We start from the raw sequence: 144,179 nt of genomic DNA on the forward strand, positions 1-144,179 counted from the left end.
CTCCCCCCAAAAAACATTGGAAAGGCCCCAGGGAACTCCCCCTCAACCCCCTCTAGCTGGGAAGAGCCCCTGGGCCCCCCAGCCCGATCCCTGGCATTGCGAAACAGGCACCCAGGCATCCTAGCGTTGCCAGCCTTGGACTATGGCAGTGCCACCTGGGCTCCCTGTTATAACTTGTGATAACGTTCCCAATGCAGGATACAGAAAACCATGCCAGTCTGTTACTACCCTCAACAAGATGAGAAAATAACACCAATTTCTAGCTGCGTCACGCAGTACTTTTCCACAATGCTACATTTTAGGTGTATCTGCTGCTGAAGCATGAAATCATTCTAAGGTGTGGCAATTCAATGGAACAGAACATCAGTCGCTGGCAAAGGCTCAAAAGTGCTGTTGGCAACTGTAGAATGAAACCCAACCTCCTCACAGCTAATCGTGGAAATCTGTCCAGTTATTGCAGTTCTGAACAGAAGAACATAAGAACATAAGAACTAGGAGCAGGAGTAGGCCATCTGGCCCCTCGAGCCTGCTCCGCCATTCAATGAGATCGTGGCTGATCTTTTGTGGACTCAGCTCCACTTTCCGGCCCGAACACCATAACCCTTAATCCCTTTATTCTTCAAAAAATTATCTATCTTTACCTTAAAAACATGTAATGAAGGAGCCTCAACTGCTTCACTGGGCAAGGAATTCCATAGATTCACAACCCTTTGGGTGAAGAAGTTCCTCCTAAACTCAGTCTTAAATCTACTTCCCCTTATTTTGAGGCTATTTCCCCTAGTTCTGCTGTCACCCGCCAGTGGAAACAACCTGCCCGCATCTATCCTATCTATTCCCTTCATAATTTTAATGTTTCTATAAGATCCCCCCTCATCCTTCTAAATTCCAACGAGTACAGTCCCAGTCTACTCAACCTCTCCTCATAATCCAACCCTTTCAGCTCTGGGATTAACCTAGTGAATCTCCTCTGCACACCCTCCAGCGCCAGTATGTCCTTTCTCAAGTAAGGAGACCAAAACTGAACACAATACTCCAGGTGTAGCCTCACTAACACCTTATACAATTGCAACATAACCTCCCTAGTCTTAAACTCCATCCCTCTAGCAATGAAGGACAAAATTCCATTTGCCTTCTTAATCACCTGTTGCACCTGTAAACCAACTTTCTGTGACTCATGCACTGGCACACCCAGGTCTCTCTGCACAGTGGCATGCTTTAATATTTTATCGTTTAAATAATAATCCCGTTTGCTGTTATTCCTACCAAAATGGATAACCTCACATTTGTCAACATTGTATTCCATCTGCCAGACCCTAGCCCATTCACTTAACCTATCCAAATCCCTCTGCAGACTTCCAGTATCCTCTGCACTTTTCGCTTTACCACTCATCTTAGTGTCATCTGCAAACTTGGATACATTGCCCTTGGCCCCTAACTCCAAATCATCTATGTAAATTGTGAACAATTGTGGGCCCAACACGGATCCCTGAGGGACACCACTAGCTACTGATTGCCAACCAGAGAAACAGCCATTAATCCCCACTCTTTGCTTTCTATTAATTAACAAATCCTCTATCCATGTTACTACTTTACCCTTAATGCCATGCATCTTTATCTTTTGCAGCAACCTTTTGTGTGGCACCTTGTCAAAGGCTTTCTGGAAATCCAGATATACCACATCCATTGGCTCCCCGTTATCTACTGCACTGGTAATGTCCTCAGAAAATTCCACTAAATTAGTTAAGCACGACCTGCCCTTTATGAACCCATGCTGCGTCTGCCCAATGGGATAATTTCTATCCAGATGCCTCGCTATTTCTTCCTTGATGATAGATTCCAGCATCTTCCCTATTACCGAAGTTAAGCTCACTGGCCTATAATTTCCTGCTCTCTGCCTACCTCCTTTTTTAAACAGTGGTGTCACGTTTGCTAATTTCCAATCCACCGGGAGCACCCCAGAGTCTAATGAATTTTGGTAAATCATCATTAGTGCATCTGCAATTTCCCGAGCCATCTCTTTTAGCCCTCTGGGAGGAGACTCCATCAGGGCATGGAGTCTTGTCTACCTTTAGCCCCATTAGCTTGCCCATCACTACCTCCTTAGTGATAACAATCCTCTCAAGGTCCTCATCTGTCATAGCCTAATTTCTATCAGTCGCTGGCATGTTATTTGTGTCTTCCACTGTGAAGACCGACCCAAAAAACCTGTTCAGTTCCTCAGCTATTTCCTCATCTCCCACTATTAAAACTCCCTTCTCATCCTCTAAAGGACCAATATTTACCTTAGCTGCTCTTTTTTCTTGTATTTGTAAAAACTTTTACTGTCTGTTTTTATATTCTGAGCAAGTTTACTCTCCTAATCTGAAGAAGAACTTTATCTATTATCTGCAAGGCGGTGCTTCAACTGGATAAATTAGTTATCAATTAATAAAACTGCTAAATGTATAAAACAAATCGCTGTTTGTTATTTCCGCCACAATGTGTGACTATGACACGACTGCTGAAGGTTGAAATGAACTCCATCCATACAGATCGAAACCACATAGCCCTTATTTATTCAATACTAATGTCACACAAATGGATTTCTGGATATGCCATAGCAGCCGATTGTAAACAAGTCGGCTTACCAGATGTCATTCCATTCTAGAGGCAGTGATATAAATTGTTTCTGTGCTGTATTGTTCTTTGTTCTTTCAGGTTTTGGCCAAGGTTGGTATCATTCGGTACAGGCTTGGAGGGCTGAAGGGCCTGTTCCTGTGCTGTATTGTTCTTTGTTTGTTGTTCTGTGATATAGAATAAGATTATCACTTAGAAAGCCAGGAGTGTGTTGTGGTGAATGTGATTCACACGGGATTATAATCTGTATATACATGTGTCTGTATTGTAAGTGCAGTTGCACTACCTGTCCTCCAGGAGGAGTAGCTCTGGGAATGCTCGAGTTGTATGGGGCTTCTCCCTTGGCTCTGCCCAGGACTCCTCCCCCGGAAGCTGCTGAATAAAGATCAGTGCCACATGGTCAGCCGGCCAGTTCACCAAAAGTTCAATGGCTAATAGGCTGGCTCTGTTGTGAGTATATTAAAACCGCTATTCTAATCCTACAAGCACGTGTCCGTAGAATTGTTGGTTCCAACAATTTAATATACTCAGGAAACAGTCGAAGAAATCATGGAAGCAGCCCTCAAGCCCGGACGCCTAGAACTCGACCCAGAGGATGCAGAGGCTAAGGAAATTTTTTCCCACTGGCTGAGATGTTTTAAAGCCTACCTGACAGAAGCCAGCACCGCCGCAACAATGGAGGAACAAAAACTCAGCCTACTGCACGCGAGGGTAAGCCACAGAATCTCCACACAGCTAAATCCGACCGGTTCTTACACCGCAGCGCTGGCAATATTGGACAAAATGTACGTTAGGCCCATTAACGAGGTTTATGCACGCCACGTGTTTACGACCCGCCGTCAGCGGCCTACAGAAACGCTTGCTGAGTTTGTAAGGGAACTGAACAATCTTTCCAATGACTGTAATTATCAAGCCGTTACCGTGGCCGAACATAGGGAGCTTGCTGTGCGGGACGTTTTCGTGGCGAGCCTTAGGTCTAACTATGTGCGCCAAAGACTGCTAGAAAAGGGGGCCCTGGACTTAGACACTACTGTGGAGGCTGCTACCACTATGGAAGTTTCCTTCCGCAGCCTCACCTTGTTTCCCGCGGACCCCGCGACCTCATCGTGGACCCCCGACCAACAGTCCCCCCCAAGCCTGTGCCACACGGCCCCCCAGCTACCGCGCTGCCAAAGCCAGTTACTCTGCTGCTCCAGCCAGTTACTCTGCTGCCCCAGCCAGTTACTCTGCTGCCCCAGCCAGCTACTCTGCTGCCCCAGCCAGTTACTCTGCTGCTCCAGCCAGTTACTCTGCTGCCCCAGCCAGTTACTCTGCTGCCCCAGCCAGTTACTCTGCTGCCCCAGCCAGTTACTCTGCTGCCCCAGCCAGTTACTCTGCTGCCCCAGCCAGTTACTCTGCTGCCAAAGCCAGTTACTCTGCTGCTCCAGCCAGTTACTCTGCTGCCCCAGCCAGTTACTCTGCTGCCCCAGCCAGTTACTCTGCTGCCACAGCCAGTTACTCTGCTGCTCCAGCCAGTTACTCTGCTACCAAAGCCAGTTACTCGGCTGCTCCAGCCAGTTACTCTACTGCCCCAGCCAGTTACTCTGCTGCTCCAGCCAGTTACTCTGCTGCCCCAGCCAGTTACTCTGCTGCCCCAGCCAGTTACTCTGCTGCCCCAGCCAGTTACTCAGCTGCCCCAGCCAGTTACCCGGCTGCTCCAGCCAGTTACTCTGCTGCCCCAGCCAGTTACTCTGCTGCCAAAGCCAGTTACTCTGCTGCCCCAGCCAGTTACTCTGCTGCCCCAGCCAGTTACTCTGCTGCCCCAGCCAGTTACTCTGCTGCCCCAGCCAGTTACTCTGCTGCCCCAGCCAGTTACTCTGCTGCCCCAGCCAGTTACTCTGCTGCCAAAGCCAGTTACTCTGCTGCCCCAGCCAGTTACTCTGCTGCCCCAGCCAGTTACTCTGCTGCCCCAGCCAGTTACTCTGCTGCTCCAGCCAGTTACTCTGCTGCCCCAGCCAGTTACTCTGCTGCCCCAGCCAGTTACTCTGCTGCCCCAGCCAGTTACTCTGCTGCTCCAGCCAGTTACTCTGCTGCCCCAGCCAGTTACTCTGCTGCCCCAGCCAGCTACTCTGCTGCCCCAGCCAGTTACTCTGCTGCCCCAGGCAGTTACTCTGCTGCCCCAGCCAGTTACTCTGCTGCCCCAGCCAGTTACTCTGCTGCCCCAGCCAGCTACTCTGCTGCCCCAGCCAGCTACTCGGCTGCTCCAGCCAGTTACTCTGCTGCCCCAGCCAGTTACTCTGCTGCCCCAGCCAGCTACTCGGCTGCTCCAGCCAGTTACTCTGCTGCCCCAGCCAGCTACTCGGCTGCCCCAGCCAGTTACACTGCTGCCCCAGCCAGCTACTCGGCTGCCCCAGCCAGTTACTCTGCTGCCCCAGCCAGCTACTCGGCTGCTTCAGCCTGCCATTTCTGTGGCCAAAGCCAGCACCCGCGGCAGCACTGCCCGGCCCGTAACGCGACCTGCAGCAGCTGCGGGCGAAAAGGACACTATGCCAGAGTGTGTCTGGCGAAGAAAGCCCCAGCCTCTAACCCTCCCACGACTCGTTCCCTGAATTCAAGGCCTGCAGGCCCCGAAATGCTGCAGCATGTATGCCGACTCCGCCCCCACCCGACATGTGCGACTCATGGGGGCGGCCATCTTGGCAATCCTCCTCCATGCGGCCGGCCATGTGCGACTCATGGGGGCAGCCATCTTGGCAATCCTCCTCCATGCGGCCGGCCATGTGCGACTCATGGGGGCGGCCATCTTGGCAATCCTCCTCCATGCGGCCGGCCATGTGCGGCTCATGGGGGCGGCCATCTTGGCAATCCTCCTCCATGCGGCCGGCCATGTGCGACTCATGGGGGCGGGCATGTTTGACCAGGGGGAGTCCCTGGGGAGTTACTTTGTTTTCAGAATGGGAAGATGATGTCATTGCTGGGCGGAGTTAAGGGCTTTGATCCCGTGGCCAGGTTCTGCCGCCGCCGTCAAAAGTGGTGCGAGCCACTCCGGCATCAACGGACCGCAAGTGTCAGGTATTCACCCCTTCCTAGGGGGCTAGTATGGCGCCGAAGTGGTGTCCGCTGCTCCGCCGCTCGAATGCTGGTGTGCACGGCTGGCACGGACCCGCAAATGCGCACCATGGCCAGCACGAGTCCACGCATGCGTGTGGATTCCCATCTCCGCGCCGGCCCCTGGGCAATATGGCGGAGCCCTACAGGGGCCCAGCGAGGAGTAACATAGCCCCCCCCCCCATGGAATTAGCCAGGCCACCGTGGAGGCCTCCCCCCCTCAGAATCGGATCCCCTGCCCCCCACCAGTACGGCCCCCACAGCCAGAACTCTGAGGTCCCGCCGGGTGGGACCATACGTAACCCATGTCGGCGCGACTCGCCCGAACTCGGTGGGCTCTCGGCCCGTCAAGGCGTGGAGAGTCACCGGGGGCGGGGGCGCTTTCAATGACCCCCGACCAGTACGACAGCAACCGGCGAATTGGCAGCGGAGAATCAGCAGCTTGGCGTCAGTCCGGCATGGCGCGATTCTCGTGCTCCCCCAGCGATTTCTCGACCCATCGCGGGAGCGGAGAATCCGGGCTAAGGTCTTCAGACATTTTGAGGAAGCTTTTGAGTTGAGTTCTGATATGGCTACCCTTTGGACCACAAGGTCTTTTGCTCTCATAGTGCGATAGTTAAAGATAGATGAATAGTATTTAAAGCAGTGCAGACTTCCCTAAGGACAAGGGGGAAGCTGAAACAAACCAGTTGAAACAGCTTTTTGAAGATATCCAGCCGGAATCTGCAGGGGTTCTGACAGCAGCCAAATCTGTTCTGGAAAGCAGGTATTCCTGTGTGCCACTGGGATGTGGGATGGATTGAGAGCTGTATGTTATTTTTCTTTCTTGTTGTTGAATTGGGAATAGAGATAGTAATTCAGTGTATTGTATTCACTGTACTGAGTAGTATTGTTTCAGGGTAATTGTAAGCTTTTCTTGGGTGTGATGTTAAATATTGTGTTAGTAATAAAGTTATAGAGCGGCCGCAAAACAAATCCGAGTCCCGCTGGCGCCGTCCACGTGTGGTCTTACCCCGGCGGGACCTCGCCGTGTATCCCTTCGGGGACGGCCTGGTGAGGGGGGGGGATCCGATCCCTGGGGGGGGGGAGGGGCCTCCGCTGTGACCTGCCCCGCGATCGGGCTGAGGGCCTCTTTTGCCACCGCACAAGCGCGCAACGTCGCTGGTCGCAGCGCGCATGCGCAGACCCGCGGCGCCCATTTGAGGCCGGTATCGGCAGCTGGAGCGGCGTGGGTCGTTCCAGTGCGTGCTGGCCTCCTGTGGGGCTGGGAGAAGCTGCTCCTGAGGGCCTGTTGATGCCGTCATCAAACGCAACGGTGTTTACGACGGCGTCAACACTTAGCTTCAGGATCAGAGAATCCCACCGCATATTCCTTGGTGCATTCACCCCTGGAACGAATCATTCCTTCCTCACAATCTTACTAAATAAATTAAAATATTGGATCTCGGTCCAGTATCCTCATCATTATTGGCGTCTGGTCTGGAATCCTAATCTACTCAATAATATCTCATTAACTAGCACATGCTAAAGCTCCTTTACAGAGAGTATGGCAACGTCCTCTCACTGGAAACATGCAGGAAACCAGACTGGGGAAATCCAGGTTACCGACTCCTGTTTGTGAAGCCAGGTCGCACAGAGATTAATTCCAGTATGCCTGTTCCACTGTTGAGTTTAACAGAGTACAGATTGCGATCAAACCCGTTTGGTATGGGTCATTCTAAACCTTGCATTTAATTAGTAAACCCTCAGGAAATGAGCTCTCTACTGAGCACTTACTTTGATCTCTCTTTCTTCCTCTCTGGGTGCTGTACATCTCCAATCCTGACCCAGATAAATCAAACTGAGCCCAATTAACATAATTCCCCCATCACATCTCATGCTAACTTATCTTAATCCCTTATCATATTGACAAATGAAACAAATTCTGCCTGTAAATGACATTCCTGTTCCATCAATCTCTGCACTTTAGTTGATTTTCTCTCTTTGGTGTGGTAGCAAATTAATATATTGTCCAAATATAGCAATGTGAATTGTCTTTTAAATGCTCTGCTCCCTGATTCTGTTGGCTATTTCATAACAATTTCTTAGTCAGGAGGGATATGTTTCATTAATGACCCTCGCTAGGACATTCCGTATTTGCTTTCCGTTATCGCCCAGATATTTTCTTTCACGTTTAGGCAGTTTGCGCCTCCTTTAACTTTCTCCAACACTCAGGAATTTCTCACTTTAACAGTGTGATAATGCTGTACTGAGGTCAAGGTTTAAAGCTCAGTTTATGTTTGCATATGGTAATTGTTCAAGTCATTGTGGTGGATAACATTGAATGCATAAAATAAAAGGCTTGAGACAATTCACACCTCTTTAACCTGTGATTATCCCTCTCCCTGGTTCTGTAATGATTTGATTACCTGCAAATGCTCGCATTACAAGCATTGTCCAGCATCTCTGACTTTGTCTATATAAATGTTTTTGGAACATACCTCGCCATTTCCCCAAGGAAGGAGCAGTGCTCTGAAAGCTTGTGTTTGAAACAAACCTGTTGGACTTTAACCTAGTGCTGTAAGACTTCTTACTGTGCTCACCCCAGTCCAACGCCGGCATCTCCACATCAAAATAGAAGGAACATTTTCCAAGGGCAGAATTTTCCCATATTATTGCAGGGGCTGACTGAAACCAAGCTCTCCTGTCCTGCATTGGGGGTGCCCCCCACCCCCCCCCAGCATCCCCCCTCTCGCCCCCCCCACCACTACTCAGCATTGGTGGCTCGTTCCCCCCCACCCAACAAACACAACGAGAATCCTACCCCCTAACCCCAATGGGGCTCCCCAGAGGGTCATCCCTGGCATTGTCCCCTCCCGCACAGGTTGGCACTGCCAACCTGACAGTGCAAACCTGGGCCAGGGGCAATGCCAGGAGCAGTGCCAGGCCACTGCCTGTGCATGTCCCTCTCCCCAAAGAACAAAGAACACAGAACAAAGCAAAGTACAGCACAGGAACAGGCCCTCCAAGACTGCGCCGACCATGCTGCCCATCTAAACTAAAATCTTGCACATTTCTGGGGTCCATATCCCTCTATTCCCATCCTATTCATGTATTTATCAAGATGCCCCTTAAATGTCACTATTGTCCCTGCTTCCACCACCTCCTCCGGCAGCGAGTTCCAGGCACCCACTACCCTCTGTGTAAAAAACTTGCCTCGTACATCTCCTCTAAACCTTGCCCCTCGCACCTTAAACCTACGCCCCCTAGTAATTGACCCCCCTACCCTGGGAAAAGCCTCTGACTATCCACTCTGTCTATGCCCCTCATAATTTTGATGTGTAGATGCCGGCGTTGGACTGGGGTGAGCACAGTAAGAAGTCTTACACCATCAGGTTAAAGCCCAACATGTTTGTTTCAAACACTAGCTTTCGGAGCACTGCTCCTTCCTCAGGTGAATGAAGAGGTATGTTCCAGAAACATATAAATAGACAAATTCAAAGATGCCAGACAATGCTTAGAATGCGAGCATTTGCAGGTAATCAAGTCTTTACAGATCCAGAGAGAGGGGTAACCCCAGGTTAACGGGCATTGCGCGATAATCGCCAGGCAGGAATGTTCCCTTCCAGTCAGGGAACACTTCAGCAGCCAAGGGCATTCAGCCTCTGATCTCCGGGTAAGCATTCTCCAAGGCGGCCTTCAGGACGCGTGACAACGCAGAATTGCCGAGCAGCACGGTAGCATTGTGGATAGCACAATGGCTTCACAGCTCCAGCGTCCCAGGTTCGATTCCGGCTTGGGTCACTGTCTGTGCGGAGTCTGCACATCCTCCCCGTGTGTGCGTGGGTTTCCTCCGGGTGCTCCGGTTTCCTCCCACAGTCCAAAGATGTGCAGGTTAGGTGGATTGGCCAAAATTGTCCAAAATTGCCCTTAGTGTTGGGTGGGATTACTGGGTTATTGGGATAGGGGGAGGTGTTGACCTTGGGTAGGGTGCTCTTTCCAAGAGCCGGTGCAGACTCGATGGGCCAAATGGCCTCCTTCTGCACTGTAAATTCTATGAAACCTATAGCCAAGTTCCGCACACATGAGTACGGCCTCAACCGGGACCTGGGATTCATGTCGCATTCCATTCATCCCCCACCATCTGGACTGGGCTTGCAAAATCCTGCCAACTGTCCTGGCTTGAGACAATTCACACCTCTTTAACCTGGGTTACCCCTATCTCTGGATTTGTAAAGACTTGATTACCTGCAAATGCTCGCATTCTAAGCATTGTCTGGCATCTTTGACTTTGTCTACATATATGTTTCTGGAACATACCTCTTCATTCACCTGAGGAAGGAGCAGTGCTCCGAAAGCTAGTGTTTGAAACAAACCTGTTGGACTTTAACCTGGTGTTGTAAGACTTCTTACTGTCCTCATAATTTTGTAGACCTCTATCAAGTCGCCCCTCAACCTCCGTCGTTCCAGTGAGAACAAACCGAGTTTATTCAACCATTCCTCATAGCTAATGCCCTCCATACCAGGCAACATCCTGGTAAATCTCTTCTGCACCCTCTCTAAAGCCTCCACATCCTTCTGATGGTGTGGCGACCAGAATTGAACACTCTACTCCAAGTGTGGCCTAACTAAGGTTCGATACAGCTGCAACATGCCCCGGCCAATGAAGGCAAGCATGCTGTATGCCTTCTTGACTACCTTCTCCACCTGTGTTGCCCCTTTCAGTTATCTGTGGACCTGTACACCTAGATCTCTATGACTATCAATACTCTTGAGGGTTCTACCATTCACTGCATATTCCCTACCTGCATTAGACCTTCCAAAATTACCTCACATTTGTCCGGATTAAACTCCATCTGCCATCTTTCTGCCCAAGTCTCCAAACGATCTAAATCCTGCTGTATCCTCTGACAGTCCTCATCGCTATCCGCAATTCCACCAACCCTTGGGTCGTCTGCAAACTTACTAATCAGACCAGTTACATTTTCCTCCAAATCATTTATATATACTACAAACAGCAAAGGTCCCAGCACTGATCCCTGCGGAACACCACTAGTCACAGCCCTCCAATCAGAAAAGCACCCTTCCATTGCTACTCTCTACCTCTATGACCTAGCCAGTTCTGTATCCACCTTGCCAGCTCACCCCTGATCCTGTGTGACTTCACCTTTTGTACCAGTCTACCATGAGGGACCTTGTTAAAGGCCTTACTGAAGTCCATATAGACAACATCCACTGCCCTACCTGAATCAATCATCTTTGTGATCGCTTCAAAAAACTCTATCAAATTAGTGAGACACGACCTCCCCTTCACAAAACCATGCTGCCTCTCGCTAATACGTCCATTTGCTTCCAAATGGGAGTTGATCCTGTCTCGAAGAATTATCTCCAGTAATTTCCCTACAAATGACGACTATATTGGTGCCCCTGGAGGAAGCCGTGTGACTGAATCACATGTAAATATTCGGTGAAGAGGGGAATTACGCTGTGCAGGGCTCGGCAAGCACATTGAAATGTATTTGCATCAGATTCCCACCATTTCTGGGTGTGAATCACATTCGTCACTGGCACGGGGCGTGGAAAATCAGAAAAGGCAATCTCACAGGATTTCATGCCCACACGTCTTCTCGCTGTGTTTACATAAATATTTTGTGAAGCTAATCATTGCACATTGCTTTCAGGAGAGTCTATGTACATTCCGATTATTTCAATGGTTGGGAGTGAACATTGTTTAAGAATTAAAGGAAAACATTTTGATCGAGGTCCTTGGGTTTCATTTGTACTGAGAGAGGAACATTCCTAACCCTGGATTTGACAGCAAAAGAGGGATTTCCGCATCACCATCAAATGAAATGAAAATAGTTTATTGTCACGAGCAGGCTGCAATGAAATTACTATGAAAAGCCCCTAGTCGCCACATTCCGACGCCTGTTCAGGGAGGCTGGTACGGGAATTGAACGGTGCTGCTGGCCTGCCTTGGTCTGCTTTAAAAGCTAGCGATTTAGCCCAGTGTGCTAAACCAGGACAACACACAGGTATAACAGCGATCGGTACAGCACACAGGTACAACCTCCATCGGTACAGCTCACAGGTACAACCTCCATCGGTACAGCACACAGGTACATCCTCCATCGGTACAGCACACAGGTACATCCTCCATCGCTACAGCTCACAGGTACAACCTCCATCGCTACAGCACACAGGTACAACCTCCATCGGTACAGCTCACAGGTACAACCTCCATCGGTACAGCACACAGGTACAACCTCCATCGGTACAGCACACAGGTACAACCTCCATCGGTACAGCTCACAGGTACAACCTCCATCGGTACAGCACACAGGTACAACCTCCATCGGTACAGCACACAGCCATAACCTCCATCGCTACAGTTCACAGGTACAACCTCCATCGCTACAGCACAAAGGTACAACCTCCATCGCTACAGTTCACAGCCATAACCTCCATCGCTACAGCACACAGGTACAACCTCCATCGCTACAGCTCACAGGTACAACCTCCATCGGTACAGAACACAGGTATAACAGCGATCGGTACAGTTCACAGGTACAACCTCCATCGGTACAGCTCACAGCCATAACCTCCATCGCTGCAGCTCACAGCCATAACCTCCATCAGTACAGCACACAGGTACAACCTCCATCGCTACAGCTCACAGCCATAACCTCCATCGGTACAGCGCACAGGTACAACCTCCATCGGTACAGCTCACAGGTACAACCTCCATCGGTACAGCTCACAGGTATAACCTCCATCGGTACAGCTCACAGCCATAACCTCCATCGGTACAGCTCACAGGTACAACCTCCATCGGTACAGTTCACAGGTATAACCTCCATCGGTACAGCGCACAGGTACAACCTCCATCGGTACAGTTCACAGGTACAACCTCCATCGGTACAGCTCACAGGTATAACCTCCATCGGTACAGTTCACAGGTACAACCTCCATCGGTACAGTTCACAGGTACAACCTCCATCGGTACAGTTCACAGGTACAACCTCCATCGGTACAGTTCACAGGTACAACCTCCATCGGTACAGTTCACAGGTACAACCTCCATCGGTACAGTTCACAGGTACAACCTCCATCGGTACAGCTCACAGGTACAACCTCCATCGGTACAGCTCACAGGTATAACCTCCATCGCTACAGCGCACAGGTATAACCTCCATCGCTGCAGCCCACAGGTATAACCTCCATCGCTACAGCGCACAGGTATAACCTCCATCGGTACAGCACACAGGTACAACCTCCATCGGTATAGCTCACAGGTATAACCTCCATCAGTACAGCTCACAGGTACAACCTCCATCGGTACAGCACACAGGTATAACCTCCATCGGTATAGCTCACAGGTATAACCTCCATCAGTACAGCTCACAGGTACAACCTCCATCGGTACAGCTCACCAGTCACAGGAAATCTATGTTGTCCTTAGAGAACTGATAAGTGATTCACCAGAATGATACTGCAGCTTAAACAGATTAGGAGGATGGGTTGTTTGACATGTCTGCTTTTCAGTTTTGGTCATGTAGAAGTAATAATTGTGCTGTTTAAAATGGCAATGAAATTCATTAGATAGCTCCACATCTTGGGGGAATCCAGATCAATATGGCATACATATTTATATAGACAAACATACCAATTAAGAGGAGAAATGGGCCAATTTGACCTCTCAAGCTGGTTCTACCATTTAATAAGACCATGGCTGGTCTGTAACACACAATAGCCGGGGTTTTCTGTCTGTTTGACCTGGCGGATCTTATAGTCCTGCTGATGGCGCACCAGCAGCGTGGAAGCCCTGTTGACAATGGCGGGAATGGAAGATCACGCTGCCAGCCACCGGCAAGCCTCCCTCCGCTGCTGCAGAACACACCATGGGGGACAAATCCCGCCAAATATGTTTGTTACTTACTCGGCTGAAGTGTGAAATTTTTATTCCTGATTAGTCAAGAGAAAGGGGCTGGTTTAGCACAGGGCTAAATCGCTGGCTTTTAAAGCAGACCAGGGCAGGCCAGCAGCGCGGGTTCAATTCCCGTACCAGCCTCCCCGAACAGGCGCAGGAATGTGGCGACTAGGGGCTTTTCACAGTAACTTCATTTGAAACCTACTTGTGACAATAAGCAATTTTCATTTCATTTAATTTCAGAAAGGACAATGAATTCTGCCTGTCACTTCTCTGCACAACACGGCAGGAAATTGATGCATTCAGCTGCAGGTATCAACACATTAAACACAACGAGACTGGCCAGGCCACCAAATATTAAAGGTTCCAACTGTCACCAGCTTTCCTTTTTTAAAATATAAATTTAGAATGCCCAATTCTTCTTTTTTTTCAATTAAGGGGCAATTTAGCGTGGCCAATCCAGCACATCTTTTTGGTTTGTGGGAGTGAGACCCACGCAGACAATGGGAGAATGTGCAAACTCCACACGGACCCGGGTCCTCGGCGCCGCGAGGTAGCAGTGCTAACCACTGCGCTAACATGCTGCCCCATCACCAGCTTTCCATCCTGCATTTATTTAAGAGAACAACCATTGATGGCTCTGGGTTACTGGAAGCTAAAACCTGGCATTCATGTTTGACTCATAATGAACTTGTTTCTCTTTCTGTGCTCCTCTGTTTTCAGCTTGTGGGAATGTTTCGATTGCTAACAGAACAAAACGTGTGATGAGAGAGCCGCCACGTTTACTGTCAAAATTGTTGTGATTTTACAATAATATAGAGGAATCAATCACCCAGAAGGGATTGTGTAAACACATTGCGGAATCACGTATCTAAGCTAGGGATTCAAGAACACAAACGTGGAAAGAAAGCTTGAAGGCATCACCCAAAAGGGCTATGTGTTCTGCTCACAGGTCAAAGTGAAACTGAGGTTAGACCTCATAACACACTTGTAACATAAAATAAAGTAACAGATTGTATTCTCGTAATGGCATGCTGCAATCCCACAAACGTGGATTATAACATCCCCCTTTCTTTTTAAAGATATTATCCCTCCTTCCAAAGCAGTGTAGCCACTTATTTGTACTATTTAGTCACTATTGCATACGTATATGACTAATGAATCTCTGAGTCTCTGAAGTGTAGGACAATCTGCTGGTAACTTGTCTGGAGGCAATTTGAATTTCTCACAGAGATCTGTGGGGTTATCATTCTTGAATCCTGTTTCTGGTTGCATTTGGCATCTTGTCCTCGATGCATTCGGACTATGTGGGAGTGAGGATGTGGAAAGGACCTGATTTGTCCCCCCCCCCCTCCAAAGTCTGGATTTCACTCACTGCCATTGGGTTTTACATAGAATCCCTACAGAATCCCTACAGTGCAGAAGGAGGCCATTCAGCCCATCGAGTGTGCGCTAACCCTCCTAAAGATCACTCCACCTAGGTCCACTCCACTGCCCAATCCCCCTAACCCCACCTAACCGGCACATCTTTGGATTGTGGGAGGAAACTGGAGCACCCGGAGGAAATCCTCGCAGACACGGGGAGAGTGTGCAGACTCCGCACAGACAGTGACCCGAGGCCGGAATTGAACCTGGGACGCTCTGAGGCAGCAGTGCTAATCACCATGCCACCCAGACATTGTACCCAGACAGGACCACTAGAGAAAACGATCGAAGCACGTCAGCCAGCTACTGCAGAATGAACAGATGGGTTCATGTTTTTAGGTGTCACGCTATCATTAAAAATGTTCAGTATTGACATCTTCAACCTTCCTGAAGTATACACACCGCAGCAATGTGGACAAACATTCGCACCCAGCATGGTCACATATACAGCAGTGAAATAAATGACTATTAGTCTGTTACCCGTGGTGTTGAATGTGGGATCAATGTCAGTCAGTGTACTGAGTGGAACTCTCCTGCATGTTCAATTAAGAAATGTGGCTCTAAGGGCAGCACGGTGGGGCAGTGGGTTAGCCCTGCAGCCTCACGGCGCCGAGGTCACAGGTTCGATCCTGGCTCTGAGTCACTATCTGTGTGGGGGTTGCACATTCTCCCCGTGTTTGCGTGGGTTTTGCCCCCACAACCCCACAACAAGATGTACAGGCTAGGTGGATTGGCCATGCTAAATTGCCCCTTAATTGGAAAAAATGAATTGGGTACTCTAAATTTAAAAAATAAGAAATGTGGCTCTATTATTAATTGCAGGATCCCATGGACAAATAAGGAGACGAGAAACCAATTAAAACTGATGGAGATGGCCCACGAGGGCCACAATAACTAACAAAGAAAAGGTGAATATAATGAAATAAAAACTGTTACTAGTGGGATGTCTGTGTGGGAATTTCTGGCCGTTCCCGCCGGGATTTTCAGTTTTGCAGCATCAGTGAATTGTGAGAGGTGAGGACTGGAGATGATGAAAAAACTAAGAGAGATATTAGAGAACAAGTGGATGTCAAAGAGGTTCAGAGCAATATTGCAATAAATAAAAGGCAAAGTTTAGGAATTCATTGATTAAATAAGAGATAATAAAGCTGGAGGGACTGATGGGATCTTTGTAAGGTTCCTGAGCAAGATAAGGAAGGAAATGGGCCATTGGTTTTTGAAATGGTCGATCAGTGTCGGTGTGTGCTGGAGGGGTGGAGTGTGGACAGTGTCCTATCCAATATTAGCAAGAGAGACAAAGTTAATCTCGGTTATTAAAGGTCATGGGAGGAAATGTTTATGAGACTTTAATGGAAGATAAAAGGTGCATGTCTGGATAAAGAGATAATGGTGAGGATTAGCCAGCACAGATATCAAACAGCATAATCATGTTTGAAAAATCTCCTAGAACTCTTTGAGGACATAAAATGGAGATGGGAGAATGTGATGGATGCATCAAACATCGACTAAAGGAAAGTCTTTGAAGAGGTATTGGGCGGGATGCTCTGCCCCCCCCCCCCCCCCCCCCCCCCGGCGTGTCGGAGAATCCCCAGGGGGTGGCGTGAATCCCGCCCCTCTGCTCCAATGCCAGTTGCCGTATTCTCCGGCGCCAGTTTTCAGGCGGGGGCGGGGTTGACGCCACGTCGGTCGGGAGCTGTTGGCAGCAGCTCCCCCCCGCCCCCCCTCCCGGCAATTCTCCGAGCCCCGAAGGGCCGAGCGGCTGACCGTTTCTGGCCAGTCCCGCCAGCGTGGATTGGACATGGTCCCACACGGCGGGAGCTGGCTGGTAGGCTGGCTGGTGCGGTACTCGGGGGAGCTCGGGGGGATCCGACTCCAGGGGGGCCCTCCACATTGGCCTGGCCCGCGATCGGGGCCCACCGATCTGTGAGCGGGCCTGTGCCGTGGGGGCACTCCTTCTTTCCGCAGCAACCCATGTAGGGCTCCGCCATGGCCGGCGCGGAGAAGACACCCCCCTGCACTTGCACCAGATTACGCCAGCCGGTCTGCGCATGCGTTGAACCACGCCGGCAGTTCTGCTCATGCATTAACTCAGGCAATCCCTTCAGCGCCGGCTGGCACGCTGCCAACCCCTCTGGCACAGGCCTAGCCGCTGGAAGTGAGGAGAATTCCCAATTTCCGGTCGGCCTGACGCCGGAGTGGTTCGTGCCGTTTTCTCGTCGGCGTCGGGCCAATGTGCCGATTCGGGAGAATCCCGCCTATTGTGGGGGAGATTATTACAGTAGATTAAAGGGCATGGAATTAGATGGTGGGGAGGTGGGGGGGGGGGGGGGGGGGGGAGTAACAATTCAATGGGGGAGGTGGTTTTAGGAGCTTATTTCTCAGCGTGGCTGAATGTGGACAGTGGTCACAGAATTGCACAATTGTTACAATGCAAGGAGGCCATTCACTCCATCGTGTCTGCACCAGCCCTCCAAATGAGCATCATGACTTAGTGCCAGTCCCCTGCCTTTTCCCCGTACAGGTATGGTGGCTCACTGGTTAGCACAGTTACTTCACAGCTCCAGGGTCCAGGTTCAATTCCCCGCTGGGTCACTGTCTGTGCGGAGTCTGCACGTTGTCCCTGTATCTACGTGGGTTTCCTCCTGGTGCTCCGGTTTCCTCCCACAGTCCAAAGATGTGCAGGTTAGGTAGATTGGCCATGATAAATTGCCCTTAGGTTAGGTGGGGTTACTGAGTTACGGGGATAGGGTGAAGATGTGGGCTTATTTGGGGTGTTCTTTCCAAGGGCCGGTGCAGACTTGATGAGCCGAATGGTCTCCTTCTGCACTGTAAATTCTATGATTCCAATCCTGCACATTGTTTCTATTCAAATAATTGTCTAACACCCTCTTGAATGACCCTGCAAAGTCCTCCTTCTAAAATCTGGGAGCCAAAATTGGGTGAGCTGTCTCACGGACGAGCCAACCAAGACCCTGACATTGTTATATTCAGAGAATCATACCTTACAGATAACATCCCAGAGACCAATATTGCCAGAGGTGGCAGCACAGTGGTACACAGTCGGGAGGAAGTTGTCCTGGGAGTCCTCAACATCGACTTAGGACCCCATGAAGACCCAGGTCAAACTTCAGGCCAATCAAGGGCAAGGAAACCGCCTACTGATTACCACATACCGTCCGCCATCAGCTGATGAATCAGTAACCCTCCATGTTGAACACCACTTGGAGGAAACAGTGAGGGTGGGAAGGGCACAGAGTGTACTCTGGGTAGGGGATGTCAATGTCCATCACCAAGAGAGGTTCGGTAGCACCCGTGCTGAATGAGCTGGCTGAGTTATAAATGACATAGTCCCACCTTCACAATGAGGATACCCTCCATTGTGTGTGTGGTGTAACCATGGACTTTGAACAGATCTAGCAACTCAGGACTGGAATCCATGAGGCGCTGTGGGCTATCAGCAGCAACAGAATTCTACTCAACCACAATCTGTAACCTCATGTCCCGGTATATCCCCCACTCCCCCATCACCACCCAGCCAGGGGATCAACCCTGGTTTAATGAAGAGTGGAGGAGGGCATGCCAGGAGTAGCACTTTCCTAATGTGCCTACAGCATGTGGACTGCAGCTATTCCAGAAAGCAGCTGGCCATCACCTTCTCAAGGGCAATTAGGGATGGGTAACAAATGCTGACCTAGCCAGCAAAGCCCATGTCCACAATGCCACTGAAAGCGAAAAAACTTAGACTAAAGAAAGCAACAGGCGTGTGTAAAAATGCGGAGCTTGTAAAACATCAGCGAGAGCACATGTGTGGCAGGACAGACTAGGAGATACATTATGCTGAGAGATATTCCAGACCAAAGAGCAGAACGATTGTGGACAAAGGGCAGGTTGCTATACTGTGGAGGAGATCATGCACAGGGAAAGATTGATCGTTCAGTGTATGGAACACAACCTTCCAACTGCAAATAGCTGAATCATTTTGCATACAGGTGTTTGGCTGGAAAGAAGCAAAACAAGTCGATACAGATATCAGCAGCAGAGTGCGATGAAAAACTATATACGATGCAATAGGTTGGCTGCCTCAGGTCTATCGGTGATAAACAGTTTGTGGCTGTTACAATGATGACTGCAGAAGGAGAGTATCAAGTGAACAAGAAGTGTTAGGGTCGACACTGGTGCACCCTGCAACTTTCACAGGCCTGTGCAAAGTGGCTCGACATGGGGATCCAAACATGAAGTCCTCAAAGTCAGATTGAATCTTTCTAATGGCACGATGCCGAGAGAACAAATTGATCTGACAGCCCAATCCAATGGCGAGAAGGAAGGTCTGGACTGGAAAATCCTCGATGGCAACAGTGACTCATCTCCACTGAAGTAAATCTGAAGCTGGGACCGGTAACCCTGAATTTGGTGACACGGATTTACAAAACCATGGACTGAAGAACAGATACTAGAGGAGTGCAAAGATGTGTTTACAGGGTTGGGATGTCTGCCAGGAGAAAATCATCTCGAAGTAGCTGAGAATGTGAGACCAATTCGGCAGCTGCTGAGAGGATTCCCAGCTGCCCTCAGGTCAAACTGAAGAATCAAGACAGGAGAGCTGGGAAAAAGGGGAGTAATCAAGAAGATGATAACTCCTATGGACTGGATGAGCAGCACCGGAGCAGTGAAACACGTTGAAAGCTGAGAGTATGATTCGACCCAAAGGATCTAAGTAAAGTGCTGAAGAGATCTCACTAACCCATGCCAACCATCTAAGGAATGTTCCTGCAACTTGCCAAGATACCCGCTACCCTAGACATGAATGATTCCGAGCAAGCTGCTCTTTCAACAGCAAAAAAAAGCTACATTTGGAATACTGCGTGCAGTTCTGGTCGCCACATTATCAGAAGGACGTGGATGCTTTGGAGAGGGTGCAGAGGAGGTTCACCAGGATGTTGCCTGGTATGGAGGGTGCTAGCTATGAAGAAAGGTTGAGTAGATTAGGATTGTTTTCATTGGAAAGACGGAGGTTGAGGGGGGACCTGATTGAGGTCTACAAAATTATGAGAGGTATGGCCAGGGTGGATAACAACAAGCTTTTCCCAAGAGTGGGGGTGTCAGTTACAAGGGGTCACGATTTCAAGGTGAGAGGGGGAAAGTTTAAGGGAGATGTGCGTGGAAAGTTTTTTACGCAGAGGGTGGTGGGTGCCTGGAATGCTTTACCAGCGGAGGTGGTAGAGGTGGGCACAATAGCATCATTTAAGAGGCATCTAGACAGATATATGAACGGGCGGGGAACAGAGGGAAGTAGACCTTGGAAAATAGGCGACAGGTTTAGATAAAGGATCTGGATCGGCGCAGGCTGGGAGGGCCGAAGGTCCTGTTCCTGTGCTGTAATTTTCTTTGTTCTTTGTTCTCTTTGAAGCCAGAAGCAGCAATAGATGTAAAAAAAATCAAGGTGAAATAGCAGAAAGCCAAACCATCATCTGAGTTGATAGTTGGAAAGTCAGTCAGGGTACAAAACTTCAAAACTCTCAACAGGACTCAGCCCACATGGAAGCTTGGGACATTCGCAGAGTAATTGTCACCTTGATTGTACGGAGTGGAAGTGAATGAGCAAATATGCCGGCACAACTAGACATATACTAACAGCAGGCGAAGCTGTTTCTTTACTACAGGCCGGTCAGGAAGGTGGGATCTCACCAGTCACACTGATCACTGATGGAACCATCAATTCACCAGACACTTATTTTCCGATATGAATCTAGGCTTTAATCGACTTACTACAGAGCCAGCCTGTTACCCGTTGATGAACTCTCTGTGAACTGCAGGCTGATTCTGGACAAGGGTGTTTATACAGCAGTACTAGGGGGAGGAGTCATGGGCAGAGCCAAAGGTGGAGCCCTGTACAAGCTCCTGAGCATTCCCAGAGCTACTCCCCCTAGTGGTCGGATAATGCTACTGCGCTTACAAAGACATAGTGTGAATGATCATATTACATTCACCACAATCACCAAATGACCATCAGTCCCAGAGATTCAGTTGTCTCCAGCAATGGAAACAGACCAACAACAGTTACCACGGCAATAAGTGCAATGGAAATGACACTCTCTGGACAAGGAACATGACCCAGACAAACAGCCAATGACAACGTACACAGCTACCGCCTGTGTGAATCAAAGACATGTAGACAAGGCAAGCACAAAGACTGACTGGTAGATCAAACTGTTGTTAATGGATGAGAATAGTGGTGCACGGTGAGTAACTTGGGTAATTTGCAGTTACACATGGCCCTGTATGCAAATGCACCTTCTGTTCAACAGGAAAAGGGGGATGTTTGAATCTTTTGTTCATTATGAAAAGGCATGTTTGGGTTTTGAAATGCAACAGTATTTTATGTCCCCTCTGGCTTGGTGTTGGCATGTGACCTCTGCCATGAGGTTGGCTCTTTGGAGGCTGCCAGTTTAAATCAGTTCATTAAAGATATACGATAAGAAAACACCACTATCTTGATGGGACCATCAATTCTACGGACACGTGCTTGTAGGATTAGAATAGCGGTTTTAATATACTGACAACAGAGCCAGCCTGTTCGCCGTTGAACTTTTGATGAACTGGCCGGCTGGCTCTGTGGCACAGATCTTTATACAGCAGCTCCAGGGGGAGGAGTTCTGGGCGGAGCCAAGGGGGAGCCCAGTACAAACTCTCGAGTACTCCCAGAGCTACTCCCCCTGGTGCTCAGGTAATGCAACTGCACTTACAATATTGGTACGTATATACAATGAACAGAGTGACATTGGTAACTTATAATACCGTGTGAATCTCATTCACCACAAATCTTTACCTCTCCCTCTCTCTCACCCCGAAGTCTCACTGTTTTAGCCTCTCTCTCTCTTTCTCCCCCAAAGTCTCGCTGCTTTAACCTCTCTCTCTCTCTCTCCCGAAGTCTCATTGTTTTGGTGCAAAAAGTCTCTTTCCGCGTTGTAACTGCAAAATTGAAAAATGTTGCGGTAAATAAATACAAAAAACCCAGTGACCTCTGCAGCTCCTACTGATATATTTATAGAGTTGGAATGCTTTAGGCAGACAATGATATTTAATACATTCTAATTGTAGCCTTAGTAGGGACATCAACAGAAACTCTGCTTTCAAAATTAAAAGCTGTTCAAATTCAGAAATTTGAAAATGGAAGAATTTAAATGTTATATTTTGCAACCCAAAATATTTGAGGAGATAGTTGATCGAGGGTTTTGGCATAGTTTCATCCTTTGATATGTTGATAGTGAGACAGCAGGAATTCAACACCACGTCTTTGTAAATGGCCAAACCCAAGTGAAGCATCGGCATGAGCACATGACGGGTGTAAAGGCAAACGCTCCATCTGATGCCAGAGCCACTTGAGCATTCTGGACTGCAAAGTTCCAGAGACTGGTCATGTGCTGTAACTTGACGAGCAGAGGTTAGTAATGCACTTACACACAGTTTGGAGTTTCAGTAAGTGACGGAATAGCTTTCTGTAAAAGTTTCCTATCCTTTTCGAGAGGTGAAATGGAAAATGACTAACTATGGCTAACTATCATTAACAGCATGCACATCATGTTTAATAGTGAACTTACAGAATCAGTAGAAAACATTAATAACAGCCTCTTGTATTAATAACAGGTTAGTTTGCCCCTCCTGACATGAACAACACACTGGTTTGGTTGATGATGATGAAATATTATAAATTTGTCTTCCGTAATCTCTGCTATAGTTCCAGGTTTAAATTATATCCTAAGAAAGAAGCCCATTGTCCAGTTTAGGGTGTTGTAAAATACTGCCAAGGAATCTAGCGGCTAGGAACAAAGTTTTAATCATTTTCATCTGTTCCTACCCTCGAAACCCAGTGTGAATTTGTTCACAACTGTAGTACCCCTAAGATACTGCTGAAGAATCCCCAGGGGGTGATACAAACGCTGCCATGGTTACGGCAGCCACAAGCCCCAACAGGAACAGATATACATTTTTTTTAAAATTCAGTTACAGGATGTGGAAGTCGCAGGTTAAGCCAGGATTTATTGCCCATCCCTAGTTGCCCTTCAGAAGTTCGCCAACTTAGAACTGCAGACCTCTTTAACTCAGGACACAAAAGCAAAAGAAGTAGGAGCAGAAGGAGGTCATCTGGCCCCTCAAACGTGCTCTGTCATGACTGATCTCTCCCCATACCTTCTGTTACCTTCTGAGTCTATTTCCTTCTTCAATACATTCAGCTACTTGTCCTCCACAGCTTTCTGTGGTGGAGAATTCCACAGGTTCACCACTCTCGGAGTGAAGACGCTTCTCCTTATTTCAGTCCTAAATGACGTACCCCATATCCTGAGACTGTGACTCCTTGTTCCAGACCCCCCCCCCCCCTCCAGCCTGAGGGAACAATATCCCTGAACACAGATTGTCCAGCTCTGTCAGAGGTTTATATGTTCCAATCAGCTCCTCTCTCATTCTTCTGACCTCCAGTAAATACAGACCTCGTTGGCCCAATCTCTCTTCATGAGACATGCAGGTGGACTTACCTCAGGACATAAGACATAGGAGGAGTAGACCATTCGGCCCATCGAGCTTGCTCCACCATTCTATGATCATGGTTAACCTTGAGCTTCATTTTTCCGCTCATTTCTCATCTCCATTAATTTTCTGAGCGGTATGGTGGTGCAGTGGTTAGCACTGCTGTCTCACGGCATCGAAGATCTGTGTTCGATCCCCGCTCCTGGTCACTGTCTGTGTGGAGTTTACATGGGTTTCGCCCCCACAACCCAAAGATGTGCAGGGTAAGTGGATTGGCCATGCTAAATTGCCCCTTAATAGGAAAAAAATTATTGGATAATTTATATTTTTTAAAATTACATTTAATTCTCTGAGAGACCAAAATCTGTCGATCCCGACCTTAAGACCGCGATTGAATGGCCACGTGGCAACCTGAAAGGTAGCTCGCCATGGTGCAACATGGCCGATAGGAGCCAGGAGACCCCCCTACTCCCAGGATATACCCGGCTCGCAACATCTCGTGAGGTCTAACGGCAGATGTAAATTGCGATGTAAATCCCACCCGTTATGGGCGGGATCACCTTTTGACAAATCAGCATACGAGAGCGAGACAGTTAGCCTCACTGTAATGTGCAGATTCCTGAGGCAGCCAAGGGATTTATCCCCTTGACCTCGGAGACCTCGGACTAGCACCATTTAGTGCTGGTCTCTACAACTGGGACCAGACGGAACAGCTTCATGGGAGTCTCTCAGGGGATCGAAGGCCTCAAGGTGCTTTGGGCAGGATGGTACCCTGGCACTGCTGATGTCACCAAGGCACCCTGGCAATGCCACCTGGGTGCCAGTCTCACCCTGCCAAGGTGTCCCATTGGCACTGCCAGCTGGCAGGCGAGCAGCCAGGATACCAGGTTGGCACTGTCCACACGCGGCTAAACTCGTTCAGGCACTTTGTTCCCATTTAGTTAAATCGCAACGTAAATATATTCTACAATTGAGCATCCACAACACTCTGGGATGGAGAATTCTTAAGAAAGTCAATCAGCAGAAGTCGCTCATTTCACACAGACCAATAGCTAGTTGGCAGAGCAAGAGCAGGCTGTGTGGTGGGTAGGGCTGGTAGGTGCAAGGCAGGGTGGAGGGCAGAACACTGGATGACAGGCACTGCACAGGAGAAACTAGAAGCTGTGAGTTTCCTCCGGATGCTCCGGTTTCCTCCCTCAGTCCAAAGACGTGCGGGTTAGGTGGATTGGCCATGCTAAATTGCCCGTAGTGTCAAAAAAGGTCAGATGGTGTTACTGGGTTATGGGGATAGGGTGGAGTTGTCGACCTAGGTAAGGTGCTCTTTCAGAGGGTCGGAGCAGACATGATGGGCCGAATGGATCCTCCTGCACTGTAGTGATTCTATTCTATTCTAAACTATCATGTTGCAAAAGGTCACCAAGAACTTGACCTCTACCTAAATGGCATCAAACATCACCCTACACCTCCCTATCATGGTGACGTTTTGGACCTCACACTGACGTTCAACCACACCGCCAGACAGTCTCAGCTAAACTGAAGATTCGCAGCAAGCCCATCAGCAGTCGAGCAGGAATCTCTTGGGGAGCCAACACTAGAACCTCTGCTCCCCGCCACCCAGTAGCTGGATTCTGCGCTTCTGCAAACTGCAAACTGGTAATGGCCAGCTGAATGAGATCATGAGGACCATCTCAGGAATAATCCAGTCAACAAACACAAATTGGCTTCCTGCGTTTGTAACATTGCATCAACACAAATTCATCACGTAGCGAGCACAGCAGGCTTGCTGGCAAAGGTGGCAAATTCATCACGTAGCGATGGCAAAGGTGGCAAATTCATCACGTAGCGAGCACAGCAGGCTTGCTGGCAAAGGTGGCAAATTCATCACGTAGCGAGCACAGCAGGCTTGCTGGCAAAGGTGTACAAAAATCCAGATCTGCCTCTGGTAGAAGACATCACCCACCCACCCAACCACCCACACACCCACCCACCCACCCACCCACCCACCCACCCACACATCCACCCACCCACTCACCCATCCATTCACCCACACCCCACCCACCCATCCATCCACCCACCCACCCAACCACCCACACATCCACCCACCAGCTTACCCACACACCCACCCACACACCCACCCACCCATCCATCCACCCACTCACCCATCCACCCACCCACACACCCACCCACCCATCCATCCAACCCATCCACCCACCCACACACCCACCCACCCACACCCCACCCACCCATCCATCCAACCCATCCACCCACCCACACACCCACCCACCAAATGGCTCATCTCAAGGCATCCAATCTGGTCACCCAGCCCAAGCTAGACAGTTCTACTGCGGACTTGTGGAAGGGCCTGTGACACCACAGCAATAGCACAGCCCAGAAGGAGCACTCGGTTATGTCCGCACGTTGGAAATCCAGTCTTTAACCTCCCACGTGGCGAATGGGTCAAACTGAACAGGTTTTGCGGAGGAGTCGGACCCTGCCACAACAAGCGCTTCCGTTGAGGACACCGTGAGTCACCCCTGTGCAACTGTGGCGAAGTGCAAACCATGGAGCCGATAATTGACCAGTGCCCGACCTTTGCTTCAGTGGCCACCGCACTGCCCGAGAGCAGGCTGGTGAGGAGACTGCCAACCCACTGAATAATCTCAAATTTGTCACCTACCTGTTCATCAGTGCATTCGACAGTAGAAGTAGTAGGTAACCTGTGTCCGGACTGGTCGAACAGCTCATTATCCAATTAAATGCCAAGGATGGGATTTACATTTCTTTTCAAATAAAAGAAAGATTTCTCTAGTTTAAACTTGTTGCTGAGTGACACAAGTCGTAGAGTGATGGAGGCAGCACTCAGCATTGTGCCAAACCTGCTCCTCTTTTGTGATGTGGATTAATTAAAGTTGTACATGTTTTATTCGCATCTGTTAAAGAAATTGACTTGACCTTCTCCAAGGCTATGAATAACTGTTCCTCACCATAGAGCAAACAAAAATATCCTTGACCACAAACTGCACCATGTCACCTTGAATCAGAAGGGTAGTCCGACAGTCAAATCAGCAACTCTCCTCCAATTGCCAAAATAATGTCCTTCGTATATACAGTTGTCCTCCTCACTCTGTCACTATGCTGGTGTCCTGCTACCAAATCCTTCATGACTGGTGTAAGAATAGCCAAACTCCGTTTGGGGTTCCTGCTCCCATCCCAGTCAAACTACAGTAATGTGTACATATTCAGAGGAAGAAAATTAATAATATTGTGCCATAAGGCCACATGAATGAAAATCAGCACTCTCACCTTGCCCTGATGGCTTTCAACATTCTTCAAAAGGTTTGGGAGGAGGTGACAATGGCCCATGGTGCCTGCCTGAATTATTCACCTTTACAGGGAGCTTAGGCACTGAGATTCTGAGGCCTCTGGGTGTACCCTGCCCATTGGCAACACTGGCACAGATCACTTTCAGCTCCATAGCCTTTCATTGTAGCAAGGTGAATGTCACATCGACAACTTCTGTAAAGATTGCTTGTTAAACGCTTTTCAAGTTGTCAGAACCAATCGATGAAGGCCAGCTGCCAAGCTCTTCTGAAATACTCTAATGGGTTTCGAGCGTGCACAAACGGAGTGACAAGGTGCAAATGGAATTTGTACTCAGAAAGAATATTTATTAACTTCCTGGTACTTCCTGACAGAACGGTCTAAGTTTACCATTGACAAGGGAAACAAATCTTGGTGCACATGGGTGATGGGACACATATCTGGATCATTCAGCCAATGGGCTTCCCCAGGGATCTGTTCTAGCATGCGCAGGGGAGGGGGTCACTTCTGCCTCCGCCATCGTGAATGCTATGGCCAACACGAAATGAAAAGACAGCCCCCATGGCACAGGCCCGCCGGCCGATCAGTGGACCCTGATTGCGGGCCAGGCCACCGTGGGGGCTACCCCCGGGGTCAGATCACCCCACGCCCCCTCCCAGGACCCCGGAGCCCGTTCGCGCAGCCTGGTCCCGCCGGTAAGGTAGGTGGTTTGACTCCCGCCGGTGGGATCGGCATGACAACAGCGGGACTTCGGCCCATCGCGGGCCGGAGAATCACCGGGGGGGGGGGGGGGGGGGGGGGGGGGCGGCCGACAGGCGCGGCGCGTTCCAGCCCCCGCTGAATCTCTGGTGCCTTAGACTTCGGGAGACGGCGGGGGCGGGATTCACGCCAGCCCCCGGGATTCTCCGACCCGGCGGGATATGTGGTATGTGAACATGTATCTGGTATGTGGACAGGTATATAGAACATGGACACGGTGCTTGTGCCCTTTGTTTGGGGTGAGCTCTGCTGTGGGGCTGAGTTTCTGATGAGTGAACTGAGGAGTGGCAGCACCTGGTGGGTCACTGATTGAGTTTGGCCACACCCATCCCGGTGATGGGTCAGCTGGGGTCGGAGGGTGTCCAGAGGGGCGGCCTGGGTGGGCTCTCAAATGACCAGAGGCTCTGTGAACATTTACAGGACACAGTGAGCAGTCAGCAGAGTGAGCAGCCAGGGGTCTGTAACTTGTACCAAAGGCTGCATTTCAAACACAGACTGCAGCAATGAGGGTCTGAGCCAGGACACGCCGATCCTGAGGGGGTCACCCCAAATCCACGGAGATGGCAGCAAGTCGCTCCCCACTGCTCCCCCTGGCACTGACAGCCACTCCCCAGCAAATGTACAATATTTAACATTTTTCAAACTTTCCTTACCTTCTCTCTCCCCCTCAACAGCCGCGCGCCAAGTCTCCATTTATAAATACCTGAGGGAGCGAAGCATCGCGGAGGCCCTGAGTATACTGTGTCAAATACGCTAATCACTTTTAAATGGGTGACTTTGAATGGATGGCCGATTCTCTACCCGATCGCGGCTCACGTTTGCTGCATTATGAGGTGCAGAAGTTACCCTATCTTCAAAAAGATAAAACAATTTACAATATTGATCTTATACTCCAACATTCAGGGTTAATAGAACATAGAACACTACAGCGCAGTACGGGCCCTTCGGCCCTCGATGTTGCGCCGACCTGTGAAACCATCTGAAGCCTATCTGACCATATGACGTACAAGTGAATTAACAGGCAAACTGTGCTGAACGCACCACACAGCACAAGAAATGGCAGATGTAATGCTCATGTGTGCGGGGAGGGGGGTGGGGGGGTGACATTGCCCATGGCAGGGGCGGGGGGGGGGGGGATGTGGGGGCCCCTCAGATTCACTTAGAGATTGGAGGACATTTCAAAATGGCGGCCCGATCTCTGAGGAGCCGGTCCGACTCCCCACTGAGGAAAAGATTCGAAGTATGGGCTTGACCGGGGCGAAACACCCCAAGGCCCCAAAGATGACCAATGTGTGAGTAAAACCGGTGTGGGTCTCAGTCACAAAGCTGGGGGAAACAGCCAGCCAAACACTCCCAAAATCACACTTCACAACTTTTCTGTTAAATCACATTCTATGTCACTTGGAAACGCAGATCAACTTTAAAAACACCAGGAAGTCAACAGGGTTAAGGAAAAGTTCATTATTCACATTGCACCAACCTCAATCTGACTTTAAATGGAGCCAAGAAAAAGCAAAAGTCATCAACTAAAAATGGGACCTGGAATTCAGCAAAATTCAGTTGAAGAAATTCAATTCATCTCAATGTGGATACAGAGAACTACAACATGAGATTAGGGCACAGAAACAGCCCAACCATTCCACGCTGGTAGTTATACTGCATTGCAGCCTCCACCTACCTTTTCTCACCTAAATCTTGCATCGTAACCTTCTGTTCCCTTCTCCCTCATCTGTTTCTATAGTTTCCCCTTAAAGTTATCTCTAATATATGCTTCACCAACTCCTTGTGACAATGGCTTTCACATTCTCATCACTCTCTGGGAAAAGAAGGTTCTCCTGAATTCCCAGTTGGATTTTTGGTGACTGTCCCATATTCATGGCCTCCAGTTGTCCCCATGTGCACAAGAGGAGACTTTCACTCTTAGGTCAGGAATGCAGAATCCGGAGAATTCCCAGTTCCATGAACCCAACTCCTGAAAAATTGCCCTGGAGGATGAGATTTTCATTCTGGGAGGCAGTTGGTTGGGGAATCAGGCAGACAGCCCTGGACACCGATTGCAGGCAGCGCGATGGGTGCTGGTTGCCACGAGCTAGGCAAAAAGGTTGACTTCAATGATCCTACCTACACTGTATTAATTTAGTGCCAACTCATGCCACCTAATGGCCCCCACTCAACACCCTTTTCCCTTATACCCTTTGTGCTCACTATGGACAGTCCTCGGGATCCATGTAGAAATGAAATAAAGTTCTCTTTTTAAATTTAAAGTACCCTGTTCTTTCTTTTCAACTAAGGGGCAATTTAATGTGGCCAATCCACCTAGTCTGCACATCTTTGGGAATGGGAGTTAGGGCCATGCAGACATGGGGAGAATGTGCAAATTCCACATGGACAATGACCCAGGGGGGGACTGAACCCGGCTCCTGTGCGCCATGTGGCAGCAGTGCTGATCACTGTGCCACTGTGCCATCCTGAAATAAAGTAAAGTTCTAAGTGTCTATTGATGCATTCACTTTTTTTTAAGTAATTGGTAAAAATTCATCCACTATATTTGAATTTCTTCAACTACTTCATCCCTAATAACAACAGGAACTTGTATTCACAGCCCCACATTAAAGATTTTAGTACTTGGAGCTGTGACTCAAATTATGAACTGACAGGCAAACTTCAGGCTTATGTCAACAAACAGTGAAATAGCAAGTATGATTTATTTTTAATTGCAGACTGCTTTTTTAATTTAAAGGCCAGGAGATGTCAATTTATTTTTGGCAGATTGACAGTTACAATGAGTTTTGATAATTCCCTTGACTATTCCAATGAGCTTTGACAATTCCAGTGAGTTTATCCACTTTTTGTGCACATTCATGTCTAATTTTAACAATCAAAAAGGGCACCTTACCTTCTTCCAATATGTCCCTGGACCTATACAAAAGGGTATCCTATCTTTCCAAAGAACTCTGCTAACTTTAAACTTTCTTCCAATAGGAGAAGTGCACAAGTCGTGTTCCCCACAAGCTAATATCAGATCTGATTGAAGGCAGTTTCACTTTAACATGTGCAGCTGCCTCCATCAACCACAAACGTGCAATGTACAGTGGGTTCAGGGACCTCTGGATAGGGCCTCTGGTGCCACTTTCATGTAATTCACTCTGTGTGAGAACTATGAGAAACCTTCATCGCTTACTGACTATAAAGGAAGCCCGGTTTGGGGAACGTGGCAAACCTCATTTCTGTACAGCTGGAAGTGTCAATGTTCTCATGTTTCAGCCGGAAGGGTTTTAACTGATGCTGATGCGCCAATATAGGCATTACATTTATTTTTGTGATGATCTTCAAGCTATTGTTGCAAAGTTCTCGATGTAACAGCGAAACGGATTGCAAACTTCATTCGCTTTAATTTCTGTTTCAATAAAACTTTTAACAGTACTCGCTAACCCTCGTCATGGAGGGATGGGTTCTAATTGGCCTTTGGGCTATTGAATATTTTAATAAACAACTGTTTCAGCTCCAGCCTAAGGTGCAAGTTAATTGAAATGTCTCTTATTCACAGCTTATCCTCACTGAGTCAACATGAAAGGAACCAAAGAAATGGACCAAAACACCTCAAATAATTAATCCTTTCTTAAAACATTGGGCTATTGTATAACAGATAATTGCTGTAAGTTTCTGTGAAAGTGTGAATGACACTAAATAAAATCCTAATCAGGCCAATATCAAATGCCTGCTCAGGTTTATGCTAATGAACTTCAGCCTCCAAGATGGTTGATCAACAAAGTAAATATTTGTCAGGATTATCAATGTAGCCATTAAAAAGAGGACACTCAGTTCTAGAAACTACAGTTGACAATGTCAGGGGTTACATGTTCACCTGACATTCTTCTCTCTGCTATTTTGGTGCAGATGTTTTCCAGTTCCTAGGGCTGGTGCAGGATGGGCTGAATGGCCTCCTTCTGCACTGTACATTCTATGATTCTATGATTCATAATAAACAGGTTAGTACCTGTGTTCAAGTAGCAGGACAGAGGAATGTTGCATAAATGTGTTCAGAACTTATTTGCCAGAATTGCTGGCAGTAATTTGTATGTTTCTATGTCCCCGGGAATCAAGCATTGTAACAGGACCAGTTATACTGGCACACGAGGGCACAGATGTTCAGGACAGGACATTTCCAAAGAACCCCGATCTATGTCTGGCACTCAGCACTTAGTAAGGTTAGAGGCTTCTTTGTAAAAATGCACTGGCAAACTGAGGTTACCTCAGGGCAATTTAAGCAACTTTGCAAAATGCATCTCGGTAATTGTCACAGAATCTCATATTCTCAAACAAGAGCATTAAGAGAAGCACTGGAGAAGAAATTGCCTTTTTCGAATTGAGTCCGCTCCTTTCAAACATCTATCTCATTCTGCATTGAGGGAATGTATACCCTCCCAAAGCATTGGCCTTTATAAATCTCTGTAAAACTTTGTAAATGTCTCAGCAAACTGGAGCATTTAACAAATCCAGGAGCATTTCGACAATAAGGATTCCGGCGTCAGACTCCTATTATTGACTACAGCTCCGCCTTCAACACCATAATCCCAGCCAAGCTCATATCAAAGCTCCAAAACCTAGGACTTGGCTCCTCCCTCTGTAATTGGATCCTCGACTTTCTGACCCACAGACCACAATCAGTAAGGATAAACAACAACACCTCCTCCACAATAGTCCTCAATACCGGGGGCACGCAAGGCTGCGTACTTAGCCCCCTACTCTACTCCCTGTACACACACGACTGTGTGGCTAAATTTGGTTCCAACTCCATCTACATGTTTGCTGATGACACGACCGTAGTGGGTCAGATCTCGAACAACAATGAGTCAGAGTACAGGAGAGAGATAGAGAACTAGTGGAGAAAAGCGGGCAGCATAATCACAGACCCCTCCCACCCGGCTTACTCACTCGTCCAACTTCTTCCATCGGGCAGGAGATACAGAAGTCTGAGAACACGCACGAACAGACTCAAAAACAGCTTCTTCCCGCTGTTGCCAGGCTCCTGAATGACCCTCTTATGGACTGACCTGACCTCTTTGCACACCTTCGCCACTGAGTAGTACTACACTCTGTATGCTTATCCGTTTTCTGTGTTTATGTATTTACATTCCGTATTTATCGTATGTCCTATGTTTTGTTTATGTACAGAACGATCTGTCAGGACTGTACACAGACCAATACTTTTCACTGTACCTCGGTACGCGTGACACTAAAACAAATCCAAATCCAAAGGCCAGTCCTTGTCAGCAGAGATAGTCATGAAAGAATCTTAGATCTTAGCAAATTACTTTACTCTGACTGGGACAATTCCCTGTAACCCAGATAACCATCATAATAATAATAACCTTTATTGTCAAAGTAGGCTTACATTAACACTGCAATGAAGTTACTGTGAAAAGCCCCTAGTCGCCACATTCCAGCGCCTGTTTGGGTACACAGAGGGAGAATTCAGAATGTCCAATTCACCTAGCAAGCACGTCTTTCGGGACTTGTGGGAGGATAACGGAGCTCCCGGAGGAAACCCACGCAGACACGGGGAAAACATGCAGACTCCGCACACACAGTGACCCAAATGGGAACCAAACTTGGGAGCCTGGAGCTGAGAATCAATAATCACTGTGCTATCGTGCCGCCCACAACATGGGCTGTTGTACTGTTGTCTAGTTTATGGATTCTATGCGCAAACTGTGTGATGTAGAGTTTAAAAAAGCCAAATATAAAAGGTCATTTGGTAAAAATGATATTTAAATATATATCTGATAATTCACTCTATAATTACTGTCAGAAATCCTTGTGATGGATATATATATGCTGCTGATGATTATACCTTTTACTCCAGTGACCGAGCTAACTTTTAAAACTTCTCGAATTTTTTCCAGAGTAACCTAGTGAGTGAGGGGCTGCAGCAATCAGCTGACTGGACCCCGATGATCAGCGGAAATTTAATTAAACGGCACCTTTTCAGAAGCTGAGCTTTGCGGTTTGACCTGTTTTGGGGTCCAGAATGACTCGCTTGCTCAGAGGACGTGGGTGTAACGGCGAATCTAGCTGGCACTCAAACTGAGCCTTGGACTCCGCAGCAGATTTGAGGCAGTTTGTAACATCAAACAGGAATCCAAACTCAGCTTGGTGAAGTCTGGAGCAGCAGCTTGGGACCGAGTCCCTTGGGAGAGGGGCTCCACTGGAGATGCAGAGGAGAATGGCAAGCGCTGATTGTAGGTTACCCAGGGACTCTGCAACACACAGGAGCATTGCTCCTCCTATTGCTTCTGGGAAGTTTGGAAACACTGGGCTTGAATATCGCCCAAACGAAGGAGGTGTGGGACTTAATTCAGTTGTTTCAAGTTGGAGGAGGCAGCAGTGTCTTTGTCCGGAAATGGTGTCCCAAACTATGAGAATGATTTGTTGACAGATGTTTAAAACAACAACATTCGTTAACAATGCTGGAATGTACTTAAGCAAAGACTGTGGTGTGAGCTGTTTTTAGCCATGATTAATTCAGCCACTTTTGTGTTTAGATGAGGGTTCTTAATAAATTCCTGAAATCTGACCATCTGTAAGGCAACACTTTAATCTTCCATAATGTGCCTTTGTGATTGGATTGTTTCTGATGGCTGCCTTTGTGTTGTGTGGAATTTCGCATTGCCTGTCACGTAGCCTCTGAGGGCTTGTGTCGTGTCTGCAGCTTTCTCATCATTCGAGCCCGTCCTCCCCCTCTCCTGAGAATCCCCCCCCCCCACCAAAGCACAACGAGAGAGTGGGAGAATCCTTGCAGGAATTACTGTGGATAGTTTATTGTATCTGTTCCGAACTTAGTCTTGGCATTGCTGAACCTGTGGGTCTTGTGATCTGACTCACTCTCCATGGCGACTGGCCTTTTCCCAGTTCTATTGGCTGCTTGCCCAGATCGTCTGGCTCGCTCGCCATGTAACATGATGCTTTCCTCATGATATCTCACTATATCCTCACGTGGACCGGTTCCATTCCCATGTGGTCTGGCTCTGAGAACCAGCACCCCCCACAACCCCTTTCCTGGCAAACTGTATCTTGGAACAACTGCGCTGTATATTTAGTTCTGCACAGATGTGACCTTACAGAGACAGGGGGCAATGGGTTTGTCACCAACACTGGATTTCCTGGAATGAACTGGATGACCCAACAGTGAATTTCAACAATAGGAAGAGCGTCCACTCCCTCGACATTCAACTGGTCTGTGATCAGAAGAGCTTTCACCACATGTACACTTGCTTTCCTGGTATCTGCCTTGACTCTTTCATCCTCTGGCAGTTCCTGATGGCACTGCTCTTCATTCCCACTCCCAAAGCCATGTGGATCAATTCCAGAGGACAAGAACTATCTCTGGAAGAGATGACTGTTATTCACCCCTGGTACCGAGATGGTACCACAGAAGATGTAGAACTGAAGCTCTCTGTTCACAAACAGCTTCTAAAGATGTGGCTCTGGTGTCCTGCAGTGCACTCCTGCAAGGATCTCATTATGGGGTTTGCTACACTCTCAATAATCTACATGTATATAGCGCCTTTAACATAGCGACATGCCCCAATATGCTTCTACCTGTTTCAAAGTGACTGAAGGTACAGAACCTGCAGATCTGCTCCAATTGCACAGGGCTCCAGGATCTCAATATGGACGCCATCGATGTCAGGGCTCATTTGATCCAGGCTTGGAGGACAGAATGGTCGGGAATTCACTCTGAGCTGATTGGCTGGAGACTTACACTGAAGGTAAAACTGGGAACTGATTGGTCTGACCGCCAATGAAGGTTGCACATCCTGGTGTCTGTAACTGGAAGGACAATCAGGTTCCAGTGACCCAGATCATTGGCTGCTCTGGCAGTTGTTTCATTTTGAAGTGATTCCACAATTTAAAAGTTGTGGCGATGTATGTGAAACTTTAAAACCTCTGCTAAATATAACCCTGACCTTTAGTCACTTTACTCATGGGTTTTGAAATGAAATCAGATGATCAGGGACAGCAGTATTGAGAAAGACACTGATCTCTGCACCCAAAGCCAAGCCTGACATAGAACATACAGTGCAGAAGGAGGCCATTCATCCCATCAAGTCTGCACCCACCCCCTTAAGCCCTCACTTCCACCCTATCCCCATAACCCAATAACCCCTCCTAACCTTTTTGGTTACTCAGGGCAATTTATCATGGCCAATCCACCTAACCTGCACATCTTTGAACTGTGGGAGGAAACCGGAGTACCCGGAGGAAACCCACGCAGACACAGGGAGAACGTGCAGACTCCACACAGACAGTGACCCAGCGGGGAATTGAACCTGGGACCCTGGAGCTGTGAAGCCACAGTGCTAGCCACTTGTGCTACCAAGCTGCCCAGTGACATCTCTTTCCAACATCTGGATCTGACCTGAAGTCTCAGTTTCATTTGAGAACAACTTCTGTCAAAGTTAGTCTTCTCTCAGCAGGTTTGAACCTTGTTTGTTGAAACTGTAGATGGCTTCCTTCTATTTATAGATTCTGCGATGAAATTTGAAAAGATCATTATATTTAAAATGAATCCTGGATTAATGTTAAAATGGGAAAGGAATCAATGAGGGCAGCACAGTAGCACAGTGGTTAGCGCTGTTGCTTCACAGCGGCAGGGTCCCAGGTTCGATTCCCGGCTTGGGTCACTGTCTGTGTGGAGTCTGCACGTTCTCCACGTGTCTGCGTGGGTTTCCTCCGGGTGCTCCGGTTTCCTCCCACAAATCCCGACATATATGCTGTTAGGTGAATTGGACATTCTGAATTCTCCCTCTGTACCGAACAGGTGCCAGAATGTGGTGACTAGGGGATTTTCACTGTAACTTCATTGCAGAGTTAATGTAAGCCTACTTGTGACACTAATAAAGATCATTATTATTACGGGTACTTAGAGCCATTAACATGTTTTGATCTCTGCCCTATTTCTATAATCTCTTGCCTTCTAGTCTCAATGTTGGGGAAATCAATGAGCTCCTGAAGAAAGATGGACCACCCTGGGGCTGGAGGGTGGGCCCCAGGACCACCCTGGGGCTGGGGGGTGGGCCCCAGGACCACCCTGGGGCTGGGGAATGGGCACCAGGACCACCCTGGGGCTGGGGGATGGGCCCCAGGACCACCCTGGGGCTGGGGGATGGGCCCCAGGACCACCCTGGGGCTGGAGGGTGGGCCCCAGGACCACCCTGGGGCTGGGGGATGGGCCCCAGGACCACCCTGGGGCTGGGGAATGGGCACCAGGACCACCCTGGGGCTGGGGAATGGGCACCAGGACCACCCTGGGGCTGGGGGATGGGCACCAGGACCACCCTGGGGCTGGGGGGTTGGGCCCCAGGACCACCCTGGGGCTGGGGGGTGGGCCCCAGGACCACCCTGGGGCTGGGGAATGGGCACCAGGACCACCCTGGGGCTGGAGGATGGACCACCAGATGCTTTTCTCTTTTACCCTGCTGAATTGTCCATGGTCACTGGAAGACCCCATCCCGAACTCCAGAGACAGCTCCGGCCTTGTTCACCAAAGTCCTGAAATGCACATGCCACATTTGTCCCGATGTGTTCTGGGCTGGCTAGATTTCCCACTGGTGGCAAGGAACAGTTGGGTGTGGGAGTGCAATTCCAGTCAGGAATTCATCTGCATCCCTTTAGAGGGATAAAAACTGGCGTCATGCTGGTCTCTGATTATTAAATTCACGGATGACACCAAGGTTGGTGGAGTGGCAGATAGTATTGAGTATTGTCAGAAGATTCAGAATAGATAGGTTGGAGACTTAGGCAGAGAAATGGCAAATGGAGTTTAATCCAGACAAATGTGAGGTGATACATTTTGGTAGGTCTGACATAGAGGGGAAATATATCGTAAATGGCAGAACTCTTAGGAATATAGAAACTTAGAGAGATCTGGGCGTGCAGGTCCACAGATCTTTGAAGGTGGCAACACAAGTGGACAAGGTAGTCAAGAAAGCAAACGGAATGCTCGCCTTCATTGGACGGGGCATCGAGTATATAACCTGGCAAGTCATGCTACAGTTGAATAGAACCTTGGTAAGGCCGCACTTGGAATATTGCGCACATTTCTGTGGAGGAGAAGGTCCTGTCAGAGGAGGTTCACCAGGATGTTGCCTGGTATGGAGAGTGCTAGCTATGAAGAAAGGTGAGTACATTAGGATTGTTTTCGTTGGAAATTGGAGGTTAGGGGGACCTGATTATGTATGTCTACAAAATTATGAGAAGTATGGACAGGGTGGATAGCAACAAGCTTTTTCCAAGAGTGGGGGTGTCAATTACAAGGGGTCACGATTTCAAGGTGAGAGGGGGAAAGTTTAAGGGAGATGTGCGTGGAAAGATTTTTACGCAGAGGGTGGTGGGTGCCTGGAATGCTTTGCCAGCGGAGGTGGTAGAGGCGGGCACGATAGCATCATTTAAGATGAATCTAGACAGGTATATGAACTGGCGGGGAACAGAGGGAAATAGATCTTTGGAAAATAGGCGACAGGTTTAGATAAAGGATCTGCATCGGCGCAGACTGGGAGGGCCGAAGGGCCTGTTCCTGTGCTGTAATTTTCTTTATTCTTTGTTCTACACAGAGGGTGGTGAGTGCCTGGAACGCGTTGCCAGGGGAGGTTGTGGAAGCAGATACATTAATGGCGTCCAAAAGGCATCTTGACAAACACATGGATAGGATGGGTATAGAGAGATACGGCACAAGGAAATGCTGAGGGTTTTGACCAAGGTTGATATCATGACCGGTACAGTATTGGAGGACCGAAGGGCCTGTTCCTGTGCTGTATTGTTCTTTGTTCTCGTTCTGGTGGGAATTGCGATCTACCATGGCGAGCAGAAGTGGAGTATCCCATCATCATTTTACGCTAATGAGTTTCGGACCTCCTGTTGCGTGCTCCTCCTTTATCTTCTATTAAAACTGCAGCAGGAGGTGCGGACAAATTCCAGTCAATGTTTTCTTCTGTGTTTACAAGGATAAAGCACCAACTTATAGGAGTGTTTGTAAAGAGACTCTCAAGATGCTACAAGCCTCAACAAGCTCACATACAACAAAGGACTTTAATCTACCTGAACATTTTGAAACATGATCAGACATTTTCTGAAAGTTGCAATACTGTGAAAGAAGGACAGTTCAATCATACATTACCATGGGCAGCACCGTAACACTGTGGTTAGCATTGTTGCTTCACAGGTCCAGGGTCCCAGGTTCGATTCCCATCTCGGGTCACTGGCTGTGCGGAGTCTGCACTTTCTCCCCGTGGGTTTGCGTGGGTTTCTTCCGGGTGCTCTGGTTTCCTCCCTCAGTCCAGAGATGTGCAGGTTAGGTGGATTGGCCACGATAAATTGCCCTCAGTGTCCAAACAGGTTGGATGGGTTACGGGGATAGGGTGGAGTTGTGGGCTTACGTAGAGTGCTCTTTCCAAGGGCCAGTGCCGACTCGATGGGAAGAATGGCCTCCTTCTGCACTTTAAACTCTATGAATTCTTTGATTGACAAAGCAAATTTTGCCAGATTGCAAAATATTGCTGAATAAATGAGTCAAAATTACAAGAGTGGGATTAATTTGTATAAAATGAATAAAGATTGCTTTAAAAAAAAGGCATCATTTAATCCATAATACAAATCAATGTCAAGGGGATAAAAACTAAATTCTAATAATTTGAGGAAGTTGGCCACTTGGGTTTGGCTTGCGGATGAGTGTGAGACTCGAGACACAACAACATCGTTATTTTATCCTGTGTGTCACATTGACTTTCATTGTATTGAGCTTTATCCAAATGGGAATCAAAATGTAAAGCAACCGCCTTTAATATTTTGCTCATCATAATCTACACCACAGCATTCTATTTCAGAAATGCTGAGAGAACAGGGAAGAAACCTGACTGGACTGGGGCTAGTTTGGGGGATTATGGAGGAAGGAGATGCCAGTTCTGCTCCTCCACCCAGTAATCTTTCTACTGCTCTTCAAGAGCTGTCCTTGTGCTTGGTGGCATGTGCTGAGGCAAATACCTAAATCAGGCAATTGTCAGTGCTCAAAGGCACATGAGCTGGGCAGAAGCCCGGCACCATCCGAGCTGGGCCAAGGAGAGGGAAACAGAAAGTGGAGCAGGACGGCATTTTTTGGTTTTATAGGGCAGCATGGTGGCCTAGTGGTTAGCACAACTGCCTCACGGCGCTGAGGTCCCAGGTTCGATCCCGACTCTGGGTCACTGTCCATGTGGAATTTGCACATTCTCCCCGTGTCTGCGTGGGTTTCGCCCCCACAACCCAAAGATGTTCAGGGTAGGTGGATTGGCCACGCTAAATTGCCCCTTAATTGGAAAAAATAATTCGGTAATCTAAATTTATTAAAAAAAAATTTTCTCCAATTTTCTCACCAACCCTGTGCAGCAAAAAAAATGAAGGATAATCCAACCCTGGGTGTTTAGCCGCCCATTGAACTGGGACCAGTAAGGCACAGCCTGTTGTAACACCATCTAATCTAATTCTGTCTCCACCCACTCTCAACACTCACATCCTCTTCATCAGGAACACCAGTCTGCAATCACATTAGGTCTGTTACTCATTGTGCGAAGTATGCTTTACACTTAATTGCTCTGTTTTATAACCTTTGCTCTAGAGTCGCCAGGTATCTTTATGATACCACCACAAGGTTCAAAGCCAAGTGCTGATCAATAACTCAATACACCAGTTAGTAAGTTTCAAACCAAAACACATTTATTATATACACAGTCAATCACTACTCATGCATAAAATACTACTCACTAGACTATTTCTAACACTAAAAGGCCAATACTTAGCTTTGGAAATGGCCCACCAGGTCAGGGGAACAAATGGCCTTTTGTTCGATTCTGAGTCTGCAGGCTTCCAGCTGGTATGGGCTAAGGGTTAGGAGCGCCTATCTCGTAGCGTGCGTTGACTGGACACTTACTTGGTTGGTGCAGCTGCTAGGCAGGTCACGGTCAAGGGTTGTTTCGAGCTGCTGAGAGACCCTGCCAAGAAGCTGTTAGGCCAGTCTCTCCTCGCTGAGAGCCAAGTGCCAAGAAGATCGAACTGAACTTGGGGACTCTATTTTATAGTCCCCAGGGGCTTCGCGCCCTTGTGGCCGGACCCTGTACCTGGTTCCAATTGATTTGGCCATGTTCCAATCAATTGATTTGATTTCCCCAATACTGGGGCTGCTACCTGATCGCTGGGCGGTTCCTAAATGTCCGTTGACCTTCCTTTGTCTTGGCTCCCGCTGGCGCCGAGGAGTCTGGTTTGGTCTTGATTACTTCAATGTACCTAATTGTTCCTGGGGATTGCTCATTAATATGTAGATGGCTTTTGGTTTCAGTTCTGTCTGGGTTCTGCAAGTCTTAATACACAGGAGATTTTGTACCTGCTTGTTTTCCTGTCCTTGGCCATTTCTCCCTGCATTCTTAGCGGATATCCATTTTAAAGTCAGGAAGTGGCCAACCCAGGTGGCTACAGGTCTTACAGCTAAATCTTTCCTTGCCTAACTTTGGATTCCGGATCCAACTATTAATGCCATGCCTGGTATTGTCACACAGACGGAGAATCAGATCCTAAACCACCTTTGCTGAGATGGCTCAATTCCATTTTGGGAGGAGATGTGACAACTCAGCCATTGAGGGACTTTTTCAGCTCTTTTTTGATCTGTTCATGAGTATTAATTAGACCATACAGACACGTAGACAAGCCAACACTGTTTCCTTCAATTTATCACAGCTCATACCCTGATTTATTCAGTATTACACACGCAATTATTTCTGCAAATATATTTTAGATGGGGAAGTTTTTTGTTTTATGAGTTTCGTTTGTACATTTCTATAAATGTGTGAACTCAACAGTTAATAATGATCTTTATTATTGTCACAAGTAGGCTTACATTAACACTGCAATGAAGTTACTGTGAAAATTCCCGAGTCGCCACATTCCGGAGCCTGTTCGGGTACACAGAGGGAGAATTCCGAATGTCCAATTCACCTAACAGGATTTATGGGAGGAAACCGGGAACATTCCAGTCAATGTTTTCTTCTGTGTTTACAAGGATAAGGCACCAACTTGTAGGAGTGTTTGTAAAGAGACTCTCCAGGGCAGAATTACATTCAAGATGATACAAGCCTCAACAAGCTCACATACAACAAAGGACTTTAATCTACCTGAACATTTTGAAACTTGATCAGACATTTTCTGAAAGTTGCAATACTGTGAAAGAAGGACGGTTCAATCATACATTGCCGTGGGCAGCACCGTAACACAGTGGTTAGCATTGTTGCTTCATAGCTCCAGGGTCCCAGGTTCGATTCCCATCTCGGTTCACTGTCTGTGCGGAGTCTGCACTTTCTCCCCGTGGGTTTGCATGGGGTTTCTTCCGTGTGCCCCCAGAGGAAACCCACGCGGACACAGGGAGAACGTGCAGACTCCGCAGGGACAGTGGCCCAAGCTGGGAATTGAACCTTGGACCCTGACGTTATGAAGCAAAGTGCTAACCACTGTGTTGCCCACTAGAATACTGCACATTGAGTTCAAATAGGCTTCACTGGAGATATCTTTGTTGTGAAGTAAAATATTATTTTGATCTTGTTAGTTGCTGCAAAGAAAATTGTAATTCTTTTAAGAAACTCATTAAGAAGCTCACTATTGGGCAGCACGGTGGCGCAGTGGTTAGCACTGCAGCCTCACGGCGTCGAGGTCCCAGGTTCAATCCCGGGTCACTGTCCGTGTGGAGTTTGCACATTCTCCCTGTGTTTGTGTGGGTTTCGCCTCCACAACCCAAAGATGTGCAGGGTAGGTGGATTGGCCGCGCTAAATTGCCCCTCAATTGGAAAAAAATGAATTGGGTACTCTAAATTTATATAAAAAAAGAAGCTCACTATTCTTTGTAGATTTCTGGGAAAGAGCCAAAGACATTCCAAGACGGGGACAATACTGGCAACAGTGGGTTCAATTGAATTTTCCATTTGACGTACAAAATACAATGTGGTGTATATATATATATTTTTTAAAAACCTCACTTTACAAAGTGTCAGCCCATTGTTGAATTAAAATACCCAATGCCATTTTTGATTATTTTATATTATTTAGGATGAAAGATGTAGTAAAATCTATTTGAGGCCCGATGTAAAATTGAATACTTTTGAATTACGAATTAGACATTTTAAGAATTAGACAGCCAGCTCACAGGCAGGTCTGAAGGAAATTCAAACATCCAAGTTCGAATCCATTGAGCAGAGACAGACAGTTGGGACAAGTCTGGGCCTGGCCTGTCAACAAGACATCAGGAGATAATAGGCCCCATTCAACTGGATTGATTGTTGTGGATTGCCCAGATGAAGCTGGACTTTCTGGCACCCAGATTTCCTGAATCACCATATATGGACAGTAAGAAGTCTTACAACACCAGGTTAAAGTCCAACTGGTTTGATTCAAACACGAGCTTTCGGAGCAGCTCCGAAAGCTCGTGTTTGAATCAAACCTGTTGGACTTTAACCTGGTGTTGTAAGACTTCTTACTGTGCTCACCCCAGTCCAACGGCGGCATCTCCACATCATGGCTACCATATATGGAGTAAACATAGAACATAGAACAGTACAGCACAGAACAGGCCCTTCGGCCCTCGATGTTGTGCCGAACAATGATCACCCTACTTAAACCCACGTAGCCCGTATACCCATAACCCAACAATCCCCCCATTAACCTTACACTACGGGCAATTTAGCATGGCCAATCCACCTAACCCGCACATCTTTGGACTGTGGGAGGAAACCGGAGCACCCGGAGGAAACCCACGCACACACGGGGAGGACGTGCAGACTCCACACAGACAGTGACCCAGCCGGGAATCGAACCTGGGACCCTGGAGCTGTGAAGCATTGATGCTAACCACCATGCTACCGTGGGGCCCCTGTTAAAGTTATGTGCGGACAATACAGCTGGAGATGGACCCTGAGGGTGGGTTCCTGGTGTCCTGCAGAGTTGCCACTGGGAACTCCATTAGACCTTACCACCTCTGCGCTGAGACCTCATTAGCTGAGGGCCAGAGAAATTTCTGGAAAGGCATGAAGTGGGTGTAAGAATTGACCACCAGGACCCTCCCAAGCGAAGACTCTACACAGAGGGACAGAGAAGATTCAGCGACAGAGCAGAGAAGCAGAGGAAAGCAGCGTGAGAGACCCACCCTCGTGGATGGAGTCCCTGAGACCACTTCAGAGAGTTGGACCTGCAACTAAACTAAGTAGATCGGCTCGGGTGGTATTAAGATTCTTGAGATTATTGTAGTTGGGATCATTTAAAGGGAGTGACCCTTTACTGTGTTTGACAATAAATTTGGTTGGATAGTGAAATTGTATTTGTCCTTTGTTCATCTTGCAAATACGGCACCTGGGTAAAATGGTGGAATAATAAACAGAACAAAGTGTCTGAAGTTTTACAAACAACAATGGGACCTTTGATGGCCATACAAAACACATAATACGGAATCAGCTGCCTGGTTTCCATTTGCATTGGCTTCACGACCATTTCCACTGGGTGTTTAAATAATGTATTGCAAGATGTAGCGACCGATCAAAGTGGCTTTGGGAGATTGTTGTATTGATTTCATTGATTATTCTCAGTAGTGCTGGAACTATCTGCTCGCCCAGTAAATCTCTAAAGTGGAGCAAGGCTTAGAGCAGCCTATAGACACAACACAGCAATAATTGTGGAGGCAAGTAATCAGATTACTGCTCTTTACTTCACATCCACTGGTACTGTTTCTGTTCTCATCCACTGGTATTATTGCCTTCATACATGAGGACAATTTGAAGGATCTTGTTCCAAATCTACTCCTTTGGTTTCTTAATATTTTTAGTTCCTTACTCTCAGCTCATGTTTCTTCCATCCAACCATTGCAGAGTGGTAAAGGTAGATGGATCAAAAAGCAGTGATGTGGAGTGTGGCTAACTATGGCAGGCTGGTGCTCTGGGTGGAGGTCAGGGTGGTGGTCAGGGTTGAGGGCAGGGCAGATGCCAGGGCAGAGGTCAATGAGATCAGAATGGAGATCAGGGTGGAGGTCAGGGCTTGGGTCACTGTCTGTGTGGAGTTTGCACATTCTCCCTGTGTCTGCGTGGGTTTCTCTGGGTGCTCTGGTTTCCTCCCACAGTCCAAAGATGTGCAGGTTATGCCATGCTAAGTTGTCCTTAGTGACCAGAAGGTTGGGTTGGACTTGGGAATTATGGTGGAGCTGTGTGCTTAAGTAGGGTGCTCTTTCCAAGGGCCTGTGCAGTCTCGACGGGCTGAATGGCCTCCTTCTGCAATGTAAAGTCTATGACTTCGATGAGCAGTAGCATTGGCGTCAATCGCTGTGTGTTTACATGATTCATCATTATTCTTCACATGCGGATCAGGGTGTACAGGTGGAACAGGGGGAAGAATGAAATACCCCAAACAAAGCCTCTTTTCATTATTTTTAAGACTATAAAAGTCTTAGCAGACAATAATTACAGTAAAGCAGATTATGGAATCCATCTGTTTACTTGTTTGACAGAGCAGATAATGAATCTCAAATCAGGAGTTCTGAATCGGATTATAAGCATCTTTAATGGATTGAAATACTCGAACATATGGGTGAGTACAAATGAGATATTCTCCATATGTACAGCACGTAGATGCAGCAGATTCAGATGGTCCACTTTGTTTGGCTCGTTGGGATTGTAGAAATGAAACCTGAACGTTTTCAGGGTGGGAGATTCCAAGAATTAATTTTCTATCCCTGTTTAGTTTTGTACTAATTAATCCCAACACCTGACTGGCAAAAACAAATATCTTTAAAATTCCTGAACTAGACATGCAGAGAAACCATTCTGCTTTTTAATATCTGATTAATGTCCAAAGCAGAACATTTCATTCTGACTAACATACATGTGACTTGTGTCCGTTTTCTATCACATTGGGTAAGTATCCGATGTCCGTGATTAGCTACTTGGGCAGGTAAAGAAGGTTTTGAGAAAAGTGTGGAGGGAGCACTTCTCTCTATCCACAGGAAGGGCAAGCAAACCGCCACATTTTCCTTCGACATAGTACAATGTCCCTCGCCATCTCACAGGAGTGATCATCAGGTTAACACGGAAGCAGGAAGAGAGAGAGGTGGAGTGTTGGGGAGGTTTAGGGAGCGGGTTCCAGATTTCAGCTATTGAAGACGTATTCACCAATGGCAGAGTGAGTTAAATCAGTAATGCATAGGAGGGTGGAATTGGAGGCGCACAGGAGTGAGAGGCTGGAGGGGGTTACAGAGATAGGGAGGGGCTGGAGGAGGTAACAGAGATAGGGAGGAATGAGGGGCTGGAGGAGGTTACAGAGATAGGGAGGGCTGTAAGGTCTGGAGGAGGTTACAGTGATAGGGTGTCGGGGCTGTAGGAGGTTACAGAGATAGGGAGGGTTGTCGGGGCTGGAGGAGGTTACAGAGATAGGGAGGGGTGAGGAGCTGGAGGAGGTTACAGAGATAGGGAGAGGTGTAAGGTCTGGAGGAGGTTACAGTGATAGGGAGGGTTGTCGGGGCTGGAGGAGGTTACAGAGATAGGGAGGGGTGTGGAGCTGGAGGAGGTTACAGAGATAGGGAGGGGTGAGGAGCTGGAGGAGGTTACAGGGATAGGGAGGGGTGTAAGGTCTGCAGGAGGTTACAGTGATAGGGAGGGTTGTCGGGGCTGGAGGAGGTTACAGAGATAGGAAGGGGTGAGGAGCTGGAGAAGGTTACAGAGATAGGGAGGGGTGAGGAGCTGGAGGAGGTTACAGGGATAGGGAGGGGTGTAAGGTCTGCAGGAGGTTACAGTGATAGGGAGGGTTGTCGGGGCTGGAGGAGGTTACAGAGATAGGAAGGGGTGAAGAGCTGGAGAAGGTTACAGAGATAGGGAGGGGTGTAAGGTCTGCAGGAGGTTACAGTGATAGGGAGGGTTGTCGGGGCTGGAGGACGTTATAGAAATAGGGAGGGGTGTAAGGTCTGGAGGAGGTTACAGGGATAGGGAGGAGCTGGAGGAGGTTACAGAGATAGGGCGGGGTGTAGGGTTGAAGTTGGTTACAGAGATAGGGAGGGGTGTAGGATCTGGAGGAGGTTACTGAGATAGGGATGAGTGTAGGGGGTGGAGGTGGTTACAGAGATAGGGAGGGTGAGGTGCTAGAGGAGGTTACAGTGATAGGGAGGGGGTGTAGGGGCTGGAGGAGGTTACAGAGATAGGGAGGGGATGTAGGGGCTGGAGGAGATTACAGAGATAGGGAGGGTTGTAGGGGCTGGAGGAGGTTACAGAGATAGGGAGGGTGAGGTGCTAGAGGAGGTTACAGTGATGGGGGGGGTTGTAGGGACTGGAGGAGGTTACAGAGATAGGGAGGGGTGTAGGGGCTGGAGGAGGTTACAGAGATAGGGAGGGTGTAGGGACTGGAGGAGGTTACAGAGATAGGGAGGGGTGTAGGGGCTGGAGGAGGTTACAGGGATAGGGAGGGTGTAGGGGCTGGAGGTGGTTACCGAGATAGGGAGGGGGTGTAGGGGCTGGAGGAGGTTACAGAGATAGGGAGGGGTGTAGGGGCTGGAGGAGGTTACAGGGATAGGGAGGGTGTAGGGGCTGGAGGTGGTTACCGAGATAGGGAGGGGGTGTAGGGGCTGGAGGAGGTTATAGAGATAGGGAGGGGTGTAGGGGCTGGAGGACGTTACAAAGATAGGGAGGGTGTAGGGGCTGGAGGAGGTTACAGAGATAGGGAGGGGTGTAAGGTCTGCAGGAGGTTACAGAGATAGGGAGGGGTGTAGGGGCTGGAGGAAATTACAGAGATAGGGAGGGTGTAGGGGCTGGAGGAGGTTACAGAGATAGGGAGGGGTGTAGGGGCTGGAGGAAATTACAGAGATAGGGAGGGGTGTAGGGGCTGGAGGAAATTACAGAGATAGGGAGGGGGTAGGGGCTGGAGGAGGTTACAGAGATAGGGAGGGGTGTAGGGGCTGGAGGAAATTACAGAGATAGGGAGGGTGTAGGGTCTGGGGGAAAATACAGAGATAGGGAGGGGTGTAGGGGCTGGAGGAGGTTACAGTGATGGGGGGTTGTAGGGATTGGAGGAGGTTACAGATATAGGGAGGGGGTGTAGGAGCTGGAGGAGGTTACAGAGATTGGGAGGGGTGTAGGGGCTGGAGGAGGTTACAGAGATAGGGAGGGGGTGTAGGGGCTGGAGGAGGTTACAGAGATAGGGAGGGGGTGAAGGGGCTGGAGGAGGTTACAGAGATAGGGAGGGGGGTGTAGGGGCTGGAGGAGGTTACAGAGATAGTGAGGGGCTGTAGGAGCTGGAGGAGGTTACAGAGATAGGGAGGGGGTGTAGGAGCTGGAGGAGGTTACAGAGATAGGGAGGGGGTGTAGGGGCTGGAGGAGGTTACAGAGATAGGGAGGGGGTGTAGGGGGCTGGAGGAGGCTACAGAGATAGGGAGGGGTGTAGGGGCTGGAGGAGGTTACAGTGATGGGGGGGGGGGGTTGTAGGGGCTGGAGGAAATTACAGAGATAGGGAGGCACAAGGTCATGGAGAGATTTGTAAATATAGGTGAACATTTTCAAGCTGAGGCATTGTTGAACCAGGGGCCAGTGTAGGCCAGCGAGTACAGGGGAAATGGTAAATGGGACGGTGCGAGTTTAGAGTGAGTAATAGAAGGAAGCTGAGACTGGAGGTGCTTCTGGTGATGTAATAAGGAGTCTGTTCAGGCAGACAGCTGGTTGGCCATGGGAATTCTGTACTGGCATCCCAGTGATGATGGGTCTGACCCATTGGTGTGGAGTAACGTTCATGAGTAACAGGATACAAGAGGGAGATGTACTTGTGTCTGATCTTGTTCAGGGAAGATCAGGGGCAGGATTCTCCAATAATGGGGCTATGTCCCCACTCCAGCATCAAAACGCAGGCGAATCACTCTGGACTTTCCTGAAGAAAGTGATTCTCCCACCTGGAGGGGGCTAGCCGGGCCCTGGGCTGCTTCTCGCAGCTCCGGCTGCTGATACGGGCCCTCCACTTCCTGTCGGGGGTCCGCACATGCGTATGGAGGTGGCCTGTATCGGCCGCCCCACGCGATATGGTGGACCCACACTGTGGATAGGCTCCTCCTCCCCCCCAAGATCGCATGTGCCCGGGGGGGGGGGGGGGGGGGGGGGGGGGGGGCAGAATCCTGTCCAAAATCAGCATTTCCTGCTTTGGCCGGGATTATATAATCACTGGACCACATGGACAATGGAATCATTTCTGCCTTTCAGTTTCTCTTGGGTGGGGTGGGGTGAGGGGGGATGGGGTGAGCGGGGGTGAGGGGGGTGGTGTCGGTGGGATGGGGGTGAGGGGGTTGGGGTGGGGGGGGTGAGGGTGGTGTGGGGGTGAGGGGGGTGGGGTGGGTGGGGGTGAGGGTGGGGTGGGGGTGAGGGGGGTGGGGTGGGGGTGAGGCTGGGCTGGGGGGGTGAGGGTGGGGTGGGGTGAGGGTGGGGTGGGGTGAGGGGGTGGGGTGGGGTGAGGCTGGGCTGAGGGGGGGTGAGGGTGGGGTGGGGTGGGGTGAGAGTAGGTGAGGGTGGGGTGGGGGTGAGGGGGTGGGGTGGGGGTGAGGCTGGGCTGAGGGGGGTGAGGGTGGGGTGGGGTGAGGGTAGGTGAGGGTGGGGTGGGGGTGAGGGGGGTTGGGGTGGGGGGGGTGAGGGTGGTGTGGGTGGGGGTGAGGCTGGGGTGAGGGGGGTGAGGCTAGGGTGGGGTGAGGGGGGTTGGGCTGGGGGGGTGAGGGTGGTGTGGGTGGGGTGGGGGTGAGGGGGTGAGGCTGGGGTGAGGGAGGGTGGGGTGACGGGGTGAGGGTGGGGTGAGGATAGGTGAGAGTGGGGTGGGGGGTGAGGGGGGTAAGGCTGGGGTGAGGGTGGGGTGGGGTGAGGGTGGGGTGGGGGTGAGGGGGGTGGGGTGGGGGTGAGGGGGGTGGGGTGGGGGTGAGGGGGGTGGGGTGGGGGTGAGGGGGGTGAGGCTGGGATGAGGGAGGGTGGGGTGAGGGGGGGTGAGGGTGGGGTGAGGGTAGGTGAGGGTGGGGTGGGGGTGTGGGGGGTGAGGATTGGGGGTGTGACGGTGGGTGAGGGATTGGGGGTGAGGGAGTGGGACTGTTCCTCAAATTAATTTTCACTGCATCTGGTTCAGTAATTCAATGGCCATTTATATAGTTTATTTTAGATTGTCAAGGACTCGATTAAATTTAACAATTAAATCAGGTCCCTTTTATCTTCTCTTCTCCAATAAAAACAATGCAGCTCTCTTTATCTTCCTTCCTAACCTAGAACTCTGTGTCCCAGAACGAATATCATTCTTCTTCTTTAAACTCTCTGCCATCTACCAGTGCCACATTAAAAATAGAGAAATCTTCAAGTCCTGTAGATTTCAAAACAGCAACAGAACTGGGGGATGTTTGCCCCCATTTTGCTGAGAATTCTTTTTTTTAAATATAAATTTCGAGTACCCAATTAATATTTTCCAATTAAGGGGCAATTTAGCGTGGCCAATCCACTTGCCTGCACATCTTTGGGTTGTGGGGGTGAGACCCACGCAAACACGGGGAGAATGTGCAAACCCCACACGGACAGTGACCCAGAGCCAGGATCGAACCTGGGACCTTGGCGCCGTGAGGCAGCAGTGCTAACCACTGTGCCGCCATGATGCCCTTTTACTGAGAATTCTGAGGGAATATTGTACCGGTGGCTATGGGAATTCAATACCTGTTTATATTTGAGTGTATTTTTGTAAGGAATGAACTTTTTACAAAGCTAAAGTATTATAAAGGAGGTGTTTATCCCTTTCATCGAATTGCCTAAAAGCTGGAAATAGAGTGGCATGAGATAATCAGGTATAGATATTTAACCTTCCCACCTGACAACAGGATCATTTCCTGTTCCACACGAGGCTATTATTTCCCTTCAATCCATTCAAATTTCCAAACCCTCCCCCATACCTCGACCCCACCATCAGGAAATCCCACCAGCACATTTTACCCAAGTGAATGTCTGCCAGTCGGCATATGAATGTTGCCAAGCTGTGGGTAATTGTAGCCGTCGTTTCCGGCACCAGTCACAGGTAGCAATCAGGAGTAGGAGCCTGACTAATTATCCCCTCCCAGGCTCAGTGGCACTGAGGCCAATTATGACAGTGCTACAATGTTGTCCTTCTCCTCCCAAACCTGCTGAGATGACCTATTCCACTGACAATTGAACGTAGTCCAGGTTGCACATTGCCACTCTGTAACCATCCATACATCATCTTACACAGTGCCTTTGACTAAGCTTCTGGTCACATGTCTTCACATCTTCCTTTTGTCCAGTAATCACTTACTTGAAGCGTCTAAATACGAGTCACCACGTTAAAGCTGCTACATGATTGTGAGTTGTTGTTGTCATTGCTCAGTGCCGTGGCTGGTCGAGATCTTGCTCCGCTCTTTTTAATTCAAGGTTTGTGGCATTTGTTGCCTCTCCCTAATTGCCCTTGAACTGAGTGGCTTGCGAGGCTCCACAGGTCAGTTAAGAGTCAACCACATTGCTGTGGGTCTGGAGTCACATGTAGGCCAGACCAGGTAAGGACGGCAGATTTCCTTCCCTAAAGGACATTAGAGAACCACATGGGATTTGCTGGGAATCGATGATTAGTTTCATAGTCACTATAATTCTATGTAAAGGTCCCACTAATGAGCCCTAGCTAGGGGGCCTCCGCTTGCTCACTACGGGAGCTTGTATTCTATGAAGCCCCTGGGTAGATCAGTCAGCGAGCCCTGGGGTCCCTGTGAGGGTGATCACATTCTAAATTTATTAATTGAATTTAAATTCCACAAGCTGCCATGGTGGGAATTGAATCCAGGACTTCAGAGGACAAGCATGAGCCTCCAGGTCATTGTTCCAGTCACGTTACCACCAAGTCATCATCTCCCCCGACCCTTGCCTTTCACATGCAGGATGTTGGTACAATTACAAGATTCCTCCAGCAACACACCAAATTAAGGCATACAGTTCCTTCAGCTCTGCTAGTTTTCAATCTCTTGTGTCAGGCAGCCAAGTGTTACAAAGGTTTTAGATTTATTGTTTCCCAACAGAGTGGAAAATTACTGATAGCTTGCATTTTACTCGGCAACACTCTCACTTGTCAGTTATTGAGGTCCTAGAATTTGGGTTTTATCGTGGGATTCAGGGGCAATTCAGGGGGCACTTTTGCTGCTGGTAAATTTGTTGAAGAACACTATTTATTCTCATTATTTACAGAGTACATTTGGGATGAGAATCATTGAACACAGAGCCCAATGTCTGCAGCTGCTTCGTGACGAATGGAGGGAGCTCGGGGTGGTCTGAGTTCCACTGGCGACTTGTCCGAGGAGAATTGTGGGCATGTAGCCTGTAATTCCCAGAAATGATTCCCTGCCATTGGCACAGACTGAAAACATTACTCCGTCCCCAATCGCCTTGGTCCAGCTCGCCTGATGTCAGTGATTCTTGTTGGAATATTCGGCGGTCGAAAGCCACACCTTTTCCTGTGTGTGGGCAGAGTGTTTACTGTGAATGCTGAGCTCAATTCTTTCTGCTCCTAATATGGACACACGCATCCTTAGTCAATCTTACGGCATTTTTCATGTTTATACATCAGTAATATTCAACTACAAAAATAACTTAGATTTATATAGCACCTTTAACAGGATGAAATATCTCCAGGCGCTTCACAGCAATATTAGAAAACAAAGTATGGCACCGAGTCACATAAAGGGCGAGATTCTCCGTCCCTGATGCCGATTTCATAATCAGTGATCGGGCGGAGAATACATTTTTACGTCAGCAGTGCCTGTTTTTGGATGCTCCGCCCCCTCCAAAACGTCATTGAGCAGTACGCCACACGCCATTGGGACGTCCTCAGGACGTTACCTGAAGGCCTCCCCCAGGCTCCGCCCCCAATGGGCCAAGTTCCCGACCACACGGTTGACTCAGGGTCTCAGTGGGTGTGAACCCAGCGTGACGCCTGCGACTGTATCCATTGCCGCCAACAGTCGGCGGGAACGTGCTGCTGGCCGGGGGAGACTTCGGCAAGGACTGGGGAGACTGGTGGGGTGTGGCGAGGATCTGACCACATGGATATTATCCGCGGCCGGCTATATGGCTCCCCCTGGTGTCCGACCCCCCTGCCCCTCACCAGGGCGGCCGCAGACTGAGTCCACAGTCGCCACGCGAGCATCCCGACCGGCAATAGCAGGTTAATTCCACGCCGTCGGGAACTCGGCTGTTTGGGAGCAGAGGATCGCTGAGCGGGCCTCTGTCAAGGGGCCCTCAGCTACGCGGAGTACTCCGCGATCACGCCGATTCTCGGGTCCTGGAGAATTGGCGGGTTGGCACGGGGCCCCATTTCAGCGTGAAAATGGATTCTCTGCCACCGCAGTGAAGTACCCCTTTTATAATGATGTAGAGATGCCGGCGTTGGACTGGGGTGGGCACAGTCAGAAATCTTACAACACCAGGTTAAATTTCAACAGGTTTGTTTTACCTACATAGAACATAGAATTTACAGTGCAGAAGGAGGCCATTTGGCCCATTGAGCCTGCACCGGCCCTTGGAAAGAGCACCCCATTTAATCCCAGAACTCCGCCCCATACCCGTAACCCAGCTACCCCACCCAACCCCTTTGGACACTAAGGACAATTTAGCCTGGCCAATCCACCTAACCTGCACATCTTTGTGGGACTGTGGGAGGAAACCGGAGCACCCGGAGGAAACCCACACAGACATGGGAAGAATGTGCAGACTCCGCACAGACAGTGACCGAAGCCGGGAATCGAACCTGGGACCCTGGAGCTGTGAAGCGACAATGTTAACCACTGTGCTACCGTGGTGAATCACTAGCTTTCAGAGCCGAGCTCTTCCTCAGGTGACTGTGTCAATTCAGCAATATATGTTTATGGATTAGATATTCCACCTATGTTACTGTGATATTTGATCTATAGCATCAGAACTTCTTTTGTTAAATGTAAGTAATTGCTGGGAGAGAGTTAAGTTCTCAATGTGCAGGAATAGAGGAGGGGGGGGGGGAAGGATTACATCATCAGTCCCACGGACATTGAAGTTTCTGAAGGTTGAAGGTCAAGGATTTGCTTGGCTGGAAACAAGGCTTAAAGGATGAGAACAGAAGGAAGAACATCAATGAAAAGATGAGTTGGAGTTTGAAAAAATAGACTTGCATTTCTGTGACGCCTTTCATGACCACATAACATTTCAAAGCACTTTTCAGCCAACGAAACACTTTTGAAGTATGGTTGCTGTTGAAATGTAGCCATGTTGTGGAGATGCCTGCGTTGGACTGGGGTGAGCACAGTAAGAAGTTTGTTTGTTTGGAATCACTCGCCTTCGGAGTACAGCTCCTTCCTCAGGTGAGTCTCAAATAAACCTGTTGGACTTTAACCTGGTGTTGTAAGACTTCTTACTGTTGAAATGTAGGAAACACAGTGACTAATTCACACAGCAAGATGCCACATACCACAATATGATAGTGAGCAGCTAATGTGTTTTTGTAATTTTGATTGAGGGATAACTGTTCAGACTCGATGGGCCGAATGGCCTCCTTCTGCACTGTTAATTCTACGGTTCTATGGTTAACTGGGATGCCAGGGCTACCTCTGTCCATCTTTATATTTGATGTGGAGATGCCGGCGTTGGACTGGGGTGAGCACAGTAAGAAGTCTTACAACACCAGGTTAAAGTCCAACAGGTTTGTTTCAAACACGAGCTTTCGGAGCTGTGCTCCGAAAGCTCGTGTTTGAAACAAACCTGTTGGACTTTAACCTGGTGTTGTAAGACTTCTTACCATCTTTATATTGTTCTATGGAATAATTTACACCTACCTGATAGGACCTCAGTATAATGTTACACCTGGCGGATAACGCCTCCAACAGTGCACTTTAACAAGTGAGGCAAAGTTAGGCTTGGCTCAAAGTGCCTTGGGTTTGAGCAGCTTTTTAAATCTGAATGTTAGGAGCAAGCTGACTGTTGTGCAGAGCGTTGGACTATGATTTGTGGGTCATCAGAAGCTGGTGTGAGGGAAGAGCCCTGCTTTGCCCAACAGGAGAGACATACAGAGCTGCAAGTGTAACTTCAGTCTGCCATCCATACATGGCTACAGGCTGGTGCCAATTCACGCAGGTAGTTCTTAAAAATTGCTTCACAGGCTAGGCAAGTATTGAGAAGGTGGTGGCAGCCTGTCTTCTTGAGCCATTGCAGTCCTTGTAGTGTAGGTACACCGTTGGTGCTGTTAGGGAGAGAGTTCCAGGATTTTGACCCAGTGACAGTGAAGCAATAGTGATGCAGTTCCAAGTCAGGAATATCTATGGCTTGGAGGGGAACTTTCAGGTGGTGGTGTTCCCAGCGCCGGCCCTAGGGTTGCTGGCGCCCCGGGCAAGCTGAACTTTGGCGCCCTTTGGGGGGGGGGGGGGGGGCGGGCCGGGCCGAGGCGGAGGCGGGGGGGGCGATCCCGAGGCGGAGGGGGCGGGCCCGAGGCGCGGGGGCGGGCCCGAGAGCGGCGGACGGAGGGGGGGCGGGAGGGGGGGGGGCGGAGGGGGCCGCCCTAGGGGAGGGCGGCCACCGCGCATGCGCTGGTTGGCACCAACCCAACTGCGCATGCGCGGGACCCGAGTCTCTGGCGCCCCCTAGCACATGGCGCCCCGGGCGACTGCCCGAGTTGCCGGTGCCTTGGGCCGTCCCTGGGTGTTCCCATGTGTTTGTTGCCCTTATCCTTCAAGATAGATGGGGTTGTGGATTTCGAAGGTGGTGTTGAAGGAGTCCTGATAAGTTCTTGCAGTGTATTTTGTGGATGTTACACACTGCTGCTACTGTGTATCAGAGGTGGAGAGAATTCATATTCAAGGTGGTGGATGGAGTGCCAATCAAGCGGGCTACATTTTCCTGGATGGTGTTGAGCCTCTTGAGTGTTGTTGGAGCTGCGCTCATCCAGGTAAGTGGAGAGTGTTCCATCACACTCCTGACTTGTGCCTTGTAGATGGTGGACAGATTCTGGGGAGTCAGGAGGTAAGTTAATTGCCACTCACACCAGCTTCCGATTACCCACAAATCATAGTCCAAAGCTCTGCACAACAGTCAGCTTGCTCCACACATTCAGATTAACTCTACGGCTGAGGACCCGGGTTCGAATCCCGGCCCTGGGTCACTGTCTGTGTGGAGTTTGCACGTTCTCCCCATGTCTGCGTGGGTTTCGCCCCCACAACCCAAAAGATGTGCAGGTTAGGTGGATTGGCCACACTAAATTGCCCCTTAATTGGAAAATAAAAAATAAAAATAAAAAAATAATTGAGTACTCTAAATTTAAAAAAAAATAAGTAAATAAATATTGTGGCTACCAGGGTAGATAAGAGGCTGGGAACTACCTGTGTGAATTGGCACCAGCCTGTAGCCATGTATGGATGGCAGACTGAAGTTACACTTGCAGCTCTCTATGTCTCTCCTGTTGGGCAAAGTAGAGCTCTTCTGATGCCAGGGGACTGAAATGCCTCCAACAGCCACAACCACCTTCCTTTGTGCCAGTTATGATTCCAACCAGTGGAGATTCCCATTGACTCCAGGTTTACTCAGGCTCCTTGATGCCAAACTCGGTCAAATGCTGCTTGATGTCAAGGACAGTCACTCTCCTTTCACCTCTGGAGTTCAGTTCTTTTGTCCATGTTTAGATGAAGTTCAGGAGCTGAGTGACCCTAAAGGAACCTAACCTGAGCATTGGTGAGCAGGGTATTGCTAAGTAAGTGCTGTTTGTTAGCACTCTTAATGGCCCCTTCCATCACGTTATTGATGTTTGAGGGTAGACTGATAGGGCGGTAATTGGCTGGGTTGGATTTGTTGTGATTTTTGTGTACAGGCTGGGCAAAAGGGTGACATGGTGGCACAGTGGTTAGCACTGCTATCTCACAGCGCCAGGGTCCCGGGTTCAATTCCGGTCTTGGGTGACTGTGCAGGTCAGTTGGATTGGCCATGATAAATTTACCTCAGCGTTCAAGGATGTGCCGGTTAGATGGGGCTGCGAGGATAGGGTGGGGGATTGGGCCTAGGTAGGGTGCTCTTTCCGAGGGTCAGTGCAAACCCAAAAGGCCAAATGGCCTCCTTCTGCACTGTAGGGATTCTACGAGCCTGTGAATTTTCTACATTGCCAGGTAGATGCCCATGTTGTAGCTGTACTGGAACAGCTTGGCTAGGGGTACAGTAAGTTCGGGAGCACAGTTCTTCAGGGCTATTGCTGGACTATTGTCAGGGTCCATAGTCTTTGCAGTATCCAGTGCCTTCAGTCATTTCCTGATACCATGCGGAGAGAATCGTATTGGCTGAAGACTGGCATTTGGCATTCCCGTACCAGCCTCCCCGGACAGGCGCCGGAATGTGGCGACTAGGGGCTTTTCACAGTAACTTCATTGAAGCCTACTCGTGACAATAAGCCATTTTCATTTTCATTTTCATTTTCATCTGTGATGCTAGGGACATCAGGAGGAGACCGAAATGGATCATCCACTCGGCACTTTGGGCTGAAGATTGTTGCAAATGCTTTTGTCTTGTCTTTTGCACAGATGTGCTGGACTCCCCCGTTATGGCGAATGGAATATTTGTGGAGCCTCCTCCTCTAGTGAGTTGTTTAATTGTCCACCACCTTTCATGGCTGGACGTGGCAGGACTGCAGAGCTTCGATCTGATCCGTTGGTTGTGGGGTAATTTAGTTCCGTTTATCACTCGCTGCTTTTGCTGTTTGACACACAAGTAGTCCTGCATTGTAACTTCACTAGGTCGACAGCCCACATTTAGGTATGCCTGGAGTTGATGTTGGCATGCCTTCCTGCACTCTTCATTGAACCAGGGTTGATTCCCTGACTTGGTGCTAGTGCGAGATTGAGGGTTATGCTGAGCCATGAGGTTACAGATTGTAGATGAGTACAATACTACAGCTATTGATGGCCCACAGCGCCATATGGATGTCCAATTTTGAGTTGCTAGATCTGTTCAAAATCTATCCCATTTAGCACGGTGGTAGTGCCACACAACAAGAAGGTAGGACTTTGTCTCCACAATCATTCCTACCAATACTGTCATGGACAAATGCATCTGTGACAGATAGATTGGTCAGGATGAGGTCAGGTAAGTTTTCCCCCTTTTTGACACCCTTACTCCAGCTGTCGACCCAATCTAGCAGCCATGTCCTTTAGGACTCAGACAGTTTGGCCAGGAGAGGTGCTTCCGAGCCACTCTTGGTACACTCACCCACCCAGAGAACACTCTGTGCCCATTGCCACCCTCAGTGCTTCCTCCAAGTGGTGTTCAACATGGAGGGGTACTGATTCAACAGTGCAGGCCATGGATAGATGGTGATCAGCAGGAGGTTTCCTCTCCGACTCCCTGTCCCTTTCCTTAGTAATGGCACTACTGTCCCCTGGCATCAATCTCTTAATCGGGTTTACTACAGTATGTTGGAATGTGTTTATGGTACTTAATAACCTTTAACAAAAATCTGTGTGACAAAAAATGAAGCAATTTAGAAATTGCACCTTCACTAACCTTTGGTTTGTGAGGTGAACAGTGCTTTGAAAATGCGTTTTCATTTTTTCTTCTGATTGCAGTAGTTCTGAAAGTCACTGGAAAGGGTTTGTAATTTCAGAAATTACTCTTTCCACTTTTTAGATGCATTAAGTGACCTGTAGAAATATAATTGTGCAATCTCCAGGCAGTAATGAGCTGAACTCTGTTTCATGTCTAGGTATTGGGGCCCAATTAATGTTCAAGTTAGTTATGCTTTTTAAACAAATTAATCTTATTTGTCAAATTCTCTGACAGTCATGATTTGAAAAGTAGAGATTTAAGTCTAAGATATTCATTAGTGTTTCCATGGTAATGGCTTCACGTGAAGAAAAACAATCTTTGAAATTCAAGTGGTAACATGCAGCTTTGGTGCCCAGTCAGGGAGGGAGTTCCAGGATTTTAGCCCAGCAACAGTGAAAGAACGGCGATATATTTCCAAGTCAGGATGGCTTGGAGGGGAACCTGTAGGTGTTGGTATTCCCAGATATATGCTGCCCGTGTCCATCACATGGCAGGTTTGGAATGTTCTGTCTAAGGCACCTTGGTGAGTTTCTGCAATGCATCTTATAGATGGTACGCACAGCTGCCACTGTGCATCAGTGGTGGAGGGAGTGGGGTATTTTTTATTCATTGATTAGACGTGAGCGTCACTGTCTGGGCCAGCATTTATTACACATCCCTATTTTCCCTTGAAGTGGCGTTGTAAGAATCAACCACATTGCTATGAATCTGGAGTCCCATGTAGGCCAGACCAGGTAAGGCTGCCAGATTTCCTTCCCTAAAGGGCATTTGTGAACCAGATGGGTTTCTACGACAATCGACAATGGTTTTAGGGTCATCATTAGCCTTTTAATTCCAGATTTCTATTGCGTTAACATTCAACCATCTGCTGGAGTGGGATTCGAACCCAGGTCCACAGAGCAGTACCCTGTGTGGCTGGAATACCACAACGTCACTGCCTGTTTTTGTGGAAGGGGTGCCAATCAAGCGGGTTGCTTTGTCCTGAATGGTGTCAAGCTTCTTCTGTGTTGGTGGAGTTTTTTTTTCTATAAATGTTTTTTATTGGGTTTTTGAACATAGTATATTTACAGTTATGTGCACAGATTAAAATACATATATATAGAAGAGAAAAAATAAATAAAAATAAACTGTGTAGAAGCTTCCAGAAACAATAATTTGGGACAAAATTAATAGTCATGTGAGCATATGTAGGTTAATCAAGGAAAGTCTACAATTTGTTAACCCTGACAAGTGTGAGGTTGTCCATTTTGGAAGGAAAAATATGAATGCAGAATACAGGGTTAATGGTACAGTTCTTGGCAATGTAGAGGAGCAGAGAGATCTTGGGGTCTATGTTTATAGATCTTTGAAAGTTGCCACTCAAGTGGATAGAGCTGTGAAGAAGGCCGAAGGTGTGCTAGCGTTCATTAGCAGAGGGATTGAGTTTAAGAGCCGTGAGGTGATGATGCAGCTGTACAAAACCTTGGTCAGGCCACATTTGGAGTACTGTGTGCGGTTCTGGTCACCTAATTTTAGGAAGGATGTGGAAGCTTAGGAAAAGGTGCAAAGGAGATTTACCAGGATGTTGCCCGGAATGGAGAGTAGGTCTTACGAGGAAAGGTTGAGGGTGCTAGGCCTTTTCTCATTAGAACGGAGAAGGATGAGGGGCGACTTGATAGAGGTTTATAAGATGATCAGGGGAATAGATAGAGTAGACAGTCAGAGACTTTTTCCCCGGGTGGAACAAACCATTACAAGGAGACATTAATTTAAGGTGAATGGTGGAAGATATAGGGGGGATGTTAGAGGTAGGTTCTTTACCCAGAGAGTAGTGGGGGCATGGAATGCACTGTCTGTGGAAGTAGTTGAGTCGGAAACAATAGGGACCTTCAAGCGGCTATTGGATAGGTACATGGATTATGGTAGAATAATGGAGTGTAGATTAATTTGTTCTTAAGGGCAGCACGGTAGCATTGTGGCTAGCACAATTGCTTCACAGCTCCAGGGTCCCAGGTTCGATTCCGGCTTGGGTCACTGTCTGTGTGGAGTCTGCACATCCTCCCTGTGTGTGCATGGGTTTCCTCCGGGTGCTTCGGTTTCCTCCCACAGTCCAAAGATGTGCAGGTTGGGTGGATTGGCCATGATAAATTGTCCTTAGTGTCCAAAATTCTATGATAATCTATGATTAACCTAGGACAAAAGTTTGGCACAACATCGTGGGCCGAAGGGCCTGTTCTGTGCTGTATTTCTCTATGTTCTATGAGAGTCATGTTTAACTAACTTGGGGCAGCACGGTGGCACAGTGGTTAGCATTGCTGCGCTGAGGACCTGGGTTCGAATCCCAGCACTGGGTCACTGTCCGTGTGGAGTTTGAAATGAAAATGAAAATCACTTATTGTCACGAGTAGGCTTCAATGAAGTTACTGTGAAAAGCCCCTAGTCGCCACATTCCGGCGGCTGTTCAGGGAGGCTGTTACGGGAATTGAACCGTGCTGCTGGCCTGCTTGGTCTGCTTTCAAAGCCAGCGATTTAGCTCTGTGCTAAACAGCCCCTTGCACATTCTCCCTGTGTTTGGGTGGGTTTCACCTCCAGAACCCAAAAATGTGCTAAATTGCCCCTTAATTGGAAAAAATAATTGGGTACTCTAATTTTTTTTAAAAATGTTTAACTAACTTGCTGGAGCTTTGTGAAGAGATATCAGGGAGGGTGGATGACGGTAATGTTGTTGATGTGGTGTATTTAGGCTTCTAAAAGGCATTTGACACAGTGGGTCGGATTCTCCGGTCCCCCAGCCTCCTGTTTCTTGAAAGCATGCCATTCACTGGCAGGGGGATTCTATCTTCCTGCCACTTGTCAATAGAATTTCCCTTTGTAACCCCCCCCTCACCATGATGCTGGGAAACCTGCAGGCAGAGCTGCGCTGCCGGCGGGACAAGCGAATCGCAATGAGCGGAGAATTCTGGCAGTGTCTCACGACATGGAGATACGTTTCATCCTATTCCAGAGCATAATTTATGGGAAAACCAGGGTGAATAAACAGAGAAAAAAAGTTACAAAAACCAGGATATGGTGTTTGGTTAACACTCGGGAATTTTCCAGATTAGAGGACGGATAGTTTTCAATCTGAGCTGGTCTGAGTCTGTAGGGCCAGAGCTGTATCTCCCTCTCCATTAATCACACATTGCCGTCGATCCAGTGGCTGGTCAGGGTTTACTGTGCTGTAAATAGATTGCACAGTGACTTTTAACATCTGACATGCAGTCAGAAAAGTTCTTGTAAGTTTAGAAATGAAGTGAAAATCGCTTATTGTCAGAAGTAGGCTTCAATGAAGTTACTGTGAAAAGCCCCCAGTCGCCACATTCCGGCACCTGTTCAGGGAGGCTGTTACGGGAATTGAACTGTGCTGCTTGCCTGCCTCGGTCTGCTTTCAAAGCCAGCGATTTGTAAACGGAGCGCAGTGGAGGATGAATCTGAGTTCAGTAGCAGCAGGGCTAGTTGCTGCAGATTGCTGCTTGCCAACTCTGCAGGGAGAGGGAGGGGGAAAGCAGCCAGGGCACAGCAGACTGGCTCATTATGTCCTCAGCAAATGGGAATGTGGCAAGCCCATCACACACCTCTCGCACGTCATTCTTTGACAGCCAATCCTATTCAAACCTCAGACACACAAAGAGCAGCTCGTTCTTCGCCCTCCCCTAGATTACATGAGCCATTGCAGGACAGAAGGACATTGAAGAAACTTTCCACACTTGGCAGGCTGATTTCTACCCAAACTCGAAGAAGATTTGTTGTGAGGACTTATTACAGATTTTAATTACAGTAGGATTTGAACCAACCGCGAAGCAGAATAAGCAGCCGAGACAGATTGTACTGAAACACCAACACAGTCAAAGGAGCCCATAACTGGGGGAGAAATAGGATGGCCACAGAAAAGGTAAGGTTTACATTACTAACTGTGCTTTGGTGATTGTGTCCCCTTCCACCCCCACCCGTAACTCAAAAGGAATTGAGACTTTAAACCTCTTGGCAGCTGGAAAGTCGCGACTTCACAATGCGGAAGGACATTGGACTTTAAAAAAATGAGCCAGAATGGATTTCCCTGTGAAACTTTTCTGTGTGTGTTGGGGGAGTTGTAGTTTGTACTGAGTGAAGAACAAGGCAGGCTGGAGTGAGGGGGAGGAGGGAATGATTGTATTTCCCACTGAGGGTGTGTGTGAGAGAGGCAATGTAAATATTACTCACAGGCTGCAATTACAAAGAATTATTGTGCTGGGTGGGAGAGAACGTGTTACCAACACAACCAGGAAAATAAGCCCTGGGTTCAGTGATCCCAAACCAATGGACAGGTTCAGAAGAATTCAAAGCACGAGGAAGTGAAATCATTTCTAAGTAAAAGCTTTCTCGAGTTGCCAAGAATGCACTGCAGTGTTGGGAGGGTAAGGCTCTTTGATCAGATATTTAAAAACAGGTTATTTGTATTGTTGGGCAGCTCAGGGGTCACGCAGCCTGAAGATTATCAGAGACCGTCACCTCTGCTTCTCTCTCTTGTGTTTAGTTAAATGGAACCATTGACAAACTGGAAAACAACACCAACATGTCAAATGTTTGTTCCTGAACTTAAATCCTAGTACATCAACATTTAAGCAGGGGACTGATCGAGCAGATGCCTGAACACAATATAGATCATTCTGATTGAAAAGAACTCCAGTTCATATGTAAACACAGTGCCACCAGATAGTCCAGGAACTTTTAGAGTAGGGAAAAAGACCCTTCAGCCCATTTGTCCGCGCCTGCCCCAATCGTTCTATTCCCATTTTCCAGCACTTGGCCCGTAGCCTTTGCCCTCATCAAATGCTTCTTATATGTTTCAAAACTCGTTCTATTCATTGACAAAAAAACAGTCTGACATCATTTACATATGAAACATAATTTGGCGAACGACATTCTCTCCAGAATCCCACTCTCTCCCGGTGGGGGGTCGGTACCAACTAAAAAAGTTGCTCAGTGACTTCCACTAAACTCCCGCAGGATAGTGCCTGAGAGTGTGTGGGGCGAAAAAAATGAACAGATGACTTAATATTGTGGGGGGCATTTTGCTGGTTCGTTGCACAGGACGTGTTGCTTGTAACAGCAAGGTTTATTCTGAGAAGGAAGCTGGAAAGTGATTGAATGAATCAGTTCAGCTGAGCTTTAGTTCTTGGAAGCCACTGTTCCCTAAAGTGTTTCTCACATTCCTGTGCTGACCAGTAACACTGTAAAAACTCCATGGAGAGAGAGAGCTGGCCTTGTGAATTTCAATGGGATATCAGGATGTGACTAACTGCTGTGAGATGGAGTGGTTCTGGAGTTAGCCAGTCACTAGGGAAGAATCATGCAGGCTGCGTACGTGAGATAGTGAACATACAGCCCCCAGCAGCTTGCTGGGAACGTATGCAATTTTATGTTAGATTTCATGGATCTATAACATTTCCATCCCCTCTGTAATGGTTAACACTTTACATCCACATTCTCAAATCGGTTTGCCATTTACACCTTAAACCCCAGTGTGTGTACATTGAGCAAATATGCCGACATGTTCAATCAAAACTATTGATTTTCAACCTATCTGTTGTGTATATTGACTAAATTAAGCTTTAATTTCCGCACTTAAAATGAGTGTAATCATTTCCAACATTAATTAATTTTTCTTATCTCGAGTAAGCAGAACCTAGGCAGCAGTTAGTGGGTTAGATGGAAGGGAAGTGTAGTTACTCAGTCATGTGGAAGGAGTGAAACAGCTTAAGTGCTTTCAGGGATCTGTTGCTGCAGCAGCAATGAATCATAAATTCTTCATCAGCAAAATCCACATCTACTGAATCAGTTAGGACCCGCAGAAAACCTGTTTACCTTCATTCAACTCAAATAACACAGCTAGACATGATTATAAGTGTATTAAACCAATAAAAGTCATGAGATCTATTTCCTGACCACCATCAGTATTTAAATGTAATATCAATTAAATATATTTGGATTCAACATTTCATATACAAGGACTGGGCAGAGCTGTACGAGCAGTCAGTGCTGTGTGTATTGTTAACAGTCAGAAATAAACTAGTCTGCCATTGTATCATTCTCTTCAAATATACCTTATGGCATTTCTTATATATTACAATTAAAATGTTGATTTTTTAATCAGATCTATCTTGAAATCTTCTGGGTGCATCAAAGCTGAAATAATAATCAAAATAGCACAGCATTAAATATCAATAATTGTATAGCCAGCTGCATAGTATTACAGGTTTTGTGTTATTCAGTGTAAAGATGGGTTACATGTTCCTGAAAGGTAATATAAATGTATGCTGGACTAACAACAGAGATAGAGAGATCAATACAAATCCGCTCTTATGCACACAACCAATATGTTACTCACTGCATTACCAGATATTGTGAAATGGAGCAATTAGCCAATGATGGGACGGCACGGTGGCACAGTGGTTAGCACTGTTGCTTCACGGCACCAGGGACCTGGATTCGATTCCCGGCTTGGGCCACTGTCTGTGCACGTTCTCCCAGTGTCTGCGTGGGTTTCCTCCGGATGCTCCGGTTTCCTCCCACATGTCCCGAAAGATGTGCTTGTTAGGTGATTTGGACATTCTGAATTCTCCCTCCGTGTACCCGAACAGGCGCCGGAGTGTGGCGACTAGGGACTTTCCACAGTCACTTCATTGCAGTGTTAATGTAAGCCCATTTGTGACAATAATAAAGATTATTAAAAGATATGGAGCTACGAGGTGGAGGTTCTTTTTACCAGGCTGCATTTGCATTAGAAGTAAGAAGGTTGGTGCTTGAGAGTGCAGAACACTGAGCCGTCCTGCTGATTCTCACACCTATGTTTGCCAGTACTGTGTGGTTGAGGAAATGAAATGAAAATCACTTATTGTCACAAGTAGGCTTCAAATGAAGTTACTGTGAAAAGCCCCTAGTCGCCACATTCCGGTGCCTGTTCGGGGAGGCTGGTACGGGAATTGAACCGTGCTGCTGGCCTGCCTTGGTCTGCTTTAAAAGCCAGTGATTTAGAGGTAATACTCTTGCCCAAAGTCATGAATTTGTGAGTCCGTGACCCACTCCAGAGACTTGAGCCCATAATTTAGACTAACTTTCCAGTGTGATACGGTAGCACAGTGGTTAGCACTGTTGCTTCACAGCTTCAGGGTCTCAGGTTCCATTCCTGGTTTGGGTCACTGTCTGTGCGGAGTCTGCACGTTCTACCCGTGTGTACGTGGGTTTCCTCCGGGTGCTCCGGTTTCCTCCCACAGTCCAAAGATATGCAGGTCAGGTAGATTGGCCGTGCTAAATTTTCCATAGTGTCCAAAAGGGCTAGAATGGGTTATTGGTTTATGGGGATAGGGTGGAGGTGTGTGCTGAGGTAGGGTGATTTTTCCATGACGTGGTGCAGACTCGATGGGCCAAATGGCCTCCTTCTGCACTGTAAATTCAATGATTTGTCGGATGTGCCATCGTTCAGATGAGATTTTAAACGAGGCCCTCCCTGACCTTGAAGGTGGATTTAAGAGAACCCATGGCACTATGTTGAAGAAGGACCCGGGAGTTCTGGCCAATATTTATACCTCAATTAACATCACAAAAACAGATTATCAGGTCATTATCACTGCTGTTTGTGACAGCTTGTTGTGCACAAATTAGCTGCTGTGTTTCCTACATCATAAGTGACTCCAGAGGAATTTACATAGAAAATCGAAGCAGGAGGAAGCCATTCGGCCCCTCGAGCCTGCTCCGCTATTCAATATGATCATGGCTGATCATCAGGTTCAATACTCTGATCCCGCCTTCCCCCCATGTCCCTCTATCCCTTTAGCCCAAAGAGCTGTATCTAATTCCTTCTTGAAGTTACACAATGTTTTGGCCTCAACTACTTTCTGTGGCAGTGAATTCCACAGATTCACCTCTCTCTGGGTGAAGGCATTTCCCCTCACCTCAGTCCTAAAAGAGCTCCCCTACGATCGGGAACATTCTTTCTGAACCTACCCTAACCGATTTAGTCTCTCCTCATTTCACAGTCCCGCCATCCCAGGAATCAGCCTGATAAACCTTCTCTACGCTCCCTCCATAGCAAGAACATCCTTCCTCAGATAGGGACATCAAAACTGCACAAAATACTCCAGGTGTGGCCTCACCAATACTCGACAATTGTAGTAAAACATCTCTATTCCTATTCTAAAATCCTCTCTCTACCAAGGCCGCTGCTTTGGCTGTGACATGCTTTTGGGACACCCCAAATTAGGGAATTGTGTTCAATAAATCCAAGACCTTTCCTTTTACTGAGTCACAAAATAATCTGCGGAGATCACCAGAAAAATGGTCACATGGGAGAAATGACAACCTAAGCGTTTGTCATGGGTGGGCAGACCCCCCTGTTTACCGATCCCACAGCTTTCTACAATTACAGCGGTGATGTAACTTGCTGTCTGTGTAACACAATTTGTCAGAAAAGGTGTTGGATAGAAGCATGAGTGCTCCGAGCAATATCACGTTACTCACTCGCTGCAGGAAAGTCACTTGACTCACTCACATGCAGAACACTGTCAAGGTTAAAAGGACAGGATAAATCAGGAGGCAGTGATTATGTTACATTTGGGGACTGCGCTGGTGAACTTTATTTGGAACAGTTCTTGATGCCGTATTAAATAATTGTGCAGAGGAAAGTGATATACTCATTGCTGCGACTCGCCGATGCAAATGCACCAGGCCGGGGCGGGGGAGATACTGCTGGGACAACTGTTAACATGGGATGAGGTGGAAGCAATCGAAAGTTTCTGCAATAACTGGTGGGCAATGGCAGCCTGCTGGTACTGTGGGGAAAGGGTGATGGTCCCGTGGTAGTGAGCCAGGGGAGGAGGTTGTGTGTCTGTAAAACATAAACCCTCCTTGTGGGGCCCACATGAATATCCCAGCCCCTCCTGTTGCCATAAAAAGGAGAGTGAGAAGAACTTACCTGGATAAGGCCTGTGCAATCCCCACCACACTGACCCTTCATCTGGCAGGTGGATCAGGACAGACGTCCTAGCTTGGGCTGAAGTCAAAATCACCTTTGGGGTACAATAATGCCATCCGATCCTGATTAGCAGTATGTGAATTAGGAACCCATCAGTTTTGAGTAGTCACCTTCGTTTTGAAAGGTATGTTGAAGATGGAAGCATCCAAAGTCCAGGCAGCCTTTCAGTGGGCGAGTCAACCTGGTTATTTTATATCACGAGGAGGTGGGGTTAAAATCCAACTTCTTCAATCCCATCATTTTTTCAAAATGTTATATATTTTTTTAAAAATTGATTTGCAGAAGATGGCACAGTGGTTAGCACTGCAGTCTCACAGCGCCAGTGACCTGGGTTCAATTCCGGCCTTGACTGTCTGTGCGAAGTCTGCACCTTCTTCCCGTGTCTGCGTGGGTTTCCACCGAGTGCTCCAGTTTTCTCCCACAGTCTAAAGATGTGCAGGATAGGCGGATTGGCCATGCTGTATTGTTCCTTAGTGTTCAGGGTTGTGCAGATTAGGAGAGGTTATAGGTTTGCAGGGATAGAGTGAGAGTCTGGTTAGAGTGCTCGTTCAGAGGGTTGGTGCAGACGTAATGGGCTGAATGGCCTCTTTCTGTACTGTTGGGATTCTGTGGGAAGATCTCTCCGTTTCATCCAACACCCAGAGTTTATACTGTTTAATATATTTGATAACAGACCCACTGAAGCTTAGTCTGTGAGTCTGTTGCTCTTGATCGGACATTTGTTTAACACAAGCAGAGGTGAGAGTCAGGCCCCTGTACTGGGGTCCAGAATCCAAATTCAAGGAATAGAATATAGTTTAAGCCGAGATATATGTATGTGGAACTCTGACTGTGTTTAAGATAGTAATACTGTGAAATAGGAATGACAAATGGAACATTATTTACATTGTGTACCTAGTCCAGGAAAAGCTGAATGCAAATGGAGGCTCCTGACCTTTAATCTGCTGCTTGGCTGGTTTTCCCTTCCATCCTGGTCCTGCCAATAATTAAAGCGATAGTCATGCAATTTAATTCGATAAATAGAGGGAATGTGACTCCACAATTGAAGGTGGAACTGTGAACATATCAGCAGCTCAGGGCTTGTGATTCCTGTTTATTTGTTCATGAGATATTAGTGCTCCTGGCTAGACCAGCATTTATTGACCATCCCTAGTTGCCCTTGAGAAGGTGGTGGTGAGCTGCCTCCTTGAACCGCTGCAGTCCATGTGGTATAGGTACACCCACTGTGCTGGTAGGGAGAGAGCTCTAGGATTTTGACCCAGCGACAGTGAAGGAACGCGATATATTACCAAGTCAGGGTGGCAAGTGGCTTGGAGGGGAACCTCCAGGTAGTGAAGGTCCCGAGTATCTGCTCGATCCATGCCCTTCTAGATGGTAGAGGTTGTGGGTTTGGAAGGTGCTGTTGAAGGAGTCTTGGTGAGTTGCTGCAGTGCATCTTGTAGATGGCACACACGGCTGCCACTGTGCGTCGGTGTTGGGTGCAGCGAATGTTTACGGTGGTAGATAGAACATAGAACATAGAACAGTACAGCACAGAACAGGCCCTTCGGCCCTCGATGTTGTGCCGAGCAATGATCACCCTACTCAAACCCACGTATCCACCCTATACCCGTAACCCAACAACCCCCCCCCCCCCCCTAACCTTACTTTTTTAGGACACTAAGGGCAATTTAGAATGGCCAATCCACCTAACCCGCACATCTTTGGACTGTGGGAGGAAACCGGAGCACCCGGAGGAAACCCACGCACACACAGGGAGGACGTGCAGACTCCGCACAGACAGTGACCCAGCCAGGAATCGAACCTGGGACCCTGGAGCTGTGAAGCATTTATGCTAACCACCATGCTACCGTGCTGCCCAAATAGGATGCTGGTCAAGTGAGCTGCTTTGTCCTGGATCATGTTGAGCCTCGTCAGTGTTGTGAGTCTCCAAGGCCTTGTCAGATCAGGCCATACATCATCACAGCACTATCAATGCCAAATCACTTTCAGAATGTCTAATAGAGAGGACACTATGGCAATTCAGGTCACTTTCTTTTTGCTTTATAAATTTAGAGTACCCAATTATTTTTTTCCAATTAAGGGGCAATTTAGCATGGCCAATCCACCTACCCTGCACATCTTGGGTGTGGGGGTGAGACCCACGCAGACACGGGGAGAATGCGCAAACTCCACATGGACAGTGACCCGGGGCCGGGATCGAACCCAGATCCTCAGCGCCGCAGCAGTGCTAACCACTGCGCCACGTCCTGCCAGTTGCCGTGGTTGCACATATGCAACAATAATGTATATTTCGAATATAGAACATACAGTGCAGAAGGAGGCCATTTGGCCCATCGAGTCTGCACCGACCCACTTAAGCCCTCACATCCACCCTATCCCCGTAACCCAATAACGCCTCCTAACCTTTTTGGTCACTAAGGGCAATTTATCATGGCCAGTCCACCTAACCTGCACGCCTTTGGACTGTGGGAGGAAACCGGAGCACCCGGAGGAAACCCACACAGACACGGGGAGAACGTGCAGACTCCGCACAGACAGTGACCCAGCGGGGAATCGAACCTGGGACCCTGGCGCTGTGAAGCCACAGTGCTAACCACTGTGCTGCCATATTTGTATAGCACGTTTAACATCCTGAAATATCCCAGGGTGCTTTCCAGGAGCATTAAAAAACAATATGACACTGAGCCTCATGAGGACATTTTAGGTCAGATTGTCAATGTTTGGTCAGGGAGAAAGCTTCTTGGGGCATCTTAATGGAGGAGGGTGATTTGAGGAATGAACTGGTTAGTGAGGGAATTTCAGAGATTGCAGCCTGGGGACCAATGGTGGTGCGATGAAAATATATAATATTTAAACATATCTAGGATGATATGTGACCAATCCTGAGCGATGTATAGATTTGGAAGATTTCAGATCAGCTTTTTGGCAGGGCTTCCATTTAGGGGGCAATTCTCCCAAAAAATGACTAAGGCCGAGATTCTCCGTTACGAGTCTGTCCCACGGCCAACCAGGATGGAGAATCTGACGCTCAGGCAAATTTCCCATTCAATGTAGCGGGTCTGAGAATCCCACCAGCCCGGATAGATGGAGAATCCCACCCTCAGTGTTATTCCCGGCAGGAAGCCCAGAGTCCCGCCCCTCTGGCATGTTCCCTGTCACAACCTACCCATACTTAGCACAATTTTTTTGATTTTAGGAAGATTCTTATTGAATTCTCCCGCTCGTTGAGTGCCCTCTACCCCATCCCACCATCCATCCTGGATGGCTTTGCCCCCCCCCCCCCCCCCAGCTGAGCAATACCCTGATATGGGGTGTCGAGGGCCCTTAAAGGATTCCCTCTTTCAGCACTCTCCCTTTCCGATCCCCACCATTTCATGGCCATGACCCCGTCTCAGACCTTACCCCTTAGCACTGCCCTGGAACCCTGTCACTGCCCTGGAACTCTGGCACACTGGCAGTGCCAACCTGACACTTGAGGGTGCCAGGGGGCAGTGCCAAGGCACTGTCATGTCCCCAACCACCTGGGGGTCCAATGACCACTGAGCCCCCCTCCCTTCCGTGGCGCGATCACACCTCATTTCCATTTTTGGCACCAGCACTGATTTTGCCAGCCTCATGTTGCACCTGTGGGAGCCGGTAAATCCTGGGAGCTGGTGAATCCTGGGAGCCGGTGAATCCCGGGAGCCGGTGAATCCTGGGAGCCGGTGAATCCCGGGAGCCGGTGAATCTCGGGAGCCGGTGAATCCCGGGAGCCGGTGAATCCTGAGAGCCGGTGAATCCCGAGAGCCGGTTGACTAGTTTCGAATGGGCTGAGCATGTTTTAAAGAGTTTAAAGACTGATTTAAATATTGGTTTGGGTGTTAACCGTGCCGTGCCTGTGGCCATCACACTCCATTCAGTGCCCAGCACCAACCCCATTTAGGGATTGTGCGGCCCCCCCCTGCCGCGTGTTTCGTGGCAGCTGAAGGAGGCACGGGATTCTCAGCTCCCAACGCTGTCAATGGGAAATCCCAGGGAAGCCACTCCACACCTGCCGGCTAACCCGCCGAAGGTTGGTGAAGGAAACATCAGAAAATCCCGCTGGTGAGATTCCGGCCAAAGTGCCCAGAGTTTTAAAGACCTTTCTTATTGATGTCGGGAAGGGATGAAACCACACAACATGTCATTTCTGTCATGTTACCGTCATAAGGCAGCACGGTGGCCTAGTGGTTAGCACAACCGCCTCACAGCGCTGAGGTCCCAGGTTCGATCCCGGCTCTGGGTCACTGTCCGTGTGGAGTTTGCACATTCTCCCCGTGTCTGCGTGGGTTTCACCCCCACAACCCACAAATGTGCAGAGTAGGTGGATTGGCCATGCTAAATTGCCCCTTAATTGGAAAAAATAATTGGGTAATCGAAATTTTTTTTTAAATGTTACCGTCGTAAACAAGCAATGATGATGCTCGAATGTATTTAAAAGTGAATAATGTCATTGGATTGGATATTGTGACTAGACTGAAATGTGTTTCCCTCTGACGTCACTGCCTCTTTCATGGTCACTGCATTTAGAGTTTGCTGAATCATTTTGAATTAGAACGTCACAGTGGTACATAGGGAACAAATATCCCATTGTACAGAATGTCTTTGCCCAAAGCTTTCAATTTCCCTTCCTCAACCTCTCTGCTTCTTTCTCCTTTAGACACACTGCTTAAAACCTACCACCATCACCAAGCTTTTGGTTACTCCTTATGTGAGTCCGTCTTAAATTAGTGGTCCGTCCTCTGAAGTCAAATTGCAGATCTTTGCTGGATCTATTCCTAAACCCCAACACTAACCCGTGTACCTTCTCTCTGCACCGCTCCGTTCAGTCTGAGTGGCCCTGAGCCTCTGGCCCCACAATGACAATCATTTACATTTATACAGTGCTTTTAACATGGTTAAGAATTTACAAAATGCTTCACAGGAACGATATCAGACAAACTTTGACCCCAGTCACCAAACGTTTGGCCAATGGGATACGGTTTCAGGAGCCCTTTAAAAATAAAAAGGTAATACAGAAGTTTGTGGGAGGAAATTCTGGCGCTAGGGTCTCGGACATCACTGCCCTGTCCAATAAATCCCTTTTTTTCTCTTCCCCTTGAATAGTGTCGCCTTTTCACATACAAACATACAAATGAGGAGCAGGAGGCCACTCAGCCCCTCCAGGTTGCTCCACCATTCAATTTGATCAAGGCTGATCTGATTGTGACTTTGACCCCACATTCCAGCCGACCCCCAGTAACCTTTCACCCCCTTGTTAATCAGAAATCTATCTCACTCAGCTTTCAAAAGATTCACCGATTCTGTTCCCACTGCCTTTTGAGGAAGAGAGTTCCAGACACTCAGCACCCTCTGAGAGAAGAAATTTCTCCTCATCTCCATCTTAAATGAGTGACCCAGTACTTTTAAACAGTGACCCCTTGCTCTAGAATCTCCACAAAGAGGAAACATCCTCTCCACATCCATCCTGTCAATACCCCTCAGGATGGTATCAAGTCACCTCGTACTCTTCTAGTGGATACAAAGCAAACCTCGTCAACATTTCCGAGTGTGCCGGCACGGCACGGTGGCGTGGTGGTTAGCCTCATAGTGCCAGGGACCTGGGTTCAATTCCAGTGACTGTCTGTGCGGAGTCTGCACGTTCTCCCCGTGTCTGCGTGGGTTTCCTCCGGGTGCTCTGGTTTCCTCCCACAGTCCAAAGGTGGGCAGGTTAGGTGGATTGGCCGTGCTGAATTGCCCCTAGTGTCCAGCGATGTGCAGGTCGGGTAATGGGGTTACAGGGATAGGACGGAGTGGATGGGTGAGTGGACATGTGTAGAGTGCTCTTTATAAGGGTTGGTGCCGCTCGATGGGCTGAATGGCCTCATTCTGCACTGTCGGGATTCTATGTTTCTATGACATTCCTGGTATTATTCTAGGAAACATTCTCCGAACTGTTTGAAACGTGTTTACACCTTTCTTTAAATAAGGAGACCAATACTATCCACAATACTCCAGATGTGGTCTCACCATTGCCCTGTACAACTGAAGCACAACCTCCCTACTTTTGTAATCAATTCTCCTCACATTAAATTCCAACATTTTATTATCTTTCCTAATTACTTGCTGCACCTGCACACTAACCTTTTGTGATCCATGCACAAGGACACCCAGATCCCTCTGTACCTCCGAGCTCTGCAATCTCTCACCATTTAGATAATCAGCTTCATTTTTATTGTTCCTGTCAAAATGGACAATTTAATATTTGCTCACACTGGCCGTAATTTTTCTCTTCCCGCAGCCTCCACTTGCAGGCACCAGGGATCCTCCTCCCGCTAATTACCAACATCAGGACCCCCCCTCAATCGCTGGTACCAGTGCACCCCCACCCAGCTGTGTGACACCCCCCTATGGGGTTGCCAAATGCCCTGCCCCCTCATGCCCACCCCCTCCCTTAGTATTGCCTCATGGAGCCCTGGCAGTGCCAACCTCATGATGGTCACTGGGAATCGTAATCCAGATTACAGATGAATGGCTCTGTACTTGTTAGTTTACATGGGAGCTAGTTTATTAACCTCCCTCTCAGTGTGAGTGTTCAGCTATCTCCTGCCCAATGGAAGAAGTTGGAAGAGTGAGTCAGCCGGATGGGAGGGATCTTTGATTATGCTGCCTGCTTTCCCCAGGCAGCAGGAGGTGTAGATGGAGTCAATGGATGGGAGGCAGGTTTGTGTGATGGACTGGGCTGTGTTCACCACTCTCTGACGTTTCTTGCAGTCCTGGGCCGAGCAGTTGCCATACCAGGCTGTGATGCAGCCCGATAGGATGCTTTCCTATGGGACTGGTTTAGCACAGGGCTAAATCGCTGGCTTTGAAAGCAGACCAAGGCAGGCCAGCAGCACGGTTCAATTCCCGTAACAGCCTCCCCGAACAGGCGCTGGAATGTGGCGACTAGGGGCTTTTCACAATAACTTCCTTTGAAGCCTACTTGTGACGATAAGGAATTTTCATTTCATTTCATTTCTATGGTGCATCTGTAAAAGTTGGTAAGGGTTAATGTGGACATGCTGAATTTCCTTAGTTTCCTGAGGAAGTATAGACGCTGTTGTGCTTTCTTGGTGGTAGCATTGACGTGGGTGGGCCAGGACAGATTTTTGGTGATGTGCACCCCATGGAATTTGAAACTGCTAACCAGCTCCACCTCGGCTCCGTTGATGCTGACAGGGGTGTGTACAGTACTTTGCTTCCTGAAGTCAATGACCAGCTCTTTAGTTTTGCTGGCATTGAGGGAGAGATTGTTGTCGTTACACCAATCCACCAGGTTCTCTATCTCCCTCCCATATTCTGACTTGTCGTTATTCGAGATCCGGCCCACAGTGGTCGTATCGTCAGCAAACATGTAGCTGGAGTTGGAACCAAATGTTGCCACGCAGTCGTGTGTGTACAGGGAGTATAGTAGGCGGGGGGGGGGGGGGGGGGGGGGGGGGCGGCGGGGGGGGGGGGTGGTAGTGGTGGGGGGGGGGGGGGGGCTACTTGTCTTTCTTCTCACACAGTCCCAATCCACAAAAGCAGTCCCTTTTCCAGGTTCCGAGACTTCCTTTCCTTATTGTAACCATTCTTATGTTTCCCTCCTCACATTATCACCTCCCCCATTACAAATCTCTCACTTTTGTCCTTCCCCAGATTTGTTTAAAACCTGTTCACCTCAATCGCGGTTCTGATGAAAGGTCGTTGACCTGAAGCTCGGTTTTACCCTTCTCTCTGAATTGTCTGAGGAATGCATTCCTACATTTTAAAATTTTCTTTCCGACGTTGGCTTTAAGTTTTGAAACTAATTATCAGTTCTATTAAAGAGCTTTCACTTTTGTACAAAATAGGGAACTCCTTCATTTCATTCAGAGTTCATGATTCCAGCTCAGCTTAAAAAAAGGCTACTTTTTGAATTTGCATTAAAATAACGAGCAGGAGTCAACCAAAACATTTAAGTGTCATTTTGGGCAATTTGCTGAGGTGTTTTTCACCGGTTTATTTGGGTGAGATCCACAGCGCTATTCACCCAGACAGTCATTGTTTAGGGTCAATGTTTTCAGCAGTGGGGAGCTGAATTCACCGGCAAGACCAGCTCCTCAGAGATTGGGTGCCATTTTGAAAGGGTGCCCAGATCTCTAAGTGAGCTGGAGGGTCCCTCATGCACCCCACCCATGGGCAATGTTACCCCCCAACCTTTATGAAGCCCCTTCATACCCACCCTTCCCTCACCCAACCCTTCACAACTCCCCTTGTCCCCCACTTCATGGGCATGGCCCCTCACAGGCCCGATCCTTGGAATGGCTCCCTGGCGGTGCCACCCTCACACCATGACTGTGCCCCTGCCAGCCTGTCTGTGCCACCTGGGCACCCTGGCAGTGCCAAGGTGCCTGGGTACCAGAGGGAGAGCCAGGGAGTCACCCAGCGGTCCCCAATGGCCTGGAAACCCTCTCGGTGCTGTTACATCTGCTCCACATTTGTGTGGACCAGTAATAAACAACGCCTGGTCGAGACTTCACTGGGGAGGCCTCTCGCGAGATTCAACGGCCTCGTCACGTCACCAAGTCAGGCACGACAAGGGCGATACATTGTCTTCATTAAAGTAAGGAAAGGCAGGGCAGCACGGTGGCCTAGTGTTTAGCATAACCGCCTCACGGCGCTGAGGTCCCAGGTTCGATCCCGGCTCTGGGTCACTGTCCGTGTGGAGTTTGCACATTCTCCCCGTGTCTGCGTGGGTTTCGCCCCCACAACCCAAAAATGTGCAGAGTAGGTGGATTGGCCACAGTAAATTGCCCCTTAATAGAAAAAATAATTGGGTAATCTAAATTTATAAAAAAAAGTAAGGAAAGGCTTCACTTTAAAGGAAAGGGTTTTATATTCTGAATGTGCTTATTTGACATTTTTAGGTTGGAGGAGGATGTACTTTATTTAATTGCTCAGCTACGCAAATTTATTGAGCAAGATTTAATCTCTGTGTTTTTCAATCAATTCAGTTCTTTGTGTTACGAGGGAAGTAAATAAAGCTGCTTAATGTACATGTTGAAAACAAGGATCTCCAATTCTGACAAGTGCAGTGTTTACTGTGCCCATTCTGAGATTTTTGCTGAGACACAGTAAAGGGATTAAACAATGTGACCCTGCTCTGCAAAGCTAATGTTTAATGGTAACAAATGAGTAATTGTTCTGCTAATGAAGCAGAATCAAGATGCAGACAGACTCTGGCCAACAAACCAGGAATGCGGCCATTCCATTCAAAGTTGGGGTTTTGTTCAGGGTTGGTCAGCTGACTTTCTACTTGAAGAATAAATGGAAAATGGGAGACATTTTAGTCAAACATAAAGTTGTTAATTGCTTATAATGACAACACATTTTCACTGAAATTCATGGAAAACCATGTCAGAAAAAAGAAAATAATGAATTGGGGGGGGGAGGGGGGGGGGGGGGGAAGGAAAAAAAGTCTTCACAAACCGAGCACCTGGTTATTTTATTGGAATAATGGGAATGTGCCTCCAGGAAATGTCTTACCCAGAAACGCAGCCTGTTCTCAACTTCCCCCATGTGTGATATCTCTGTGTTTACATTGGTACACAAAGTACAGAATGTGGAGCTGGATTCTGGAGGCTGAGGCCGGGATTCTCCGAAATCCCGGTCAATTATTGACGCCAGCGTCAAAACCGGCGCGAGCGACGCCGGTGTCAACGAGCCTCCAGGCCCAGGCATTCACCCTTCCTAGGGGGATAGAATGGCGCCAGAGTGCTGTGCGCTGCTCCGGCGCTGAAAGTCGGCCCACCACGGCTGACGCGGGTCCGTGCATGCACGCCACGACCATCTCCGCACTTCAATATGGCGGAGTCCTATACCGGCCCGGCGCTGGAGGAACATAGGCCTGGAATGAGCCCGCCTACCGATTGGTGGCCCCCGATCACGGGCCTGGCCACCGTGGAGGCCCCCCCCCCCCCCCCCCCCGGAGCTGACTCCCCCGCCCCACCCCACCAGGACGGTCCCCGCAGCCAGAACACCGATGTCCTGCCGGATAGGACCATACGCAAGTGACGCCGGCGGGACTCGGCGGGCACTTGGCCCGTCGAGCGCGGAGAATCACCGGGGAGGCTGTTTATTAACGATCCCCGATTGACGCCATGGCAACCACGCCGGCGCGACCACACCGATTCTCTGGTTGCTGGGGGACACACCGAAGTTATGCACTGACCAACCCCCCTTGACTGACAGCGGGATCCATTACGTCAGGGTCACTCTTGGGCAAACATGCACCAAATCCCACCGGAGGGAGGGGGGGGGGGGGTTATGGAGACTCGGCCTTCCAGCCCATTAATCAGATGGAAAAGGTTGCAAATCAGCACTGGGCCAATAGCTCAGTTCTGTTGCTGACGGGAAATCAGAGCATTGGAGCGTGTTTAGCATTCGGCACTCATCCCGTTTTTTGGCCTTTTTTTCTCCCCTGGATCGGGAAACCGGTTGCCAGCGTCGGGCAATGGCGAATCAATCCCGCTATCTCATCTTTCTCTTTATGTTTTTCAGAAAATTACGGGAAGGTTAATATTTGCAGTGAGCACAGCAGTGCTGGGGTCGGTGCAGTTTGGATACAATACAGGGGTCATCAATGCTCCCCAGAAGGTAAGATGCTCAGAGCTGCTTCAAGTCAAAACATTAATTCAATTGTTTTATAGCAGGGTTGTGCAAAGTTTGATGCACTTGGCAGAGATTATGGTAATAAGTTTCAAACTCCTTATATTAATAGAATTTGAATAGGAACTTTTCATTTTAATGTAGAGTAGGACAAAATGTTGGAGAATGCAGCATCCACTTATCCTTCTAAAATGGGTTTATCCTGTAACCAATGTACCTGGACTGATCCACTACATGGTGTATTTCTCCCTCACACTAAAAGCTGCAAGATTACAGTTCACAGCCTTCACTAACTGGACAAGTTGCCATTCTTAAAGTGTGAGCCGTCGATCCTGACTGCCTTGGAGTGGCATCGTCCTGTCCCTTGCTCAACATTCAGTCCCTTTGTCTCAGGGATCAGTAAATGACTATCTGGAACAGGAACATTGACCATTTTCTTGTAACTGTGTTCTCTGGGGGCAGGGTTTTTCACTGCAGCGGAGGTGAGCTGGTTCAGTAGAGATTAGTGATTGAACCAGGACATACTGCTCAGCCTGAAGGTGCAGTGCTAGTGATAGGCTGTGGGTTTAGTGGTAACCAAAGACCTGGAAGGTTCTGAATAGAAAGTACTTTCTTCTACGTGGACTTTTTCATCGAGGAGCTTCCAAGAAATTCCTCATGAAACATTTTAGACTGTGTAATTGTTCCTGTTAATACCTACCTGCAAATCAGCTTGAAGCCTTTGAAAATGTTAATTATTGGTTATGTATACATTCATCTGGTTTGTAAATTAGTATTTGTTTCTCAATGTATTGTCAGTACATAAGGATGGCATGGTGGAGCAATGGTTAGCACAGCAGCCTCACGGCACCGAGGTCCCAGGTTTGATCCTGACTCTGGGTCACTGTCCGTGTTGAGTTTGCACATTCTCCCCATGTTTGCGTGGGTTTTGCCCCCACAACCCAAAGATGTGCAGGGTAGGTGGATTGGCCACATGATGCTCAGGATTAAATATCATTGAATCAATCAATGGGACATGGTGACATTAGCTGGACGTAGAGAGAAGCTTCTAGATCTTACCGATATTCTGTTTTTAAGTTGTTTTTTATGTCACCGACTCCTATTACCTTTCTTTCTTAAAGGGAAGGAAATTGCTAATGCTTTGAAAATTAAATTCACATTAAATATATTCCAGACTTTTCATTACTTTGCTGAAGTTGATGGCAATGCCATCTTTTATTGAACACAGCTGCTGTTCAACTGTGTTTCCACGATCTGAATCTATTATTGGAATTCTGACTCTGAAAAGCAAAATTACCAGGTAGAAATCAGGGTTTTTATAGCACCAAAGCCAAGTTTTCAAGTGGCTATAAGGGCAGGGAAAATGCTCACTGTCAGTAGTCACTGAGCAGTCATAAAAGGCAAAATAAAGATGTGAGTTGATACAACAAATTTCTTTTTTGCGTCTAACTTGGCAACATCTCAGATTAGTGCTGGTCAAGTGGGTTGTTTTGGCCAGAACATCACTGCACATGTTCTCATGTTACAGGCGGTCATATCTTAGGTTAGAAACTGCAGACATTATAACAGCCCACCGGTGCTTTACTGACTCAGGCAATCAAATTGTAGCACTGTATAAGTGTCGATATCAGTTCTGAGAGCCATCCTGTCAAGATGTGCAATGGATGATGGAGATTTGGCATCCGTTATGAGTTAGCGGAATGGATTCCACTATAAGACTATCACCACATGGAGCCGTTTTTCCCAAAGAAAGTACAAAATCCTTTCAACTGCTGAACAGCACTCTAACGTCACCAATGCAGACTTATTTCCATGGTTGCATCAATCTTGGCCAACAGTGGCGGACTGGCCAGGGTGTCAGCTTGCCCGATGGGAAGTGGGCCCCTGATGAAGTGGGCCCCCTATATCAAATAAAAATGCAATAAAGAAACAAACACAGACAACTGTTTTAGTAATAAAAAGAAAAAAAAGAGAACAGGACACAAATAAGCAGTGCATGAAAAGGAACGAAGCAGGGGAGGTAGTGGAAGGATGTGGAATAGGGGGGCCCGGGTCAGGCATAATTAAGGAAATTCCATGTTTTCAGCAAGAGTGTGTGAATTTAAAGATAAAGTTACAATTCGTGATTTGAGATGGTCGGCAACTTCAAAGGATATCAAGCAGTAGTCTTGATTCAGCCGGTACATCAGTCCGGGGCCCGGAGAGCCAAGAAGGGACCCGTGAATCTCTGAATGGCCCTTAAAAATGATAATTAATTAGATAAATAAATCTCCAACTTCTTTCCTGAGATTTGTCTTCTAACTTAATAAAATATAATTGTTTTTAAAAAGCAATACCAAATAAAAATGCAATAAAGAAACAAACAAATAATCACTCAGTGTATGAAGGAACGAAGCAGTGTTAAACGGATGTGAAAAGGAGTGGAGGGGGGGGGGGGGGGGCTGGTTCACCCGGATCGGTCATAGTTGGAAATCCACGTTTTCAGCAAGAGTGTGTGAATTTAAAGATAAAGTTACAGTTCGTGATTTGAGATGGTCAGCAACTTGAAAGGACATCAAGCAGTACATAGGGTCGTGAGGTCACCGAAAAGGAGAAGCGGTACCTTTGACCGTGAATCATGAGGTCAAAGATATTGAAGTGATAAGCCATGATCGGTAAACTCAAAGGGTTGCGACTTGTAACACTACACTGGTATCAAACTGGACATGTTAACTTTGTGGGACCATTCTTAATGTCTTACTATAGTCGGACCAAACTTCTAAGTTTCAACAGTTGTCTCAGTTGCTTGCTGGTGTGAACACTGGACAGTGGATTGTCTCCTCTTCTGAAGCTGCATAGGCCACAGTAGTATTGACTAATGAACATAGCCTATTGAAGTGTAAGTAAGTTATTTTATATTTTTTATCAAGTAGGGGTTTATCTGGCGTTCCTTCAAGTTATTCTTGCAATCATCAATATTCATTTTTCCCAATGTGGGCTATTTTTAATTAAGTTTTTATTTCAGGAATATTACCCCTCCCAGCATGGAAAAGTAAAAGCATAAATCTGGGTCACTAAAACGCAAAGAACAAAAAGAAGCAGAAAGGAAGGAATCAGCCAAGCGATGCAGGCCTATTACAGAGTTTATAATACCACAAGCACAATCCACATCAATATCCAGTTCTGCAACAAATAATCAAGAAGCAAGAAACAATGCTCATGGCGATGATGCAATGACATGCGAGTTACAAGAACAGAGAAGAGCTACTTTGAATGTAGAGACAAATACAAGTGCATCCATTACTAATCAACCCAGGCCCAATATTTCTTCTTGCTTCCTTGTTCCGGTATCTGTACTGCCTGTAGTTGCAACATCTGAACACATAGCTTCAACTAGTGACAGGGAATCAGATATTCCTTCAAGCATAAATGACTTAGTTTCTGAAGCACATCCTGTAAATGAACCTACGCAAGAAAATGAAAGATCAATTACTGGAATCTTCCAATATCCATCACGAACAAAGCTAAAACTGTTTTTTGCTGAACATCCACTTCAGCCACTTGATGATCTGCCATTTGATGCTCGTTTGTATGAGAGGAAAATTATGAATGACTCAGTCCCAAGAAAATGGCTAACATATAACAAAGAAAATAGATGTTTATATTGTTCATACTGCTTAGCCTTTGAGTTTCCCAACACTTGTAATCCACCACCCTTTGTACGTGGCTTTAGTGACTACAGGCGTATTAGCCAGAACTTGACTTTACATGAATCGACAACACATGTCAGAAATGCTCAGCAATATATCAGTGTGGTTAATGATGGCACCTTAGATAAAGTTTTTGCAGCATCACTAATTAAAAGGAAAGAAGAAGTATTGAAGCAGAGAAGTATTGTCATGAGGAGTATGGACATCATAAAGATGTTAGGCAAGCAAGCACTCCCTTTTCGAGGTCACAGAAATGAATCGGCCTACACTCTAGATAATGAGGTTCTGAATCATGGCAATATTTTAGTTACAGTGCAGTTGATGGCAAAATATGACCCCATTATGGCAGCTCACGTTACTGCAGTGCAAAACAAGTCTAAACAAAGAATCAAACGATTAGAGCAACAAGGAAAGGCTCAAAGTAAAGGCCATGGTGGACTTGTTACATACCTGAGTAAAACAACTATAAACATGTTAATCAAAATTATGAAGAATATGATGCAAGAAAGAATTAGTCATGAAGTTTCTCAAGCAAAATATTATTCTATTCAGGTTGATTCAACACAAGATAATTCATCCATCGATGAGTTTAGCATTATTATTCTGTATGTGCTTAAAGGTATTATCTGTGAGCGACTACTTTCAGTTGTGCCAAGTAATGATGGTACAGGACAGGGAATTTTTGAACTATTGATTGAAACATTACAGTATGTTAAAATTGACCCCCAAAAATGTTTACCTGATAGCACAGATGGCGCTGCAAGCTACCATGGCCAGTATAATGGTTTACAAAGTAAAATTGCTGATGTGGCTGATCAACATGTTCATATATGGTGCTATGCCCATGTCTTGAATTTGGTGATAACTGAAACAACAAAATGTTGTGTGCCTGCAGTTTCTTTTTTCAATTTGCTCCAGAATATAGCAACTTTTGTGAAAGCATCATACAAGAGAATAGCTGTATGGATAGAAGTTGTTGGAAAACATCTAGGACAAGAAAAAATGAAACGATTAAAGCTAATTGGTGAGACCAGATGGTCAGGAAAATCCAATGCAGCAACAACTATATTTGGACGTTTTGATGATGCCGCTGCCAGTACTTCGGTAAATCTATTGACATGCTTATCAATGATACAAGATTCAGAAAAGTTCAGAAAAGAAAACAAAACATGAAGCAAATGTTTTACTTCAAAGTCTTCTAAAGTTTGAAACCATATTGACAGCATACTTACTTGTATATATTTGAAACTACAACCCCGTTATCAAGTTATCTACAGACAAGTGGTTTAGATATGTTTACTGCATGGAGTTTGGTAGATTCAGCTACAACAAAGTTGAAGGAACAGTCAAGAACATTTGATAATGTTCACAACAATGCTTTGGAATTTGTAAATAAATGTAATGACAGGATTTCACAGATGAATATGGATGAAAATCAAACATTGGAAATTGATGCGTTGGAAACAGCATTGCCAGTTAAGAGGCAGAGGAAGAAGAAAAGAATGGCAGATGAGCTTATTGATGATGAAAGAAATTCCTCAGATTCTCTAGCTGATTTTCGAGTAAATGTGTTACTGGATCGCATTGTCCAGTCACTAGAATCACGCTTTGTACAACACAAACATTTGTATAAAGATTTGTCCTGCTTGGACCCAGCAAAGTTTAAAACTATTGCAGAGAAGGGCCTTGAAGATGAAGCATTGGAAGGTATTATTAAGCTGTTTCCACAAATCAGCAAAGATCAAGTAATATTGGAATTGTTTTCTTTTGCTTCAAACTTTGATGTATTAAAGCTATTGCTTAATGATATTGAGAATATGGATTCCAGTTGCAACAATTGTAAAATTTGCAGCACTTACCCATCGTGTGTACTAAAAATTCTGGCATCCAACAGACTTCACGACAAGGCATATGATAACCTTTATGAACTTTATAAAGTCATATGCACACTGTCAGTTACTCAAGTCCAATGTGAGAGGACATTTTCAAAGCTAAAGATCATAAAGACAAGGTTAAGACATTTGCTGTCTGAGGAGAATTTGGAATCATACATGTTGCTATCCATTGAAAAGGAATTGTTAGATGAATTGGATGCAGAAGCAATTATTGGCAGATTCGCACAATCATCTAGCGAACACAAACGATTGCTCTTAATATAGTGGACTGCATGCAATGCTCTATTGTACTTTTGAACTATCTGTTAATGTGTAAATTGTGCAGAGAACTATTTAAAAATATCAACCAATTACTTAAAATTAAAAAAAAAATAAAAAATTCAATTATAACATTCTGTATTTACATTTGGTATCTACTGCCAGTAATATGTACAGTACATGTACACTGTAATTACTAAGAAATACACATTTTTTCCACAAAAATTAATTGTACCCTTTTTTCCATATGTATTTTTTGAAAATGTTATTTATTCGTTATGAAAATTAAACGATAGCATTGTAGTTGTGGGTGGGCCCCCTTTGTCTCCTGGCAACCAATATTTTTAGACCCAGTCCGCCACTGCTGGCCAATTATGGTCAGCTTTGAGGAATGAGCACGTTGACTGAATCTGCCCAAACCTGATTTACACTAGAAGCCAGGCAGTGAATAAGAGAGCTTTTTGTTTCACAAACCGAATCTGTGCAGGTTTCAAATACCTGTGCCAAACATGAAAGTACAATGTGTCATTCATTCCCTTACGTGTCCCAGTTAAACATCAGTACTTTGACTGTTAGGAAACCTTTTAAAAGTAGCTCTTTTTCGGAAACAGTGGCGTGAATGATTGATGAGGATACTAGTTGTTAATCTCCACCTTCCAGATGCTTTCACATAAAGTACCCGTGCACCATTTTAGAACAGTCATTAATCTGCTTAAAATAAACAAGTAACTACCGACCCAAACAGTGCCAGAGAAATCAACCACGGTCAGCAATTAGCGGAAGATAATTAGATCCTTTTATTACTTCTGAATTAGTGAGATCTCTAGCTTCTGTCTGGTTGACTGATATTATTTTGAACAAATTTACTTCGCAAACAATGTTTTGTTGAATTTAACTTAATACAAAACACGAAAACATTTATGTTTCAACCCTTTGTGGACTGAAACGGAACTTTCTTTTCATGCGAAGTGGAGTTCATTGGCTGGGCCGCATTTGTTGTCCTTCGAACAGAGCGGTTTGATGGACCATTTCAGAGGGCAGTTAAAAGTTAACCACATTGTTGAGGGTCTGGAGTCACGTGTAGCTAAGGGCAGGAGATTTCCCCCTTCTAAAGGAGACAAGCGAACCGGATGATTTATTTTTTCAACAATCAATGATAGTTTCATGATCATCATTACAGAGCCATTAATTTATTAATCAAGTTCAAATTCCACCAGATATATCACAGGACTGTGTGAGGGGTGCTGTATGGCGGAGAATGGGGCCTCTGCTGTCGGCAGCTTCAACGCCGCTTTTCCTGCCCGCCCGCTATCGGTCTTTGCTGATTTCCAGGGAAATTCAGTACTTTGTCTTTGACTGAAGCAACGTTCTAAAGAGTGAAGACAGTAGGGCAGCATGGTGGCACAGTGGGTTAGCCCTGCTGCCTCACAGCGCCGAGGTCCCAAGTTCGATCCGTGCCCTGGGTCACTGTCCGTGTGGAGTTTGCACATTCTCCCCGTGTTTGCGTGGGTTTCACCCCCACAACCCAAAAGATGTGCAGGCTAGGTGGATTGGCCACGCTAAATTGCCCCTTAATTAGAAAAATGAGTTGAGTACACTTAATTTATTTTAAAAAAGAATTAAGACAGTTCCTTTTGTAGAAAAGTACCTGGAAACTGAGAGGGCGGCACGGTAGCATAGTGGTTAGCACTGTTGCTTCACAGCTCCAGGGTCCCAGGTTCGATTCCCGGCTTGGGTCACTGTCTGTGTGGAGTCTACACGTTCACCCTGTGTCTGCGTGGGTTTCCTCCGGGTGCTCCGGTTTCCTCCCACAGGTCTCGAAAGACTGTTAGGTGAATTGGACATTTTGAATTTTCCCTCTGTGAACCCAAACTGGAGTGTGGCGACTAGGAGTTTTTCACAGTAACTTCATTGCAGCTTTAATATGAGCCTACTTGTGACGATAATGATTATTATTATTATAGAAAGACACTAAAGCTCAAGCTTAACGACAATGAATTTGGGCCATTCAGTTAAAATTCAGGGTCTGGTAACCAACTCACAGCATTTCCTGCCATGACTTCAAACATGAGTCGGTGATACGGTTGAGTGGGTGAGAGGTAGCTGATAAGTCACAGTGATGTCAGTGAGCTTAAAAAATGCAGTTAGAAATGCCAGTGACAATAACTGCTATCGAAATGGTGATATCAACGTGATATGAAATCAGAAACATTAGCAGTCTGTTGCACTTGAAAGGCAAATTCGTGCCAAGATGGTAACAAGCATACAATCAGGAAGATATCCTTTTGCTGTGACCTTTTTAGTAAATGCAAATTCTGTCAACACCAGCAGATAAACCATGAAACTGTCATAGTAAAGGACGTGGTTTTCTCTGAGCAAATGGCATCTTTGTGCCACCTAGTGGGAGGGTTGTTTGGGCAGGATGCTCCATTTTGTTACCTTACTCTATGTTACTTCAAAACCTTTTCACTAACAACCCACTCCCACTTAACTTTTCTCCCAACCTAAAGGAAGATCTGTAATATTACTCAATCGTCGCAATTATCAACATTTGGATTTTGTTATTTGTTCAATATTTGGCAAACCCTGATGTACCAGCTTATCTCTGAATTATTCTTAGCAAACAAGTGCACAATGAGGCTGCATTATTTGTCCCATGACCTCTGTTAATAGGACGATGGTAGAGCTGGTAGCAGAGCAACACTACATTCAAAATATGGGTCGACAATATTTGGAACAAATAGCGCTCGGGACAGAAGTCCTTATTTAAAAGATTTTGGTGACTACAGTTCATCTGTTAGATTGCTCAATGTTTCTGATTTCTCTTTCAGGTTATTGAAAACTTTATTAATGATACCTGGTTACAGCGTTACAATGAGCCCATTAGTTCATCAGTTCTCACCACTGTCTGGTCCCTGGCTGTTGCTATTTTCTCAGTGGGTGGCATGCTTGGATCATTCTCCGTGGGACTATTCGTCAATCGGTTTGGAAGGTAATATCGTTGACACAACAAATATATTTCCAATCCATACCAGATGTTCATTAACTTACTAATACACTGTAATATTCCAATGTTTGATATGCGACTTAACAAATATCACAGTCTGGCATAGTTCTGGGAAATGTATTAGCTGTTAGCAATTAAAGTGCTAGATTTTTACAGCAGGCTGATCTGTTATCGTTCATTGGCGTTGCAACGTCTGGCAACCCTGATATACCAGCTTATCTCAGAATAATTCGGAACAAATATGTAGAAAGTGTGGTTGCATCTATTTGTGCCATGACCTCTGTTAATAGGACGATGATACAGCTGGTAGCTGAGCTCACTATATGCCAAATATGAGTTGGTGGTATTTAGAACAAATATCACCCAAATCTTCAGGACAGAACTCCAGTTTATTGTTCAATACCTTTTGACAATTTCATGCTCCACTAACTTCCAAATACCAACATCAGGCATTTGTCAACTCCCCTCCAATGGCCTGTCCGCTCTCCATTTCAATAACTTCAATCTCCTCCGTGAAGACTGACTGTGAAGCAAAGGAATAGGCCACATGACTGTGTTGTGTTCTTTCCTGCAGCTGCGAATTGATTCTTCAGCTGGTTTGCTTCCTAAATTGGAGGTAAATCAACCGCAATTTAACATTGACTAACTGTCCTAAACATCTTACAGAGCTAAAGGGCATGTCTGACCATCAACCATCTCTAACCAGCAGTTTCAACATCAAAAAGAAGACTAAGCATAAAGTGGATGGTATAAGCAAGCCAAGTGGGACAGCCTCAAGTAGGACATTGCCTCTTGTATTGGGTTCTGTCTTCTGTTTAATAGATCCCGACCAAGCACAGGATTCTTAGTACTATACTGTGTTTCCAAACCTCAATAAGCAGCTAAGAAATGCACCAACTTTCAGCGGCAGTCTGACGAAAATTAGACAATGGCGTTGGATATGGTGAGTGTTCTGGTAATGAACAGATCAAGTCGTCAGCACAACAGATATGGCAGGATTCTCAGAGTGGGTGGCCAGGTGGTCAGAAATGATTGCGGTTTTGGGCCCAATCCCAACATTCCTTCAATGGACATGCTGACATTCCTGAATCCTATTGCTGCGGAATGCTCATTGATGTTTCCAAAGTCATTTAGCAAAGGTTAGGGGACAGCAAAGGATTCTGAAGCAATTGGTCCAAAATAAGTCTCAAGGAAGGTAATCATCCCATTCAAAATTCAGGAATATTTTTGGCTCCACTGACAAAGATATTTGGGGAATTACAGCCCAATCCAAGTCATTAATTCATCCTCTGGTTAATTTATACCAACCTGTGTTTCAGACAGTGTTGCATCATGTGAGTGACTCAACAAACTATCAGACAGGAAATGATCAGGGTCATCCCTGCCTTTGGAGTTGTCTGTCACACCAAAGCAGATGTCCCAAACACTGTTTCACCATCAATTGTTTCCAGCCTGTTGACTTGCAACACTGTTTGTCCAATGAGTGAATTGGATTTCTCCACGATTCAACATCAAACACATAGTGCTCAACATTTGAGTCATTCACGGAACTGTGTCTTGTTCAGAAAATTATTTCTTGCAGGAAATCTGATTCACTACTTATCTGACCATAGTCAATTTTAGTTGCTGAGGAGGGTGACTGGCAGTAACGGTGATGCGATTCTGAAATCAAAACAGAAAATGCAGGAAATTCTCAATGTGTCTGGCAGCATCGGCGGAGAAAGAGAGTGTGGGCGGGAATCTCCGCTCCCCAGTCACGTGTGCCTCGGCCGAGCGCCATTCGCTGGCGGTGCAAGCCTCTCTTCCCGTGGCTTGTCAATGGGATTTCACATTCCGGTGGCCAGGGTGTGCTTCCAGCGGGAAAGAGAATCCCAATTGCCAGGGAATTCCCGTCTCAATGCTATGGGTCAGTGAACCGGCATTAGAGCTAGAAAAAGGTAGCGATGTAACAGGTCATAATCAAATGCAGAGGTAGAGGAAGGATGACTGAGAAGGGAAGGTCCGAGATCTTCGACTATATTGATCTCGCTCGCAATTCAACATTTATTTACTAAGTACACAGTCCATTTATGATTAAGATAGAGTTTTATTTGGAGCTCAGGAACTCCACACTTCGATAATTACTGTGCAGCACATAAAATAATAATAATAATCTTTTTATTGTCACAAGTAGGCTTACATTAACACTACAATGAAGTTACTGTGAAAAGCCCCTAGTCACCACACTCCGGCACCTGTTCGGGTACACGGAGGGAGAACTCAGAATGTCCAATTCACCTAACAGCACGTCTTTCGGGACTTGTGGGAGGAAACTGGAGCTCCCGGAGGAAACCCATGCAGACACTGGGAGAATGTGCAGACTCCGCACAGACAGTGACCCAAGGTCGGGAATCAAACCCAGGTCCCTGGTGCTGTGAAGCAACAGTACTAACCATTGTGCCGCCATGCTGTCCTGGTATTCCTGATGCCATGCTTTTCTCCCAAATGTCAAGTCCTTTGTGGCACATTTGGGTTGAATCTTAATTGGACCAAAACAGAAACTTTGAGCTTCTGCCTCCCGTTCCCATACCCAAGTCCTGAAAGACGTGCTGTTAGGTGAATTGGATATTCTGAATCCTCCCTCTGTGTACCCGAACAGGCGCCGGAATGTGGCGACTAGGGGATTTTCACAGTAACTTCATTGCAGTGTTAATGTAAGCCTACTTGTGACAATAAAAATTATTACTATTATTACATTAAGAATTCAATCCTTCTGTGACGTATACTTAGTCATCAGTTATGGGAGCTGTTCTGGCCTGTTTTGCAACACTAGAGCACTTCCTTATGAGTTACTGTGTTTATGTTATAATTAAATATGAAAATAAAATCAGAAACATAAAATAATTGCGATAATTATTGGTCCTCTGTTTTATGTCCTCTTGTGAGTCTGACTCAGTTGCAAATTTGTCATCTATAAATGATGAAGTGGCTCTGGTTTGGACAGAAATATCTACCAAGCAATTTAACTTGGAATGTTGAAGATAGAACAAACTGATCTGTGAAATCAGTGTGAAATGCATTTTGTAGTGAATCACTGTTTATAATACTGAAACCCATTTAATTTAATCTGATAAACTAGTTCTTCACACTTTAAAATTAAATCACTTGAAGACTTGAAGATCTAATTCTGCTCCACTAACAAAATGTATTTGTTCTTCAATCCAGGCGGAATTCTATGATGATGATTAGCATCTTGGCATTCATTGCAGCCATTCTCATGGGATTCTCCAAACTGGCCAAATCATTTGAAATGCTGATATTGGGACGGTTCATTATTGGCGTCTACTGTGGTTTGACCACGGGCTTCGTTCCGATGTACGTTGGTGAAATATCTCCCACGGCATTAAGAGGAGCTCTGGGTACCCTGCATCAACTGGGAATTGTGATTGGAATTCTCATTGCACAGGTGAGTGTTGGGCAGTCAAATCTCACATCTTTACAACGTTAACACAATGGCCGAGATTTTCCACACCCACCATGGAGAAGGTGGCTCACCTGACGGGTTCGCCATTGGGGGGAACAGGTAATCCCACTGGCTGGAAAATTCTGGCGAATGCAATCAATTCCCTGTCTCCTTCACATTTCCTATTATCTGTTAAAGTCTTGGAAAAATATGCAGCATATCACTGCACTCCTCATCTTCCAAACGTGGATGAATATAATAATTTTATATTTAACAATTGTGGATTAATTACATTACTACTCCTAGAATGCATGTATTCAACACCAGAACAGGGCCAAACTAGTCAGGGTCAAGCACATGCTTCATTTGTTTTGTTTTTATTGGCAATTTGCTGAAAGCACTGATTGGTTTCCCAGGGATTGATGTACGGGATGCCAGCTGGGCTAAGGAAAGTAAGAGATGGTAGATGCTGATGCCTTGTTCAGATAGAATCTGTCCAGTGCAGAAGGAGGCCATTTGGTCTATTGAGTCTGTACTAACCCTCTGGAAGAGCACCCTTACTTAGGTCTGCACCCCCACCCTATCCCCATAATCCCATAACCTCACCCCATCGGCACCTCTTTGGACACTAAGGGACAATTGATCACAGCCAATCCACTTACGCTGCACATCTTTGGAGTGTGGGAGGAAACCGGAGCACCCGGAGGAAACCCATGCAGACACGGGGAGAACGTGCAAACTCCACACCTACAGTCACCCATGGCTGGAATTGAGTCCGGGTCCCTGGTGCTGTGAAGCAGCAGAGCTAACCTCAATTACTGATGTATTCAGACAAACAGTATTCAGAGCAGCATGAAATGAAATGAAATGAAAATCGCTTATTGTCACAAGTAGGCTTCAAATGAAGTTACTGTGAAAAGCCCCTAGTCGCCACATTCCGGCACCTGTTCGGGGAGGCTGGCTACTGCATTCACACAGGCTGGAAGCATTCTATGTAATCATTTGTGTTATTGCCAATCCTTCTAAATCTTGACACTGATGTGATTAAACTAAGATGAACAGTTTTTTACTATTTTGTTTCCAGATTTAACAAATGAAAAATAATCTTTCCTTGTAATTGCAGATTTTTGGGTTGGACTCTCTCATGGGAAATGAATCTCTCTGGCCATTGTTACTCGGATTTCTGTTCCTCCCCGCCCTGTTGCAGTGCATCGCTTTGCCCTTCTGTCCAAAAAGTCCTCGTTTCCTCCTTATCAACAGGAATGAGGAAAGCAAGGCAAAAAGTGGTAAGATTTTAGTTGTTCAAAACACAGTTGTGTTTCACCCCTGACTGGCTGAGGGATTGTTGTTTAAACCTATTGGGAGAATAATACAAGGAGTTTAACTATTTACCAAACCGCAGTGTGAGGAAGGTTTTATGGACTTTCATTTGCTTTTCGGCCACAGGGTGCTATTGCTAAACACAGTTGAGAAATTGCAGAGTGTGTGAGGGAAATTAGGTTGCCTGGTCGCTCTAGGAATGGCCGGTGACTTTAGTAGTGCCTGGTGTCTCCAGGGAGTGCTGAGGGTAACTCACTAAACCTGACAACACAAATGGAATCAAGGAGGCCGATTCATGGTAGGAACCTGAGCTTGTGATGAGGTTAAAGTCAAATGATCAGGTCACATTGCTGTTTGTGGGAGCTTGCTGCACACAATGTGGCTGCCTCATTTCGTACAGCTGTGAGTGCACTTCAGACTGTACCTCAGTGGCTGTATAATGCCCTAAGGGCATGGAAGGGGTTATAGAAATGCCAAGCTTTTTTTGTTTCTTATAGAAATGTCCTCAATACTCACTTCCTTGTCATGTAAAATTGCAGACAGCCCTGTTGTGTTTAATTTGCAGCAGATACCTATTAGAAATCTACCAATAAGATAAACCCACTTTTGAGTAATTTACTGCCCTGTCATTGCGGAAAATGCTTTGTAATCAATAAGTTCTGTACGCACACTCTCTGTTATGGATGCAAACATGACAACTAATTCTGTCTGCACCAACATCCCATTAACAGCAAAGGCGATGAACACCCAATTCACCTGTTTTTGATCAAGAGACAAATGTTGGCTTAGACAGCCAACCATCCTTGCTCTAGAAGAAGTGCCACAGGATCATTTACGTCATCCTGAACATCTGGATGGAAGCTTAGTTCCAGATCTCATCTGGGAGATAGCAGCTTGATAAAGCAGCAACTCCCAGTGCACTGAGCCCCTGTCCACATTCTCTGACTTGTTGATTAAACATAAGATGGGCGTTCCAATATCTCAGGAAATGTACCCATGTAAATGTGGATACTGAGCTATTCAGGGCAGGGCAATGGTTTACTCTGTGCTGGTGCAGTGTGGACCTTCTGTGGGCGTTGCAGTTAAGCTCACTTGTTAAGAGTTGGGGAGAGTTGCTGGGGGCTGCCGCTCTTTGTTTCTGTTCCACAGATGCTGCAGAGGGGTGTACATGTTTGGATATTAGCCGAGTGTCAGGTTAGCCTCACCTGTGATGTGTCTTAGGTGGCACTCAGTTTTAGTGTGGGACTGATCAAACAGCCATGGGAAAGAGACGGAAGAGTTTGTGGCATCCTCGGAGCTCTGGAGGAGGGTTCTCGCTTTGGCATTCCTGGGAAATTGTATGTGTCCAGCATTGGGATTTTCTATCCATTCCTTTTAAAGCCCCCCCCCCCCTCCCGAGTGTTGAATTCAATAAGAAGAATATCATACCTGCCACTATTTTTATGGGCTGGGAATTAATATGTCTTAATGTAACACACACAAATATTTTTAGTCCTGAAGAGACTTCGTGGAACAACAGACGTCAGCAGTGACATGCAGGAAATGAAGGAAGAGAGCAGACGGATGATGCGAGAGAAGAAAGTCACAATTCCTGAGCTTTTCCGATCGCCAGTATATCGGCAACCCATCATCATCGCCATTGTGCTGCAATTGTCCCAGCAGCTGTCTGGTATCAATGCTGTAAGTAGGGGCAAATGGTTCTTTGTCAATGGGAAAGGCCCATTCGCTCCAGCAAGTCTGGCCTTTCCTGGTACCTTAATCCCAATCGCAACCTCCACTTCGTTCCCCTCAATCTCTCTTCAGGAATTCACCTCATTGAAGGGGATTTTCCTGCAGGAAGTCCGGATCTCAGTTATTTGTCTCTTTGATTCCACAAATCTTCCTCCCGTTGAGTTCCCTTCCTAATTTTAACGTTGACATTTATAATTGGTGTCCTTGCCTTTTGAACCCTTTACTATGGCAACCCTTTTGGTCCAGTCCCTTCCCTTCATGTTCTGGAAAACTCCAATCAGTCAGCTCCGACCTACCCTCTCTGAAAGGAAACCACCTTCTCGGGTGGTCTTTCTTGCCCACTTCTCAAGAGAGGCCACTAGATAAGACAACCAGATATTAGGGATGGGGGTTCTCTGGTCCCCCAGCCGCCTGTTTCTCGGCAGTGTACCATTTGGGGGTGGCACACTTGTCAAAGGGGTTTCTCGCTAAAGTCACTGGGAATCCCGTAGGTGGGGGGTGGCATTGCCGGCGAGAAAAGCAAATTCCAACGGCCGGAGTGTTCTGGCCTACCTCTCAGTATTCGGAATGGTGTTTGACTGCTGCCTTATACAACAACACAGCCTTGTTTACACGTAAATCGACACTTCCATCAGGAGTTTCATCTGCTCATGGATCATAGAACATACAGTGCAGAAGGAGGCCATTTGGCCCATTGAGTGTGCACCGATCCGCTTAAGCCCTCACTTCCATCCTATCCCCATAACCAAATAACTCCTCCTAACCTCTTTGGACACTAAGGGCAATTTATCATGGCCAATCCACTAAACTGCATGTCTTTGGACTGTGGGAGGAAACCGGAGCACCCGGAGAAAACCCACGCAGACACAGGGATAACGTGTAGACTCCACACAGACAGTGACCCAGCGGGGAATCGAACCTGGGACCCTGGCGCTGTGAAGCCACAGTGCTAGCCATTTGTGCTACCATGCTGCCCTAATGGTGAGGATTTGAACAAATGGGAAAGTAGCAGCCATTGCATTCCACAGCCCAGTTCTCAATATTGTCACTGGCGATGGAAACTCCTGGGGAGTCATTAGAAACCCGGGTAGGGGATAGACTCACCTTTCCTCTCCTGGTGTGTGGAATCCGCAAGGTTCGCCTTCTGATTACCAGGATGTTGCCTGGTATGGAGGGCATTAGCTATGAAGAGAGGTTGAATAAACTCGGTTTGTTCTCACTGGAACGACAGAGGTTGAGGGGCGACCTGATAGAGGCCTACAAAATTATGAGGGGCATAGACAGAGTGGATAGTCAGAGACTTTTCCCCAGGGTAGAGGGGTCAATTACTAGGGGGCATAGGTTTAAGGTGCGAGGGGCAAGGTTTAGAGGGGATGTACGAGGCAAGTTTTTTACACAGAGGGTAGTGGGTGCCTGGAACTCGCTGCTGGAGGAGGTGGTGGAAGCAGGGACGATAGTGACATTTAAGGGGCATCTTGACAAATACATGAATAGGATGGGAATAGAGGGATACGGACCCAGGAAGTGTAGAAGATTTTAGTTTAGTCGGGCCGCGTGGTCGGCACAGGCTTGGAGGGCCGAAGGGCCTGTTCCTGTGCTGTACTTTTCTTTGTTCTTTGTTCTTTGTTCCTGCCCTGACTGAAACTCCTGGAGGCTCCTCATTATTTTATTTGGTATGTACCAATGGTGAGAATGTTGCAAATTTCTGACTGAAAATGTGTGGTTTTGAGATTGGAAACGCCTGTTGCACCATCATTTATATCAGCGTTTTCTCAGAGTGTATTCTATTTTCTCCGCAGATATTCTACTACTCGACCAATATTTTTGAGAAGGCTGGTGTGGAACAGCCTGTCTACGCGACCATTGGATCTGGTGTGGTCAACACTGCTTTCACAGTTGTGTCAGTATGTATCCCTTCATCAAATTATTGAGTTTCCCAGCTGTACTGTACAATAAAATTAGGAATTAAAGGTAATAATGGAACACAACGCTCCAAAGGCTCAGTGTGAAGCTGTGCCATTAGTAAGATTCCAGCTTTGGTCCTTTGTCTGTACTAAGCTCGCTGACTCCTGTTGGGGTTTCTGTACAACTGTTGCCACTGACCTGATACAAGGTCAGTCGGGGTGTTCGCACCTGTGGACACGAAGCACAGCCGTAGCCCGCACATGAAGAAGGAGCGTCTTGATTGGGGTTAGAGAGCTAGTTCAGTGAGTGGTACCAATATAACTGAAGCTCTACAGAGGTCAAAACTCTCAAGCGATGAAGGGAAAACATTTCTTTAGGAGGGAGGGGAAAATTAAAGTACCTCTTATAAAGTCAAATGCATTGCAGTTGAAACCGTTTGACCACTTTGGCAGACTGCGAGAAATAAAATTCTCTGGAATAGAATTTGGATTCTTGTGTGCCTATATTTTGGTTGTAGAATGTGGACCAAAATGAACAGGTTTTGCAGTGTCTGTCAGCATTCCAAGTACACCTTAAATATTCCCAACGGCTTATTGGCTCAAGTGATGTTTAGACACCCCTCATGGTTGCCGAAGGCAGGTTTTAATCTCCTTGCGTTCTGCACCCTCAAACAGACAGGATTGTTTCTAGGTCTCAGTTTGAAATGTGATATTTTTATTTCTGCAGTTGTTTGTGGTGGAGCGAGCTGGGAGGCGTACTCTTCACATGATTGGCCTGGCTGGCATGGGGATCTGTGCAATTCTGATGACCATTGCACTTGTTCTTCTGGTAAGAAACTTGTTGAGTGATTGATTCTCTGTGCTTGTATTACTAAAACAACTTGCTTAATTTAGATGCACCATAGTCAAAGGAACACAACTTTGAAAATAACTGAGCAGTGGTCTGGTAACAGTGAGATAGCCAAAGACAGTGCAGCACGGTGGCACAATGGTTAGTACTTCGGCCTCACGGCGCTGAGGTCCCACTTGTGATTCCGGCTCTGGGTCACTGTCCGTGTGGAGTTTGTACATTCTCCCTGTGTTTGCGTGGGTTTCGCCCCCCACAACCCAAACAATGTTTAGGGTAGGTGGATTGGCCACGCTAAATTGTCCCTTAATTGAAAAAAAAAATGAAATGGGTATTCTAAATTTATTTAAAAAAAGAGATAGCCAAAGCCACTTCATGTGGGACCAATAGAGCTAGTGGCTAATGGAAACCTTCATGTCATCACCCTGGATTGCATTTGGGTCCATGGTCTAATGCGGAAAGGGCAGACTTTAATTCAACCCCAATGGTGAGAGATATATAATGGCCATTCACACCTCCCTGTGAGTAACTGGTTTCCATCTTTTGTTAAATATTGAGCACGGAGTCTGGGTTTAGGATAAGCAATAGCAGGTATAAATACCACCGATCGGTTTTGTCTTGGTACGTCCATTTAAATGAAAGGCCCACCCATGGGTATTCTATCTGGAACATTCTGGAAATCTGATGCAGAAATTGCAAAAGTCCCCTGACCCTCAGCAGCCATCTGGGCCGCCTGTTAATATGGATTTTTTTTTTAAAGAACGTTTGTTCGAGAAGGTTCTAAACCGATTACAGTCTGTGTTTTAAAGTTATGGATAAGACATGTTTTTACTGGGCGTGACAGGAGCAAAATAAACCCATCAAATCCTCTCCTTCGATAGGACCCATGGCACTTGTGCAAATTGATTTTATCCAGTTTACTTAATTTACTGTTGCGTGACCTTGAATTTCCATGAATAAAGCTCTGTACAATCTTCCTGTGCCCTAGTAACTCACACCAAATGATGGGGGCGTGGAATAACTAATTAGCTTTTTCAAAGAGCTGGCACAGGAATGATGGGAAGAACAGCCTCCAGTGGTGTTTGATACAAAGAAAATGTTTATTCAGTGACAAAAATCAGTCGTTGTAAAACGTTGTACTGGGATGTGTGACTTTTCCTCGGTGACTATTTTGAGGCTCTTTGGGCTACTTTACATAACTGTTCCAGTTTAGTCCCAGTTTGGGATAATTGTGGCTGATGACAACTGTCCTTAAACCTTTGGGCATTCTCTGAACACCAATTCCAGAATGAAGATGTGAAGCAGAATGGTCCCAGGGCTAAGAGAGTTGGATAACAAAGACAGGTTCCATAAACTGGGCCCATTCTTCCTTCAGTATAGAAGATTAAAGGGTTGGAAGATGCTTTAAGGATTTGATAGGTAATAGAGAGAAACTACTTGTCCTGATAGAGAGCATCCAGGACAAGGGGGAAGAGCTTCAAAATAAGATGAGCCATTCAGGGGTGATTTCAGGAAACACTTTTTCATCCAAAGTGGTGTGACAAGCTGGAACTCTCGGACACCAGAACATTCTGCATCTGGGGTCAATACAACATTTCAAAAATTAGACTGATGGGTGAATATTGGGTTTGTGCATTAAGGTAAATGGAGCCCAGGTGGTCAATGGAATTCAGATGCAAATCTTGGGAACCTTTTCATGATTTTAACAATATGATCTTATTGAATGGTGGGACAGTTTCTGAGGGGCAGAATGGTCTCCTCCTGTACCCATGTTCCTAAAAGTGGCAAATTGTCATTGGTCAATGGGAAGAGTTCCATTGCCAGAGATCCAATCAAACTGCGGCAGGGCAGCAAAAAATAAGAAATAAACGCCAATGGGGCTTGTGCCAAAATGAACTTTGAACAGTGGAACTGTGATGAGGAAGGTTTCAGATGTGACCAGCATGGTGTCCCGAGATGGGCTTGTTCTGTTAGCTTTTCATGGGGCACGTTCCCTCCCAGTGTTTTGGGGAGGAACCCAGTGGAGGGTTAATCCTTGATGAAAAACCTGGCCCCTGCAGCTAGAGCCTAAGAACAGAACTCTCTAACTCACCAGCTTAGCCGGGCAGTCTTCACAAACAGACCGAGGAAACAGGACAAGCAAAAAGAGAAACCAGTCCTGATCCTAAAGTAAATATTGTCATCGAGGCGATTTTGTTCCATTTTGTGTTTTATGAATTCGTTTTTTTTGTTGTAAGTATAAAACATTAAATATGTTGTGTTGTTCGTTCTGCAGGACCAGCTGACCTGGATGAGTTACATCAGCATTATTGCTATTTTTGGTTTTGTGGCCTTCTTTGAGATTGGACCTGGCCCAATCCCATGGTTTATTGTGGCCGAGTTGTTTAGTCAAGGCCCCAGACCATCTGCCATCGCCGTATCTGGATTGTGTAACTGGACTGCAAATTTCATCGTTGGCATGGGCTTCCAGTATGTCGAGGTGGGTGCATTGTGTTGTGTCAGATTAATCATAAGCAGGAAAGTAGAGACGAATCATTGGCCAGAATCGGGCAGTTCCACCGGCCAAGGGACTGGAAATTCCCGTCTGAAGTCAGTAGACCCTTGGCCGGTCCGTCACATTTTCCGCTGTGCCTGCAGCGGAAACATTGTCAGCCATTATCAGGACGATATGGAGACAGTAACACCAATCTCATCTTCAGGCTATCAGTAAAATGGTGGCTTTTCACCTTGGATCAGCAGAACCATAATTGAGTGGTGGCCATGCCTGGTTGGTGGGTGATGTTGAGTGGTGGCCATGCCTGGCTGCTGGGTGATGTTGAGTGGTGGCCATGCCTGGTGCTGGGTGAAGCTGAGTGGTGGCCATGCCTGGTGCTGGGTGAAGCTGAGTGGTGGCCATGCCTGGTTGGCGGGTGATGTTGCGTGGTGGCCATGCCTGGCTGCTGGAGGAAGCTGAGTGGTGACCATGCCTGGCTGCTGGATGAAGCTGAGTGGTGACCATGCCTGGCTGCTGGGTGATGTTGAGTGGTGACCATGCCTGGCTGCTGGGTGATGTTGAGTGGTGGCCATGCCTGGCGGCTGGGTGATGTTGAGTGGTGGCCATGCCTGGCTGCTGGGTGAAGCTGAGTGGTGACCATGCCTGGCTGCTGGGTGATGTTGAGTGGTGACCATGCCTGGCTGCTGGGTGATGTTGAGTGGTGGCCATGCCTGGCGGCTGGGTGAAGCTGAGTGGTGGCCATGCCTGGCTGCTGGGTGAAGCTGAGTGGTGGCCATGCCTGGTTGGTGGGTGAAGCTGAGTGGTGGCCATGCCTGGTTGGTGGGTGAAGCTGAGTGGTGGCCATGCCTGGCTGCTGGATGAAGCTGAGTGGTGGCCATGCCTGGTTCTGGGTGATGTTGAGTGGTGGCCATGCCTGGCTGCTGGGTGATGTTGAGTGGTGGCCATGCCTGGCTGCTGGATGAAGCTGAGTGGTGGCCATGCCTGGTTCTGGGTGAAGCTGAGTGGTGGCCATGCCTGGCTGCTGGATGAAGTTGAGTGGTGGCCATGCCTGGTTGGTGGGTGAAGCTGAGTGGTGGCCATGCCTGGTTGGTGGGTGAAGCTGAGTGGTGGCCATGCCTGGCTGCTGGATGAAGTTGAGTGGTGGCCATGCCTGGTTGGTGGGTGAAGTTGAGTGGTGGCCATGCCTGGTTCTGGGTGAAGCTGAGTGGTGGCCATGCCTGGCTGCTGGATGAAGTTGAGTGGTGGCCATGCCTGGCTGCTGGATGAAGTTGAGTGGTGGCCATGCCTGGTTGGTGGGTGAAGCTGAGTGGTGGCCATGCCTGGCTGCTGGGTGATGTTGAGTGGTGGCCATGCCTGGCTGCTGGGTGATGTTGAGTGGTGGCCATGCCTGGCTGCTGGATGAAGCTGAGTGGTGGCCATGCCTGGCTGCTGGATGAAGCTGAGTGGTGACCTTGCCTGGCTGCTGGGTGATGTTGTCCACCACTATAGCTTACTTGAAACTTTGGGCGTCTCTATCTCTGCCAGACACACTCAGAAAAAGGACAATGCATCCAAAGTTGGGATGCGTCGGCAGAAAATGCTCAGCTGCTCTAAACTGATCCACGGCACCAGGATGGCACAAAATAGCCTCTCTGACTGCACATTAATTGTTGCTTTGGTAATAGCAAGCGGTTGGCTCCATTTGTTCGATATTGTGGTTGTTCATGATAGCAGCGCAGGTTTAATTGGCAAGTTCTCTATCAGAGAATGGCAGAACTCCTTTTTGTCACTAATGAGATTTATTTTCTCCTTTTAACAGCAACTCTGTGGACCTTACGTCTTCATCATCTTCACTGTGCTCCTGGTCCTGTTTTTTGTATTCACCTATTTCAAAGTCCCTGAAACCAAGGGAAGGACATTTGACGAGATTGCCTCTGGTTTTCGTCAGGGAATGGGGACCAATAATCCGGAGAAGCTCGGTACAGAGGAACTTAACAGCCTTGGGGCAGATTCGCAGGTTTAAGCGGGAGCTGTATTTCAGCAACCAAATAGGAGCCAATGGGACTAGTGTGTGCCCACACTACTGACAAAATCTGTAACGGAATGGAGTGGCTGGTCTGTCAGCAGATTCCTGTGACTGCGTAGGAAGCAAGCGCTGATTGTTTACCAGTATACATCTCCACTGTGTAAAATGTTATCGTCAGTAAGCAAAACTAACCTTTTGAATATTTTACGGTTTTGACTGACATAATTATCAATTAGTGTTTCAATGCTTTCCATGTATAGAATTAAATATTTATATGTTGAATATGTTTATAGTGTTTATAGGACAATAAATTATAGAGCTAAAATTAATGTAAATATAATAAGCTACATACATGACATGTAATGTTTCAGCATCATAGAATGAGCTGTAGTTTCTGTAGAAACGGTTAGTTGTAAATGAATAGAATTATTTTTTTGTACAGTTCACATTGTAGAAAACTGTTTCTAGTTCAGCAAATCAGCTCTTAATATTTTAAAACAAAGTTTGTTATTAATGAGGAGCATTTTAAATCATCCAGAATTCCTGTGATATTAGCAGATAAATGCTTAACACATTTCTATACAGTTCCTCTGTGCATTATTGGAGCATTATCGCTAGCCCGGCTGGATAAACAGTTTATCCTCATCGGTGAAACATCAAACAGCAGAACGTTATCCCAACAAGTATCTCCACATGAACATGGCCAGCAGCAGTCTTATCATCCAACAGCCAATTCCCACACAACACAACCATATTAGCACATCATTTTTAACTTTTTTAAAAAACACTTCAAAGTAAACTGTGTGCTGGTGTGGGAGGGGTATAGTGTATTGACTAATGTGCCAAATGCTGCTGTTGAAAGCAGTATGAAATGAGTATACACTGAATCGAGCTCCAGGGAAATTTGTAATCTTGTTGTATAAGTTTGTGAAGAATGACTGGTGTTTGCCGCTATCAAACTAGTACAGTTTTGTTTCCCCCCCCCCTCACCCACCCCGAAACCCTTTTGAATTGTCGACTGCTCAAAGTGTGTCAGTTGATAAAACAAGCGATCAGTTTTTCCTCTCAGAAGTACTCCGGGTCCCTATTTTCAAATGAAACTTTTACTTCCTTTGTGAAAGTCACAATGTTTGTAAAATGTTATGTTGTGTAGTATTCATCTGTAATAACTGCGGACTTCGACACTTTCAGTCCTGTGTCAATCCTCAGCCTATCCAAGATTTGATCAGGTAAACCCCAGGACCCACCCTTGCACAAAAAGCTTTCATTGTCAATTTCTGCTGACTTACTTGAGGGTTTGAAAATAATTTCTCCCAAAACGAACAGGTTTGCTCAATCTGTGCTTTCATCTTTGCTATTCCTCCGTCTTGTGAATAATTGATAGCACACAGTTTGCTGGAAACGTGTTCCAGGTTCCTCACCATCCAATACCTTGTCATGAAGAGATGTCAAACTGATGCTAATTGTATCTTTGCTGCTTTCAAATCTCCAGTCTGTTCATTATCTTTCTCCCCATCCGAGGTTTCCGGTGACCTCTTCATGCTAACTATAGTCTTTGTCACTGTGTCGAGGTGGTGTTGAGTACAAGCTCTTCATACCCAGTGGCTCTGAACGCTATGTGATTGTGTAACGTTGGTGATAGGGAGTCAGCAGCCTCTTTTATATCTCTCCCCATTATTATTCCCTCATTTGAGGCTGAATACACACACAGAACATACAGTGCTGAAGGAGGCCATTCGGCCCATCGAGTCTGCACTGACCCACTTAAGCCCTCACTTCTACCCTAACCCAATAACCCCTCCTAACATTTTTGGACACTAAGGGGCAATTTAGCATGGCCAATCCACCTAACCTGCACGTCTTTGGACTGTGGGAGGAAACCGGAGCAGCCGGAGGAAACCCACGCAGACACGGGGAGAACGTGCAGACTCCGCACAGACGGTGACCCAGCGGGGAAATGAACCTGGGACCCTGGCGCTGTGAAGCCACAGTGCTAACCACTGTGCTACCGTGCTGTTAACAAGATCAGGATGTATGTAACAGAGATTACCATTTTACACAATCCAATCAAACTCAGATCTATCCCTGCGTTTGAATCCCTGCCCAACAGTTGAAGACTTAAAAATATCATTTAAACCTATTGATTCATCCTAAATAAAAGAATGATTTTGCTTTATTTAGGTTAGACAGTTTTTATACATACTTTAATCTGGGGAAAAAATAGGAAATAGGTATGCAGTAAGTTGCAAATTTGCATAAAATATATTTTCTTTAGGTAAGATTTGTTTGAAACATTTTTTTGTATTTTAAAGAATTAGAAATAAAACTCGTGCAAAAATCGGCTGAACAGCTGTTAACAGGAGGCTAAGGCGGGTCAGATGCGACTGAACCAATGAATAAAAGTGCAGCTCACACATTCCAATCATAGAGCCATTGAATTATAGACTCATTATGGCACAGGAGGCGATCATCCAGCTCATTAAGCCAACGCTGGCTCTCTATCTACATGAATAGTCAGTACAGTATCACCTCCCCACACTATCACCCCCTCCCTCGCTCTATCCCCCCCAGCTCTAAACCACCCCCCCCCGCTCTACTCCCCCTCTGCTCTATCCCTGTAACCTCACACATTTATTTCCCCTGAGTGCCCATCCAATTTTCTTTTCAAATCGTTCGTAGTCTCCACTTTCACCTCTCTTTTGGCTATTGAATCAACGACTTTACAGAGAGTTACTCAGTCACCCCTTGAGCTATTTGAGTGCATGGCTCCCGCAGGGGATGCCAGGAAGAGTGTTGAGTGAGTGTGGTTGAGTTTAGAGGGCTGATGTTGGGTAGCCATTCTGCCAGCAGAGGATATTAACGTCGGGAAGGAGTGATCAAGTTGGAAAGATGCATTAGGGAGCTGACCTAGGTTAGAGAGCCTGGCATCGGGGAGTGATGAGGATGTTGGATGGACCATGGAGAGTCAGTCAGGTAAGGGCAGAGAATGAGGGTTACCCAGGCGGGGAGAGCCAAACGTTGGGATTTGGATTGAATTAGGAGGCTTACAATGAGAAACAAAAGCAGAAAATGCAGCAGGTCTGGCAGCATCTGTGAAGATGGAAACAGTTAGCGTTTCGAGTCCGCATGACTTCTTCAGAGATGTTATAGCTAAAATCTACAATAAGAGCTGAGTTGAAGATTCACAAAAGTCTCCATTGGTCCATTGCTACTCTCTCTTGCTGACCTACAGCTGGTTAAAGTCATTTACAAGACTTGTGCTGTGATGACAGTTAAGTGCTTGAGATCAGGATTGATTTTAACCAAACATATCAGGCAAGGAACACAGGATTTGGCAGGGCATCAATTTAGCTCCCTGTCCAATATCGCTTTCCAGTGACGTCAACAGGATAAACTCAGTGTTTAACTGAGCCCGTCAGTTTCCTGACAGGGGTTACATTTGGCCCCTGTTATATCTGATGAATTGTGAATGTCTTGTTTTCTGCCATTTCCGACCAATGGAAAGAAAACAACACCGAGAATCACACTTTAGAAATCGTGTGAGGAAATAAACTTTCTGAAAGGGAGGAAGTAGTCCCCATAGCGATGTGGTGTAGCGAACCTATCAGCTGTTTTTTTCCAACTTTTCCTTTGGGTTTGTAATTGGATTTCATTCGAAATGAAAACATCTTTCGGGAAACTGTGGATCGGAAAGTGAAAAGAAACAGACCGACTCGAACATTAAACCTGCGAGCACCTTTCCACTCACACCCCTGCTTGGTTTGAATAGAATTTGTATGTGGAGATTTTGTACTTATTTCTTGTGGAACTCACCTTAGTGACAAACTGCGCTGAAAATAAATTTGAAAACTGAACCTAAACAATCTGTAGTTTTCTGCTTTAATGAGCAACTAATAATTCATCTCTAAACGTAACTTGTGGCTTCAAATATTCTTTTGTTTCTTTCCTGACAGCTTCTCCAGTCTAGGGCCATTATTGTTCTCAATGGCCAGCCAGCATTGTTTAGTGGAAGGTTTTTCACAAACGGGTTAGAATGTTTTGTGTTGATCAATAACTCTGCGATGTACAACAACAACAGCAGCCTGCATTTGTAGAGTACCCGGAATGCAGTAAAGCTTCTGGAGGTGCTTCACGGTATAATTTATCGAACAACATTTAACACCGAGTCGCACAGAGACATATGGGGACAAGTGATTTGGTCACAGAGTTCGATTTTAAACGGCGTCTTAAAGAAAACTTTAAGGAGGGATTTCCACAGATTAGAGCCCAGGGCTGATAGATGTGAAGGTGGAACCAATGGGGAAGTGGAGCAAGTTGGTGATATGCAGGAAAGCAGAAACTGCTCCATTTTTTAAACTTTGAAACTGTATATAACTGCAATAAAAGTATATTTGTGAACATTCCAGAAAGTTCTTGGCATTGGCATAGAAACATTTAAACGTCTTACGCAATTCAGCCACCAGCCTGGCACTGCCAGGGTTCATGGGTGGCACTGCCAGGGTTCCTGGGTGGCACTGCCAGGGTTCCTGGGTGGCACTGCCAGGGTTCCTGGGTGGCACTGCCAGGGGTTCAGCTTGGGGTCTTGCCTATTGGAGGGGGAGTGAGAGAGAGGGGAGGTTTCAGGGTCCTGGAGAAGGTTGGGGGGGGGGGGGGGGGGGTGCCTGAAAGGAGGGAGGATACAGAGATCGGGGCTGACAGTCAAAATGGTGCCCGATCAGCGTGGAGCCATTCTCGCGAACTTGAAATCAACTAAAGTGTGGCCTCGGCTGGAGGAATTCCCCGAGGCCCCAAAAAAGCAGCAAAGTGCCGGTGAATAGCGGACTTGGTTTTCAGTCTGCTGAATCGCCCCGTCATTGTGATGTAGTAGAGTTGACCGTGTTGTCACTAACCAGGAGGACGATTTAACCTAATGAACTCTCTAACACTAACCTACATTCCTAAGTGAAGAAATATCTGGAAATAATTCCACACATGAATATCCACTGTCCCAGCCCATCGCTAAATAGCCACAGGCAAGTACAGACATAAATAAAAATAACTGGAATTCCAGGATGAAGAGGGAAATGCTAGAAATACGTTCCCGATTTACCAGCGTCTGACAATGTTGACATTTCTGGAGCAAATGTTTCATCAGAGTTTGATGAATGAGCGACACTTAATATGACAAATGACTCTAGCATCCTGAACCTCTTTATGGTAATCCTCAAAACAAAACAAATTTGTGGTTTGTAAGAATGAAGAATCAGTAATAGCTAATCTCGTTACTAAGGAGAATTCATTGGGAAAATGGTCAGCAAGCAAAGTTTTTGGAATGAAGTGGAAAGAGGTGAGACAGGCCGACATCTTAGGAGGCTGTTATTAGGCCAACAGGAATGAACATAGCAAAGGTTGAAAATGGGTGAGGAAGGTACGGACAAAATATTTCAGAAATGGGGAGAAAAGCCAAGGAAAAAGGCCAAATAACAGCAGAAAGCAGCAACAAACAAGTTTCAACGTGAGCAAGAAATCGAACTCTTTGAGAAAGCAGTTTTCAAAGGACACATTTAAGAGGCATCTGGATGGATGGGTACATGGGTACAGAGCTTTGACAAAGAGTCATCGGACTCGAAACATTCGCTCTTTTCTCTCCCTACAGATGCTGCCAGACCTGCTGAGATTTTCCAGCATTTTCTCTTTCATGGATGGGGACATGATTAGGGAGGAAATAGAGGGATACGGACCGAGTAAGGGCAGAAGGGGTTTTTGGGAAGGGCATCATGATCGGTGCAGGCGTGGAGGGCCGAATGGCCTGTTCCTGTGCTGTACCATTCTTTGTTCCTTAGCAATCCAGTGCCAATATTGCCAGATGTTCAAGCCTCACGGCATTCCCGATAAGCACTCAGGAATGACAGTCACAAATAAATACCATTAATCCATTTACTGAGGCTTTTGCACTGTGATTGAAAATAACCCACTCCCATTCCTTCAGCTCAGTAAATTGCAAGTCTTATGAACTGAATGAGAACATTTTCCTGATGAAATGTCAAAATATCCAGAAAAGGAATCTATCCTAAATCAAGGATTGAGTAATGCATTGCTCAATACAGAAAATCTGGATCATTTGTGCCTTTTTTTTTGTCAGTTTCCTCTTTCCCAGCAGAAAAAGAGATTAAACTAAAACATTGGAACCATGAGTAGGTCCTGTCAGCCTGCCGTGCCATTCAGTAAGATCATAGCTGATCTGATCAAGGCGTCAACTCTACTTTTGTGTCTGTCTCCAATAGTACGTGACTCCCCTTTAGTTCAAAAATCTCTCACTGATCCTGTTTGCACTGCGCTCTGGGGAACAGACTTAGAAACATTCACAAACTTGAGAGGTAAAATTCCTTCTCATCTCTGTTTGAATGGGTAAACCCGTGGCCCCCTAGTTCCAGCTTCCCCTCGGAGCAGCACCATCCTCTCAGCATCTACTCTCAAACCCTCTCACAACTTCCCATGAGCGGGAACTTCCAGATCCCGTCTCTGGCCAATGGCGGACAGCCTCTGCCATCGCCGTAGGGAGTCATTCTTCTCAACTTCAATGAGCATCGGCCCAACCTGTTAACCTTTCCTCAAAGACAGACCCCTTCATGGCAGGAATCGCAGGGAGTCTACCTGCAGTTGTCTGTAATGCGAGCCTGTCCCTCCTTCAGTTATGTAACATGCTGAGTCCACGGAGCTTTAATAAAACATTTTGCTGATTTGTAAGCAGCGATATCTCAGTATGAACCCACAGCATTGGGTACGGTCATGGTGGCCTGTTACTACACATGCACTAAAGTTCTCCAATGATACACTTAAGAATCTCCTTTGGAAATTGCCCTTCAACTCTCACTTGATAACAGAGTAGTGCTGAATTCTGTAAGAGAAAGAGTGTGTTATATTGATTTAAAGAGTTTAACTGGCCCAATATTACATAATTTAGGACATTAAATAAAATCTAGTTTCTGCTTATAATCTATTGCAGTGTTTTCTGCTTATAATGGACCCACTTTTACCATCTGGCCAATCTTTGGAACCCATGCCAGCCGACCTTCATGACCCACCATTATTTTTTACCTTTTTTTTTTATAAATTTAGATTAGCCAATTATTTTTTCCAATTAAGGGGCAATTTAGTGTGGCCAATCCACCTACTCTGCACATTTTTGGGTTGTGGGGGCGAAACCCACGCAGACACGGGGAGAATGTGCAAACTCCACACGGACAGTGACCCAGAGCCGGGATCGAACCTGGGACCTCAGCGCCGTGAGGCGGGTGTGCTAACCACTAGGCCACCGTGCTGCCCTTATTTTTTACCTTTAATGTGACGGGTGAGCCTGGTTGGTGCTCACAATCTCACGTTGACATCAGCAGGGGGGGTAGTGTGACCCGCTGGGCTCCGGAACTGCGCATTGCTGGATGTGTCTGAGGCGGTACGCAAGCGCGGGGCGGCCGGCATTCTTGAAAGCCAGTCATGGCTGTGGGGCGCTTCCCGGGAACGCTGTGATCAATCCTCCTGATACCCGACGGCGACACATCCGCGGGTCGCAACCTGGAGTTTGAAAACCCTGATCAATTGGATAGTTTCACTTGGCATGAATGGTGAGTTAACTAGCATAACCCTGGATTACCAACTAAACAGGCCATGTGTATAAACTTGGCCAAGCTTTTTGGAAAGGAATCCTGTCACACACACATTTCCTTATTTGAAGAAGTTTGGGATCAGCTCTGATTAAATTACAAAAATACCTTTTTGAATAAGTGACGTTTGATTCCAAGAAGCTTTGGGATTTTGAAATTGACGGTTTCATATGGAAGGCAACCCAACCCCTCCTCCAGCTTCAGGGGAGGGTGATACTTAACCACAATCAGAAAACAACGTACAGCTCAGAGAGTGGAACTGCCCTCCCCACCAGCAATGGCGGGAGCGGGAAATTTAATTTGGCAGGAGACCAAAAATCATTTTCCCGATGTTGGGATGAAGTTCAAGAATGAAGTTCTCAGGACTCTAAAGGTCAGTTAAAGGTTGGTCGAGGTTTCTGATGATCAATGTCAGGAAGTCCGTTTGCATATATTAGCACGTCACACACTCATTAAAAGCCATGGTGTGGAGATGCCGGCGTTGGACTGGGGTGAGCACAGTAAGAAGTCTTACAACACCAGGTTAAAGTCCAACAGGTTTGTTTCAAACACAAGCTTTCGGAGCGCTCGCTCCGAAAGCTCGTGTTTGAAACAAACCTGTTGGACTTTAACCTGGTGTTGTAAGACTTCTTAATGTACTCATTAAAAGGCTACCTCGTTGGAATAAAGCTCCCTCCAGTCAGAATGAGAATGTTCACATTTACGATTGTATGGGACCGGAACAGTGGCTAGCATTGCTGCCTCACAGCGCCAGGGACCCGGGTTCAATTCCGACCTCGGGCGACTGTGTGCAGTTTTCACTTTCTCCCCGTGTGTGCGTGGGTTTCCTCCGGGTGCTCCCGTTTCCTCCCACAGTCCAAAGATGTGTAGGTTAAGTGGGTTGGCCATGCTAAATTCCCTCTTAGTGTCCAAAGATTAAGTGGGGTTACTGGGTTATGGGGATAGTGTGGAGGCATGGGCTTAGGTAGGGATCTTTCAGTGGGTCGGTGCAGACTTGATGGGCCGAATGGCTTCCTTCTGCACTTAAGCAGCGTGGATCCGGTGAGATTGATTCTTTCCCCCCTTTGCGGTGAGCAGATGCTGTTCTGGCCTTGGGGATTGCTCACAAATTGTGACTCATATTCGGCATTGGTCGACCAAGCTGTGTGGAGGCTGGACACGAGGCGGGGAGAGGGATAGGGAGGTTGGGAGGCTGGACACGAGGCGGGGAGAGGGGTAGGGAGGTTGGGAGGCCGGACACGAGGCGGGGAGAGGGGTAGGGAGGATCGGAGACTGGACACGAGGCGGGGAGAGGGGTAGGGAGGTTGGGAGGCTGGACACGAGGCGGGGAGAGGGGTAGGGAGGTTGGGAGGCCGGACACGAGGCGGGGAGAGGGGTAGGGAGGTTGGGAGGCCGGACACGAGGCGGGGAGAGGGGTAGGGAGGTTGGGAGGCCGGACACGAGGCAGGGAGAGGGGTAGGGAGGTTGAGAGGCTGGACACGAGGCGGGGAGAGGGGTAGGGAGGTTGGGAGGCTGGACACGAGGTGGGGAGAGGGATAGGGAGGATCGGAGACTGGACACGAGGCGGGGAGAGGGGTAGGGAGGATGGGAGGCCGGACACGAGGCGGGGAGAGGGATAGGGAGGTTGGGAGGCTGGACACGAGGTGGGGAGAGGGATAGGGAGGATCGGAGACTGGACACGACTGGTTGGATGGGAGCAGAGTTTCTGGGCAGGGATGGTGGTAGTGAGATGGTGCCAGAGGGTAGGGTTGGTTCTGTCTATGTGGGGTCCTGGGGGTTGAACTGAGGATGCTGGGTAGCAGAGGGAACAGTCACAGTCAGAGGGGACAGTGGGGTGCAATAGGCTGGCACGGCCAGGGTTATATTCAGGGGGGGCTGAAGGTTTCATGGTTGGGGGTTCCTAGAAACAGGTGAAACAGCTGCTGGGATAATGGGAGGGGTCAGGGTCGGGGTGGTAATGGGTATCGGCTCAGAGAGGAGCGAAAGCTCGAGGAGGGTGAGGGTTAAAGGTGCAAGGGTAACGGGGGAAGGGTCGAGGGTCACACAGGGATGAGGAGTGGTTACATTGTGTGGGTCCAGGGTGATGGGGGAAGTTGGTGGGTATCAGGGGGGCAGCAGAAGGTGATGGAGTGAGGCCCCAATGTCACACACACCATTTAGAGATTCTCAACAATACAACACTGTCAGTGTAAAACTGCGAGACCTCAAAATGGGAGGAGGGTCTTTTCTGGTGGGTGGAGTTCAAAGTGAGAACAATTAGCAGCCTAAAGTGAAACCTGAATAATCATGAGGTAACTGGATAGCGATCATATTCAGCTGTGTTCCCCTCTCTATGGTGTGACCCACACAACAGTAGGTTTGTTCCTGACTGGTGGATCTCGGAAGATCGAGGACCCAGCAAGGTGTGGAGCTGCCGCTCATTCTGTGCCATCGGCCAATGGCTGCTGTCAGAAGCAGGGATGAAGGGAGATGGAGGCCTCCAGGGGGCACTGCTGGTGGAGGGCAGCAAACCCGTGACTCCGATCCTCCATCTTCCCGAGTGAATGGTCACGGCTGACAAGGGAGACGGAGACGGCGCTGAGGTCCCAGGTTCGATTCTGGGTTACTGTCCGTGTGGAGTTTGCACATCCTCCCCGTGTTTGTGTGGGTTTTGCCCCCACAACCCAAAGATGTGCAGGGTAGGTCGATTGAACATGCTAAATTGCCCCTTAATTGGAAAAAATTAATTGCTGTAAATTTATAAAAAAAGGAAAAGAAGTCCAGTCATTCCCCTGCTGGCAGTGCACTGAACTGGAGACACAGGCAGCTGCTGCCATCTGCTGGATTAGTGCACCAATTACACAATAAACATGGCCAAAAGCAGCTTTCAAGATAAAACAGGAAATGTTGGAAATATTTGGCAGGCCAGGATTTGGGGAGAGGGACCAATTTAACTTTTCAGGTCAATGTTGTTTTGTCAGAATTGAAAGAATCAGGAGGGCTAGAAGGGGTCACAAAGGGTCATTGGCAAATAGGGTTAAGGAAAATCCCAAGGCTTTTTACACGTGCATAAAAAGCAAGAGGGTAGCCAGGGAAAGGGTTGGCCCACTGAAGGATAGGTAAGGGAATCTATGTGTGGAGCCAGAGGAAATGGACAAGGTACTAAATGAATACTTTGCATCAGTATTCACCAAAGCGAAGGAATTGGTGGATGTTGAGTCTGGAGTCTGGAGAAGGGTGTGTAGATAGCCTGGGTCACATTGAGATCCAAAAAGGCGAGGTGTTGGGCGTCTTGAAAAATATTACGGTAGATAAATCCCCAGGGCCGGATGGGATCTACCCCAGAATACTGAAAGAGGCTAGAGAGGAAATTGCTGAGGCCTTGACGGAAATCTTTGGATCCTCACTGTCTTCAGGAGATGTCCCGGAGGACTGGAGAATAGCCAATGTTGTTCCTTTGTTTCAGAAGGGTAGCAAGGGACTTCCGGTGTGGACTATGGAGTAAGTGGTCACACACAAGGCAGCTCCTGCCCAAGGTTACAGAAAAGAGCTCTTTTTTAATCAATACGGGGTGGAATTTTGATGAAAGGATGTAGGTGAATGTTGGAGGAGTATTTTCCCCCAGGAATGGTATGCCTCTTGGTTACCAGACCCGGCAGAAACAGTGAAAGATTTGGCTGAAGCTGCAGCAAAGACAAAAGCCTCTTCCAGCATGCAGGAGGGGGAAGGGCGAGTTTAAGGGCCTCAAGCTGACTTAAGGGCCTTTATTAAAGCTGAATTCCAGCAGCAGAGGGGACAACTGTGAAAAGATCTCGCCAAGGCCATTGAAGAAGTGGTGGCGGTCATGGAGGAGTAGGTCGCGCATTCGGCAGCTCCCGCCTGGAACGGACTCTCGGGCCTTTTTCCCAGAGTTTCCACGGACTTTTTGGGGCAGATTGGTGAAGCGAACACTACCAAAAGGATTCCCTCTCTGTTGTATGGATAGCTGGGCCAGGAGTGGCCGGGTGAAGCGTTTAAGTCCCAGCAGACAGAAGCGTGCGGAGCGGGCGCCGAGGCGCGGCATGGCTGCCGGTATAGACCACGGTCCATGGGCGCAGTGGGCACAGGAGCAACAAGGGTTCCTTAGGGGCTGCTTTGCTGATCTTAAAAAGGACATGCTGGCCCCGATGAAGGCATCAACAGACCAAATGATCGCAACTCAGGCGACACAAGGGAAAGCGATTAAGGAAATGGAGAAAAAACTATCCGACCATGAGGACGAGTTGGTTGTATTGGCCCTTAAGGTGGAGGCGCAGGATGACCTCCACAAGAAGTGGCAGGAGAGGCTGGCGGACCTAGAAAGCAGGTCCAGGAGGCAGAACTTGAGAACTGTGGGCCTCCCCGAAAGTGTGGAGGGGTCGGATGCAGGAGCGTTTGTGTCCAAGGTGCTGGAGACGCTGATAGGGACGGGGGTATTCCCTCGACCCCTGGAGCTGGACGGGGTGCACAGAGCCCTCGCAAGGAAGCCCAAGGCGAATGAACCGCCGAGGGCCATGGTGGTGAGATTTCATCGCTTCTCGGACAAGGAACTTGTCTTGCGGTGGGCAAAAAAAGAACGGAGCAGCAGGTGGGCGAACAGCGGGATACGCATCTACCAGGACCTGGGTGCGAAGCTGGCCAAGAGGCGAGCTGGATTTGACCGGGTGAAGGTGACCCTCTTCAGCAAGGGCGTGAAGTTTGGGATGCTACACCCAGTGATGCTATGGGTCACGTACAAGGAACGGCATCACTATTGTGAGACACCGGACGAGGCGTGGTCATTCATCAAACAAGAAAAGCTGGACTCGAAGTAAAGGACAGTTAAGCTTTGGTGGATTGGGGCGGTGGGGCTGGGTAACACGGTATCGTTTCTAATATAAGATTGTGTACAATGTTGGGTGCGTGTAAGGGCTGTGGTGGTGGCTGGAGGGTGCAGTGTTTTCGGCAATGTTGAGATACAGAGGAGCGAGAGGGCCCTGTACTTAGTGCGATTTTTCGGGAAGTTGGAGCCTTGGTTCAACAAGTGTCTCCTCACGGAGCAATGTTAGTGTCTTCTGTTTATTTTTTGTTTCGTATTATTATTTACTCACTGGGGCTGGAGAGGTAGTTTAATTGGTTTATTTATGTGGGGAGAGGGGTCCGGACAATGAAGTGACAGTCTGAACGGCGCCAGGGGCGGGAGCTGCCAGGGTCAGCATGGGTCAGCTGACTCTCGGGAGCATAGTGGGGGGTGAGCAAGTGCCCAGCTGGTGCTTGGCGGGGACTTTGGGTCGTGGAGCTGTTGGGGGTGGGGAGGGGAGGGGGGGATGCCTCTTTTCTGACAGAGGAAGTATCAATTTTGGGGTACAAATTGAGGGTCGGGATGGTTGCTCCCTGTGGGGGCGCTCGAGGAAGCGAAGGGCGTGGGCTCGGGGTTGGCCAAGAAAGGGCGATGGCTAGTCAGTGGGGGCCCCCTCCGGGGGGGGGGGGGAACGTTAGACCCCCCCGACCAGGCTGCTCACGTGGAATGTGAGGGGTTTGAATGGGCCGGTCAAAAGAGTGTGGGTGTTCGCCCATCTAAAGGGGTTAAAGGCAGACGTAGCAATGCTTCAGGAGACACATTTAAAGCTCGTAGATCACACGAGATTGAGAAAGGGATGGGTAGGCCAGGTGTTCCCATTCAGGGCTGGATTCGAAGACCAGGGGGGTAGCAATTCTGATCCGTAAGGGTGTGGCATTCGAGGCTGGGAGAATTGTGGCAGATAAGGGGAGGAAGTATATAATGGTGAGTGGAACGTGGGAGGGGGTCCGGCTGGTGTTTGTGAACATCTATGCTCCGAATTGGGATGATGTGGAATTTATGAGACACATGCTAGGCAAAATCCTGGACTTAGAGTCACACCACCTGATCATGGGGGGAGACTTTAACACAATCATTGACCCCGAGCTGGACTGGTCGAAGTCCGGAACAGGGAAGCAACCAGCAGCTAAGGAACTGAAGGGTTTTATGGAGCAGATGGGGGGGGGGGGGGAGAGGGGGGGGGGAGGGGGGGGGAGGGGGGGGGATCCCTGCAGGATCGCGTGGCTGAGAGCGAAGGATTTCTCTTTTTTTTCTCCCACATTCATAAGGTTTATTCCCGCATAGACTTCTTTGTCTTGAGCAGGGCGTTAATCCCAAAGGTGGCGGGGACAGAATACTCAGCAATCACAGTCTCGGACCATGCCCCACGCTGGGTGGACCTGCGGCTTAGTGAGGAGAGAGGGCAGCGCCCACTCTGGAGACTGGATGTGGGGCTGCTGACGGATGAAGAGGTTTGCGGGCGGATTAGCAGGAACATCCAGGATTACCTAGAAACAAACGATACGGGTGAGGTAGCAGCGGCAACGGTCTGGGAGGCTCTGAAGGCAGTTGTCAGAGGGGAACTCATCTCAATTCCATCCCATAGGGAAAAGAGAGAAAGAGCGGAGAGGGAGAGACTGGTGGAGGAGATACTCCGAGTGGACAAGAGATATGCGGAGGCCCCCGAGGCGGGGCTACTGAGGGAGCGGCGGAGTCTGCAGGCGGAGTTTGAACTGCTGACCACAGGGAAAGCGGTAGCACAGCTGAGGAAGGCAAGGCGGCAGTCTATGTGTACGGGGACAAAGTGAGTAGAATGCTGGCACACCAACTGCGAAAGAGGGAGGCGCCAGGGAAATCGGGGGAGTAAAGAATAAGGAGGGTAACACGGTCTTGGATCCAGGGGGGGTGAACGGAGTCTTTAAGGAATTCTATAGTAAACTATACGAGTCGAACCCCCGGCGGGAGTGGAAGGGATGAGGCAATGTTTAGACCAGTTCAGGTTTTCAAAGGTCGAAGAGGACCTGGTGGAGGGGCTGGGGGCCTCGATCGAATTGGAGGAGATCGTCAAGGGTATAGAGGGCATGCAATCGGGTAAAGCCCCGGGGCCGGACGGTTACCAGGTAGAATTCTATAAGAAATTTTCGGAAATATTGAGCCCACTCTTGATGAGGACCTTCAATGAGGCCAGAGAGAAAGGAACTCTCCCCCCAACAATGTCACAGGCTTTGATCTCACTCATTCTTAAACGAGGGAAGGACCTGGAACATTGCGGATCATACAGGCCGATTTCGCTTTTAAACGTGGATCCAAATTGCTAGCTAAGATTCTGGCCACAAGAATTGAGGATTGCGTCCCAGGGGTGATAGAGGAAGACCAGACTGTATTTGTTAAAGGCAGACAATTCAATACCAATGTCCGGAGACTTTTGAATATTATTATGATGCCCTCAGAGGGAGGGGAGGCGGAGGTGGTAACAGCGATGGACGCAGAGAAAGCCTTTGACCGGGTGGAGTGGGAGTACCTCTGGGAAAAGCTGGGGTGGTTTGGGTTTGGTGAGGGCTTTATTGGCTGGGTGAAATTCCTGTACCAGGCGCCTGTAGCAAGAGTATGTACAAACCGGCTGAGGTCGGGGTACTTCGAGCTTCGGGGAACGAGGCAGGGGCGTCCTCTCTCCCCATTACTATTTTCCCTAGCTATAGAACCACTAGCTATGGCGCTGAGAGCCTCGAGGAACTGGCTCGGGGGGGGGGGGGGGGGGGGGGGGGGGGATTGGCGCTGCGAACTTTCATAACTACTACTGGGCGGCCAATATAGCTATGATTAGGAAGTGGGCGTTGGGGGGCGGGGGGCTGCGTGGGAGCAGCTGGAGGCGGCGTTATGTAAAGGTACTAGTCTGGGAGCTTTGATAACGGCTCCTTTGCCGTTCTCGCCGACCCGTTACTCCACAAGTCCGGTGGTGATGGCGACACTGCGGATCTGGGGACAGTGGAGAAGGTACAAGAGGGTGGAGGGAGCGTCGGTCTGGACCCCGATATGTAACAACCACAGGTTTGTCCCGGGTAGGATGGATGGTGGGTTCCAGAGCTGGCAGAGGGCAGGCATCAGAAGGATGGGAGATCTGTTCATAGACGGAAGCTTTCCCAGTTTGAAGGCTCTGGAGGACAAATTTAATCTGCCGCCAGGAAACGCCTTTAAATATCTGCAAGTACGAGCCTTCCTGAAAAAACAGGTAGTGGCCTTTCAGACGCTGCCGCCTCTGAGGGTACAGGACAGGGTGGTCTCCGGCACCTGGGTGGGGGAGGGGAGGGTGTCGGATATCTACCAGGAACTACAGGAGGCGGAGGAAACCCCGGTGGAGAAGCTCAAGGGCAAGTGGGAGGAGGAGCTAGGTGAGGAGTTGGAAGCGGGTCTGTGGGCAGAGGTCCTGGGCAGGGTTCATTCCTCCTCATCATGTGCCAGGCTCAGTCTAATTCAATTTAAGGTGGCCCACCGGGCACACATGGCGGCAGCGAGAATCAGCAAGTTTTTTGGGGTAGAAGACAGTTGTATGAGGTGCAAGGACAGCCCTGCAAACCATGTCCACATGTTTTGGGTATGCCCGGAGCTTAGAGTGTTCTGGCAAGGGTTCGCGAGGGCAATGTCCAAGGTGCTTAACACACGGGTGGTGCCAAGTCCAGAGGTAGCGATCTTTGGAGTGTTGAAGACCCGGGAGTTCAGGGGGCGAAAGAGGCCGACGTCCTGGCCTTTGCCTCCCTAGTAGCCCGGAGACGGATTTTATTAATGTGGAGGGACTCGAAGCCCCCGAGTGTAGAGACTTGGGTTAACGACATGTCTGGGTTTCTCAGCCTCGAGAAAATAAAGTCTGCCTTAAGAGGGTCTACGCTAGGGTTCTCTCGGAGGTGGCAGCCGTTCGTCAACTTTCTCGGGGAAAATTAAAATGTCAGCAGCAGCAATCCGTGGGGCGGGGGGGGGGGGGGGGGGGGGGGTGGGGGGGGGAGTGTTTCATTGGGATGGTGTGGGAAGACTGGGTCATGTAGGGTAATGTCTATTTAATTGTTATTGTACATTCTCTTTTTGCCCTATGTTAATAACCACTCTAGTTTGTTTTGTTATTATTGTTACTAGTTTTTATTATGAAAAATTCTGCAAAGCCTTAATAAAAATACTTTAAAGAAAAAAGAAGGGTAGCAAGGATAATCTAGCGAACTACAGGCCAGTGAGCCTTACGTCAGTGGTAGGGAAATTACTGGGGAGAATTCTTCGAGACAGGATCTACTCCCATTTGGAAGTAAATGGACGCATTAGCGAGAGGCAGCATGGTTTTGTGAAGGGGAGGTCATGTCTCACTAACTTGATAGAGTGTTTCGAGGAGGTCACAAAGATGATTGATGCGGGTAGGGCAGTGAATGTTGTCTATATGGACTTCAGTAAGGCCTTTGACAAGGTCCCTCATGGCAGACTGGTACAAAAGGTGAAGTCACACGGGATCAGAGGTGAGCTGGCAAGGTGGATACAGAACTGGCAAGGTCATAGAAGGCAGAGAGTAGCAATGGAAGGGTGCTTTTCTAATTGGAGGGCTGTGACTAATGGTGTTCCGCAGGGATCAGTGCTGGGACCTTTGCTGTTCATAGTATATATAAATGATTTGGAGTAAAATGTAACTGGTCTGATTAGTAAGTTTGCGGACGACACAAAGGTTGGTGGAATTGCAGATAGCGATGAGGACCGTCAGAGGATACAGCAGGATTTAGATCGTTTGGAGACTTGGGCAGAGAGATGGTGGATGGGACATCCCCCCATTGTATAGGGTCAGGATATTCCCCACTGTATAGGGACAGGACATCCCCCACTGTATAGGGACAGGACATTCCCCATTATATAGGGACAGGAAATTCCCCACTGTATAGGGACAGGACATTCCCCACTGTATAGGGACAGGACATTCCCCACTGAATAGGGACAGGACATTCCCCACTGTATAGGGACAGGATATTCCCCACTGTATAGGGACAGGATATTCCCCACTGTATAGGGACAGGACATCCCCCACTGTATAGGGACAGGATATTCCCATTGTATAGGGACAGGACATTCCCCACTGTATAGGGACAGGACATTCCCCACTGTATAGGGACAGGATATTCCCCGACTGTATAGGGACAGGACATCCCCCACTGTATAGGGACAGGCCAGCCCCCACTGTATAGGGACAGGACATTCCCCACTGTATAGGGACAGGACATTCCCCATTATATAGGGACAGGAAATTCCCCACTGTATAGGGACAGGACATTCCCCACTGTATAGGGACAGGACATTCCCCACTGTATAGGGACAGGACATTCCCCACTGTATAGGGACAGGATATTCCCCACTGTATAGGGACAGGATATTCCCCACTGTATAGGGACAGGACATCCCCCACTGTATAAGGACAGGATATTCCCACTGTATAGGGACAGGACATTCCCCACTGTATAGGGACAGGACATTCCCCACTGTATAGGGACAGGATATTCCCCGACTGTATAGGGACAGGATATTCCCCACTGTATAGGGACAGGACATCCCCCACTGTATAGGGACAGGATATTCCCCGACTGTATAGGGACAGGATATTCCCCACTGTATAGGGACAGGACATCCCCCACTGTATAGGGACAGGATATTCCCCACTGTATAGGGACAGGACATTCCCCACTGTATAGGGACAGGACATCCCCCACTGTATAGGGACAGGATATTCCCCACTGTATAGGGACAGGACATTCCCCACTGTATAGGGACAGGACATCCCCCATTGTATAGGGACAGGACATTCCCCACTGTATAGGGACAGGACATCCCCACTGTATAGGGACAGGACATCCCCCACTGTATAGGGACAGGACATTCCCCACTGTATAGGGACAGGATATTCCCCACTGTATAGGGACAGGGCATTCCCCACTGTATAGGGACAGGACATTCCCCACTGTGTAGGGACAGGACATTCCCCACTGTATAGGAACAGGACATCCCCACTGTATAGGGACAGGACATCCCCCACTGTATAGGGACAGGACATTCCCCACTGTATAGGGACAGGATATTCCCCACTGTATAGGGACAGGGCATTCCCCACTGTATAGGGACAGGACATTCCCCACTGTGTAGGGACAGGACATCCCCAACTGTATAGGGACAGGGCATTCCCCACTGTATAGGGACAGGACATTCCCCACTGTGTAGGGACAGGACATTCCCCACTGTATAGGGACAGGACATTCCCCCATTGTATAGGGACAGGACATTCGCCATTGTATAGGGACAGGACATTCCCCACTGTGTAGGGACAGGACATTCCCCACTGTATAGGGACAGGACATTCCCCACTGTATAGGGACAGGCCAGCCCCCACTGTATAGGGACAGGACATTCCCCACTGTATAGGGATAGGATATTCCCCACTGTACAGGGACAGGATATTCCCCACTGTATAGGGACAGGACATTCCCCACTGTATAGGGACAGGATATTCCCCATTGTATAGGGACAGGACATCCCTGACTGTATAGGGACAGGACATTCCCCACTGTATAGGGACAGGACATCCCCATTGTATAGGGACAGGACATTCCCCACTGTATAGGGACAGGACATTCCCCACTGTATAGGGACAGGATATTCCCCACTGTATAGGGACAGGACATTCCCTACTGTATAGGGACAGGACATTCCCCACTGTATAGGGACAGGACATTCCCCACTGTATAGGGACAGGACATCCCCCATTGTATAGGGACAGGATATTCCCTACTGTATAGGGACACAACATCCCCATTGTATAGGGACAGGACATTCTCCATTGTATAGGGACAGGACTTTCCCCCACTGTATAGGGTCAGGATATTCCCCACTGTAAAGGCACAGGACATCCCCCACTGTATAGGGACAGGATATTCCCCACTGTATAGGGTCAGGACATCCCCCACTGTATAGGGTCAGGACATCCCCCACTGTAGAGGGACAGGACATCCCCTTTGTATATGGACAGGACATTCCCCACTGTATAGGGACAGGACATTCCCCACTGTATAGGGACAGGACATCCCCCACTGTATAGGGACAGGATATTCCCCACTGTATAGGGACAGGACATTCCCCACTGTGTAGGGACAGGACATTCCCCACTGTATAGGGACAGGACATTCCCCCATTGTATAGGGACAGGACATTCCCCACTGTATAGGGACAGGGCATTCCCCACTGTATAGGGACAGGACATTCCCCACTGTGTAGGGACAGGACATCCCCAACTGTATAGGGACAGGGCATTCCCCACTGTATAGGGACAGGACATTCCCCACTGTGTAGGGACAGGACATTCCCCACTGTATAGGGACAGGACATTCCCCCATTGTATAGGGACAGGACATTCGCCATTGTATAGGGACAGGACATTCCCCACTGTGTAGGGACAGGACATTCCCCACTGTATAGGGACAGGACATTCCCCACTGTATAGGGACAGGTCAGCCCCCACTGTATAGGGACAGGACATTCCCCACTGTATAGGGATAGGATATTCCCCACTGAATAGGGACAGGATATTCCCCACTGTATAGGGACAGGACATTCCCCACTGTATAGGGACAGGATATTCCCCATTGTATAGGGACAGGACATCCCTGACTGTATAGGGACAGGACATTCCCCACTGTATAGGGACAGGACATCCCCATTGTATAGGGACAGGACATTCCCCACTGTATAGGGACAGGACATTCCCCACTGTATAGGGACAGGATATTCCCCACTGTATAGGGACAGGACATTCCCTACTGTATAGGGACAGGACATTCCCCACTGTATAGGGACAGGACATTCCCCACTGTATAGGGACAGGACATCCCCATTGTATAGGGACAGGACATCCCCCATTGTATAGGGACAGGATATTCCCTACTGTATAGGGACACAACATCCCCATTGTATAGGGACAGGACATTCCCCACTGTATAGGGGCAGGGCATCCCCCACTGTATAGGGACAGGACATTCCCCACTGTATAGGGACAGGACATTCCCCACTGTATATGGACAGGACATTCCCCACTGTATAGGGACAGGCCATTCCCCACTGTATAGGGACAGGACATTCCCCACTGTATAGGGACAGGACATTCCCCATTGTATAGGGACAGGATATTCACCATTGTATAGGGACAGGACATTCCCCACTGTATAGGGACAGGATATTCCCCACTGTATATGGACAGGTCATTCCTCACTATGTAGGGACAGGACATTCCCCACTGTACAGGGACAGGACATTCCCCACTGTATAGGAACAGGATATTCCCCACTGTATAGGGACAGGGCATCCCCATTGTATAGGGACGGGACATTCCCCACTGTATAGGGACAGGGCATTCCTCACTATATAGGGACAGGACATTCCCCACTGTACAGGGACAGGACATTCCCCACTGTATAGGAACAGGATATTCCCCACTGTATAGGGACAGGACATCCCCATTGTATAGGGACAGGACATTCCCCACTGTATATGGACAGGTCATCCCCCACTTTATAGGGACAGGTCATTCCTCACTATATAGGGACAGGACATACTCTACTCTATAGAGGCAGGTCATCCTCCACTGAGCTGCATGTGCAGCTCTGCACTGTCTCCCACGAGGATAAGGGTTCTACTGGTACAGTCCCTATCAGGCAGGAAGCCACTGGCTTCTCCTTCAACCGAGCACCTGGGTAGCTCATGGCCTCCCCCACCCACCATCCCGGTCTCTTCCCATGTCCTTCCTACCCTCCGGAATTGATAGAATCTCTGCAGATTTCCTTCCAATCTTCTGCACAGGTTATTGTGGGAGTTGAGGGGATTGGGGAAAGCATTGACCCTCCAGTTTGGCAATCAGCTGTAACTGGTTAGTGTGAGGAAGAAGTGCGAGGATTTCTGCAATTCTCCTACTTTCCGGGAACAGCATGGTGGCGCAGTGGTTAGCACTGCTGCCTCACGGCGCCGAGGTCCCGGGTTCAATCCCGGCTCTGGGTCACTGTCCGTGTGGAGATTGCACATTCTCCCCGTGTTTGCATGGGTTTCGCCCCCACAACCCAAAGATGTGCAGAGTTAGGTGGATTGCCCACGCTAAATTGCCCCTTAATTGGAAAAAATGAATTGGGTACTCATCCTTCCCTGGTACCTTTCATAGATTTTTAAAATAATGGTTCGAAATGTGAGCTTGTCCTTCAATAAAACGACCGTTTCAACATTCGCTAATAGTGTGAATCACCATGGTAATCTTGTCTAACATGCACAGGTACACAGGTACACGGTGGTCATGTTAGATAGAGCAAGATATTTCTATCTTTAGATTCCGTTTCCTAGTGAACAGTAAAAATTATACTTGTCCCACTTTCCAGTGGCAACCGGAATAATCTGCGGTTCAGTGCAGCCTCTGCCAGGTGAGTCGGATGCCAGTCTCTGTGTGATATACACGGGTCGAGCAGCATCCCTATTCCTCATGGGAGAAGGCCTATTCCTCATGGGAGAAGGCTAAGACCAGCATCTGATTTCTGGAGACCAGGAAAACACTTCTCCCCCAACGCCAATCCCAGAAATGATCCTGCTGTGTTCAGATTGCGCCCCCTCCCCTCCCCCAGTGCCTACATCACAAACACCAGGACCTAGAAATGAACCTGGATCAGAACATACACTCAGCCCAGACAGAGGATTTCGACTTGTGGCAAAGAACAAAGCTAGATGCCGTCAGTATGAGGGAGTGGAGAGAATGTGGGAGCTGCTCCTACCCCACATGGACTGCAGCGCAAATCACGATCAATTTTCGAAAATCAAGGTGACCACGCCAGGAGTGTGGAGGTGCCTGGAGACCCCAGGGTTCTGGGTCAAGGCCACCCTGGCAGTGCCGGGGTGGGGGTGGGGAGAGAGTGCAAGGGGAAACCCCTCTCCATTGGGGGAGGGGGGCTTCTCCTTATGTGTGGTTGGGGGAGGTAGAGGGGTACGTGCTGGCGAATGCTCAGTGGTGGGATTGACGGGGGAGAGTGCCCCCAGATATTTCTGTGATGGGCAGGGGTCACTCTGATGCTTCTCGTCGGGTCCCATCTGGCCATGGCGGGTGGGGGGAGGGCGGGGAGGGGGGGGGAAGGTATGGCAGGGAGTTCATTGCTCTTGCAGGTCGGTAGCGCCCTGATCTCTGTGTAGCTGGGTTTGTTGGCTGGATCAGGCCCTGCCGGGTGGACATTGTGAACCGTGCCCTGATTAATTTTTGACAGAAGACCAGGGTCAGGATTTTCTGTTTGAGAAGCAATGCCGCAAATGTGAAGCACGATCAGGGGTAGAACCAGGCTTACGGCCAAAATGGATTTCAGCAAAGTATTTGACAAGGTCCCACATGGGAGACTGATTTTATGTAAGGTTAACCTGACAAGGTGGATTCAAAGCTGGCTGAGCTGTCGGAGACAGCGGGTGATGACAGACGGCTGCTTTAGTGATGTAAGCCAGTGACCAGTGGGGTACCACAGGGATCTGTGCTGGGCCCCCTATTGTTTGTCATTTATATAAATGACTTAGATGGGGATAGGATCAGTAGGTTTGCAGATGACACAAAGATTGGTCGGGTGGGTTACAGGCTGGGAGTCTCGAGTTACAGAAAGATAGAACAAAGAACAAAGAAAAGTACAGCACAGGAACAGGCCCTTCGGCCCTCCAAGCCTGGGCTGACCATGCTGCCCGTCTAAACTAAAATCTTCTTCACAAAGACGGAATATAGACGGGATGGTCAAATGGGCAAATACGTGGCAGATGGAATTTAACACTTTAAAGCGTGAGGTGTTACACTTTGGAAAGAGTAATTTAACAAGGAAGTATTCAATGAAGAACCTGACACTGGGAAGTGCTGAGGAACAAAGGGGCCTTGGCGTGTTTGCCCACAGATCTCTGAAGGCAGAAGGGCAGGTTAATAGGGTGGTGAAAAAGGCGTATGGTACACTTGCCTTTATCAATTGAGGCATAGACTACAAAAGCAGGGAGGTCATGGGCAGCACAGCAGCACAGTGGTTAGCACTGTGGTCTATGCGGACTTTGCACGCTTTCCCCGTGTCTGTGTGGGTTTCCTCTGGGCGCTCCGGTTTCCTCCCATATTCCAAAGACATGCAGATTAGATGGATTGGCCATGATAAATTTCCCTTAATGACGTAAAAGGTTCGGAGGGGTTATTGGGTAACGGGGATAGGGAGGAAGTGAGGGCTTAAATGGTGCAGACTCGATGGGCTGAATGGCCTCATTCTGCACTGTATGTTCTATGATCTATGTTCTACATGTTGGAGTTGAATAGAACTTTGGTGAGGCCACAGCTGGAGCACTGGGTGCAGTTCTGGTCACCACAGTTTAGGAATAGTTTAGCACAGTGGGTTAAACAGCTGGCTTGTAATGCAGTACAAGGCCAGCAGCACAGTTCGATTCCCGTACCGGCCTCCTCGAACAGGCGCCGGAATGTGGCGACTAGGGGCTTTTCACAGTAACTTCATTGAAGCCGACTCCTGACAATAAGCGATTAGGGGCTGGTTTAGCTCACTCGGCTAAATCGCTGGCTTTTAAAGCAGACCAAGCAGGCCAGCAGCACGGTTCAATTCCCGTACCAGCCTCCCCGGACAGGCGCCGGAATGTGGCGACTAAGTCCGCATAGACAGTAACTTCATTGAAGCCTACTCGTGACAATAAGCGATTTTCATTTTTTTCATTTCATTTTTCACATTATAGGAAGGATGTGATTATACTGGAGGGGGTGCAGAGGAGATTCACCAGGATGTTGCCTGGAATGGAACATTTAAGTTATAAAGAGAGGTTGGATAGGCTTGGGTTGTTTTCTCTGGAGCAGAGAAGACTGAGGGGTGACCTGATCGAGGTGGTCACGATTATGAGGGACATGGACAGGGTGGATAGGGAGCAGCTGTTCCCCTTAGTTGAAGGGTCAGTTACGAGGGGGACACAAGTTCAAATTGAAGGCTGGAAGGTTTAGGGGGGATTTGAAGAAAAACCTTTTTACCCAGAGAGTGGTGACAGTCTGGAACGTACTGCCTGGGAGGGTGGTAGAGGCGGGGGAGGGTCTGGAACGCGCTGCCTGGGAGGGTGGGAGAGGCGGGGGAGGGTCTGGAACGCGCTGCCTGGGAGGGTGGTAGAGGCGGGTTGCCTCACATCCTTTTAAAAAGTACCTGGATGAGCACTTGGCACGTCTTAACATTCAAGGCTATGGGCCAAGTGCTGGTAAATGGGATTAGGTAAACAGGTCAGGCCTTTCATGCATTGGTGCAGACTCAATGGGCCGAACGGCCTTTTCTGCACTATATCTTTCTGTAATTCTGTGAAGTCTGTGCTCGGTGCTGATTTGGGCGCCGTGCTACGGTCCCTCTCTGGTAGTGATGACGAGGTTTGCGCCCTGTGCCGGAGGGGGCAGGCGAAACCGTCATCTGCATGCATTTAAATGTGTTGAGTGCGTTTGACTCGCTATTTCCCGGGCCTCACCCGGATCCTCCACTCGCATCCCCCTTCTCCCCATCCCAGATTCCCCGGCTTTCCCCATCATTTCCATGCTTGCACGTACTTTCTTTTTAGTGCCGGTCCTGTACAGCCCAGGAAGCCCCGGAATTGTGTGCAGAATGTAAAGGAGTGAAGCCTGATGGCACAGGTCTTTGCCACTATGTGGCGCACTTCACACATTCCCGAGGCAACAATCATAGCAACATAGCCCAATATGTGTAACTTCACCAAGTTAGGGATTGATTAAGAGATCCTTTGGTTTCTCCTTTAATCAACTTATCTTTATAGCTCCAGTTATTGGTACTACTGAATCTTTCATTATGTGTATTTATCTTTAAATGCTTTTCACCACAATTCACCTTATTTCTATAGTTATTCAGGATGCTGTGATCTATGTTGTAGTTTAATGCAGTAGGTTTAGATTGTTTTTGATGGGTATAATTTCCAACAACATGAAAATGCCAGAAGGTATCTGGCCATCTGGATAATTAAACATTTATTGTGACAGCTCATGCAGCAGAAGCCAGTTGCTTCATCATTTGAACATGTAACCGCAGTGTGACGAGAGAAACCTTCACAGGCCTTCAGCGTGGCACACGCAAAACATGATTAAAATAGCACAGGCAGGAAAGGAAGATAAAATAAAAGAACATTATTAAGACAACGTTTTGAGCTGTGGGGGTTAATTCAGGTTCAATCTATTCAAACTGTAACTGTGAATGAATTGGAATGTATTTAAAGCGTGTTTGTTTTTGCTCAAAAGAGCAGACTGAGACACAAATCTCAAATCTCCAGACTGTGATTATGTCGATCTATTTACTTTTTTTGCTGTTGTTCATTTTATTTCTCCCCCACATCAGTGCGATTTAATTCAGTTTGTACACTGTTCAAAATGCTCCTTTCATTTCTGTCTCAGTGGTTATCTTTGCATCAGTATTTTGAAAACTCCTCAAGAGTTCCATCATTGGGGAGTTATGTCGACATCCCAGAGAAGACCAATTGTCACCACTGAACCGAACTGGAAGCTCGTTTAATCTTTATTATTGTCACAAGTAGGCTTATATTAACACTGCAATGAAGTTACTGTGAAAAGCCCCTAGTCGCCACATTCTGGCGCCTGTTCGGGTACACAGGGAGAATTCAGAATGTCCAATTCACCTAACAGCACATCTTTTGGGACTTGTGGGAGGAAACTGATTGCAGTTATCTGTTTCAAATAAATAGACATCCTAGTGGCTGCCCCTTGTTGTTACCTCCACTGTGTAGATCAGTTCTGCACTGGCAGCGTCAGGCTTTTACTTTATTTGTTCATGGGATGTGGGCGTTGCTGGCGAAACCAATATTTATTGTCCATTCCTAATTGCCCTTGAGAAAGGGTGGGGACGCCCTCAAGGAAGTAACATGTGCTGTGGATAAAAGGGAACTGATGGATGTACTGTATTTAGATTTCCAGAAGACATTTGATAAAGTGCCACATGAAAGGTTCATGCGGAAAAGAGGAGCTCATGATTGGGAGTATGATATTGGCATGAACAGAAGATTGGCTGGCTGACAGGAAGCAGTGAATCGGCAGAAATGGGTCTTTTTCAAATTGGTAGGATGTAACAGTGATGAGCCACAGGGATCAGCGCTGGGATCACAACAGTTTACAATTTACATAAATTAATTTGGTGAAGGGATTGATGGGATGGTTGTCAAATAATAATAATTTTGATTAGTGTCACTAGTAGGCTTAAATTACTTTTTTGGGGGGTTATTCAGGAGGCACAACAGAAATTCATCCCAAGCAGGAGGAAACAGGCTAAGGGGAGGACAAGGGTTTCATGGCTGACGAGGGATGTCAAGGACAGCATAAAAGCAAAAGAAAAAGTGGCGAGGATTAGTGGGAAGCCAGAGGAGTGGGAAGCCTTTAAAAGCGAGCAGAGGACAACTAAAAAAGCAATAAACGGGGAGACGACGAAATATGAGTGCAAGCTAGCTAGTAATACAAACGAAGATAGGAAGAGTTTTTTCCCAATATACAAAAGGTGAGAGAGTGGCAAAAATACACATTGGGCCACTGGAAAATGTGGCCCAGTAATAATGGGGAACAAAGAAATGGCAGAGGAACTGAAGAGTTACTTTGCATCAGTCTTCACGGTGGAAGACACCAGTAGGATGCCAGAGCTCCTGGAGAATCAGGGGGCAGAGGTTAGTGCAATGACCATTACTAAGGAGAAGATTCTGGGGAAACGGAAAGGTCTGAAAGTGGATAAGTCACCTGGACCGGATGGACTACACCCCAGGGTTCTAAAAGAGATAGCTGAGGAAATTGTGGAGGCATTGTGATAATATTTCAGGAATCACTGAAGGCAGGAAGGGTCCCAGAGGACTGGAAAGTGGCTAATGTAACGCCCTGTTTAAGAAGGGAGGGGGGTGGGCAACACGGTAGCGCAGTGGTTAGCACTGCAGCCTCACGGCGCCGAGGTCCCAGGTTTGATGCTGGCTCTGGGTCACTGTCCGTGTGGAGTTTGCACATTCTCCCCATGTCTGCGTGGGTTTCAACCCCACAACCCAGGGATGTGCAGGGTAGGTGGATTGGCCATGCTAAATTGCCCCTTAATTGGAAAATAATAAGTGGGTACTCTAAATGTGTTTAAAAAAATCCAAGTACCTCAGACCAAAAAGAAGGGAGAGAGGCAGAGACGGGAAATTATCAGCCGGTTAGCCTGACTTCGGTCATTGGTAAGATTTTACAGTCTGTGATTAAAGATGAAATCGTGGAGTACTTGGAAGTGCATGGTAAAATAGGACTGAGTCAGCACGGCCTCATCAAAGGGAGGTCATGTCTGACAAATCTGTTGGAGTCCTTTGAGGAAGTAACAAGGAAGTTAGACAAAGGAGAACCAGTGGACATGATTTATTTAGATTTCCAGAAGGCCTTTGACAAGATGCCGCATAGGAGACTGTTAAATAAGTTAAGAGCCCATGGTGTTCAGGGTAAGATCCTGGCCTGGATAGAGGATTGGCTGACTGGCAGAAGGCAGAAAGTGGGGATAAAGGGGTTTTTTTCAGGATGGCAGCCGGTGACTAGTGGTGTGCCTCAGGGGTCTGTGGTGGGACCACAACTTTTCACAATAAACATTAATAATCTGGAAGAAGGAACTGAAGGCACTGTTGCTAAGTTTGCAGATGATACAGAGATCTCTAGAGGGACAGGTAGTATTGAGGAAGCAAGGGGGCTGCAGAAGGACTTGGACAGGTTAGGAGAGTGGGCAAAGAAGTGGCAGATGGAATACAATATGGAAAAGTGTGAGATTATGCACTTTGGAAGGAGGAATTTAGTCAGAGACTAATCTCTAAATGGCGAGATGCCTTGGAAATCAGAAGCACAAAGGGAATTGGGAATCCATGTTCACGATTCTCTTAAGGTTAACGTGCAGGTTCAGTCGGCAGTTAGGAAGGCAAATGCAATGTCAGCATTAATGTCGCGAGGGCTGGAATACAAAACCCGGGTTGTTCAAGGCTGTATAAGGCTCTGGTCAGATCCCATTTGGAGCATTGTGAGCAGTTTTGGGCCCCGTATCTAAGGAAGGATGTGTTGGCCTTGGAAAGGATCCAGAGGAGGTTCACAAGAATTTTGTTTTGTAAATTTAGGGTACCCAATTATTTTTTTCCAATTAAGGGGCAATTTAGCATGGCCAATCTACCTAAACCTGCACATAGAACATAGAACATAGAACAGTACAGCACAGAACAGGCCCTTCGGCCCTCAATGTTGTGCCGAGCCATGATCACCCTACTCAAACCCACGTATCCACCCTATACCCGTAACCCAACAACCCCCCCTTAACCTTACTTTTATTAGGACACTACGGGCAATTTAGCATGGCCAATCCACCTAACCTGCACATCTTTGGGTTGTGGGGGTGAAACCCATGCAAACACAGGGAGAATGTGCAAACTTCTGTCATGTGAGAGTACCTTTAGGAAATGGGTGTTTATAAATGGGTGTGTATATAAATATCTGTAGTGAGAGTACCTTTAAGAAATGGGTGTTTATTACTGCAGTGATGTCAGAGAATGGGTGGAGCTGGGCTGTCTCAACTCTTTTACTTTCCTTTTAGTCTGTTTGCTGCAGGGTGTGTTTTAGTTCTGTTTTCAGAGCTGGATAGCTGCAGTCACAGCCAGAAGGTGTATTAGAGTCTCTGTCTGTAATCTAAAGACTGTAAATCGATCCTGGTGATTTAAAACTAATAACAGTAGAGACTGTAACCTGATGTGCTTCTGCTAAAAGGTATTTTAAGTCTTATGGATGTCAAGAGGAAAGCTTAAAAGATTACTGGGTGTTGTATTCTTTTGTTGTATTTGAATTAATGGTTGCTAAGATGTTCACTGTATGTTTTAAAAAGGTTAACTTGAGTTCATAGAATAAACATTGTTTTCCTTTAAAAAATACTTTTCCATTTCTGCTGTACCACACCTGTAGAGTGGGCCGTGTGCTCCCCATACCACAATCTAGTAAATATTGTGGGTCAGGTGAACTCCATGATACACTTTGGGGTTCTCTAAACCTTGGCCCATAACACCACACCAACAGTGACCCAGGGCGGGGATTCAAACCTGTGTCCTCAACACCATAGGAGCAATGCTAACCACTGCGCCACCGTACTGCCCTCGGAGGCTCACAAGAATGATCCCTGGAATAAAGAGCTTGTCGTATGAGGAATGGTTGAGGACTCTGGGTCTGTACTCGTTGGAGTTTAGAAAGATGAGGGGGGATCTTATTGAAACTTACAGGATACTGCGAGGCCTGGACAGAGTGGACGTGGAGAGGATGTGGAGGCCAATTCACTGAGTGTCTTCAAGACAGAGATAGATAGGTTCTTGATCAATAATGGGATCAGGGGTTACGGAGAGAAGGCAGGAGAATGGGGATGAGAAAAATATCAGCCAATGATTGAATGGCAGAGCAGACGCAATGGGCCGAGTGGCCAAATTCTGCTCCGATGTCTTACGGTCTTATTAACACTCCAATGAAGTTACTGTAAAAATTCCCGAGTCGTCACATTCCGGCGCCTGTTTGGGTACGCTGAGGGAGAATTCAGAATGTGCAATTCACCAAACAAGCACGTCTTTTGGGATTTGTGGGAGGAAATCGGAGCACCCGGAGGAAACCCACGCAGACACGGGGAGAACGTGCAGACTCCACACAGAAGTGACACAAGCCGGGAATCGAACCTGGGACCCTGGCGCTGTGAAGCTGCAGTGCTAACCACTGCGCTACCATACTGATGTCACAAAGACAGATAGCAGAGTAAGTTGTGAAGAGGTCAAAATGAGATTGCAAAGGGGTTTGGGAGGTTACATAAGTGGACAAAAACCTGGCAAATGGAGTATAATGTAGAAAAATGTAAAATAGTTGATTTTAGCAGGAAGAATAAAAAAGAAGCTGATTGTCTAAATGGTGAGAGATTGCAGAGCTCGGAAGTACAGAGGGATCTGGGTGTCCCAGTGCATGGATCACAAAACACTGGGTTTTGGACAGGGTGGTTGTGGAGATGCAGATTTCCTCTTGTTGGAGAATCAAGGATCATTGTTTCAAAATAAGGGTTTCAATCTGAGGTGAGGTGAAATCTTTTCCCTCAGAGGGTCGTGAGTCTCTGGATCTCTTCCTCAAAAGCTGGTGGAAGTAGCGTTTTTGAAAATTTTTAAGGCAGAGGTGGATAGATTCTTGGTAAGCAACGGGGGGTGGGGGGGGGGGGGGTGAAAAGCTATCGGGGGAAGGGTGGGAATGGAGATTTGAGGTTACTATCAGATCAGCCACAACTGTATTAAATGGTGGAGCAGGCTCGAGGGGCTGAATGGCCTCTTCCTGCTTGTTCATATGTTTGATTTTGCTGAAACTCCGTGGTCCGTGTGGTGTAGGTACACCCACCGTGCTGTTAGGGAGGGAGTTCCAGGATGTTGACCCAGTGACAGTGAAGGAACGGCGATATATTTCCAAGTCAGGGTGGTGAGTGACTTGAAGGGGAACCTCCAAGTGATGCGGTTCCCAGGTATCTGCTGCTCTTGTCCTTCTGGATGGTAGTGGTCGTGGGTTTGGAAGGGTGCAATCTAAGGAGACTTGGTGAGTTACTGCAGTGCATCTTGTAGATGGTACACACGGCTGAGTTGGTGGTGGAGGGAGTGAATGTTTGTGGAAGGGGTGCCAATCAAGCGGGGCTGCTTTGTCCTGAATGGTGTTGAGCTTCTTGAGTGTTGTTGGAGCTGCACTCACCCAGGCAAGAAGAGACTATTCCATCACACTCCTGATTTGAGCCTTGTAGATGGTGGAGAGGCTTTGATGAGTCAGGAGGTGAGTTACTCACTGCAGAATTCCCAGCCTCTGACCTGCCCTGTTAGCCATAGTATTTATATGGATAGTTCAGCTCAGTTTCTGGTCAATGGTAATCCCCAGGATGTTGATTGTGGGGATTCAGCAATGGTAATGCCATTGAATGTCAAGAAGAGATAGATCAATCCTCTCTAGAAGGAGATGGTTGCTTCCTGACACTCTATCAGTGTGAATGTTACTTGCCACTTTTCAACCCAAGCCTGGATATTGTCCAGGTCTTGTTGCAATTGGACATGGACAGCTTCCTCATCTGAGGAGTTGTGAATGGCGCTGAACATTGTGCAGTCATCAGCAAACATCCCCACTTCTGATCTTATGAAGGAGGGAATGAAGCAGCTGAAGATGGTTGGGGCCTAGGACATTACCCTGAGGAACTCCTGCAGTGATGTCCTGGAGCTGAGATGATTGAGCTCCAACCACCACAACCATCTTCCTTTGTGCCGGGTATGACTCCAGCCAGCGGAGGGTTTTCCTCCTGATTTCCATTGACTCCACTTTTGCGAAGGCTCCTTGAAGCCACTCTCGGTCAAATGCTGCCTTGGAGTTCTCCCAGTGAGTCAGAGAAGACACAGCCAGAGTGAGACAGCAAAGAGTGAGTTTGGGAATTTGAAGCTAGGTGGGAATTCGGAGCTGGGTGGGGACGAGGTGCTTTTTAACCCTGGTAAGTGACTGGTAAGTAGTTTTTCTTTTCATTGTTTAATTAATTTATTTATCTTTTCTTTTGTTTTTTGGAATTGTAGTTGTATAAGTTAACCTAAGGTTTAAGACATGGCAGGAGATCCCAGACCCGTGTCATGCTCCTCGTGTGCGATGTGGGAGCTCAGGGACACGTCCACTGTCCCTGGCTCCTTCACGTGCAAGAAGTGTGTTCAGTTGCAGCTCCTGTTAGACCGCTTGACGGCTCTGGAGCTGCGGATGGACTCACTTTGGAGCATCCGCGATGCTGAGGAGGTTGTGGATAGCACGTTTAGCGAGTTGGTCACACCGCAGGTGAAAGTTATTGAGGGAGATAGAAAATGGGTGACCAAAAGACAGAGCAAGAGTAGGAAGGCAGAGCAGGTGTCCCCTGCGGTCATCTCCCTGCAAAACAGATAAACCGCTGTGGATACTGTTGAGGGAGATGGCTCACCAGGGGAAGGCAATAGCCGCAAGGTTCATGGCACCGTGGCTGGCTCTGCTGCGCAGCAGGGCAGGAAGAAGAATGGTAGGGCTATAGTAATAGGGGACTCAATCATAAGGGGAATAGACAGGCGGTTCTGTGGACGCAATCGAGACTCCAGGATGGTATGTTGCCTCCCTGGTGCAAGGGTCAAGGATGTCTCGGTGCGGCTGCAGGACATTCAGGAGGGGGGGGGGGGAGGGGAAGGTGAACAGCCAGCTGTCGTGGTGCACATAGGCATCAACGATATCGGTAAAAAACGGGACGAGGTCCGACGAGCTGAATTCAGGGAGTTAGGAGTTAAACTAGAAAGTAGGACCTCAAAGGTAGTAATCTCAGGATTGCTACCAGTGCCACGAGCTAGTCAGAGTAGGAATGTCAGGATAGATAGGATGAATGGGTGGCTCGAGAGATGATGCAAGAGGGAGGAATTCAAATTCCTGGGGCAGTGGAACTGGTTCTGGGGGAGGTGGGACCAGTATAAACCGGACAGTCTGCTACTGGGCAGGACTGGAACCAATGCCCTGGGGGAGGGGGGGGGGGGGTGTTTGCTAGAGCTGTTGGGGAGGGTTTAAACTAATGTGGCCGGGGGTTGGGAACCAATGCAGGAAGTCGGAAGGTAGTAAAACAGGGACAGAAACATAAGCCAGTGAGGGGGAAAGTGTAAGGCAGAGAAGCCATAGTCAAAAATCAAAAAGGGCGACAGTAGAAAGTACAGTGACTGAGAGCAGCTCAGTGATTAGGTCCAGTAACACTAAAAGGAATAAAACGGGAAGTAAAAACATAAATTGTAAGCGACGCGGCAGGTTGTTACATGAAGATATGGGTTCAATGACAAGGAAAATTAGGAGAAAAGTCAAGAGGAAATATAACTTAGGAAAGGTTACTGATCGAGGTGTTAAGATTCAAAACAGAGGTATAAAAGCCAACATAAGTGTACTTTACCTGAATGCTTGTCCTATTCGGAATAAGGGAAATGAGTTAATGGTGCAAATCATCGTGAATGACTATGATATAGTGGCCATTACTCAAACATGGTTAAAACTGGGTCACAACTGGGAGTTAAATATCCAACGGTATCAAACTATTCGGAAGGACAGAGTGGATGGTCAGGGAGGTGGTGTTGCTCTGTTATTTAAGGATGACATCCAGGCAATAGTAAGGGATGACATCGATGCTATGGAGGATAAGGTTGAATCCATTTGGGTGAAAATCAGGAATAGTAAGGTGAAAAAATCACTGATAGAAGTAGTCTATAGGCCACCAAATAGTAACATTATGGTGGGGCAGGCAATAAACAAAGAAATAACTGATGCATGTAGAAATGGTACAGCAGTTATCATGGGGGATTTTAATCTACATGTTGATTGGTTTAACCAGGTCAGCCTTGAGGAGGAGTTTATAGAATGTATCCACGATAGTTTCCTTGAACAGTATGTAATGGAACCTACGAGGGAACAAGCGATCCTAGATCTGGTCCTGTGTATTGAGACAGGATTGATTAATAATCTCATAGTTAGGGACCCTCTCGGAAGGAGCGATCACAATATGGTGGAATTTAAAATACAGATGGAGGGTGAGAAGGTGAAATCAAACACTAGTCTTTTGTGCTTAAACAAAGGAGATTACAATGGGATGAGAGAAGAACTAGCTAAGGTATACTGGGAGCAAAGGATTGATGGTGAAACAGTTGAGGAACAGTGGAGAACCTTCCAAGCGATTTTTCACAGTGCTCAGCAAAGGTTTATACCAACAAAAAGGAAGGACGGTAGAAAGAGGGAAAATCGACCGTGGATATCTAAGGAAATAAGGGAGAGTATCAAATTGAAGGAAAGAGCATACAAAGTGGCAAAGATTAGTCGGACACTAGAGGACTGGGGAATCTTTAGGGGGCAACAGAAAGCTACTAAAAATGCTATAAAGAAGAGTAAGATAGATTATGAGAGTAAACTTGCTCAGAATATAAAAACAGATAGTAAACGTTTCTACAAATATATATAACAAAAAAGAGCGGCTAAGGTAAATATTGGTCCTTTAGAGGATGAGAAGGGAGACTTAATAATGGGAGATGAGGAAACGGCTGAGGAACTGAACAGGTTTTTTGGGTCGGTCTTCACAGTGGAAGACACAAATAACATACCAGTGACTGATAGAAATGAGGCTATGACAGGTGAGGACCTTGAGATGATTGTTATCACTAAGGAGGTAGTAATGGGCAAGCTAATGTGGCTAAAGGAAGACAAGTATAAAAGAGATGGCCAGGGAAGTTGCAAATGCACTAGTGATAATTTACCAAAATTCACTAGACTCTGGGGTGGTCCCGGCGGATTGGAAATTAGCAAACGTGACACCAGTGTTTAAAAAAGGAGGTAGGCAGAGAGCAGGAAATTATAGGCCAGTGAGCTTAACTTCTGTAGTAGGGAAGATGCTGGAATCTATCACCAAGGAAGAAATAGCGAGGCATCTGGATAGAAATTGTCCCATTGGGCAGACGCAGCATGGGTTCATAAAGGGCAGGTCGTGCCTAACTAATTTAGTGGAATTTTTTGAGGACATTACCAGTGCAGTAGATAACAGGGAGCCAATGGATGTGGTATATCTGAATTTCCAGAAAGCCTTTGACAAGGTGCCACACAAAAGGTTGCTGCGTCAGATAAAGATGCATGGCATTAAGGGTAAAGTAGTAGCATGGATAGAGGATTAGTTAATTAATAGAAAGCAAAGAGTGGGGATTAATGGGTGTTTCTCTGGTTGGCAATCAGTAGCTAGTGGTGTCCTTCAGGGATCAGTGTTGGGCCCACAATTGTTCACAATTTACATTGATGATTTGGAGTTGGGGACCAAGTGCAATGTGTCCAATTTGCAGACGACACTAAGATGAGTGGTAAAGCAAAAAGTACAGAGGATACTGGAAGTCTGCAGAGGGATTTGGATAGGTTAAGTGAATGGGCTAGGGTCTGGCAGATGGAATACAATGTTGACAAATGTGAGGTTATCCATTTTGGTAGGAATAACAGCAAAAGGGATTATTATTTAAATGATAAAATATTAAAGCATGCTGCTGTGCAGAGAGACCTGGGTGTGCTGGTGCATGAATCGCAAAAAGCTGGTTTATAGGTGCAACAGGTGATTGAGAAGGCAAATGGAATTTTGTCCTTCATTGCTAAAGGAATGGAGTTTAAGACTAGGGAGGTTATGTTGCAATTGTATAAGGTGTTAGTGAGGCCACACCTGGAGTATTGTGTTCAGTTTTGGTCTCCTTACTTGAGAAAGGACATACTGGCACTGGAGGGTGTGCAGAGGAGATTCACTAGGTTAATCCCAGATCTGAAGGGGTTGGATTATGAGGCGAGGTTGAGTAGACTGGGACTGTACTCGTTGGAATTTAGAAGGATGAGGGGGGATCTTACAGAAACATATAAAATTATGAAGGGAATAGATAGGATAGATGCGGGCAGGTTGTTTCCACTGGCGGGTGAAAGCAGAACTAGGGGGCATAGCCTCAAAATAAGGGGAAGTAGATTGAGGACTGAGTTTAGGAGGGACTTCTTCACCCAAAGGGTTGTGAATCTATGGAATTCCTTGCCCAGTGAAGCAGTTGAGGCTCCTTCATTAAATGTATTTAAGATAAAGCTAGATAGTTTTTTGAAGAATAAAGGGATTAAGGGGTATGGTGTTCGGGCCGGAAAGTGGAGCTGAGTCCAAAAAAGATCAGCCATGATCTCATTGAATGGCGGAGCAGGCTCGAGGGGCCAGATGGCCGACTCCTGCTCCTAGTTCTTATGTTCTTGATGTCAAGGGCAGTCACTCTCACATTGTCTTGATTCACATTCCACATTTGGTGTTGGTCTAGAAAGCAGGCTACTGTCAAAGTACAAAGTAATATAGATTTAATAATAAGTTAAAAAAATACCGCAAAGTTACAAAGAAGACATTAATGAGTAGAGCTCTATTAGCAGAAAGCAACCCCCTTTAGACTTCCCTTCAGATTCTCTCAGAGAGGATGGGGTTTCTGATTCTAGGCACAATAAGTAGGAAGGAGGAATCGAGGAAGAACATGGAGAATAGGAACTGGTGGAATTAGAAATAGAAAGGGGATTGGAAACTGAGAAATGGACTGTGGAGTAAAATAAATATAAATCAAAACTTGCTTTGTCATTCCAATCTTTCCCAATAGATTATATCTTAGAGTTCAGATGTAGTTTTCCACAATAATGGCACCAAAGAACACACAAACTATTTCTGAGCAGCCTGACTGATTGAATTCAAGTCTAATATTTGCATTTAATAGAAAAGAATTGGAAAATAATGAAGCGTGCTGGAATTACTGTGTCTCTGCATTTCACACTTTCTGTTTTGCAAATATTGAATATCTTGGTTAAGTGCACCCTTCACGTTCCACATAAGACCTGGGGAACATTGGGATGTGAACAAAAATGCAGACCTGTAGAAAGACAATGTGGCAAGGTCCCAGGATCTCAATGTCTTTATCTCTTGGAGTCAGTGACTTGGTTCCACTTCCAGTTGCTGCATTTTAGGAAATTGGCTAGATTGAGATATCTTCCTGAGTATAGGCTGCTCGGCTCCTCCAAGCAACTTAACAGCCTTGATAAATTCCTTCATCATTTCAAACACTTGGAAACGTAACAGTTCACAGTCACTTTCACCCTCACAGTCACCAGTAATGCAATGGAAATTACAGATTCATTATCTGAGTCTCTCTGAAAGTGATGGGTAATTTGAAGATTTTAGACAGACCGTTGCCTTCTCTGTGAGCTGCTCCTGCCGTACAGCTGTTTCTTCATGTACAGAAAAAAAAAACTCACATACTCCCACAACCAGAACAGAGAAGTGGATTTCGTGGAAAAAGAACTCGGTTTATACTTAATCCAGGAATTATTCAAACAAAATTTGGCAACGGGAACCTGGGGAATTTTCAGAAAATCTTACCTCAGATTATCGAGCTGATTATAAGGTAACAATTTGGTTATTATCATTACTTTCTGCGATGAAATTACTGTGAAAAACAGAGAGGCGGTAATTTTATTCAGAACTGATTTAAAGAGACACAAGAGGGAACCACAATTCCCAGATTCCTCAAAGAACCTCAGACACAATGAATGATTTTGGAATGCAGTGACTAGTCTTATCCAGTCAAACATTGTGAATACAGCATCAACCCAGACATAGCAATGAAACGAATGGCCAGCCCTGCTTTTTGGTGATATTTGACCAGCAAAGTGTTGATCAGAAGTTTGGGAGAATGAATCCTCGGCTCTTATTCAAATAATGCCATGATTTTTAACACACAACTCGGGAACAGGCAGTCAAGCTTTGATACTTCAAGAATGCAGCACCCCATCAAAACTGGGCTGAAATATTAAACTAAATTATTTGTGAAATTCCATGCCTGGGACCTGAACCCAGAATGTTCTGTCTCCGAGGTGGAAGTGATCCTGTTTGAGGTTGGCTGCGGGTTGAATTGGCCTAAACACTCTAACCGCAACCCCTTACCATAGAATTTACAATGCAGAAGGAGGCCAATCGGCCCATCGAGTCTGCACCGGCTCTTGGAAAGAGCACCATACCCAAGGTCAACACCTCCACCCTATCCCCATAACCCAGTAACCCACCCAACACTAAGGGCAATTTTGGACACTAAGGGCAATTTATCATGGCCAATCCACCTAACCTGCACATCTTTGGACTGTGGGAGGAAACCGGAGCACCCGGAGGAAACTCACGCACACACGGGGAGGATGTGCAGACTCCGCACAGACAGTGACACAAGCCGGAATCGAACCTAGGACCCTGGAGCTGTGAAGCAATTGTGCTATCCACAATGCTACCGCGCTGCCCTTGTTAGTGATAAATCCACAAAGTGATATCTCCTTCCGCCACCTAGAACATAGAACAGTACAGCACAGAACAGGCCCTTCGGCCCTCGATGTTGTGCCGAGCAATGATCACCCTACTCAAACCCACGTATCCACCCTATACCCGTAACCCAACAACCCCCCCCTTAACCTTACTTTTTAGGACACTACGGGCAATTTAGCATGGCCAATCCTCCTAACCCGCACATCTTTGGACTGTGGGAGGAAACCGGAGCACCCGGAGGAAACCCACGCAGACACGGGGAGGACATGCAGACTCCACACAGACAGTGACCCAGCCGGGAATCGAACCTGGGACCCTGGAGCTGTGAAGCATTTATGCTAACCACCATGCTACCGTGCTGCCCTGAACCTGCCATAGAACTTATTATTTGTTTTGTTGAGGTTTCCAGAGTTGATACGATGGACCCACCAAGGTACAGGCAGCGGCAATCACAGAATACAACAGTGCCAAAGAGGCCCTTCGGCCCATCGAGTCTGCACCGTCACATGAAAAACACCAGACCTGCCGACCTAATCCTATTTGTCAGCACTTGGCCCACAGCCTTGAATGTTAAGACGTGCCAAGTACTCATCCAGGTACTTTTTAAAGGGTGTGAGTCAACCCTCCTCTACCACCCTCCCAGGCAGTGCATTCCAGACCCTCCCCCGCCTCTACCACCCTCCCAGGCAGTGCGTTCCAGACCGTCACCACTCTCTGGGTAAAAAGGTATTTCCTCAAATCCCCCCCAAAACCTCCCGCCCTTCACCTTGAACTTGTGTCCCCTCGTAACTAACCCTTCAACTAAGAGGAACAGTTATTCCCTATCCAACCTGTCCACACCCCTCGCAATCTTGTACACCTTGACCAGGTCACCCCTCAGTCTTCTCTGCTCCAGAGAAAACAACCCAAGCCTATCCAACCTCTCTTCATAACTTTAATGTTCCATCCCAGGCAACATCCTGGTGAATCGCCTCTGCACCCCCTCCAGTCCAATCACATCCTTCCTATAATGTGGCGACCAGAATTGCACACAGTACTCCAGCTGTGGTCTCACCAAAGTTCCACACAATTCCCATCATGACCTCCCTGCTGCTGTAATCTATGCCTCGATTGATAAAGGCAAGTGTCCCATATGCCTTTTTAACCCCCCTATTAACCTGCCCTTCTGCCTTCAGAGATCTATGGACAAACACACCAAGGTCCCTTTGTTCCTCAGCACTTCCCAGTGTCAGGATGTTCAGTGAATACTTCCTTGTCAAATTAGAAGATGAAAAGATGCACTAAGTGGATTTGGAGAGACTAAGTGAGTGGACAAACATTTGGCAGATGGAATACAAGGTGGAAAAACGTGAGGTTATACACTTTGTCAGGAAAAACAGAAATACAAAGTATTTCTTCAATGATGAGAGGCTAGGACGTGTTGAACTTCAAAGGGACTTGGGCGCCCAAGTCACTGAAAGCTAATTTGAAGACATAACAAGCAGTAAAGAAGGCAAATGGTACTTTGGCCTTTATTACAAGAGGATTTTTGTACAGCAGTAAAGATGTCCGACTGTAATTAAACAGAGCCTTAGTGAGGCTGCATCTGGAATATTGTGTTGCAGTTTTGGTCTCCTTTCAGAAGGATGTGTAACTTGTTACCGCAGGGAGTCTTGGAAGTGAATGGTGCATATGTATTTAAGGGAAAGCTAAACAAACATATTGGGAAAAGAGAATGGAGGGTTAAGATGGTAAACTTAGATGAGAAAAGGTTGGTGGGGAAGCTCGAATGGAGAGTAATCAACAGCATGGATTGGTTAGTCTGAATGGCCTCTTCCTGAGCTCTATGTCTTATGTAATTCTCAGTAACAGGCTCAAGGTTTGTTCCCCCAGTATTGGGGATAGTGTTTACAACAACACATCATGGAATGGAAAAGGAAAGGGTCTAGTATTTACATAGGTGTGAGATTATTTGTAACTAGAATGTAACAAAAAAGTAATTGCACATGTAAATCAAACACATCATGGATACAAAATGGGGATTGAATGGGGGTGGCATGGTGGCACAATGGTTAGCACTGCTGCCTCACAGCACCAGGGACCCAGGTTCAATTCTGGCCTCAGGTGACTGTCCGTGTGGAGTTTGCACTTTCTCCCTGTGTCTGTGTCGGTTTCCTCCCACAGTCCAAAGATGTGCAGGTTAGGTGGGGTTACGAGGGTAAGGAGGGGGAGTGAGCCTAGGTGGGGGTGCTCTCTCAGAGGGTTGGTGCAGGCTCGATGGGCTGAATGGCCTCCTTCCACACTGTAGGAATTCTGCGATTCTATGGATTTTATGCAGCTGGTTTGATGGATTAAAGGTCAGGAGCTATTTCAGACTCTATTGCTGTCATGGTTTTAGACATTTATCTTTTAATTTGTCTTTTTTTCTGAGTGGATTTTAACAGGTTTGTGGAACTCTGCTATAGAATTCTGATTGAAACTGTTTTTATTTTGGATCAAAGTGATACATATCAAAAGCGATGGAAGCAGTTTTAATTTATGCCTCTGAATTGTAGGTGCAGTAGTCGTCAGATGTTGCCATGGTTCTGAATAAACTGTGCATCCAACATCACTTTCAGCGCTAACTAGATGGCAAGCTATTGATGTGACCCAATTTCTGTTCCGTTTTCAAATAAACAAACAGACGTCAGAACCATAGAACGCTTCAGCCAAGAAGGAAAACATTGAAGGCATTGTGCCTGGGGCAACACTTGGAAATTCCTCTGTAAAATAATTGAATGGCACACCTCCTCTGAGCCTTAATGGGTAAGAATGTTATCAACAGTAGACAATAACTTCCTTTCTGTCAGATTTCCACCAATAAATTCCAGGATTTTTTGTGGAGGATTGTTGACAACAGATTGACTCCTGATCTTTCCACGGTCTTTGCCAATAGCGAATTTCAAAGCATGTGAAAATCACGCCTTGCATGTCGACCGTGTGCACTTTGTGCGTTGTGTGTGCTGACTTCATGATGGTGTTTCTGCACCTGGTTTTGGGAAGGAAGGGAAGCAAAGTTTGTGCAGTTAGTCTATTTCTAAGGGGATCTGGGTTTTGTTTTGTTTCTATTGATTCTACAATTGGCTTCATTCTGCAATACACTCACACAGTCACCACACTGATAATCCCCTGAAATCTATGATCATCAATCAAAGAGCACAACTGTGAGGTACTGCTTGTCAAAAGCAGGGCCTCAACTATCCCCCTGTGCAAAGCCTCAACCAATTTTATACTTCTATTATTTTGCATTGGCAGGTAAATGATCGAGCAACAATTTTACTTTTAAATGTTTTTACAAGTGAGCAATTTGTGACAGTCTTAGAAAAGTTGTGCCTTGCTCTTCAACTTAAATATACTTTAAGGTGGCTTCCTCGTCTATTTGAGTTTTAGTAATGCTCAAAATAAAACTGTTTTTATTATGCTGTTTTTTCCAGTGTTTACTCAGTGTTTCCCCACTCATCGCTATCACAAGAACAGCTAACCTACTGAAAGAAAACTGATTTCAGATGTCCATACAAACAAATGTGGCTTTATTCATATAGACATATGAGACAGGACTGTGAGAAACGGTAATATATTCACAGAATGTGTTTGATGTTTGCTGAGACATTTGCCTCACGTTAGATCGACCTTCGAAAAAAAATGATGAAGCACAGAAATATGCCGTTGCAATATTGAAGGAGAAGAAAGAAACGATCGACGTGATCGCTGGATCCTCGCCACTTTGTTCAGTGAACCTGTCAGATCAATCAAGAAATATGTCACCGTGTCACATTTTTGTTCTTCTGCCTGAAAATAAAGTGAGAGGAGAAAAGGGATTGTGCGTAACCGAACGGCTGAGAAATTATTTATAAAATCTGTGAGTTCTGTCTATTGTAAAATAATTTCTTTCTTTTAGGAAACTGTCCTCTTACAGTCTTCACTCCTCCCCTCTTCCTGACATTTGGAATTATTTTACAGGACACAGTGCCAAGGGTGTTTTTGTGAATTAGGTTTTTCTAGCTATTGAAGAAATGTTATGGTAATCTGTTACTTTCTCAGGAACAGAAGCTATTCACATCTTGTTGGATCGACCAGAATGACAGGGAGTGGGATGTCTGTCTCCTAGAGTCTCCGCTTCAATTTTCTTTTAACCCCTCACAGAGCAAATGTATTAAATGTTAACCCATAAATATTCTGGAATCATTTGTAGAATCATATCATTATGTATTGTCTCTCTGTGCAGAGTCTGGGTTGTCCATTAGATTGTTAATGATGGGCCGGATTCTCCGGTTTCTCGACGCTGAGCCGTTCTTTGGCTGCGGGATTCTCTCTTCCCGCCACTTGTCAACAGGATTTCCCATTGAAGCCACCACACATCATTGGGAAACCCGCAGGTGGGGGTGCGCTGTCAGCGGGAAAAGACAATCCCCACGGCCGGAGGGTTCCAGCCATGGGTCTCCACATATCACTCTGCTCTGATATTACAATGGGGTAAGGAGAAAAGAGCAGCCCCAAGGGTTACCTCAGTGAGTACAGGGACTGAACCCTCACCATTATCAGACACCACGCTCTGGGATAACTGAGCTAGCCACTCCACCAGTCATTTACTTCATTAGCAAATCCTGAGTTTGGATTTCCCTCCCAACCTGGTTTTCCTGCGTTGTTCTCCTGGGGCAGATGGTTTACGCTGGATGGTGCCATCCCTCCTCTGGGAGGTGTGGTTGTTGATTGATGTGATCAGGGCAGGGAGCGAGGGGATGGGGGTGGGGGGGGGGGGGGGGGGGGGGGGCGCTCAACCACGGGGAATAGCAACTTGGAGGCTCTCCCTACTCTGTGCCCACACAAGCCCACTTTTCAGCATCGGTCACTGGATCATTGTCAGAAATGCTGGTTATATTTTTCTCTCTAAAACTCTGAGAAGCTGCGGATTGCAATTTGTAACATCATCCAATCACCCTACCTGTTCTGTTTCACTGGTGTCTGAAGCGAGACTGATCTGCAGGCTCGTGCGAGCCCTTTGCCCCGCTCCCTCCCACTTTCGAGAATTTTCAAGGGACAAAACAAGAGTCAAGGAATCAAATTGTAATTTCTCTCTGACCGTACATACTACATTAACACTGCAATGAAGTTGCTGTGAAAATATCGCAGATGCTTAGTTTGACCAGCTCAACATATTTCATG

General features: G+C 47.3%; 1 protein-coding gene and 2 long non-coding RNA genes across 3 annotated transcripts; all 3 read left to right on the forward strand.

Moving 5' to 3' along the window:
• Positions 1–22,364: 22,364 nt before the first annotated feature.
• Positions 22,365–53,145, forward strand: LOC119950819. Its single transcript, XR_005457421.1, has 4 exons — positions 22,365–22,478; positions 33,547–35,412; positions 45,204–45,283; positions 51,925–53,145. It is a non-coding gene; the product is annotated as an uncharacterized LOC119950819 (long non-coding RNA).
• Positions 53,146–61,935: 8,790 nt separating this feature from the next.
• On the forward strand, positions 61,936–101,347 carry LOC119950897 (solute carrier family 2, facilitated glucose transporter member 1-like). Its single transcript, XM_038773810.1, has 10 exons — positions 61,936–62,191; positions 77,873–77,968; positions 86,654–86,814; positions 90,034–90,274; positions 91,395–91,557; positions 93,084–93,271; positions 95,122–95,226; positions 95,954–96,055; positions 98,349–98,552; positions 100,366–101,347. The coding sequence occupies exons 1-10, from the start codon at positions 62,177–62,179 to the stop codon at positions 100,567–100,569; spliced, it is 1,479 nt and encodes a 492-aa protein (XP_038629738.1). The 5' UTR covers positions 61,936–62,176; the 3' UTR covers positions 100,570–101,347.
• Positions 101,348–108,416: 7,069 nt separating this feature from the next.
• LOC119950628 lies at positions 108,417–143,213 on the forward strand. Its single transcript, XR_005457376.1, has 3 exons — positions 108,417–108,585; positions 141,533–141,782; positions 142,451–143,213. It is a non-coding gene; the product is annotated as an uncharacterized LOC119950628 (long non-coding RNA).
• The last annotated feature ends 966 nt before the right edge of the window (positions 143,214–144,179 follow it).

This window comes from Scyliorhinus canicula, chromosome 16, assembly GCF_902713615.1.
Source record: "Scyliorhinus canicula chromosome 16, sScyCan1.1, whole genome shotgun sequence".
Taxonomy (NCBI): Eukaryota; Metazoa; Chordata; class Chondrichthyes; order Carcharhiniformes; family Scyliorhinidae; genus Scyliorhinus; species Scyliorhinus canicula.

What these genes read in the sequence shown, in the direction of transcription:
- LOC119950897 (XM_038773810.1), top strand. An exon ending in TCATCAATGCTCCCCAGAAG is followed by an intron (nt 77,969 to 86,653) that starts GTAAGATGCTCA and finishes TTTCTCTTTCAG; the next exon opens with GTTATTGAAAACTTTATTAA. An exon ending in TTGGAATTCTCATTGCACAG is followed by an intron (nt 90,275 to 91,394) that starts GTGAGTGTTGGG and finishes TTGTAATTGCAG; the next exon opens with ATTTTTGGGTTGGACTCTCT.